This window comes from Podarcis erhardii, assembly GCF_964252035.2.
Source record: "Podarcis erhardii genome assembly, chromosome: 18".
NCBI classification, from domain to species: domain Eukaryota; kingdom Metazoa; phylum Chordata; class Lepidosauria; order Squamata; family Lacertidae; genus Podarcis; species Podarcis erhardii.
In genome coordinates, this window is record NC_138516.1 from 8,246,009 (window position 1) to 8,387,837 (window position 141,829).

At 49.8% G+C, this 141,829-nt stretch overlaps 4 protein-coding genes across 5 annotated transcripts; 1 reads left to right on the top strand and 3 right to left on the bottom strand.

The window, feature by feature from the left end:
• Nucleotides 1-21,810: 21,810 nt before the first annotated feature.
• MIDN (midnolin) lies at nt 21,811-68,323 on the bottom strand. 2 transcript variants are annotated; one of them, XM_081846282.1, is made up of 8 exons: nt 67,893-68,323; nt 54,925-55,150; nt 52,450-52,537; nt 51,332-51,394; nt 34,837-35,223; nt 32,459-32,591; nt 30,532-30,834; nt 21,811-22,081 (listed from the first exon to the last, which is right to left on the bottom strand). In XM_081846282.1, exons 2-8 carry the CDS (start codon nt 55,140-55,142, stop codon nt 21,819-21,821), a joined length of 1,455 nt encoding a protein of 484 aa, XP_081702408.1. In that variant the 5' UTR covers nt 55,143-55,150; nt 67,893-68,323; the 3' UTR covers nt 21,811-21,818. The 2 variants fall into 2 exon arrangements, with proteins under 2 accessions (XP_081702408.1, XP_081702409.1); XM_081846283.1 differs by lacking the exon at nt 67,893-68,323 and adding an exon at nt 55,561-55,703.
• Nucleotides 68,324-82,789: 14,466 nt separating this feature from the next.
• LOC309333126 (bridging integrator 3) lies at nt 82,790-84,228 on the bottom strand. The gene has a single exon (XM_081846550.1). It carries the CDS (start codon nt 84,197-84,199, stop codon nt 83,438-83,440), a length of 762 nt encoding a protein of 253 aa, XP_081702676.1. The 5' UTR covers nt 84,200-84,228; the 3' UTR covers nt 82,790-83,437.
• Nucleotides 84,229-112,431: 28,203 nt separating this feature from the next.
• ATP5F1D (ATP synthase F1 subunit delta) lies at nt 112,432-120,566 on the bottom strand. Its single transcript, XM_081846478.1, has 5 exons — nt 120,327-120,566; nt 117,935-118,088; nt 116,904-116,992; nt 115,096-115,223; nt 112,432-112,581 (listed from the first exon to the last, which is right to left on the bottom strand). Exons 1-4 carry the CDS (start codon nt 120,543-120,545, stop codon nt 115,101-115,103), a joined length of 585 nt encoding a protein of 194 aa, XP_081702604.1. The 5' UTR covers nt 120,546-120,566; the 3' UTR covers nt 112,432-112,581; nt 115,096-115,100.
• A 1,136-nt stretch (nt 120,567-121,702) lies between these two features.
• Nucleotides 121,703-128,802, top strand: FAM174C (family with sequence similarity 174 member C). The gene is made up of 3 exons (XM_081846498.1): nt 121,703-122,005; nt 123,546-123,662; nt 127,036-128,802. The coding sequence occupies exons 1-3, from the start codon at nt 121,731-121,733 to the stop codon at nt 127,037-127,039; spliced, it is 396 nt and encodes a 131-aa protein (XP_081702624.1). The 5' UTR covers nt 121,703-121,730; the 3' UTR covers nt 127,040-128,802.
• The last annotated feature ends 13,027 nt before the right edge of the window (nt 128,803-141,829 follow it).

A 141,829-nucleotide genomic window follows, 5' to 3' on the forward strand; every position in this document is an offset into this window, starting at 1 on the left:
CCATGTTCAAATATATAAAAGGATGTCACATAGAGGAGGGAGAAAGGTTGTTTTCTGCTGCTCCAGAGAAGCGGACACGGAGCAATGGTTCCAAACTACAAGAAAGAAGATTCCACCTAAACATTAGGAAGAACTTCCTGACAGTAAGAGATGTTCGACAGTGGAATTTGCTGCCCAGGAGTGTGGTGGAGTCTCCTTCTTTGGAGGTCTTTAAGCAGAGGCTTGACAACCATATGCCAGGAGTGCTCTGATGGTGTTTCCTGCTTGGCAGGGGGTTGGACTCGATGGCCCTTGGGGTCTCTTCCAACTCTAGGATTCTATGATTCTATGATTCTATGATTCTAAATCCGGGGCTGTCCCTGGAAAACAGGGCCTGGGGTTGTGACAGCTCCGTCTGTTTCACGTGCCTTGCAAAACGAAATTTCAAAACACCTTTTCCCCCGTAAGAGGAAGTGAGCAAAGAAAGGGGTGGTGGTCATGTCCGGTTTGTGCAAAACTCAAGCTTGCTTTCTATCACGGGTGGGATGCAAAAACTGCCCTGCCTTCTTTGAAAGTGTTAACGGAGAAATCTGAGGGCTCCATTGGACAAATAACAAGGACACCAGCCAGGAATACCAGAGCAAAACAGCATCCAGTCGGCTTGGTCTTTATTGAAGACGGTCTTGACAGGACTCCCACCTGCCACAAGGTGGAACAAGATGGAAGCCCCGAACAAAAGAGAACCCAAACTTTTATTAGGTGCTAGTCAGGGACCCCTGACTATTAGGTCCAGTCGTGGCCGACTCTGGGGTTGTGGCGCTCATCTCGCTTTATTGGCCAAGAGAGCCGGCGTACAGCTTCCAGGTTATGTGGCCAGCATGACTAAGCCGCTTCTGGCGAACCAGAGCAGAGCATGGAAACGGCGTTTACCTTCCCGCCAGAGTGGTACCTATTTATCTACTTGCACTTTGACGTGCTTTCGAACTGCTAGGTTGGCAGGAGCAGGGACCGAGCAACGGGAGCTCACCCCATCGTGGGGATTCGAACCGCTGACCTTCTGATCAGCAAGTCCTAGGCTCTGTGGTTTAACTCACAGCACCACCCGCGTCGCTTAATCCCCATGTTACACCCCCCCCAAACTACATCACTCATACATCACAGTTACATCATGAAAGGGGAGGTCTTGTGGCCATAATCTGAGCATCCTGGACCCTGCCCCATGGTTCCTCTTGCCCTCCACCAAACACCCATCAAGTGTCGCAAAAAAAAGATATTTACATTTCCCTGTTTCCCAGCCAAGAGAATCACACCTTTTTGTCTTCATCTGGGTTTGTTATTTCTGGAATGGCTACCTGTCTGGCACTCAGGTATCAGGAGGCCAGGGATTATCACTCAGGCAGAGGGGCTGCTGAGGAGCTGAGCTCACATGTGTATATGAATTTCTGAAGTTTTCCCAGTGAGCCAGTACATAGGAACATTGATCAGGGAATTCTGACATTTGGTATCGTGCAGCAAAGGCCCTTTGAATAGATAAGAAGAAACCATGATGGGGTGTTTCGTGGGGACAAATCGCAAAGGCCACAAAAGCGATGGTGCTGATTTTGGTAGTGGGCTGCAAGTGCATGATATCTGCTGGAGTGGCAACCCCCCAACCTATACATAATTTCCTGCAACAAAAGCATCCTCTGAGACTTTACTTGCAGTTCTGTGATTTGGGGGGCGGACGGTGGACCTAGATTTCGCGGCCACTCCAAGCCAGCCGCTCAGCTGCGCTGGCACAAAGAGCAGCCTGTTTCAACTTGTTCCTAACCCCGGGAATGTGGGGAAGGGTGGGGAGACGAATGGGTGGGTGGGGAGAGAGGGAGGGGGCCTCCCTGGCTAGGCGTCCCCCGCTCTGATCTCATCGGCCAGGCATCCTGGCCTGGCTGCCCTCCTCTGAGGTTAAGAGGGCTGCTTTGAAAGCCCCACTTTAGCCCAGACTTAAACAGTCTGGGGGGGACTGGTCTGCTTCTAATTTGCCTGCCGCCCCGATCCCCCCCTCGCCCTCTACAGTAGCAACCCGCCCCCCCCACCGCAAGCCCCTTAGAGAAATCTGTGTGGCTTTCTTGTTCCTTGACCGATGAGACTGGCGTGAGGTTGGAAACATAGAATTGTAGATGTGCAAGTGAAATAATTAGAAAGACACTGTCTATATCATGGTTTCTCTTATGACGCAAGGCAAAAATCTTTCGCCCAATGTTAGGGATCGAACCCACAACCATGAGATTACAGACCCTCCAAGTGTCCCTGTTTTCCAGGGACAGTCCCGGATTTACAGAAGCCGTCCTGGTTTCTGATTTCGTGGCGGAATGTCCCGCTTTTCCTTAGGACGCCCCTATTTTTGTTCGCAAAATGTTGGAGGGGATGGAATAGGACGTCCCTATTTTCAGGGGGGAAACGTTGGAGGGGATGGAATAGGATGTCCCTATTTCCAGGGGGGAAACGTTGGAGGGGATGGAATAGGATGTCCCTATTTCCAGGGGAGAAACATTGTAGGGGATGGAATAGGACGTCCCTATTTTCAGGGGAGTAACGTTGGAGGGGGTGGAATAGGACGTCCCTATTTCCATGGGAGAAACGTTGGAGGGGATGGAATAGGACGTCCCTATTTTCAGGGGAGAAACGTTGGAAGGGATGGAATAGGACGTCCCTATTTTCGGGGGAGAAACGTTGGAGGGGATGGACTTATCCGGCCCCTGAGTCAAGGAGATAAGTAACAACAAAACATTTAAAGACCTCCCAAGTCAGCCCTCTACAGGGAAGTTTTTTTGGTTAATATTTAATGTTTTATTATGTTTTTATATATGTTGGAAGCTGCCCAGAGTGGGATAGACAATGACAACAACAACAACAACAACTGAATAGGACATGGCTATTTTCATCATAGAAATGTTGGAGGGTGTGAGATTAAGAGCCTCATTGCTATATCAAGCGAGCTAGCTCATTCATTGGGAGCACAGGTGAGACAGGTGAGACTTACCTGGAGAAACCATCAGGGATCGAACCTTCTGCAAGCTAGGCAGATGGAAGATCCCTTCTCCCAAAATTTCCGCATTTCGCCAGGGCAGCAGACGCACCCCTCCTCGGGGAAGTTTGGGGAATTGCAGAGGTGGAATTCGAACCCACGGCCCTAGAGCGTCAACATGCATCATCCACTGACCTAGCCCAGATCAGGCCTCGATTTGGTAGCGTTTCCAGGAAAGCCGGGTTTCCGTCTTGGCAAGTTGTCGCAGTGGATGCCGTCCTAGAAGAGGCCCGAGGAATGGATTGTGTTTGTGTCCTGCGGAGGAAACCCGAGGGCCAACTAGAGAAGTCTTGAGGGCCACTTTGGGCCCTTGAGCTTCCTCACCCCCTCCAGCTTGTCCAGTTCGGGAGCTGAGCAGGATGCCTTATATTATTATTATTATTATTATTATTATTATTATTATTATTATTACCCTGCCCATCTGGTTGGGCTTCCCCAGCCACTCTGGGCGGCTTCCAAAAAATATTAAAATACTGTAATACATCAAACATTAAAATTTTCCCTAAACAGGGCTACCTTCAGATGTCTTTTAAAAGTCTGGTAGTTGTTGTTCTCTTTGACATCTGGTGGGAGGGCGTTCCACAGGGAGGGCGCCACCACCGAGAAGGCCTTCTGCCTGGTTCCCTGTAAATTGACTTCTCGCAGGGAGGGAACCACCAGAAGGCCCTCAGCGCTGGACCCCAGTGTCTGGGCAGAACGATGGGGGTGGAGACGCTCCTTCAGGTATACCGGACCTCAGGCCGTTTAGGGCTTTCAAGGTCAGCACCAACACTTTGAATTGTGCTCAGAAACGTACTGGGAGCCAATGTAGGTCTTTCAGGACTGGTCTTTTGTGGTCTTGGCGGCCGCTCCCAGTCCCCAGTCTAGCTGCCGCATTCTGGATTAGTTGTAGCTTCCGGGTCACCTTCAAAGGCAGCCCCACGGAGAGCGCGTTGCAGTAGTCCAAGTGGGAGATAACCAGAGCTGTGTTGTTGTTGTTGTTGTTATTAAAACACACTCAGTTTCACCCCAAGCACCCCAGTTCCTGAGCACACGCCGTGTACCTTGCAGGCGATTTGAATGCCGCCCACCAGGCGTCTGGCAAGGAACGGCTCCCCCCACACCGAAATCACTCGCTGGCACAGACACCAGGTGCTGTGTCTGAGGAACTGCCGGGAAGAGAAGCATGGCGTGGGCATCTTTCTCTTTCTCCCTCTCCACTGATATTTGCTGAATTTGCCTCCCTTTCCCCAACCCCCCCCCCACCATCATATGGGGCAACCCTCCTGCAGCCCCCCTCGGTTCCTGCTAACTCCCCAACGGCCATTTCCTTGCATTTTAAATTGCACTTCTACCACTGGCACACGATTTATGCCCCCTGCAAAAACAAACAAACCCCATTTTATCCACATTAGACAGCCTCGCGAGCTCAGGGTCCAGCGGCCAAGAATCTCGGGGGGGGGGGTGTTTGTCCTTGGGGGCCAGTCAGGCTGCCTCTCGGCCAAATCGTGCCGTGCGCCTGCGCAGATACGGCGTTTCAAGTTGCGCTCTTTTCATGTTGCGAAGGGGCCTCCGGATCCTGTTCGCAACCAGAGGTACCGCTGTATGGGGGGGGGGTTTGCCCCTCCAGCAAATATCACGCACATGCAGCCCACTACCAAAAACTAGCACAATCGCTTTTGTCACTTTTGCGATTTGTCCCCACAAAACACTTTGTCGCAGTTTCTTCCTATCTATTCCAAGGGCCTTTGCTGCACGATACCAAATGTAAGAATTTACTGATCAATGTTCCTATGTACAGGCTCACTGGGAAAACTTCAGAAATTCACATAGACATGTGAGCTCAGCTCCTCAGCAGCCCCTCTGCCTGAGTGATAATCCCTGGCCTCCTGATACCTGAGTGCCAGACAGGTAGCCATTCCAGAAATAACAAACCCAGATGAAGACAAAAAGGGTGTGATTCACTTGGCTGGGAAACAGGGAAACGTAAAGGTATTGATGGGTGTTTGGTGGAGGGCAAGGGGAACCATGGGGCAGGGTCCAGGATACTCAGATTACGGCCACCAGACCTCCCCTTTCATGATGTATTAGTGATGTAGTTTTTTGGGGGGTGTAACATGGGGATTAGCACCTAATAAAAGTTTGGGTTCTCTTTTGTTAGGGGCTTCCATCTTGTTCCACCTGGTGGCAGGTGGGAGTCCTGTCTCGACCATCTTCAATAAAGACCAAGCCTACTGGCTGCTGTTTTGCTCTGGTATTCCTGGCTGGTGATCTTGTTTTTTGTCCAAGGGAGCCCTCAGATTTCTCCCTTAACAGAAGGGGTCCACGGGTCATCCAGTCTGACCCCGGCAAGGCAGCAATCTCAGCTGAAGCATGCCTGGCACATAGCCACCCAACCTATGCTTGATAACCTCCACCATCTCCCAAGGAGACCTTTCCACTGCAGAAATGTTTAGCCAGAATCTCCTTTCTTGCAGCTCGAAGCCATGGGTTCAAGTCCTGCCCTCCAGAGCTGCAGAAAGCAAGCATGTGACAGCTGTCCAACCCTTCTCTGATCCTATGACTTAAGGTAAAGGTAAAGGTAAAGGGACCCCTGACCATTAGGTCCAGTCGTGGCCGACTCTGGGGTTGCGGCGCTCATCTCGCTTTACTGGCTGAAGGAGCCGGCGTACAGCTTCCGGGTCATGTGGCCAGCAGGACTAAGCCGCTTCTGGCGAACCAGAGCAGCGCACAGAAATGCCGTTTACCTTCCCGCCGGAGCGGTACCTATTTATCTACTTGCACTTTGACGTGCTTTCGAACAGCTAGGTTGGCAGGAGCAGGGACCAGGCAACGGAAGCTCACCCCGTCATTGCGGGGATTCGAACCGCCGACCTTCTGATTAGCAAGTCCTAGGCTCTGTGGTTTAACTCACAGCGCCACCCGCGAGGGGGCTGTAAAGCTGCGATTTTCTCGCAAGCCGAGATTTGGAGCTGAGAGCAGCAGAGAGAGATGTAAACACGGGTGGGCGATCGCTGGGTATACAGGGGGGCGTCAGAAAGAACACTTCTGTTTGTCCCATGTTTTTTGTGTGTGAGTGTGTGGGCAGGCAGGCGAGAGACGGCTGTCCTCCTGCCTATGTGCTCGCCTCGTGTCAGATGGTCTGCAAACCTGGCGCCCCACTTGAAATGGAGGTGGAGGAGTGGGAAAGGAATGCACAGCTCAATTCATTGCACGCCACATTTTAAGAAGGATGTTGGAAAAGATCGACCTGTTGGAGATGTAAAAAGGAGGAGGGGTTCATACTATCATATGTGGTGGACTTGTGTAAAGGTAAAGGGACCCCTGACCATTAGGTCCAGTCGTGGCTGACTCTGGGGTTGCGGCGCTCATCTCGCTTTACTGGCCAAGGGAGCCGGCGTACAGCTTCTGGGTCATGTGGCCAGCAGGACTAAGCCGCTTCTGGCGAACCAGAGCAGCGCACAGAAACGCCATTTACCTTCCCGCTGGAGTGGTACCTATTTATCTACTTGCACTTGGATGTGCTTTCGAACTGCTAGGTGGGCAGGAGCAGGGACCGAGCAACGGGAGCTCACCCCGTCATTGCGGGGATTCGAACCGCCGACCTTCTGATCGGCAAGTCCTAGGCTCTGTGGTTTAGACCACAGCGCCACCCGCGTCCCGATGGTGGACCTGTGTAGCCACTGGCAAATACTGGAATGATATTTATAACGAGTTTAAGAAACTATTTAAAATCACTTTCCAAAAAAAACCCAACACCCCAGAGATTTTACGACTTGGTATATTACCATCAGAAATTTAAAAAAGATATAAGATCATTGTTTATGTATGGTATAACAGCAGCTAGAACCCTTACAACAAGGAATTGGAAAAACGAAACACTCCCAGAGATTACAGATTGACAGATACTCATGTTAGAATATCTACAATTAGCAAAACTGATGGGATCAGTTAGAGGAATATCGGAACAAAAACAACAACGATGAGAGAATGGATAATATTTAAGAATTATGTAAAACTTGATTGTACAAATAACTCCATATTAGCAGAAATTGAGGGATATTTGTAAAGAAAAAGGTCAACGGAATGTATACAAAGCAGAAATAAATGATATTATACAATGTAAACCTGTGTAAAAAAAGAAAGTTATATCAAACAGTACAATGAGAAGGATGGGAAAGATTGTGTCGATGAGTACTTTTACTATGTAAATAACTTTGTCTTCTTCTTCTTCTTCTTTGTTTCTTATCTTTGTTACTTCTTTATTTCTTTGTTACTTATTTATTATGATGAAGGGCAGCCATACATCAGATCTCTCACTAATCTCTGCAGGCCATGCTCTGAACTCAAGACACTAGTCCTCATTGAGGTGCTTCTTCCATCTTTAGATTGCACCACTTCAGACTACTGCGAGGGGCCCTCAAGTATTTGAGTGCACCTCCTTGCACACTAAACCATACAAATAATCTGGCCATGGCATGTCGAGAAGAAAGCTAGGGGAGGTCCTGAACAGCTAGATTTCTACATGCGGGGTTTAATTTTTAATTTTATTTTTGGTCTGGAAAGGAGTGCCCCTGCAGTCTGATGTGGTCTCGGGGCAGCGTTTATAATTTCTGGGAACAAATCCCCTCCCTCGATTCAGCACCAAAGCACAGGGCGTGTGCAAGAGAACTTGTTCATGCGCACAGACAAGACGCACACGTGCTCGCTTCTCTAAGCGTGCCAGAGGCAGGGGAGATCCCACATCCCTCCTGCCGTAAAAGGAGGGCTTTGTGGCTGGGGCCCTCCCTTAGCGCTCTCATCTTTTGTTTGTTTTAGTTCAGTTCTGCCTCGCCACATTTGGCACAGGAGGAAGGCCTCCGAATGACGTCAAGCGCGCCGAAACCTGCAGTGCGCAGACAGCTGGCCTCTTCCACCCCCCCTCTCTGGGGCCTTTGCCTGTGCAACTGCGCACGGCTGCTTCCTCTCGCCGGCCACAAAATTGTCGCTTCTAGAGAACCCTGGGGCTGCCACTTCAGCCGAGCTGAGCTGCCTCGGAGGCCTTGCAAACCATCGCCTCCTTAGCCGAGGTTCCCCTTGCTTTGCTTCTCCCCCGTAAGAACGCCCTGGTGCTGGATCAAGCCAAAGGCTTGCAGCCATCACAGCCTAGCACCCCCTTCTCACGGGGGCAGGATACCCCCCAAAAAACCTTGAAATTGAGGTAGACTGCCCCTGGCCTAGGAGGTTCCATCAGAAGTTGTTGTTTAGTCGTGTCCGCCTCTTTGTGACCCCCTGGACCAGAGCAGGCCAGGCCCTCCTGTCTTCCACTGCCTCCCGCAGTTTGGTCAAACTCATGCTGGTCCCTTCGAGAACACTGTCCCACCATCTCGTCCTCTGTCGTCCCCTTCTCCTTGCGCCCTCCATCTTTCCCAACATCAGGGTCTTTTCCATGGAGTCTTCTCTCCTCATGAGGTGGCCAAAGTCTTGGAGCCTCAGCTTCAGGATCTGTCCTTCCAGTGAGCACTCAGGGCTGATTTCCTTCCGAATGGAGAGGTTTGATCTTCTTGCAGTCCATGGGACTCTCAAGAGTCTCCTCCAGCACCAGAATTCAAAAGCATCCGTTCTTCGGCCATCAGCCTTCTTGATGGTCCAGCTCTCACTTCCATACATCACTGCTGGGAAAACCAGAGCTTTGACTATACGGACCTTTGTTGGCAAGGTGATGTCTCTGCTTTTGCAGCACCCCAGCTGTTCAGCTTCTGGTTGAACCCAGAGCCTTTCTGATAATTGCAGCCCAAGCCTTCACTGGTAAACCACAAGGTGTGTGGGGTTCTGCCGCTACCTGCTGCCAGATGTTGCAGGAAGCTGTGTAGGTTTTTGAAAGAAGGAAAGAGACACACACAGAGAGAGGGAAAGGGAGTAATTTGCCGCTGCAGCTGACAACCGGTGTATCCTAGCCCATGAGAACTGGAGGCACAATTCTCTAATTCTCCCCGAGCCACAAGAGCATCTCTCCCCTTTTGCGGTTTCCAGCTAGGGAACAGAGGCCTTGTGGCTGGTCGCCATCGACAGCCCTCGCTCCCGCAATGAATTTGTCCAATCGTATTTCAAAGCCACTTGTGTTGGTGTCCTGTGGCAGGGAGTTCCACTGTCCAACTACATGCTGCCCTGTGCGAGGTTTTCCCATCTCCCTTCAAGCCGCCCCAGTGGCATCTCCCTCACTTTTTACACAGTATGTCCCTTCCCTAACTCCTTTCTCAAATCACCCACAATCGAGCATCTCCTGAACTCTGCGAGTGCGGCTTTCTCCCGACTGAAGCGCAGAGTGTTTGAGGACTGGGACATTCACAGGGAAACCAAAACGTTTGTTTACAAAGCTATTGCACTACCAGGTTTACTGTACACTTGTGAAACAGGCAGTGGCGTAGCGTGGGTTGTCAGCACCCGGGGCAAGGCAAGTAATTTGCACCCCCTAACCCGTGGATTTTAGCAGGGGGCAGAGAGCTGCGACTGTGAGCGAGCGCCCCCCCAGATGTTGTGGCCGGTGCGGCCGGCCCCCCCTGCACCCCCCACGCTACGTCACTGGAAACAGGGACCGCTTAAAAACCGCCATCTCTAACACCTCGGAAGATTCCTTCAACGGTGTCTCCAAAATATTTTACATATCGCTTGAGAAGGCAGGTGAACTCATGCCAGTGTACTGGAAGTAGCAAAGATCACCAGTGTCAAAGCGATGATTCTTCAACGTCAACTTCGTTGGACTGGTCATGTTGTGTGGATGCCTGATTATCATCTTCCAAAGCAACTCCTCTATTCCGAACTTAAAAATGGAAAGTGTAATGCTGGTGGTCAAGAAAAGAGGTTTAAAGAATCTCTTAAGGCAAGTCTTTAAAAATGTAGTATAAACACCAACAATTGGGAAACACTGGCCTGCGAGTGCTCCAGTTGGAGAACAGCCTTTCCCAAAGGTGTTGTGGGCTTTGAAGACACTCGAACTCAGGACGCAAGGGAGAAATGTGCTAAGAGGAAGGCACGCTTGGCAAACCCTCACTGGGATCAACTCCCGTCTGGAAACCAATGTCCCCACTGTGGAAGGACGTGGGGATCCAGAATTGGTCTCTACAATCACTTATGGACTCACTGTTAAGATCATGTTCATGGAAGACAATCTTACTCGGCTATGAGGGATTGCCAAAGAAGAAAGCAAGAAACCACCCACAGCCCTTTCGGGCTTCGGGCCCCTGTGTTAAGTTTTCGCCTGCCCCCAGATCGCAACCGCTCTCTCTTGTCTTGAAAGGCCTGCAAGCTCCACTTCCTGCCGTAACATTCGCCCCCGTGAATTCTACTTCTGCTATTTTCCATTAGGCCCCAAACAACCTCTCTCTTCTCTCGCGGCTTTCTCCCCTCGCTTGCCTGCGCCAGTTAGGATGTTGGTGGACGTTCCGTCGCAGCCAGCCGAAGGCACCCAAACCAAACTGGCCGAAGGACTTCATGCGCATTGGAAACTCCAAGGCTGGATTGCTACAATGTGCTCCATGTGGGGCCTCCCTTGCCGTCCCAATTGCCTTGGCAGCATAAAATGCCAACAGCCTTCGGATGAAAAGAGGGGCATTTCTATCCGATCTCTTCTCAGTTTCCAGGTGAAACAAAGTCAGCCAGGATCTTCCTTTCAACAGATTACTGCCTCCATGAGGACTAGTGGCCCTCCAACATTTATCTGATGAAAATAGCAATGTCCCATTCCATAGTGATAATTTTACTATTTATACCCTACCCATCAAGGGACACGGGTAGCGCTGTGGGTTAAACCACAGAGCCTAGGACTTGCCGATCAGAAGGTCGGCGGTTCGAATCCCCGCAACGGGGTGAGCTCCCATTGTTCGGTCCCTGCTCCTGCCAACCTAGCAGTTCGAAAGCACGTCAAAGTGCAAGTAGATGAATAGGTACCGATCCGGTGGGAAAGTAAACGGCATTTCCGTGCGCTGCTCTGGTTCACCAGAAGCGGCTTAGTCCTGCTGGCCACATGACCCGGAAGCTGTACACTGGCTCCCTCGGCCAATAGAACAAGATGAGCACTGCAACCCCAGAGTCGGCCACGACTGGACCTAACGGTCAGGGGTCCCTTTACTTTACTTTTACCCTACCCATCTGACTGGCTTGCTCCAGCTACTCTGAGCAGCTTCCAACATATATAAAAACACAATAAAACATTTTTTTAAAAAAACCCTTCCCTATACAGGGTTGCCTTCAGACGTCTCGGGGGGTCTGATAACTCCATACCCTCCAAAGAAAACAGGGATGTCCTAAGGAAAAATGGGACATAGTGGAATCGAATCAGAAACCGGGATGGCTTCTGTAAATCAGGGAAAATATTTTCCAAGCTCATGCATTTTTTTCCCATGATCCGACAAGCATGGAAGAATTTTTGTCGAGGAAACACTAGCCAGGGACAGCTGGGGAGAATTATTGCTTTTGACTTCCGCCCTGCAAGAAAGGTGTGAGTCAAACCAAGCACCAAAAAGTCACCTGGCAGTCAGGAGAGAAGAAAACAGTTTAGGTAGCTTTCCTCGCTCTCGTCTCCCTCCTGAACAGCCAGCTGCTCTCTGGCTCTGACAGGGTTAACTAGAAAGCTGCTCTGGCTTAGCCATTTTGATTTCCCAGCTTGCCCCGACGACCTGCTTATGGGCATTGTGGGGGATTTGCTGCCACATTCATACATTTTTCAAAAATTAATTTTCCAAGTTTATAACAAATACAACACAAAACATATAAAAAGAAAAACAAACATATGAAATTTCTTCCAATCAAAATCCAAATTAATTCCCATTATTATGCGACTTCCTCAAATCCTTCCTAACTGATTTTCATTAAATCTCATCTTAGCAATTTTCCGATATTCGCTTTCTAATATAATTAACTAGTTCAAATTACTAACTTCCTTTCTTTTCATCATAACCTCAACCCGTGGTATTATACAATTCAACATACTTTAATCCTAAGCTAATTTAATACTTGCAAGTATTTCCACTTATGTTATATTATAATATTTAGCTAAATATTCAATAGTAATAATAATAATATTAATAATAATAATAATAATAATAATAATTTATTTATACCCCGCCCATCTGGATGGGTTTCCCCAGCCACTCTGGGTGGCTTCCAACAAAACACTAAAATACAATAACCTATTAAACATTAAAAGCTTCCCTAAATAGGGCTGCCTTCAGATGTCTTCTAAAAGTCTGGTAGATATTTTTCTCTTTGACATCTGCTGGGAGGGCGTTCCACAGGGCGGGCGCCACCACCGAGAAGGCCCTCCGCCTGGTTCCCTGTAGCATTGCTTCTCTCAGTGAGGGAACTGCCCGAAAGCCCTTGGCACTGGACCTCAGCATCCGGGCAGAATTATGGAGGTGGAGACACTCCTTCAGGTATACTGGGCCATTTAGGGCTTTCAAGGTCAGCACCAACACTTTGAATTGTGCTCGGAAACGTCCTGGGAGCCAATGTAGGTCTTTCAAGACCGGTGTTATGTGGTCCTGGCGGCCGCTCCCAGTCCCCAGCCTGGCTGCCGCATTCTGGATTAGTTGCTGTTTCCGGGTCACCTTCAAAGGTAGCCCCACGGAGAGCGCATTGCAGGAGTCCAAGCGGGAGATAACCAGAACATGCACCACTCTGGTCAGACAGTCTGCGGGCAGGGAGGGTCTCATCCTGCGCACCAGATGGAGCTGCCCTGGGCACAGAACTGACCAGCGCCTCTATGGACAGCTGTGAGTCCAGAATGACTCCCAGGCTGCACACCTGGTCCTTCAGGGGCACAGTCACCCCATTCAGGACCAGGGAATCCCCTACACCCGCCCTCCCCCTGTCCCCCAAGAACAGTACTTCTGTCTTGTCAGGATTCAACCTCAATATGTTAGCTGCCACCCATCCTCCAACCAACATGGAACCACAAAGCCTTGGTGCTCAAGGACAAGGGTGCTCCTGAGCATGTACAGGGCACAGACCCTCCCTCACCTCAACTGCAGGTCTGGGAGGAACGCCGAGGCCACGAAGCCTCAGAGAGGATATCCCGTGCCGGGGAAGGGAAAGAGGAAGGGACGAGGTGGGCGGACATGAAAAATGCGCTTCCTCGTAACCAGAGGCCCTGAGCAAACAGGCCTGTGGGTTGTTGCCACAGCATTTGTGTGTGGGTGCTAAAGCCCTGGCTTCTGAGAAACAAGAGGCCAGGATTTCCCTTCTTTGGGCGCGAGGGGCTCTGTGTGGGTTTCGCACTCGATGCCTCAGCACCTTTCGGTGGCTGAGGCTCCAAGTGTCTCTTGCCGACGTCCGTCTCAGCTCGGCTGAAGGCCCATTTTGCATCCTGTTTTCTTTCAGCAGGCAAACAGAAAAACCCACCAGCAAAGCAACAGCTGCCGGGGTCCCTGTTAATTTAGACCTCTGCCTGGTGCACCAGACTCTTAAGATTTCTGCATGGTCAGTGTAGACATTGGTGAGCTACGTAGGACTTGCTGATCAGAAGGTCGGCGGTTCGAATCCCCGCAATGACGGGGTGAGCTCCCGTTGCTCGGTCCCTGCTCCTGCCCACCTAGCAGTTCGAAAGCACGTCAAAGTGCAAGTAGATAAATAGGTACCGCTCTGGCGGGAAGGTAAACGGCGTTTCCGTGCACTGCTCTGGTTCGCCAGAAATGGCTTAGTCCTGCTGGCCACATGACCCAGAAGCTGTACGCCGGCTCCCTCGGCCAGTAAAGCGAGATGAGCGCCGCAACCCCAGAGTTGGTTGCAACTGGACCTACTGGTCAGGGGTCCCTTTACCCTTAAAGGACCCCTGGATGGTTAAGTCCAGTCAAAGGTGACTATGGGGTTGTGGCGCTCGTCTCGCATTCAGGACGAGGGAGCCGGAATTTGTCCACAGATAGCTTTCCGGGTCAAGTGGCCAGCAGGACTAAACCGCTTCTGGTGCAACGGGACACCGTGACGGAAACCAGAGCGCACGGAAAAGCCGTTTACCTTCCTGCTGCACTGGTACCTATTTATCTACTTGCACTGGTGTGCTTTCGAACTGCTAGGTTGGCAGGAGCTGGGACAGAGCAACGGGAGCTCACCCTGTTGCAGGGATTCGAACCGCCGTCTTTCCAATCGGCAAGCCCAAGAGGCTCAGTGGTTTAGACCACAGTGCCACCCACACTCACAATAAGGCAGCTTCATGTGTTCCCGAAACAGCTCAGTTGGTTGAGCATAAGACCATTAATCTCAGGTTCCAGTTACAGATAGGTAGCCGTGTTGGTCTGCCATAGTCAAAACAAAACAAATTCCTTCCAGTAGCACCTTAAAGACCAACTAAGTCAGTTCTTGGTATGAGCTTTCGTGTGCATGCACTGTGTGTCACAGTGTGACACACTGGTATCTGAAGAAGTGTGCATGCACACGAAAGCTCATACCAAGAACTGACTTAGTTGGTCTTTAAGGTGCTACTGGAAGGAATTTGTTTTGTTTTGATTAATCTCAGGGTTGTGGGTTCGAAACCCAAGTTGTACAAAAGATTCAGGGTTGGGCTAGAGGACCTTAAGGTCCCTTACAACTCTACAACCTGGCTGGGTGCTGATGAGGTTGGGACAACCCCCTGACGGTCCCCATCTCCCGTTTGACGTGTTCATCGAGCCGAAGCGTTAAGGCACGGGTTGCAAAACCCCAAACTGCAGAGAAATATGTGCAACTCCCCCAGCTCACGTTCTCCTTCGCCTTACTGGAAATGCAAGGGTTTGGCTCTGCCCACACATCTCAAGAAAACAGTCATTTGGGTCCCATGCGAAACAGCAAAGTTGGCAGGTTTCACATTTTCGGCAGGTCCAGAGGCCCCCAAGAAAGGCCAGGTTAGATTGCTGCAACCTGTTATTCATAGGGCTGCCTCAGAAGATGGTTCGGAAACTCCAGCTGGGTCAGAATTTGGAAGCCGGGTTGCTTATAGGGTTGCTTATAGGATATTTTACATATCGCTTGGGAAGACAGGCGAACTAATATCAATGTTCTGGAAGTAGCAAAGATCGCCAGTGTCAAAGCGATGATTCTTCAATATCAGCTTCGTTGGACTGGCCATGTTGTGCGGATGCCTGATTATCGTCTTCCAAAGCAACTCCAAAATTCTTGTTTACAAAGCTATCGTACTACCAAATTTACTGTATCCTTGTGAAACGTGGACCACTTATAAACGCCATATCCAACTCCTGGAAAGATTCCATCAACGGTGTCTCTGAAAAATTTTGCACATCACTTGGGAAGACAGGTGAACTATTGTCAGTGTACTGGAAGAAGCAAAGATCACCAGTGTGGAAGTGATGATTCTTCAACATCAACTTCGTTGGACTAGTCATGTTGTGGGGATGCCTGATGATCGTCTTCCAAAGCAACTACTCTATTCCCAACTTACAAACGGAAAGCGTAATGCTGGTGGTCAACAAAAGAGGTTTAAAGACTCTCTCAAGGCAAATCTAAAGAAATGTAGTATAAACACCGACAACTGGGAAACACTGGCCTGCGAGCGCTCCAGTTGGAGAACAGCCTTTCCCAAAGGTGTCGTGGGCTTTGAAGACACTCGAACTCAGGACGCAAGGGAGAAATGTGCTAAGAGGAAGGCACGCTTGGCAAACCCTCACCGGGATCAACTCCCGCCCGGAAACCTATGTCCCCACTGTGGAAGGACGTGGGGATCCAGAATTGGCCTCCCCAGTCACTTACGGACTCACTGTTCATGGAAGACAATCTTACTCGGCTGCGAGGGATTGCCAAAGAAGTACTAGTATTTATTTTTTAGATCTCACCCATCTGGCTGGGTTTCCCCAGCCACTCTGGGTGGCTCCCAACAGAATATTGAAAACACGACAAAAGAGCAAACATTAAAAACTTCCCTGAATAGGGCTGCCTTCAGATGTCTTCTAAAAGTCAGATAGTTGACATCTGATGGGAGGGCGCCACCACCGAGAAAGCCCTCTGCCTGGTTCCCCGTAACCTCATTTCTCGCAGGGAGGGAACCGCCAGAAGGCCCTCGGAGCTGGACCTCAAGTGTCCAGGCTGAACAATGGGGGTGGAGACGCTCCTTCAGGTTTGACCATATTCCCCCATCCTGGCCCGGCCGCAGTTTCTGGGGCCTGATTGAAAGTGCTGGTTTGGACCTTGAAAGCCTTCAATGGCTCAGGACCACAATACCCCTGGGACCACCTCTCTCTGTACAAACCAACCTGGACTCTGAAATCATCACCAGAGGCCCTTCTTTATGTGCCTCCTCCACAAGAACGGCTGGAGGGTGGCAACACAACAACAGGGCCTTCTCTGCAGTGGCTCCCCGTCTGTGAAATTCTCTCCCCAGGGAGAATCACCTGGCACCTTCATTATACACCTTTAGGCATCAGGCAAAAATATTTTCTTTAACCAGCCCTCTTAAATGTGTTGTCGGAGGAGATGGCAGACTATTGGTTTGTTGTTATTTTTGCAGTGCATTTTGTGCCTTTCAAATTGTCACGTTTTGTTGCGAACCTCCTGGATTTCTGCAAGATGGAGGTCAGCATACAAATGTAACAATAAAATAAATAACAATTATTTTACCTACTCAGCGGTCTGCCCCATGGACTTCAGCTGTCAAATAGGTCTATGTAGCATTGATGCCCGATGTGCAGAACCATTTGAAAACCTCCTCCAGTTGAGCTGAGGTGTGTACACCCAGGATAGCTCTTGCACATGCTCAGTTGACTGCTTCAGTGAATTGGGGTACAGAGGATTTGCTAGCACAGGGAAACCAAACAGGTAATGCTCAGGTGGGGTGACGCCACCCCCAAACCACCCCTTCATCCATAAAATATGAAAATTCAACTTGCAGTGGCGGGGCGAATAGTAGGAAAGACTTCCTTGCATTTTAAGCCGCTAATATTTACATAGCCTCAGTGAGGTCAAAGGGGGTTAAGGCCAGTTACATGTAAATAAGATCGCATCCTTAAGCGCTCAAGACAGATGCTAAAAAATGTGAATTTTGCCATCTTCTCCAAATCTCGGGTGAATTTGGCTTGTTGTCTCCCAGCCCCCGCGACCTGCAAACTTGCATCTCGTTTTTAACATGAAATAAGGTGATTTAGGCTAAAAAGTGTGGCTCAAGCAATCTTTATTTTGTGTTTATTATTTTTAAACCATTTTTAAAAGTTTCTTTTTTTTTTAATACAGGTAACTTAAATGAGGTGATAAAACAGGTCTACGTATTCCCCCCCTCCCACATTCTTCCAAGACACACACACACACACACTCAACCACACAGAAGAGAGTTATGTTGTAATGCTTTTGGCTCTTATTTTGTTGTTTTATTATATAGACTTTATTTTTTATTTTTATTTTTTTAAAAAATCCTGAACCAAAAAACAGAAACACGCAAGGGAGGGGTGGGGTGGGGAAATGCACGATGGGGGGGGCGGGGAATCGATAAGATTACAGTCACACACCATACAAAAAAGTAGTAACATTTAAATATATAATTAAAAAAACAAACACATTTTCTTAAAAAAAGAGAGAAAATTAAAAACCCGCTACAGCATCACATACGAAAGGAACTTCACATCTAGGGGAAGGAAACAGGAAGTGTAACGACACTATTTCGCCAGAGGGGGAGCAGCTTCCTTTCCCTCCAGCCAAGGGGGGGGGGCTCTACCTACCCCCCGGATGGTGTGGGAAAAGGCTAGAGGCTTATGGCGGTGGGTTTGGGGGCGGCTGTGCACCTTTTTAGAGACGTAAAAGTTATATTTTTTTGGAGGGGGGGTCCTAGCTAGCTACAAATGATTTGGGCAGGGTCAAGGGGAAGGCGATAACTCAAGTTGTGTTGCCAAAATTGCCTTTTGCAGAGGTATTTTGGGGCTAACTCTTTAGGATCTGCCTAGGCTGCCTGGAGAAAGATATCTGGAGGAAGCGGTTTTTGGATTTCTTTCATTTGCAGGCGGAGGGGAAGATACACAGCCCTCCCTTTTTAAGAGACGCTAGACTGAAAAATGACCCATGCAGATTATTTTTTTGTGGGGGGGGGAGAGAAGGCCCATTGACAGAGATCACAGCCATACAAATAGTGTGGGGGCTTTTTCTCCCCAGAGTGTGTTGGCATCTAATGGCTCCCGGTTCGAACCAGTGCAAAAAAATCCCAGTTTATCAGCATTCTGGGGTTCGGTTTCAGAGGCTGGGAAAATTAAAAACGTATGAATTTAACGCACCGGCAACCAACACAGAAAGGAAATTCAGGAAGTCGTCCGGGGCCAGAGACACCCTTGCCCACATCGCAGCATGCATATAGCTCAGATGGTTAGGTAAAGGACCCCTAGACGGTTAAGTCCAGTCAAAGGCAACTCTGGGGTTGCAGCGCTCATCTCGCTTTCAGGCCGAGGGAGCCGGCGTTTGTCCGCAGACAGCTTTCCGGGTCATGTGGCCAGCAGGACTAAACCGCTTCTGGCGCAATGGGACACAGCGATGGAGACTAGAGCGCATGGAAACGTCGTTTCCCTTCCCGCCGGAGTGGTACCTATTTATCTACTTGCGCCGGTGTGCTTTTGAACTGCTAGGTTGGCAGGAGCGGGGACAGAGCAACGGGAGCTCACCCCGTCAAGGGGATTCGAACAGCCGACCTTCTGATCGGCAAGCCCAAGAGGCTCAGTGGTTTAGACCACAGCACCACCAGCATCAGCTGGTTAGAGCCTGGTGCTGATGATGCCAAGGTTGCAGGTTTGAATCCCCCGTATGGGACAGCTGTATATTCTTGCATTGCAGGGGGGTTGGGCTAAATAATCTTTAGGGTACAGTACCTTTCCAACTCTACGATCCCCCCCTAATGTTTCTCTGGATTTCCAAAAGCAGTGGTAAGGGCTAAGACGACCCCTTTTTAAATAGGGCGCCAATTTGATGGCTTGACTGGAGGATCACGGATTCGGCGTAAGGCAAAGAAAAACAAAAAATGGCCAGACTTATGTGCAAACAATTCCAGAACGAGGCACTTGCTTCTAAAGTTCAGTCTGCTTTTTATTCCAACCCACACCCCCCGGTTATTATTATTTCTTTAATGTACATTGGGGCAGCATGGTAGTGTTAGAATGTCCCTGGATTAAAATTCGGCTGCTTCGGTAAAAACCTCTAAGTGTCTGCTTACGGAACGTAACTGTGTGAACACACACACATACACAGGTCTCGATTCAAGGACGTGGGAATGGTTTCGTCTGACACACAGAGACATACACACTTAGAAAAGAAAGGTGAAATAAAAGGGGGAATCTCCAATGGTCTGTCCGTAACTGCCCCATTGTTGTCAGAGTCCAACCCTTTGCAAGAGGGTAAAAAAATCATCTCCCAGCTGTCCCCATTCAGTACAAAATTCCCCAGAAAACTTTGCAAGGCGCGACCAGCTTTCAACTGGTTCGGATGTCCCGTTCTGTAAAACGGAGGCAAACCCCTGCAAAGTCTACAGACCCCCTGAAATTATTAGAGCAGCCGTTTCTGTGAATTGCAATGGGCCGTACTCAGACGTATGGGGCAGAACACAGATCAGGGTTTGCAGATGCAAGCCTTTATTTTACATCCACATTGCTGGAAACTTTTAAGGCCTAAATCCGAAGTTATCCTAGTGTATGCTCAACCTCCATCCCAATTTATGTTAAGCTTCTATTGCTGACACTCTCTCTCACACACACACATACACAAACACACTGTGGTTGCTAGATTTGCACAAAAAAAGGAGGGGGGACCAAAAAAAACACACACTACAGCCTATGAAAAAATTACTGGCTCAGATCATTGTTAAGTCTATAAATAATATTTTTCTTTTCCTTTAAAAAAACCCCCAAGTATCTAAATAAGCATCACTAGATACTATTTTATGTCACTAAATCTTTATTTCCAAAAGCGCGCACGCACGCACACACAAACACAAACACACAGAGAAGAATCTGATTTTAGGGGGAGGGGATCCTGAAAAAATAATAGAAATATTGGTCTCTACAACAGGGAGGTTACGTTTTTTTGATTCCCGCTCGGATATGTGCGGAATCGCGGTTCTATCTGCAGAGGGAGGGGGCGCTTCTGCCGTGTGGTGGAATGTGGATATTTTGGGTTATTGTTCCGGGGGTTATTCCGGATTATTGTTGTGGGTGCTGCCAAGCTAATATCCCGGGCACATCTTCAAATGGGGAAGGAATTGGTTGGCAGCCCAGAGCGATGGAGTCACCGGGAGATGACTGTACCACGAGGTGGCGCTATAGAGGATGGTGGCAGAGTGTTTTGAGTGTAAACTGGTGAGGAGGGGGCTTTGGAGGATAACTGAGCAATGGTTCTGAGGTTCCTCTGACCCCCCCCCCAGAGGGTTGGTCTAGAGAGAGATCTCTCGCCTTGCAAAAACTCACACTCATCTTCCATCGATAAAGTGGAATGGAGAAAAAACGCCCAGTGGCCTCCAATTTTTAATGCACGCGATTTTAAAAAAAACGCAGCAAAGAAAAGCGATGCGATGCAAAAAAACAAAAACAAAACAGGAAACTCTCAAGAGGGGAAAAGGAAGCCAGGATGAGGTCAAGATGGGCATTCTCCCTGCCCTGATCGTGTTTTTAAAAAAATATATATGAAAAAAAACAACAACACCAGGCTTCTACCACTTCACAATTCACACCTCTAAAGTGCGTGGAAGGTTCCTGGAAATGCAGACTGGATGGTGGGGGGAGGGAGGGGGGAGGACAAGCGCTTTGATTTGACAGGACTGGGGAGGGAGGGGGTCGTCAAAATGCTATATTATTTAAGGATGCGGGACGGGGGGGAGAGGAAGAGGCAAGGAATAGGCACATGTACATGCACACATCCTCTTAAAAAATAATAATAACCAACCCCCCCACCCCCCAAAAAATTCCAGAATCTGGGCCCCCCCTCCTCTCAAATGCACAGCTCTTCCCGTAAACACAGAAACCACCAAATCCATTCAGAAGAGAGATAAACTTTTAAAATAAAAAAGGGCAAGCTTTCAGTATTTGTTTTTTTAAGGAACGAAACAGTCTCCAATTTTTTGGGAGGTACAACCAATTTCATAGGCAAGCAAGCAGCATTCGACACACACCCAAAACAAGGGCTCGTCCTCTCCCCCCCCATTTCCCCCCGAAATTAACGAAACCAGGAAAACCAAGAGGTTTGTAAAGTCCTCCCGGTCTCCACACATCTCAAAGTCCAGCTCCCTTCACTGTTTTGCTTTTTTCCTCCTCCCTGGTCGGGGTCAGTCTTCCCTTCCACTCGTCGCTCTGAGGCAGCTAGCTGTTCGAAGGATGCTCATCCTTTTCATAAAAATAAAAAGAACCGCGAAATGAAAACGAGGGGGTGAAAAACACACACACATACACACCCGAGAGAGAGAGAGAAAACCGAATTTTCAAAAAATAAAAAGTTCCTTTCAAGTCCACTTTTGGGAAGGAAAGTCTCTTTCTCGCTCCGTCCCAAGCCGCTTCAGTTCTCAAAACGAAAAAAGAAGAGTTTCGAAAAGAATAGAAAATACTGTTCCAATCTGCCTATGGAGATTTCCGTAGGGCTGGTCCGTCCGCCGCGATCCACTAAGTATTGTTGTTTTTCGTGTGTGTGTGTGTATCTTGTTTTCTAAAAGGATCAAAGCACCCAAGGACTTTGCTCGCACGGACCCAAAAACGTATTATTAATTATTACTAAATGGTCTTTTCTTACCACCCCCGGATTCCCGTTCAACGCCCCCCCACCCCCCCAAAAAACTTCGGTCTCTTCGTCCTCCCCTCCCTGCGGTCTTGGTTTGTTTGTTTTCCTTTTATGCTACAACAAATTCGGATTTCATGTCCGCTTTGACTTCCGGTTTCCACACAGAGTCTTCGAAGTCTAGGTCCAGGCTCCCTTCGCTCGACATGCTACTGTTGCTGTTAGTGCGGCTGGACTTGCGGTTGGGTAGCCAGTGGTAAGGGGCACGGGCGTCACGGCGAGCTTTTCGGCGCAACCGCTTCTGCTGCATCAGAAGCTGCAGGCGTTCAACTTTGCAGCGCGTGGCACGGTCCTCCGTCTGCCGCAACCGGTCGCCTGCGAGGGGAAAAACACAGAAACGTTAAACGAGGCATTGGAAAATAAATAAAACGGGGGAAATTTGGAGAAAGACATGCAAAAAAACCCCAACAACATTATTTCCCTGTCTACCACCCTCTTTTATCTGCGGTCCCAGAATCCTGCTGGTCTCAGGGATCCCCAGAGATAGAAGCACTGTTTTTGGGGGGACAGGGGGCGGGCTGGTGTGGGGGACTCCCTGGTCCTGAATGGGGTGATTGTGCCCCTGAAGGACCAGGTGCGCAGCCTGGGAGTCATTTTGGACTCCCAGTTGTCCATGGAGGTGCAGGTCAGTTCTGTGTCCTGGGTGGCTGTCTACCAGCTCCATCTGGTACGCAGGATGGGACCCTCCCTGCCCACAGACCGTCTCACCAGAGTGGTGCTTGCTTTGGTTATCTCCTGCTTGGACTACTGCCATGCGCTCTGTGTGGGGCTACCATAGAAGGTGACCTGGAAACTACAACTAATCCAGAATGCGGCAGCCAGACTGGGGACTGGGAGTGGCCACCAACACCACATGACATAACACCAGTCCTGAAAGACCTACATTGGCTCCCAGTACGTTTCTGAGCACAATTCAAAGTGTTGGGGCTGACCTTGAAAGCCCTAAACGGCCCAGTAGACCTGAAGGAGCGTCTCCACCCCCAATTGTCCAGCCCGGACATCTGGGTCCCTCTCCCAAGGGCCGTCTGGCGATTCCCTCCCTGTGAGAAGTGAGGTTACAGGGAACCAGGCAGAGGGCCTTCTCAGTGGTGGCGCCCGCCCCATGGAACGTCCTCCCTTCAGATGTGAAGGAAATAAACAACTATCTGACTTTTAGAGGACATCTGAAGGCAGCCCTGTTTAGGAAATTTTTAATATTTAACGCTTTATTGTTTTTAACACTCGATTGGAAGCCGCCCAGTGTGGCTGGGGAAACTCAGCCAGATGGGCGGGGTATAAATAATAAATTATTATTATTATTATTATTAGGGACGCAGGTGGTGCTGTGGGTTAAACCACAGAGCCTAGGACTTGCCGATCAGAAGGTCGGCGGTTCGAATCCCCGCAATGACGGGGTGAGCTCCCGTTGCTCGGTCCCTGCTCCTACCAACCTAGCAGTTCAAAAGCATGTCAAAGTGCAAGTAGATAAATAGGGACCGCTCTGGCGGGAAGGTAAATGGCGTTTCTGTGCACTGCTCTGGTTTGCCAGAAGCGGCTTAGTCCTGCTGGCCCCATGACCCGGAAGCTGTACGCCGGCTCCCTCGGCCAATAAAGCGAGATGAGCGCCGCAACCCCAGAGTCGGCCGCGACTGGACCTGACGGTCAGGGTCCCTTTACATTTACCTATTATTATTATTGTGTTTTTTATACTGCACCCCCCCCCCGGGATGCTTTGATGGGAGGGGAGCCTACAAATTTAATAAATAAAGCAACATGGCTTGCCTGCCAGCTCCGTCAAGAACACCTCTCCTTTCCCACCAAGATTGGAGGAAATAAAAATAAAACATTCAACACCCCGATGCCCGGTGTGTGTGTGTGTGTGTGTGTGTGTGTGTGTGTGTGCGCGTGTTGGGAGAGCGAAATCACAGGCACGCCGGGTGTGCACCAGCCTCGAAATGGAGGACTTTCCATCACCTCAGCATGGGGGAAAGCATCTGTGGAGAACCAGGACCCCGTTTCCATGGCAACAGAGACAGGAAGCCCAAGGAGCATCAAAAAAACAATGGCTCTCTTGCACACTTCTTCTTTTTTAAAAAAATATATTTTCTCTCTCTTTCTTCTCATTCTAGCTCTCTCGCTTCTCCCCCCCCCCAAGAGGGTTTCGAACACTTCCCGTCTCAGAGGAGAGAACAAGGAGTCACCCCTGACTTCGTGCCACCCACTCTCTGCCGTCAACAAGGTGCCTTTTTCTCTATCTAACCCCCCCTTTTCCGCGGCTTTGCTATAGCAGCCCGTGGGCGGGAGAACAATTGAGCATATTTTTTTTTGCAAGAGCCGGGGGGGGGGGGGAGATGGAGGCACCAGAAAATGGCGAGGGGGGAGGGGGGAGGGAAGCGAAACGAAAAAGGGAGCCTTGCGAAAACATTATATACATTTATATCTCACTTTTCCTCTGAAGAACGCAAAGGTTTTCTTTTTCTTGCGTGCGTGCAAATGGTCGCTCCCCCCCCCGGGCTGTTTGCAGCCTTTTTAAATCCTCATGTCCTACCTTGCAAGGGGGGCAGTGATTTTTTTCTGGGGGGAACACACACACACGCAGGGGTACGAATACCCTTAAACGTTTTGTGGATCTTTTGTAGCTTTGTCCATTTGCAGTATATATTTTCTGCAAAATGGTGATTTTCTTGAGTCAAAATGAGAGTACCCCCTAATCGTATTTTTTTAAAGAAAAAAGGCACTGTAGAGGGGCCCCAAGAGCCAGCTGTTATTATTATTATTATTATTGTTATTATTATTATTATTATTATTAGCCCAACCCCCTGCAATGCAGGAATATTCAGCGCATATCGAACCTGCAACCTTCTTGTTTTCAGCAACACGCTCAAACCCGCTGAGCTATCCCCCCCCCCACTCAAGGTGGCTAACAGTCCCGGATTAGGAGCCGGGAGAGTCCAGGATTCGAATCCCACCCACCGCCCACGAGCAACTTTGCCAGGAGGGTCCGCCATTCATTCTCTCTCTGCCCCCCCTTTAAATGAATCAAAGCACCCTCCCCTCTGCAGAACCAGGAAGGCAAAAGCCGATGGATAGCCGAGCTGCCGATCACACCCTGTGCCTCAGTTTCCCCCCGCGTCAAATTATGTGGGGGAAGAGACCAAAGGAGAAGAAAAGATTGAGCGATGCGCACTAATGAGAGCGAAAGGGAAGCAGGAGGCAGAAGTTATGTGCCGCGATGGTGACAGGCAGGACATAATCTGGGGGCGGTATTTATTCTAGAGGAATCCATCTGAGGAGACCACGATTGCACTAACGCCTCCAGATGAGAGAGAGGGAGAGAGACCGACTCTGTGGACAGGATGAGGATGGCAAGACATGCCCGCCCTCGAGCAAAAGAGTTTCATAATTGGGGAGGTCTATTCAACAATCCCTGGAGGAGACTCTTGAGAGTCCCATGGACTGCAAGAAGATCCAACCTCTCCATTCAAAAGGAAATCAGCCCTGAGTGCTCCCTGGAAGGACAGATCCTGAAGCTGAGGCTCCAAGACTTTGGCCACCTCAGGAGAAGAGAAGACTCCCTGGAAAAGACCCTGATGGTGGGAAAGACGGAGGGCACAAGGAGAAGGGGAGGACAGAGGACGAGATGGTGGGACAGTGTTCTCGAAGGGACCAGCATGAGTTTGACCAAACTGTGGGAGGCAGTGGAAGACAGGAGGGCCTGGCGTGCTCTGGTCCAGAGGTGGACAAGACTAAACGACGATAGCAACAACAACATTCAACAATCCACGGGGTTTCAAGTCGGCCTCGACTCTCCCTGCAATTTTTGTTTTTTTTAATTAGAATTAAATCAAGGGATGATAGCTATTCGAATTAAATCAAGGGACGATCACTATTCGTCGTTTTTATCTGTTGCATATCAACCTGGCAAGGGATGCGGGTGGTGCTGTGGGTTGAACCACAGAGCCTAGGACTTGCCGATCAGAAGGTTGGTGGTTCGAATCCCCGCAATGACGGGGTGAGCTCCCGTTGCTCGGTCCCTGCTCCTGCCAACCTAGCAGTTCGAAAGCACGTCAAAGTGCAAGTAGATCAACAGGTACCACTCCGGCGGGAAAGTAAACGGCGTTTCCGTCCGCTGCTCTGGTTTGCCAGGAGCGGCTTGGTCCTGCTGGCCACATGACCCGGAAGTTGTACGCCGGCTCCCTCGGCCAGTAAAGCGAGATGAGCGCCACAACCCCAGAGTCGGCCACGCCTGGACCTAATGGTCAGGGGTCCCTTTACCTTTACCTTACTAGAGAACATGCAAAAATGTTTTCATCAGGGCGATCTCTCCGGGACAAAAACCATCTGCAAACTAGCCAAGCTTTCCCATTGAAATGGGACGCCCCCCCCCCAAAACCCTACATGGCTGCTCTTTTTTCGTCCCACTTCCTTTCGCGTTTTTGGTCGGCAAGTGGCAGCCTGCCCCCCAACAACGCAGCCCCACCAAGACCTAACCAGCAGTCAAAACCTTTTATGGTTCAGAAACGGGGGCAAGAAAGGAAGGTGACCTGTTTTCAAGCAGCGAGGAGAAAATAAATAAAGAGAATCTAGGAAACGAGGGGGCGGCTTGCTCCCTCCCTCGCCCCCTTGATGAACACAACCACCAACCCGCAGGTGCGCGCACAGAAATTGGGTGCAAAGCCATGCTTGACACACTTCGGCACGTTCTGACAGCCACGCCACCTCCCCAAAAAACCCCAGTTTCCACCCAACTCCCCCCCCCCAAGAAACAGAAAGGAAAGTGACCAGATTGGGGGAGAGGACGAGAAAATTACTCTGGAGATAGGCAACGGAGCAGGGCCGGCCAGCAAGCAAGGAACAGGTTCGGAAGGTGGAATCCGAAAGATGCACAAAACTCACAATTCATGCACGAGCGTAAAAAACTACAGACGCGTCGCCAGGTGCCAGTCTTTTCCACGGGGGGGGGGCAGATTGGGGGGGCACTGACTCTGGCAGGCAGTGTGCGACGGATATAGGGCAGCGTGCGAGGAGGGGAAGGAGGAGGATGAGAGGAGCTGTAGGTTTCTGGAGAGTGTGGGCTGGCTGTCCGAGGTCCCCTAGGGAAAAAGTGATTCTTGCGAGGTGTTTCCAGGTCCCATCAAATTTGTGTTTTTGTACAGAGTCTCTAAGCCTGGAGCCATCTCCAGCCTCGAAGAGGACTAGGGACTTGGCTCGAGGGCAGCAAGAACAGCCTCGCAGCTACTGCTTACGGCTGAGGCTTATCTGCGTTCCCTTTGGACTCTTTGGACTCCCTCACATCTCCCGCTCCCATTTGCATCATTGTCAATTCTTGCCTGCAATTTATCATCTTATTTACACTCTTGTGTCAGATTCATTTAATTATAATCTATTAATTCTCCAATAGGTTTATAATTTTTCCTCAAACTTACTTATCATCTTAATTCCATCTAGTTTAGTGGTGCACAATTATTTATGATCTAGCATCCTTTCTTAACATTCAACCAAATTACAGTGTTTTTTTAAATAAATCTTGAATTTCTTCCAATCTTCTTCGACCCTCTCTTCTCCCAGGTCGTTCCTGCACAACAACAGTTTGTTGCTGTTGTTGTTTTGTAGCCTGGCTGGATGAAGGTCAACCCAAGAGGAGCGGGTTCAAATCCAGCACGGCCTGCGTTCCCTTTCGTTCCCACACAGCAACACAGCGCCGTTTGTTGTTGCTGCTGTTTTGTAGCCTGGGCTGGGTGAATTTCAAACCAAGGGGCAGCGGGTTCAAATCCTCAACGGCCTGGTCCAAAAGTCCAGGAGGGGAGCAGGGCAGGTGAGAGAGAGAGAAGGAAAAAATCCCACACTCGTCTCCCACCCGCAATTCTCGCAGCAAGGAAAATTGCAAACCCAATAGTGTTTTATTTTGTTTAAATAACCCAAATGAGGTGGAGACACACAGAGAGGCAGGGAAGGGAATTCGGAGGTTATTGCCAGATTTTTTTTGGGGGGGGGGAGGCAGATCCGCCCTTGTCCTCCCAGCCTGGAACGCCGCTTTGCCAGAACTTGGCTGTCAGACAGAAAACTGTCAACCTCTTTCCCGCAGAAGAGGAGCCTCCAATTTTCCGTTTGTGCCACAGAGAGGGTGGCGGCGAGGAGGGGGGAGAGTGGGCCGCCGAGGAGGAGAAAGAAAAGCAGTAACCGTGTCGGTTTTTCTTTTGCGCCCCCGCCAGCTCGCCTTGCTATTTTTGGGACGGGGGCCTTTGCCACACACAGCCTACGGGGGTGCGGAGAGGAAGAGGCGTGAAAGCAGGAAGAGAGAGAAAAAGAGAAAGGAAAAAAAAGATAGAGGGAGCTATCGACCCCCCCCCCACTTCGTTAATCTACTAACTTGGCTCCACGGGGCTTCCAGCACCTCTGGAAGAACAAATCCAGATGTTCTTCTACTGCCGGCACCCCCAAACTCGGCCCTTCAGATGTTTTGGGACTACAGTTCCCATCATCCCTGACCTGTTAGTCATGGATGATGGGTGTTGTAGTCCCAAAACATCTGGAGGGCAGAGTTTGGGGGGTGCCTGTTCTACGGGGTCCTCATGCAACATTTGGTCATGTTTAATCCTTAAATTGGATTTGGGATGGCATGGGATTTTTAAACCCACGTCGAAACCCACGTCGGGCAACACAGGTCCCTGCATTTTAGGGGGCTGGACTAGATGGCTTTGGGGGTCCCTCTCCAACTCTACAATCCTACATTCCCCCAAATGAAACTATGAGCTCACAGGGCATTCCCTATGTGTTTCCCATTTGCAAAATAACTCCTTCAGTCCAATGGGACTTAGATAAGTAGGATAAAAAGGACCCCCTGACCATTAGGTCCAGTCATGGCCGACTCTGGGGTTGCGGCGCTCATCTGGCTTTACTGGCCGAGGGAGCCGGCATACAGCTTCCGGGTCATGTGGCCAGCAGGACTAAGCCGCTTCTGGCGAACCAGAGCAGCGCACGGAAACGCCGTTTACCTTCCCGCCGGAGCGGTACCTACTTATCTACTTGCACTTTGACGTGCTTTCGAACTGCTAGGTTGGCAAGAGCAGGGACTGAGCAACGGGAGCTCACCCCGTCATTGAGGGGATTCGAACCACCAACCTTCTGACCGGCAAGTCCTGGGCTCTGTGGTTTAACCCACAGCGCCACCCACGTTAGATAAGTAGGATAGGATTGGTCAAAAGTCATTCACGTACTCCCCCCCCCCCATAATTCCATAGCCCTGTGCCCTCTGAACGCTTTGAACTACAGTTCCTATCCATGAACGGAGGAAGGGGGCAAGGGGGGGGGTGCTGCTCAAATCCTCTGGAGTGGTCTAAATCAGCTTTAATCTGTAAGCGCCTGGGGGCAGAGACCTTGAGAGTAAAGAGGGCACACATAACTGAACAGAAGCACAAATGGAGATTCTCGCTTCTGCCAGAGGAAAGGGAACCCCTGAATTTAGCAGATCCAAACCGGGAAGAAGGGGTCATGAATGCAAAGTGGCCCATTAAAAGCACGCAGGAGAAAAAGCCGTTATTGGGGGGATTTTAGGCAAGAGAGTATGCAAACGGCACCCACGGAAACTGAACAGAAGAGGCTAAAACTGGAAGGGTTTGCAGAAGGGATTAATGCCACCTATTAGCATCGAGACAGAAGCTGTTCACTTCATCCTTGGCAACAAACAGGGTCACCGTGACCGAGAATATCCGAGCCAAATAGAAAACCAAGAGACATATTTTTTCCCTTGCTCTCTCTCTCAATCCCCTCTCCCCGACTTCCAGACTTACTCTGCAGGGAGTTTCTGCATGTAACACAAAACACCCCACCGTGCTCAGGCGGGATAACTTATCACTTGGGGGGGGGGAAAGGGGGGGAGTCATAATAAAATAAAATAAAATATCAAGTCCTCTCCTTTTGCTGAGCCCCATTTGCACGCAGGCGTTAAAGAGGACCTTCAAGGCTGCATCTCCCTTTTTTAAGAAGGGTAAAAGGCAAAGGGACCCCCGACCATTAGGTCCAGTCGCGGGCGACTCTGGGGTTGCGGCGCTCACCTCGCTTTACTGGCCGAGGGAGCCGGCATACAGCTTCCGGGTCATGTGGCCAGCAGGACTAAGCCGCTTCTGGCGAACCAGAGCAGCGCACAGAAACACCGTTTACATTCCCGCCAGAGCGGTACCTATTTATCTACTTGCACTTTGACGTGCTTTTGATTTGCTAGGTTGGCAGAAGCAGGGACCGAGCAACAGGAGCTCACCCCGTCATTGCGGGGATTCGAACCGCCAACCTTCTGATCAGCAAGTCCTAGGCTCTGTGGTTTAACCCACAGCGCCACCCGTGTCCCCTTTTAATGGGGAAAAGGAGCAAAAAGGAACACGCCCGATATCACACCCATCTAATTCAATACGGCCTACGCTGAACAGCAGCAGCTCTCCAGGGGAGAACTGAACCCGGGACCTTGTGCAAGGAAAGCTCCTTGGGGCTACGGCGCTGCCTAAATATATCCATGTACAACGCTGCCCCTTGCGGAGTCACAAAAGTCAAGACGCTAGCCCTCACTGTTCCAAATTTGGGACTTGGGCTTATTCTGTGCATCGCTCGATCTAGCACAGCGCTGGCCGGCAGGGGTTTCAAACAGAGCCCTACTACCCGGAGAGGTCGGCTTTCGAACTCGGGCCCTTTGCATGCAAAAAGCGGCAGCTTCCTTACAGACCAACAGCAAAGCGAGTTACTAGACCTCATGACCCGAGCCACATTCTGGACTCTTTTTCAGAGGCAGGACTCACCGGAAGGCTTAGACGCTGCCACTTGACTGGGGCAGGGGGCGCCCAAGTGTAAGGACTGGCTAGCAGCTGCTGCGATTTTCTCTGAGGTAGTGTTGCTGGTGAGATCCGGGGATTGGGGCGACGATGGCGACACAGAAGTCGAGGAAAGCGAGCACTGTGTTTGGCACCGCAGCTGCGTCAGGGACTGGGGCATGCCCTGGTAGTGCCGCGTGGCGCTCAACAGGTCGTTGAGGATCTGCAAGATGGTGCCGATGTCCCGCCGGGGCCGCCCGCTGCTGTCCTGGCAATTCGGGTGCAAAGTGCCTGCGGGGGAGAAGCAAAGTCAAGTCGCTAGTCCTCAAGGTTTATCGATTCACAATCTAAACACATGAGGTTGCTTGGCTGGTTTTTCCTCCCTCTCCCCCAGAATTTGTGTTTGTGGTCGGGTGCGGAGGGAAAATTTGGAATTATAGAGGGGGCAGGGACACCCCAAAGGTCATCCAGCCCAACCCCGGCAACGCAGGGATCTCAACATCCCAAAAAGCCTCCAAGGAAGAAGGAGAGGCCGCCGCCTGCAGAGGGAGACTGTCAGAAAAGAGTCTTGTTAACTTCCCTTTCCCGCGCTTGCTTAGGGTGAATGTTAAAGCTTTTGAAGGGCAGGTTTCTAGTCCACATGAGAAGAGGAAGTGGCAATAATCTGGGCCAGGGAACAAACTCTACAGTGTTCTCTTTGGTTTTTTGCTTTTTTAAAAAGCAGCTTGGCTGGGGTACCTCTTCGAATCAACAGAATCCAGTCCAACCCCCTGAAAATTGGGAATCACAGCGAAATACCGTATTTTTTGCTCTATAAGACTCACTTTTTCCCTCCTAAAAAGTAAGGGGAAATGTGTGTGCGTCTTATGGAGCGACTGCAGGCTGCGCAGCTATCCCAGAAGCCAGAACAGCAAGAGGGATTGCTGCTTTCACTGCGCTTCTGGTTTCTGAGATTCAGAATATTTTTTTTTCTTGTTTTCCTCCTCCCAAAACTAGGTGCGTCTTGTGGTCTGGTGCGTCTTATAGAGCGAAAAATACGGTACTTCCTGGCAGGTGGCCGTCCCAACCTCTGATTAAAAACCCCCTCTTCAATGTTGCTGGACGACGAGAGAGTATTCCAATCCTGGCTCTCCAAACTACAAACCCCACGACCCCCAAAGCAGTGGTTAGGCATGGTGAGAGATTTAGCCAACAACGTTTGAGGGACCAAAAGTTGAATAAGTCTAGAATAGAACCCCAATTTATCCCTAAGCACTAGTAGATATTATCAGAGTCCTGCAAGATCCTTTGAAGGGGCTGGAGTGTCACAGATTTCCCAAACCGCAACCAACAAGCCCATTTAATAATAATAATAATATGAATTTATATACCACCCTATACCCAGGGGTCTCAGGGCAGTTAATAAAATCAAGATATAAAACCACAAAATAACTAATAAGAATAAAAACAACCACCCAATAGCCTCCACCCCTACTGGAAAAAAAACCACATTTTGGAAGGGCATAGGATATAATTCATATCAACCAAAGGCCTGGTTAAAAGGGAACGTTTTTCCTGGTGCCTAAAGGTGTATAATGAAGGCGCCAGGTGAACAGATACAAATTGTTAGAAATGTTGAGCTCCAAAATTCACTTTGGTTTCTCTTGTCAGAAACCGGCAGAGATCAGGTTCAGACCTGCTTTGTACAGAAACCCATCAGTTGGCTCTCACAGTTCGTTCAGGTCCATTTTCGATTGTAAAAACGGCACATGGACCTGCGCCAGCTTCAGGGCTCCACAGGGCTCTTCTTCAGCAAGCAAAAGCACCCTGTGATGTTCTGAAGCTTACACACACACCGCTACACGAAGCCATATTTTGTTCCCACGAAAGGCGGAGGGCTCGGAGGAAGAGGAGTTAAGGGTCAACGAAGACTTACCAGAAAACGTCCCCGAAAAAACACCCGGAGCGTGGTTCACGAAGCTTTCGATCACCGCGCCGGGTTTGCGGGGTCGGGAAGGCTGCATGGGGCTGGCACTGGGCGAAGGTTTGCTCCGTGTGGCGCAATCAACCTGTGAAAGGAGGGCAGGGGGGAAAATTGAAGTCTGTTCGAAGAATTGGAAGGGACACCACACGGTCATCTAGTCCAACCCCGGAATCACAGGCAACGAATTCCTGATGGATGTCCGCCCAACTTCTGCCTAGAAACCTCCTGAATAGAGATGCGAATTCCTGCCTCAAACCATATTCAGAAAAGGCTTTTTCTTAACCCCTCCCCAAAGAAAGTCTAATTTGAATTAAGGCCAAAATTGTGGCTTTCTGGTGCCAGGGCTGTCGGTTCAATGGGAGAGTATTTGCTCTGAATGAAAGTTCAATCTCCAGGGAGATCTGGGAACTGCCTTCCATCTAAACCCCCCTGATAGCTGCTGCCAGTCCGTGCAGACAATATTGAATGAGATGGACCAACGCTCTGGCTTGGCATGCGGCAGATTTCTGGCCCTAAATGGTGACAGGCTACAGCTCGGACACCTGCCTTGCATGTAGAAGGTCCCCTCCCAATGTTTAATCCTCTGCAGATCGGGCCAGGAACATCCCCGGAGCGACGCTGCCTATCAGTGTAGACAATACAGAAGCAGAAGGACTAGTGGCCTGTATAAGGGAGCTCCCTATCTACTGTATTTTTCACTCTATAAGACGCACCAGACCACAAGACGCACCTAGTTTTTGGAGGAGGAAAACAAGAAAAAAAATATTCTGAATCTCAGAAGCCAGAACAGCATGAGGGATCACTGCGCAGTGAAAGCAGCAATCCCTCTTGCTGTTCTGGCTTCTGGGATAGCTGCGCAGCCTGCATTCGCTCCATAAGACGCACACACATTTCCCCTTACTTTTTAGGAGGGAAAAAGTGAGTCTTATAGAGCAAAAAATACGGTAAATCGCCCCCCCATGAGGACTAGAGCCTTAGAGGCTTCTGCCCAATGGAGTTTCATAGACTCGTGGAATTGCAGGAGGGTCACAAGGGTCACTCAGTTCAATGCAATGCAGGAGTCTTTTGTCCAATGTTGGGTTCAAAGCTATCACGCAGGGGCTCTCTGCACATGCTCAGGAGCCAGAGGATGGCTTTGAAGACTAGACCCTGGTTTTGGCCCTTGGTTAAACTTTTGAACGGGGGGGGGGGGGAATACAGTGAGATCAGATAACATTTCTGCGATGAAGGAATCCTTTGCCCAACATGGGATTCGAACCCAGAACCCTAAGAGCCTCAAGCTCTTCTGTTAACACTTCCAAACTGAAACGAAGGGGCTCGTGTTCTGTTCGCTGCGTGTATTTGTTTCAACAGGTCTACTTAAGAGCAGGGCTTAGCAGCCACAAGCCGCTCGCGAGAGCAACCGCTGCGGAGAGGCAAGCTAAGAAAATCAGGAGCGACCCTCCCACCTCTGGCTTATGAGCTCCACACACCTCCCTTTTGCAGCCACTGGGGACTAAAAACTTGCTTTTTTAACCCCTACCCCCCAATTCTCAACATTCGGTTCCTGTCTTGCTGCCGAACTCGGCCCTTGGGGAGGGTCTGCGTTAGTTTTGCTCATTGCACACTGGTGGGGTAGTCTCCTTTTCCAAGGCAGAAATCCATGGTGGTTTTGCAACCAGAACCATCCTTGCTTCCTATCCTGCCTGGTTTTTCTGGCATCAATGCACCAAAACCGTACATTTTGCTATTTCAGTATTTTAATGTTGTATTTTAATCTTGTTTTTAAGTTATAGTCATTCAACTTGTTTTTATTATTGCTTGTTAGCCGCCCTGAGCCTGGCCTTGGCTGGGGAGAGAGGGGTATAAATTATTTTTTTTTTATTATTATTATTATTATTATTATTATTATTATTATTATTATTACCGTATTTTTTGCTCTTTAAGACTCAATTTTTCCCTTCTAAAAAGTAAGGGGAAATGTGTGTGCGTCTTACGGAGCGAATGCAGGCTGCGCAGCTATCCCAGAAGCCAGAACAGCAAGAGGGATCGCTGCTTTCGCTCTGCAGCGATCCCTCTTGCTGTTCTGGCTTCTGGGATTCATAATATTTTTTTCCTTGTTTTCCTCCTCCAAAAACTAGGTGCGTCTTGTGGTCTGGTGCGTCTTATAGAGCGAAAAATACGGTGTTTCTTCCTGTGGCGATGGACGATAAGACCCCTCAGGGCCCTGACCATGAGAACCTTATTTCCCCCAAACAACCCCCCATTGCAATAGCTCAGACACGAGGCTCAGGTTCTGGGTTCGAGTCTCCTGCTGACTTGGACTAGGCGCGGACGAGACCACGACTCACCTCCGAACACGATGAGGCGCTCCCCGTGCCGCCGCTCGCCTGGGCCCCGTGCGAGCGGAACATGCCGGCCGTGACGGGCGTCGGGTGGGCGGAGCTACAGTACGTGGGCGGGGCCTGCGGTGGGGAGGCGGAGCTTTCCTGGCAAGCGGGCGGGGAGGCGGGGACCCGGGCGAAGTGGGGGGTGTGGGCGCCCCCGTGGAGAGCAGGGCAGTCGGGACCGGCCGGGGGCGCAGCGGCCGGGTGTTCGCCGCGGCTGGCGATGAGGTGGCGGTGCTGCAGCTGTCCGCCGTTCTGCTGGGCCGCCAGTTGCAGCTGAACAAACATCATATGGTCCCCGACGCGGAGGGCCAAGGTGAGAGGGGATCTTCCAGACAGGAAGTCGTTTACCTGGGGAGGGAAGAAGAGGAGAATGTGAGAGGCGGAGGCGGAAAGGAGGCAGATATCGAAAGCAAAACAAAGCAGATTCATTTTCACACCTCGGAATTCGGAGAAAGGGGAGAAAAAAACCCACAAGCACTTCGTTGAATAAATAATAATAATAATAATAGTAATAATAATAATAATAATAATAATAATAATAATAATAATAATAATTTGTTATTTATACCCCGCCCATCTGGCTGGGTTTCCCCAGCCACTCTGGGCGGCTTCCAACAAAACACTAAACTACAATAACCTATTAAACATTAAAAGCTTCCCAAAACAGGGCTGCTTCAGGTGTCTTCTAAAAGTTTGGTACAGTGGTACCTCGGGTTACAGACGCTTCAGGTTACAGACTCCGCTAACCCAGAAATAGTGCTTCAGGTTAAGAACTTTGCTTCAGGATGAGAACAGAAATCGTGCAGCGGCAGCAGGAGGCCCCATTAAGTGGTGCTTCAGCTTAAGAACAGTTTCAGGTTAAAAACGGACCTCCGGAACGAATTAGGTACTTAACCCGAGGTACCACTGTAATAGTAATAATTTATTATCCATACCCCGCCCATCCAGCTGGGTTTCCCCAGCCACTCTGGGCGGCTTCCAACAAAACACTAAAATACAATAGCCTATTAAACATTAAAAGCTTCCCTAAACAGGGCTGCCTTCAGATGTCTTCTAAAAGTTTGGTAAGTTGTTTTTCTCTTTGACATCTGGTGGGAGGGCGTTCCACAGGGCGGGTGCCACCACCGAGAAGGCCCTCTGCCTGGTTCCCTGTAACTTGGCTTCTCGCAGGGAGGGAACCGCCAGAAGGCCCTCGGAGCTGGACCTCAGTGTCCGGGTAGAACGATGGGGGTGGAGACGCTCCTTCAGATATACTGGACCCAAGGCTATTTAGGGCTTGAAAGGTCAGCACCAACACTTTGAATTGTGCTTGGAAATGTACTGAAACCTAATGTAGGTCTTTCAGGACTGGTGTTATGTGGTCTCGGCGGCCACTCCCAGTCACCAGTCTAGCTGCCGCATTCTGGATTAGTTGCAGTTTCTGAGTCACCTTCAAAGGCAGTCCCACGGAGAGCGCATGGCAGTAGTCCAAGCGAGAGATAACCAGAGCATGCACTACTCTGGCGAGACAGTCCGCGGGCAGGGAGGGTCTCATCCTGCGTACCAGATGGAGCTGCCCTGGACACAGAATTGACTTGCGCCTCCATGGACAGCTGTGAGTCCAAAATGACCCCCAGGCTGCTCAGCTGGTCCTTCGGGGGCACAGTGACCCCATTCAGGACCAGGGAGTCCCCCACACCTGCCTGCCCCCTGTCTCCCCAAAACAGTACTTCTGTCTTGTCAGGATTCAACCTCAATCTGTTAGCCGCATCCATCCTCCAACCGCCTCCAGACAAGCAGGGTGGGTAAAACTCAAAAGAAATAGGATTTTTTTTTATTTTATTCAGATTTTTTTTCCCAGTCAGATTTCTAAAATAAAATGCATTTGGGGGATTTTTTTTCTTCTTCTAAAGATAGTTTTCTGTTTAAGTTACATTATACTCCAAAGGCTATTCATCAGGAAATGTTACAGGTAGATAGCTGCGTCGGTTTGCCATGTTTGAAACAAAATTAAAAAATTCCTTCCTGTAGCACTTTAGAGAGCAACTAAGTTAGTTCTTGGTATGAGCTTTCGTGTGCATGCACACTTCTTCAAAACTTCAGACTGGTGACTTCTGTTTTATTGTATCTGAAGAAGTTTGCATGCACACTAAAGCTCATACCAAGAACTGACTTAGTTGCTCTCTAAGGTGCTACAGGAAGGAATTTTTTAATTTTGTTTCGACATCAGGAAACGTTTTAACTTTTTCATGTGTGCTAAAACTCAGTCCAAGTTTGCTTCTTCTTGTTTTTTAAACCCATTTAACCACATCACTTAACAAACATGGATACATATGCTATAATGTTACCGTTTTGGTTAAATAAATTGTTATTAAGGAAATGATAATTTTTCTCCTTCCAATAAAGTACAGCTGAAAAGTTTTCCAAATATAAACAGTTAACTTATTAAACTTCACAATAATGTCATAATTACCTGTCTATGTATTTCTAATAGTATAACCAAGTCAGTCATTTTTGATGTAACTGTAAAAACTGCTCTGAAAATTTATCATCCCAAAAATGAAACCTTCATCTGGTTGTAAAAATTAAGATTTTGCCAGCAAGAATGAGTCTTTCTGTTAAAAAAAGAGATTTAAATTGTCCTTCTGACTAGTGATTAGAATCAAGTCATACTGACTAGGGATTTAAATCTGGATTTAAATCGATTTGATTTAAATCAAATCCACCCTGACATCAAGGGGTCAAAATTGGCGCAGCTTTAGAGTCAAGTGGCAAAAATCACCACAGCTTGGAAGCCACGAGGTTAAAATCAGTGCCGTTATGAGATCAAGTCGTTACATTGCATGCAGTTTTGGAATCAGTGGTCAAAACCAGGCCCATTTGAGATTGTGGGGTCAAAATTGAGCCACTTCTAAATATTCGGCCCGCTTTCGTGAGTCAAAATGGTCCCCAGCTGCATGCAAATGGACAAAACTCCTTGAGCAGTTGTGAAAACTCACGTCTGCGATATCTCCCCCCGCATACTCCGAATTCTCCAAACGAGGAACAGGGGAGGATTTTTTAAAAAACTTCTGCATAGTCGCCTGGAGACACAGCCCGACTCGCCATAGGTGAGCAGCTACCTGGAAAAGCCTGGTTTCAGAGGCAGCTCACAGCTACAGTCTTACTTTCTAACTACCGTATTTTTCGCTCTATAAGACGCACCAGACCACAAGACGCATCTAGTTTTTGGAGGAAGAAAAGAAAAAAAATATTCTGAATCCTAGAAGCCAGAACAGCAAGAGGGATCGCTGCGCAGCGAAAGCAGCAATCCCTCTTGCTGTTCTGGCTTCTGGGATAGCTGCGCAGCCTGCATTCGCTCCATAAGACGCAGACACATTTCCCCTTACTTTTTAGGAGGGAAAAAGTGAGGAGTCTTATAGAGCAAAAAATATGGTAATTCTCCCCTGGTCTCTTCACTGGCCCAAACAGGACTAATTTAGCCAGCTAGCCCTGGCGATCATCTAATGTTTACTGGAAGGATTTCCCCCCTAAATTGATTTTAGGAGGGAAAAAGTGAGTCTTATAGAGCAAAAAATACGGTAGTTATAATGAATAATACGGGGTCTGTTTTTATGCATATTGTGTTGTTTTTATGATGTTAGCTGTTCTGAGCCTGGCCTCGGTTGGGGGGGGGCGGCGGGATACAACTAATTTTTAAAAACATTATTATTATTATTATTATTATTATTATTATTATTATTATTATTATCATCATCATCATTACTTTGCCTCCTCCAGTCCTTACAAAAACAGCAACCTAGGAACAGTTTCCCCTTGGCCCAGGTTTCCAGTGGAGGATGAGAGCACAGTCCTCACGCCGAAACCGCACCACTCACAGTTCAAAGACTGGGTCCCATGGCAGGCAGCCTGTTCAACAGGTGCAGCTCTGCCGCCCGTCATTCCGAGTTTGGGAGCAGCTGCACCTGACGGATTTCTGCCTGCTGGGGGCTGATGCTCCATTGGGGTGGTGGAGAAAGCCAGCAGATTGGAGGGCCGGGTTTCTCAAAACACAGGCCCCCGCCGCCCATTTTCCACCTCACTGCAGTCAATCACCACCGTGGGCAGACCATAATACCCGACACACCTGTGCGATCTGCCGGGATTTGGGTGGGGAAGCCCCAGAACAAGCCCTGGTCCCCGGGAGGGGAGGGTGTGGGGAGAGAGCAGTAAATATTTGCTTAAGCAGGTGGGGTTCGCTGGTCTAGGGAGGAGTCTTTTAAAAGAACATAACTAGACATTTCGTCCTCGCCAACTTAAGAAGGTAAAGGGTATGAGAAGCAAACTGAATAATAATCTGGTTTTTCCTCCCTTCCATGCCACCACCGAGAAAAGGTAAAGGTAAAGGTAAAGGGACCCCTGACCATTAGGTCCAGTTGTGGCCAACTCTGGGGTTGCGGCGCTCATCTCGCTTTACTGGCCGAGGGAGCCGGCGTACACCTTCCGGGTCATGTGGCCAGCATGACTAAGCCGCTTCTGGCGAACCAGAGCAGCGCACGGAAACGCCGTTTACCTTCCTGTCGGAGTGGTACCTATTTATCTACTTGCACTTTGAGGTGCTCTTTCGAACTGCTAGGTGGGCAGGAGCAGGGACCGAGAAATGGGAGCTCACCCCGTCGCGGGGATTTGAACTGCCAACCTTCTGATCAGCAAGTCCTAGGCTCTGTGGTTTAACCCACAGCGCCACCCGCATCCCAGATAAGGGTCACCACCGAGATAAGGGCCTGCAAAGCAGCCGCGAAGCGGGTGGGTTTTTAAAACCATGAGACGCTTCTAATTCCAGAGTTCTGGGTTCGAGCCCCATGTGGGGCAAAAGGTTCCTGCGTTGTAGGCGGGTTGGGCTAGATGAGCTGTAGGTTCCCTTTCCAACAATGCCTTAGGGCATGGGTAGGCAAACTAAGGCCCAGAGGCCGGATCCGGCCCAATCGCCTTCTCAATCTGGCCCACGGACGGTCCAGGAATCAGCGTGTTTTCACACGAGTAGAATGTGTCCTTTTATTTAAAATGCATCTCTGGGTTATTTGTGGGGCATAGGAATCCGTTCACCCCCCCTCAAAATATAGTCCGGCCCCCCACAAGGTCTGAGGGACAGTGGACCGGCCCCCTGCTGAAAAAGTTTACTGTGTCTGTTTGATAATGTGTGCTTTGCTATGCCTAATAAAGGATATTTGATTTGGAAAAAGTTTGCTGACCCCTGCCTTAGGGATTTCTGGAGTTTATTCCTCCTTCAAAGGCAGTGGAGGTTTTTAGGAGAAGACTTTCCCTTCTGCTTTTCTCGCTAGGAGTTGTTCAACCGACACTTCCGAAAACTTTTTGCAATGAGCACGGACGGACAGAGAGGAATTCTCCTTTCTTGTTGCTGCAGAAATGTCAGCAAAACGGAGAGAGCAAAGTAATAAAAATCTAGGTAAAGGTAAAGGGACCCCTGACCGTTAGGTCCAGTCGCGGCCGACTCTGGGGTTGCGGCGCTCATCTCGCTTTACTGGCCGAGGGAGCCGGCGTACAGCTTCCGGGTCATGTGGCCAGCAGGACTAAGCCATTTCTGGCGAACCAGAGCAGTGCACGGAAATGCCGTTTACCTTCCCACCAGAGCGGTACCTATTTATCTACTTGCACTCTGAAGTGCTTTCGAACTGCTGGGTTGGCAGGAGCTGGGACCGAGTGACGGGAGCTCACCCCATTGCGGGGATTCGAACCGCCGACCTTCTGATCGGCACGTCCTAGGCTCTGTGGTTTAACCCACAGCGCCACCTGCGTCCCATAATAAAAATCTAAGCGCACCCAAAAAACCACTCCTTGCATCATCCGTGACCCTACTCGACTCCAACCCCCTCCCCCAGCACCTGCTAGGATCCTTTCAACACCCTAGACCTCCCCACAACTGTTCATGCCCCATCTACACACACAGAAGAAATGGAAGACAACACCCCCCGGCTTCAAAGTTTCTGAGAAACCCGTGGGAACTGAGGGGGGGCCGGATGCCGGCAGTGGGCGCGAAAGCAGCGAAGTTGAGTTTCGGACAGCCGGGAAGTTGAGCAGAGCGAGGTTTAGCAGGCTGCTACCTGGAGGAAGCAGACCTGAAACCACCTCTAGCACGCAAATTATTATTATTTTCGAAAGGTTAGAAGGCACCTAAACACGGAAGAAGTGGGACGAACCTCAGCGCTGCTCTTTTCTGCAGGAACAGCATCATAAACAAAACAGATGTGGAAAGCATCAAGCAAAAAAACCCCCCGTATGTTAAAAAAATATACCGTGTTTTTTGCTCTCTAAGACTCACTTTTTCCCTCCTAAAAAGTAAGGGGGAATGTGTGTGCGTCTTATGGAGCGAATGCAGGCTGCGCAGCTATCCCAGAAGCCAGAACAGCAAGAGGGATCGCTGCTTTCACTGCGCTTCTGGTTTCTGAGATTCAAAATATTTTTTTTTCTTGTTTTCCTCCTCCAAAAACTAGGTGTGTCTTGTGGTCTGGTGCATCTTATAGAGCAAAAAATACGGTAAATTGATTTAACAAATCATGCATATTCAGACCTCGTAACTGTTTCTGTATTCTCTTCACCGACACTGGGGTGGAAGTGGCTGAAATACCCAGGAATGGTGACCTCGAGGGGCTTCTGAGCATGTGCAGAGTGCAGCCCCGCTAGCTAGTGTAGAGTACGCATTCCTATCCCCAGGGATGCAAAGATTGCGGATGTAAGTCCTTCGGCACGTGGTCTAATCTTCCTGCCTTCATTTGCAGCCGAAACCCAAGACTGTAAGCGCCTCGAGGGCAGAGACTGGGTTTCCTGGTTGCCGCAATGGGCCACATTGCTACCAGGGATGTGGGGCAAAATAGAAGAGGGCAAAACACGCCTGTTCTGGTAATTACCCTATGGAACTCCCTGCCACAAGAAGGGTATGTGGAAAACCCAGGAATTTATTTATTTGGGGGGGGGACTCTTGCACTGAAACCCAGGAATTTATTTATTTTTGGGGGGGGGACTCTGTCTCCTGCATTGCAGTGGAGTCGGACCAGATGACCCTCATGGTGCCTCTGGAAGGGAGAATTCGAACTCAGACCCCACCCCACAGCCATGAAGCTCAGAGCCTCTCAAACATACTGTCCGGGGTTGTAGCATGAATGAAGCACAACCAACCCCCCCTCCAACCGAATTATTTGGAGCTAGTATATGGATCAGCCATGGAAAAGGGCAGTCTATCTGCGAGTGCAAAGGATGGTCTCTTCCATCAGGGCCAGAACAAATGCTTGCCTCTATGACAAACTAAGGCCCGGGGGCCAGATCCGTCCCAATTGCCTTCTCAATCCGGCCCACGGACGGTCCGGGAATCAGGGTGTTTTTACACGAGTAGAATGTGTCCTTTAAAATGCATCTCTGGGTTATTTGTGGGGCATAGAAATTCATTCATTTTTTATTTTTTTTTTGCAAAATATAATCCAGCCCCCCCCCAAGGCCTGAGGGCCAGCGGACTGGCCCCCTGCTGAAAAAGTTTGCTGCTCTATGACAACCTCGAGCCCTCCAACAAGGGCTTGAGGTGACCCAAGGCAGATCTACAGGACTAGAGACTTGGCCTTTGCCCCCCCCCCCAAGTCTGGAGAGCTGGGGGGGCAGAAAGGAGAGAAGCCGCGTTCTCCAAATCTCCAGGCGTCTGGCATCACCCCCCCCGGCCTGCGCCAGTCACGAAATTCCAAAACCAGCCCAGCCGCAAGGGAGCCTCTGCCGTCAAAAGACCCTCTTCCCCCCCCCCACCTGCCGGCCGCAAGTCACGACTCCCGGTCTGTGTGTCTCTCCCTGCAGCAACCGCCCCCACCGGCGGCACAAAAGACCGCTGGGCACCCGCCCGGTTAAAAAACAACCAGCATTACCCGTCACCGTGCAATAAGCAGCAAGCAATATTTATTATTGATTTTGATTAAACAGCAGAGGGGCGGGGGCGTCTGTCGCACGCAGCTGGAAGAGAATCTTTCTACCTCTCCATCAGGGGAAAAAATGCATGCTTTTTTTTTAGGCTCCCCCCCCCCCAACAAAAATAATATCGTTCCACCCGCTGAATGGAAGGCACTCCTTTGTTCTCAAAAGCCCCACGCCAGCCCAAATGGCAATTTCCATATGCATAAAAGGTCTGGGGGGAGCCTTTCCTCCAAGGATAAATTCTCTCTGCCCACCCCCTCACCGCTGTAAAATCGTGCGTAGCCCCTCTGCTGGGATTTCCGTGGCGCTCAAGTACTCTGTCCCCCTGGCAAAAAGGGGGGTAAATTTTTGTGGAGAGGGTTTATTCTGCCTCCCCCCCCCCAGGTAAACAGATTATCTGTTTATTATAGAAACTAGGCACCAGGGGAACGTGGGAGGTCAAGAAATGCAGGAACCTATTTTGTGCCCCCCCCCAAAGCCAGCCGTTGAAAAATACAAAAGCAATATACACCGCCAGGGCAATAAACCTGACCATAAAGTGTTTTAATAACACGAAGCTGTAAGGGAACTAACAAAATAAGGACCGCACATTATGCCACTGCAGCCTCAGGGGATATCGCAAACCCATTTCACAGACTCTGTGACTGAGGGTATAGCACAGGGAGGAATGAGGCAAAAAAAAAAAAAAATTAATTCGGGATTGTGCACCAGTACGGGGGGAAATAGCTTGGAATCTACATGCATTTGATGCCCCCCAACCCCCCCAAAAATGCTGTCTTGCAAGGGGTTGGGCTAGATGGCCTTTGGGGTCCCCCCTGCCAGTTCCACAGCTCTTTGAAATAAGAACGGAGGGCTCTCCAGCTGGGAGAAAACTAAACCCACCCGTGACTCATAGCTCTGAGCCCCCTTAAGGCTCAACGCCCCCCCCCCCTCAGTTTTTTGTTTAAACTGCCATCTGTTTTCTGCTTGGCGCTCTAACCATTAAGGCACCCTGCCCCTGCTGCAGAAGAGAGCCCGTCTCTCGCTCTGCCCTCCTCCTCGCGTTTCCTCTGACGTCAGAGGCCAGGCTGAAGACGGAGCGCCCTTCGCTGTCATTAACCGGAGGCTGATGATGCCCTGAGTACCAGCCACCTCCGTGCTGGCACGACTAAAAATAAAATCTTCCCCTGGCGCTCGCTTCTTTGGAAAGAGAGAGAGAACAAAAGAAACAGAGAAAGGAGGAAGAGGCCCAATTCTCTGTACGCAAGCACAAAAACACACACAAATAGGCAGATAAAGCATAGATCTGCCAGCCTGGCATCAGAGACAATGGGTCAAAGGAACCACGGATGAGGACACCCGACCAACATCGCCCGCCGGGCGCTACACACTACAGTTCTCGGCCAGCACAGCTGATTCCTGGGGACAGGGGGCGGGTGGGAACTGGGAGTCCCAGGACGACACCAGGTTGGCCAATTCACATGCCAACTTTATACCTCACTGGGCCTGGTTTAAAAGAGAGAAAGCGCTAATGCAGGTAATTGGGGGGGCATTTTAAGGGGGGGAAGCATACCCAGGTCTGAGGCATTGCAAAGGGTTGGACCAGAGGAGCCTAGCAGTATGCTTTGCACTTTACAATTCTACGAACGAATACGTTCAAATACGCATCACACAAGGAAAGAGCGCTGGGGAGGGAAGAGGAAAGTTAGCGGGCTCATAGAGATGCCACTTTTTTTTTACAAATGGGAAGGAAGACAGCTTGAGGTCGCACCTTCCAGTGGGGATATGCAGTTCCCTAAATCCCTTAGCTCTGTAGGCCTGGTTCTGGTTGCCAGGCACTCTGCGCGCACTCTAAGGAATTGTTGCGACTTCCTGGTTTAGAGCCAGGAAGACAGGAAGCTGTTTTGTTACCTGGCTCATTATTGTCTAAGTGTAGGATGCTGGGAATCAGAATCTGGGACTTTCTACGTGCAAAACACCTGATTCGCGACTCGGCTGTGGGTAGGTTGAGCTCACACTCTGGACAAAATTTCTCTTAACTTGTCAACTTGTAACGTGAAATACACGTACACACCTCACGCAAAACGGCCACTCCAAAGGCTCATGACAGAGGCAAGGGGGGGGGAATGAAACTCTGTGCATGCTCAGAAACCCTGCTGCCCTGGAAGCAGAGACAAACCTTTCTGCAAAACAACAGAGAGGGAAATCCAAACTCAAAACCTGTTACCTGCCCTGGAGGATGAAGTTGCACAACTGCACACCCGCCCTGGGTGGGGAATGCACTCTGCACATGCTCAGGGAACCTGCCGCCCTCGACAAACGCGTCAAGGCTGCCGATAAGCCTTTCCACAAACTACGGGAGGGAACTTAAAAAAACAAAACCCTGCTGTCACAGAGATTGCAACACAACCTCAGAGGGTTATCTGCGCCGGAGGACGCAAGTTTCACAATCACACAGTCTTCTGGGAGGGAAATGGGTGGGTGGGAAAAAGAGACACAGAGAGAGAAACCCAACTCCATGTTCTCTAGAGAGATGGCAATGGGTTTGGGTTGAGGGCGGCAGACAGAGAAAGAAAGAGATAGAGACGTACTTCTGTGCCAACCATCCGAAAAGGGGGAAAAAAATATTATTTTCCTGCTAGGATTCAGAAAGCCTTCTGAAGGAAGAAATATAAATTGATTGCCTCTGAATCCAGCTCAAGAGCTGAGCCCCAGTTCCCAGAAACCAGAGATGACTCAGAGTACACCGAATTCTTCCTTTCTCCGACGACGTGTTCAGAAAACTTGGCCCGAGGTAACCCTCGCCTTGCCCGCTTCCCCGCCGCTCGGGGAGGGTGGCACCACGGCCATGCTCCGTGGGTGGGGCGGGCGGGCGGCTGGCGCCCTCCCTGAGAGGAGGGTGGCAGGCATCACAGGAGGGGCACCCCACAGACTTCCTGGACCACCCCACCCCTTGCAAAGCAAATAAACACACACAAGAAACAACAATCAATGTCAAGGAGGAACAGGAAATTTAGCAAAGCGTTGCTCAGTCCAAACCAGCCTTTCTCAACCTGTGTGTTGTTGAACTACGACTCCCATCGCCCCTAGCTAGCTAGCAAGGCCAGATCTCAGGGATGATGGGAGTTGTAGTCCAATATCTTCCTCACCAAAAATGGTGCCCATGCTGAAAACCAAAACGCAACCCAGGAGGGGTTATGATTTTCGGCCGAGCAAACCCACACAGACTTGTAAAAGCGGAGATTCTCAGCAGGGTAATAATACTACTACTAGGTTCTGGGTTCGAATCCCTACCATAGCTGTCAACTTACAGATTTGAAAATAAGGGACCAGCAGCCTCGAAAATAAAGGATCAGCAGCCAAAATAAGGGATCAACAATTACTTTGATAAAAGACATATTTTGTTGCATGCGAATGGCTTTAGATACCTATTAGGTCCATTAATTACCATATAGCATATATTCAACACAAAAAACAGCAACAATTTGTTGTTGACAAAGGACAGCTGGACATAGAAAGGGCCCCATTACCTTCAGTAGCTTATTTAAGGGACAGCATCAATAAGGGACAGCAGTGGGACATGGCGCTGGGATAAGGGACTGTCCCGCCAAATAAGGGACGCTTGACAGCTATGATCCCCACTTGGTCATGGAGCTGAATGGGTGACCTCAGGGCAGACGGTGGCTATCTCGGCCCGGCCGACCTCGCAGGCGATTCATCAAGGGCGGGGAACCCATGGGAGACAGGGGTTCAAACCCCACCCCCCGCAATTGCACCCCCTCCAGCCTAATCTACCTCACAGGTTTGTTGTGGAGGGAAAGCTGCTTTGGAGAACGCCGCAACAGTAATTAAATAAAACACACCCACCCGTCTCTCAACGAACGGAAGCGAGAGATTTCAGCCACCCGCCCTGCAGCCAGATCTCAGGAAAGGGCGTCAGATCTTTCGTAAGACGCACCCCAAACATTCGAGGAAGCAGATTTTTCTGCTCTTAGCAGAAAGAAGACGGGGCAGCAGTTTGAGGCGAGCAGAACAGTCGCAGGATGAATGAGAGGTGGGGCTTCCTGGTTTTGTCTCTCTGTTCCCCACCCCAAGTAAATACCCGGACAGTAACTGGGCGTTCCCTTCTGTGGAAAAGCTAGGCAAAGAAGAGGTTTGCTAGGGGGAGTGGGGGAGAGGAGAGGTTCCCCCCCCCGGCCATTTCCCTGTCCTAGGAAGAACACAGAAGCAGTTTGGTGACTTGAGCTTGCTTGGTTTCCTCTTCCCTCACCAACTCTCTTTCCTCTCGTGTGTGTGTGTTTGTTTTTAAATAATATTCATAAAGATTGCAAGCCTTCAGGGGCAGAGCTTGCCATATAGATAGAGATATTTAGATATACTGTATTTTCTGGTGTACAAGACTACATTTTAACCCAGGAAAATCTTCTCAAAAGTCGGGGGTCGTCTTATACGCCGGCTACAGCAGCAGCAGCTCCGGCAGCAACTCCCCACCAAAGGATAAAACGACCGCAAATTAAATCAGAGGACCCCAAGCTCTCTAGATGAAGCAGAAATACACTTGAAAATTGGCCCCAGAAGCCCCCGGCCACTGGGAAGTGGAGCAGATTTCTGAGCCGGACTGGGGACTGTTTTTTTTTTAATTTTTATTTGGTGTGCGTTGGAAGAGGGGTAGTCTTATACGGCAAGTATATCCCAAACTTTATTTTAACTGGGAAAGTTGGGGGGTCGTCTTATACGCCCAGTCGTCTTATATGCCGGAAAATACGGTATATACATGCACATACACACATATACAGGGGACATGTGACAGATTCTAGGGAGCTTTATTACTTATTAAATTTCTTTACGGCCCCATAGATCTCACGAGTGGTTCACAACATTAAAAACAACGCAACATTTCACAATACGAAGATGGCGATGAATAATATTGATTTACTAAACAGAGAATGAATATTTACGAAGAGAGATGCACGAAATGGTAATTTTCACGGTTGCAAAGTTGTTTTAAAAAGTTGTGCTTTAATGCTGACACCCAGCCTGGGACCTTAGGAGGGTTCCCTCCCTGCGAGAAGCGAAGTTACAGGGAACCAGACACAGGGCCTTCTCGGTGGTGGCGCCTGCCCTGTGGAACGCCCTCCCACCAGATGTCAAGGAAATAAACCACTATCTGACTTTTAGGAGACATCTGAAGGCAGTCTAAGGCAGTTTTTAAAGTTTTGTCGTGTTTTTAATATTTTGTTGGGAGCCGCCCAGAGTAGCTGGGGAAACCCAGTCAGACCCAGCATAGAAATAAAATAAAATAAAATAAATAATGTGCACTAAATGCCTACAAGATTGCAAGTAGCGCAGGCTCGAAATTAAAGGGAAAGCATGGGGCTGGCCAGGATTCTGCGCCAAAACTACTGGGCCTGATTCAGCACAGACGTCGTGCCACAACTAAGACGCATTCCCTTCAATGGACAAGAACTTCAACTTCAAAATAAATGCCAGGCCAGCATCAAAACTTCAGAGGAAGCCATGGGCAAGCCTTTAAACCCGGCCACCCTCCGCCCCCCCAACCCCCCCATACATTTTTTTGCTACCAAGAGAAAAGTCTCAGCAAAGAGGAAGGAATGTGGGTTTAGCAGCAGCCAGAATAATCAAAGCCAGACCCATCAGAAACAGATGGCTGGCTGCCACTCGGCTCAGCTCCCCCCCCCCACAAAAAAATGCATGCATTCTTGGCGTGAACCCCCCCCCCTTGCCATCAATAGGCCAACCCCCCCTCAAATTCCACCCTTGCCTCTTCCCGAGGCTCCTACTCCCATGGGGGCTGGGAGAGAGAGAGCAAGCACAGCAAATAAATCAAAATTCCCCACCCCTCTCTTCTCTATATAATGATCAGACTGTGGGGTGGAGGGGGGGGGAGAGAGGAAGGAGAAATTGGACTCTTTCAACCACCCCTTGCTGCTACTCTGCACCCCAAATCTCTTCCCCCTCCGCCAGCCAAAAGCTTCTCTGCGCTTGGGCAGGAGACAAAATAATAATAATAATTAAGTGGCCGTCCCACAACATTGCCCTAGTATACATTCATTTTTTTTAAAAAAATAAACGTGGGCCTAGTTTTTTTAAGGGACGCAGGTGGCGCTGTGGGTTAAACCACAGAGCCTAGGACTTGCCGATCAGAAGGTCGGCGGTTCGAATCCCCGTGACGGGATGAGCTCCCATTGCTCGGTCCCTGCTCCTGCCAACCTAGCAGTTTGAAAGTGCAAGTAGATCAATAGGTACCGCTCCGGCGGGAAGGTAAACGGCGTTTCCATGCGCTGCTCTAGTTCGCCAGAAGCGGCTTAGTCCTGCTGGCCACATGACCCGGAAGCTGTACGCCGGCTCCCTTGGCCAGAAAAGTGAGATGAGCGCCGCAACCCCAGAGTCGGTCACGACTGGACCTAACGGTCAGGGGTCCCTTTACCTTTACCTTTAGTTTTTTTAAACTCTGGGAGCCACGTAGTAAATTTGAGGTGCCTTAGAAGTGATATAAATGCTCTGGTGAATCTGGCATTGGGGAATAATCGCAAACAACAACCAAAAAAACCCACCCCAAACTGCGTGAATACTACAAGTTGTTGGTCTATTGAAATTAAATGACAGGTGTCTGGTTTGCTATTGTGAGAATGCTTCTTTTTACTTATTGGGGCTGTGGGGGGGGGAGAGACAGGACGACTGGAAAGGGGCTCACACCTTAATTTTAAATCACATTATCAAAACGCATGTTTTGATCACACGAGGATTAGAAAGACAATCGGTTTTCATCCAGCTATGTTGGACTCAGAGTGGGCTGCCTCCACCCCCGGAATTAATGGAACCCCCCCCCCCAGTTCACCTTGTCCATTAAGTTCAACGGGACCACAGCCATTTTAGGAATCGGTGCCCGCTTGGTTTCCTCTTCCCTCCCCAATGCTTTTTCCTTTTGTGATGCGTTTTAAATTGCGGCTGGTTCTGTTCGTTCATTCCTGTGGCTAGCAGACTAATGGCGAGGGACAAAGCCAGAGATATGAAATGGACCAGGACTCATTTAGGTAATTTAGAACGCCATGAGCCATGTGCAATGTTAGCCCTATTCAGAGTAGACCTATAGCTGAGAGACCCTCATCTCGCTGCCTTTTTCCTCTAGCCTTGAAGGATTACCAACCCAAATCAGTGTTAAGCAGCCTTCCTTGAAGACTCCTAAAATATAATTAATAATAATGATGATGATGATGATGATGATGATAACCCTGGCTTGCCAAGGGTCCTGAACCCCCCAGCTCTGAAAGCCCATTGTGATGTGGGAGACAAATCCACTCCTTTAATAGTCACAAGTTTCCCTTACAGGATTCAGTTAAATCCATCAAAAGGCTAGGTTTTCCCTTCTGGGTTCTCCCTAAAGGCAGCGGTTGCCAACTTATCTAGACCCCACAGACGCATCTGCATTTTGGAGCGAGCCCCATGGCAACACCTCCCTCTACCCCCTTCTGCCCTCCCTCCACCAGATCAGGCGAAAATAAAACGAAAATTCAGATTTGGTGCAATTCATCCAGAGCCTCGAAACGCCCATAGAGATGAAAGAGGAAGTGGGAAAGAGCGGCACTCTTTCGTACTTCCTCCTTCAGCTCTATGGCCTTTAAGCCTCGCAAAAAAACGAGATCATACAAAGCAGACACTCAACCTTCTCAAGTCCCATCACTCTACATTTAAAGCAGTCACGGTGCACCAAGAATCCTGGGAAACGTAGTTTCAGGGTGCTGAGAGTTCTTAGGCGCCGTCCTGTTCCCACCAGAGAACTGCAATTCCCAGAGTTCCCCGACAAAGGGGGATGGACTGTTTAACCACCTTGGGAATTGCAGCGCTCTCTCAGCACCCTTAAACTATAACTCCCAGGATTTTCTGGGGGAGTGACTGCTTTAAAGTGTCGAGATACTGCTTTAATAATAATAATAACAATAATTTTGTATTTGTATCCCGTCCTCCCCGGCCAAAGCTGGCTAACAACAGATAAAAATAGTGCATAAAATATGCACATTAAAGGTTATTAAGGAGATGCAACTTAATAAGGAATAAATTAAGACCCTCACGGAGGGGAGGGAAGTATGATAAATGGGCGACAATTGTCTAACCGATGTATTAAAGATACGTCAAATGCATAAATAAAATAAAATACACGCGGGACCAAAGATGTCCTGGACCACAGGCGATTGGGGAAAAGAAAAGGAGATGTACAATTCACCTACAAAATTTACCGCACTAAAGTTCCCAAGTCAGTATGGCGGCGATCAGGGAAGTGATCCGAAAGGAAAGAAGGAAGCTTTACCCAAAGGCAGAAGCGGAGCTCGTTCTTCTTTTGAAATCCTTCTTTTAAATACAGGGGGATCCAGATTTTAGGAAAACCAGGCATTTCCAGATCTGGAGGTCACCAGGGCTGAGACAGCCTGCCCCTGACCAAGCCCTGTAGGGTGATTTCAGGCAATGCAACAAAATAAGGTATTTGGGAGAAATTCCCCCCCCCCCACACACCCCGAGCCGAAGGTGTCCTTACCTGAGTTTCTGTTAAGCTTTCCAACGCTTGCATTACGGACTGCTCCGGTCTGGATGCTTGCGACTGTAGGTGGGTTTTTGGGGGGAGAAACAAGGAAAATAAGATAAATCTTTTTCCAAAAATTGACACTTTGCCTAGTCCAGTATATCTGAAGGAGCGTCTCTACCCCCATCATTCTACCCAGACACTGAGGTCCAGCGCCGAGGGCCTTCTGGCGGTTCCCTCACTGCGAGAAGCCAAGTTCCAGGGAACCAGGCAGAGGGCCTTCTCGGTGGTGGCACCCGCCCTGTGGAACGCCCTCCAGTCAGATGTCAAGGAAATAAACAACTACCAGACTTTTAGAAGACATCTGAAGGCAGCCCTGTTTAGGGAAGCTTTTAATGTTTGATGTATTACAGTATTTTCATTATATATTTTTTTGGAAGCCGCCCAGAGTGATTGGGGAAGCCCAGCCAGATGGGCGGGGTATAAATAATAAATAATTATTATTATATTGTTATTGCCTACAGAGCATTCCAAATTGGCCAAAAGGAAAAGAGCCCAAGGGGAGCCTAACTTAACCCCCCACCCCACGCCGGGCTGCCCTTGAGTTACCCGTTCTCTTGCAGAGGGGCTCCAACAATTAAATTAAAGGTTAGGGAACCTTTTACTAGCCGGGGGACTAATGGGCCCAGGGCCAATCTTCCGGGGGCCGCATGGCAGAGGTGTGCAGGGCCAGACAAAAAAAGTAGGCAGAATTTTACTAGTTTCTGCAGAGTTTGGGTGGTCGTCTGCCAGGGATTCTTCTAGCTGTGGTTCCTTAGCGCAGGCATAGGCAAACTTGGCCCTCCAAATGTTTTGGGACTACAACTCCCATCATCCCTAGCTCACAGGAGCAGTGCTCAGGGACGATGGGAGTTGTAGTCCCAAAACATCTGGTGGGCCGAGTTTGCCTTCCTTAGAGGATGACTAAGGCATCCATCGTCATACTCAATGTCTTCTGACTACGCCTCCCATAATCATTGGCCATTCACACACACCCAGTTGCAGCAAATGGGAGTTATAGTTCAAAGCACCCGGCGGGCGCCACATCTTGGCTTCTCCTGATGCTGGGGAGATAATAAATGAAACTTATTTACCATTAAGCCAGTTTCCACCGTTGGCACCAGAGTCAACTTGCTCCCGTCTCCAACGCCCAGATCTTGAAGTTTGCCCGAATTAAGTCGACTAAAAGGATATTTTTTTTGGGGGGGGAGAGAAAGAGAGGGGGGGTAAAGCATTGTTACTTTTTTTAAAAAAATACAAATGGTAATTAAATTGCTTTCAGAGCACAGAACCTCTCATCTTTTCAGAATTTGCTTTTTTGGGGGAATGGGGAGTGTCTTCCGTTAGCCTCTCCCCTTTCCGCTCCTTTTATGTAAACACAATATAATAAGTCAGTCTCTCCCCCCCCCCCCGCCCACCCCAGACACAGGGCAGCTGGTATTCCGCAGTCATCCGTCAAGCAACTATCTCTTTGCACAAACCCACTCTGCCAGACGATTTCAGCGACAGATCTGGGTAGATTATTTTATCCATTCATTCATTGCAAAAAAAACCCCAAACCCCATTGTATCTGAAGAGAGAAATGGCCATATTTTTCCCAAGGGGAGAGAGCGCAAGCGATACATTTATGGTTGTAAAAAGGGGGGCTCCCCCCCCCCACATTATATTGCAAGGCCCAGTACCTAAAGGGGAAAATATAGAATAAAATGACATTACTGTTCCCTTTGAGTGGGGGCACCTGGTTTTTAAGTTTGAACTGTCCCCTATTTTTACCTAGAAGGGAGAACATAAAAATGCATTTTTTTGGAGATTTATGCTTTAAAAAAATAATAAAAAGCAGATCAGACAGGGGGTGGGAGGGAAGATAGACAAATCTGGGGGGGGGGAGATTGCCTTCCCCCTCAAGGGCTCCTCACGTAAAGGCAACGTTTCCTTGCATCTTAGGAACTGATCTGGCTTTCACTACCCTAACAAAGCTGAGATTTTGTTAAACAAAGGGAGAGAGAGGAGGAGGAGGAGGAGGGGGAGGAGGAGGGACGTTCCCCCCCCCCAGCCTGGCCCTTATAAGCTACTGTTGCAATTAGATTTCCACAAATCCTCTGTATAATTACAAATAAATAAATTTAAAAAAAATGGGAATACAATGTTTCAGATTCCCTGCAATGTAGGGATGCTCAAATATTGATTGATTTATTTTTAAGCAGGTACGGTTTGCACAGAGACGGAGTATATTGTGGGGGGGGGGGTCCTGCAATTGCAAGAATCAACCTTCGGAACAAAGGACAGGAGGGAGACGGCCAGGCCAGGATTTGGGGGGGGGCAGGTAGATTTGGGGGCCACATTGAGAATTTCCAACTATGCCCCAGACAAACCCTTTTGTGGGTGGATTTTTTTTTTGGGGGGAATAGGTATGAATAATATGCCCCCCCCGGAAAAAACCAGCCACCCCATGCAAGGACCCACATAAATATTCTCACCAAATATCTCAAATTTTAAGTGGGTGATTTCAGAGTGTGGTTTTTTGAGGACCCCCCCCTCCCCGTTCATAAACAGGGGGAGAAATGGAAGTGGGGGCTATTTGGGGACAATAAGTATTTTAGGGACACACCAAATCTAGGCTGAAGGAATCTCTTTTATAAACACACCCCTTTTACACATCCTAGTCTGGTGCTATCAAAGGAACCTGACAATATATATACATTTTAGGCGATTTTAGGCAAATATGCACCAACACATATCAAAAGACAGGTTTATAGCAGGGATATATAAAAAGGGGGAGGGTCACGAGTGTGTCATGCGTGTGAACACGGGTGCAAACACACCCACCCCACAAAAGCAAGCAGACAGGATTTTTTATTTTTATTTTTTGGCCCCTCCTGGGTCAAAATCCAGCCATTGCAAGGAAGGGACCCAAGTCTGCAACTCGCTTCCACTCATTTCAACGGGTCTACTCTGAGCGCGATCCGCTACACTTTCCTGCCCTTCTCAAAAAGTTGCACGGCGAAGCTTCCCGGCTGAGCTTACTCCCGAGTAGACCATTTCTCCCTCACCCCAAACCCTCACACACACAGATCCCACCAGGCCTTGTTGGCTCTGGGATTAAGCCCTCTTGGGGAGAGCTGCGGAAGCCTACTCCCGAGTAGAACAACGCCTCGGGGTCCGGGATGCAGGTCGAAAAGCGAGGCGCTGGAGCCCAAGCTCTCATCCGGATCTGACCCTGCGCAATTAAAGGGGCGCGCAGCTTCCTCAAGCCCATTCCTTCCAATAGGTCTACTCCCGTGTAGAGCTCGTACACCCCCCAAGCGAACTCGGGCACATCCCTTTCCCACGGGTCTCCTCCCGAGCAGGGTTCACAAACACCCACTGACACGGGGACGCTCCGTTAGCGTCAGCGGGTCTACTCCCGAGTAAAACTTCGCAGGCTGCAACCCGAACTTCTTGCTCCCTTGCGAGCTCCCGATTTAAACCTAGCTCCTCTACACGGGTATTCGGGATGGGGTGGAAGAAAGTAAAAGGAAGAGGGGAATTAGCAATATAATACACACGCGCGTGCGTACACGTGTAATTACCTTTCTTTGTGCAGCAGCGCCAGCCTCTCCCGCGGGACCTTCAGCCTCTGGGACAACCGCCGCTTCAGACCTTCCACCGTCTCTTCCACGGGCACAGACAGCTCATACCGGGCCCCGGTGGTCGTGTGAACGAGCACATTCATGGACGGCTCGCTCTGAACGGCTTCGCAGGCTGGAGGCCCCCGGCTGCAGCTCCTGGGGGTGGGTTGGTGGTCCATTCGATTACCTAGAGGTTTTTTTGGGGGGGGGGGTTTGGGGAAGAAAAGGAGACGCGGATCAGACAAAAGGAGCGCCTCCCGCGAGAAACCGGAGCGACTCCGCTTCGAGCGTTCACACGGCGCCGGAGTCAATCCAAATGCAAGCTTTCCAGACGTCCTCCTCTCCGCTCTCTCTTTCTCTTTCTCTCCCCCCCCCCCACGCGTGCAAAGATCGCGTAGGGAGCCGACGTCCTTTGTCCTCCTCCCCCAAAACTCACGCTCAGTTCTCCCCTCCCACTTTAAAGACAATGGGAAAGCGACTTTGTAAAAAAAACCACGCACACAACCCCCCCCCAAACCTGTCTCCTGGTTGAAATATAGTTTAAAGGGATTTTTTAATATATATATATATATATATTTTAAATTATTTCCTCCCCACCTGAGGCTCGAACCCGCGGCCACACAGACGGAGCAGCGAAGCAGCCGGCGCCGCCGCCGCCGCCAGGGCTGCTGCTGCTGCTGCCGAGGTCTGGCGTGAAACTAACCAGCGCAGAAGAAAGGAGGAGGAGATGAAAGAGAGAAAGAGAGAAAGAGAGAGAGAGGAAGGGAGGGGGGCGGGGCGGCGCCGCCGCCGAGCGAAAGTTATAATGTATCAACGTTCCAAACGGGGGCGGAGCCTCTCTCCCCTCCCCATTCATTCTTTTCTCCTGCTCTCTCTCCCCCCCCAGCCAATCCCAGCCCTCCGAACGCCCAGACGCCACGGCGGCGGGCCAATGGCGACCGGCGGGCGGCTCTCCCCCCACGTGGAAAGGGAGACCGGATGCTCCGCGCAGACCAGCGCCATAGGGGGAGGGGCCAAGATGGAGGTTTTTTTTTTTTTTTACCCCCCCTTCTCCGCCCACACGGCTTTTTTGGGGGGGAGGGGGAGGGGTAAGAGCCGGCCCCCGTATTTCCTCCCCCGCCCCGGTCTTTTTTTTTTTTTTTTTAAGGGCCATTCATAATATATTCTTCCTACAACAAAGAACGTTACAGTATTAAAGAATGAGACGTGTGTGAGATCGATTGTACTGTGTGTGTGTTTATATATAGATAGACAGATATAGATATAAAAATAGAAATATATATATATATACACATAAATATATATAGATATACACACACACAAATATATATGTATCTAGATATATATGTATATATAAATATAATATATATATATATATATATATATATATATATATATATATATAAAATATATAATATATATATATATAATATTTAAATATTTATATAGATATATACATATATATGGATTTATAGATAGATTATGTTGTTGTTGTTTAGTCGTTTAGTCGTGTCCGGCTTTTTATAGCAAAATTCAAGTTTAAACTGAAGAAAGTAGGAAAAACCACTGGGCTGGTAAGATACAATCGAAATCAAATCCCTTATGAATAGATAGATTATATAGAAGCCCAAATGGGAAGGATGTTAATTGCAAGGAGACTGGAGGGTTGGTCTTTTTTGTCCTAATTAATGTTTTTGTTTTTAAAAGAAAAATAGTGGGTTTTTCTTTTTTTTAAAGGGAAGGTTTGGAGCCCTGAGACGCACAAAGAGCATCAGAGGAAGAGTGGTATATAAATGTAATAAGTGATGATGATAAATTAATAATACTGTAACAATAAGTCATGATAATAACATACAATTTACAATAGCAATATTGTATCAAGTTTTTAAAGGTTTAGGATAGCTTTTCTTGCGTACGACCAGTCCAATACATATTACTATGTTATTATCAGTTTGTTTGTTACTGTTATTAACAATACTGTTTGTACATTGCTAATTGGACCAAATTGGGACGCGGGTGGCGCTGTGGATTAAACCACAGAGCCCAGGAGAAGGTCGGCGGTTCGAATCCCCGCAACGGGGTGAGCTCCCGTTGCTCAGTCCCTGCTCCTGCCAACCTAGCAGTTTGAAAGCACACCAGTGCAATTAGATAAATAGGTACTGCTCTGGCGGGAAGGTAAACGGCATTTCCGTGCGCTGCTCTGGTTCTCCAGAAGCGGCTTAGTCCTGCTGGCCACATGACCTGGAAGCTGTATGCCGGCTCCCTCGGCCAGTAAAGCGAGATGAGCGCCACAACCCCAGAGTCGGCCACGACTGGACCTAGAGGTCAGGGGTCCCTTTACCTAAGAGGCAAGGGGGCACCCAGGAGTGCTGGAGATACATTTACGGTTCCTTTAATTGGACCAAGAGCCTCACAAAGAGGTGAATGAGGTATCAAAAGACAAAACGGTATCTGTATCACAAAGCACAAACTCAAATCACTGAAAAATATGAACCAAGTACAGTGGTACCTCGGGTTACAGACGCTTCAGGTTACAGACTCCGCTAACCCAGAAATAGTACCTCGGGTTAAGAACTTTGCTTCAAGATTAGAACAGAAATCGCGCGGTAGCAGCAGGAGGCCCCATTAGCTAAAGTGGTGCTTCAGGTTAAGAACAGTTTCAGGTTAAGAATGGACCTCCAAAACGAATTAAGTATTTAACCCGAGGTACCACTGTACGTCTGACTTATTATTATTATTATTATTATTATTATTATTATTATTATTATATACCACCCGACATCTGTAAATCTCAGGGCAGTTCGCAACATAAAATAGGACTCACTCCATAGGGATGTATCAAAGCAAAATACTAGAAAGTTAATCCTATAGGCATGGTCACTACAGAATGGCCCCAACTGAACTGGTCAGCTGGTCAGGGTGTGGTTTCATCTGAATGAGAGTGGCTTGCCAACACCTTCACAGAAATAAACCCAGCAGGGACTAGGTACTTGGAAACTCAAAAACTGGAAATATAATTCTCCTTTATTTATTTCTTGTAAACAGGCATTATTTATTGTCTTGATTTATGAAGACGGTGATAATTTAAATTATGAGAGTTGTTTTAAAGTGCTTATTATTATTATTATTATTATTATTGGGGAATGCTTTCCCTGTCCCATTCATTTGGGGTAGGAGAAAGTTTTGAGTTTTCACATGGTAACTTGAAATTCTTCACATGCCTTCCGCACTTGAGCAAGGGGTATTTATAATTAGGTTTTTTTCAGGAGACATCTGGCGAGGAAAACTCAAAACTGACTCCCCTCCTTTTCATGTCTTCCAATTTCTGTCTATGCAGACTGATAGAGCCTTGCAAAATATTTCCTTGCTCACTGACCCACCCACCCCAAACTCCCCTATCAAGGTCTTGCCCCTGAGACCTGTCCTGAATGAGTATTCGCTGATTAATAGTGCCTCTGAGCATGCGCAGAGTTTGTTCTGCTAAACCTCTTGTGCAAATACACAGTAGTCCAGAAGGGGAAAACCAGCTTCCTGGTTGTATCCAGACAAACCCAATCTCTACTCGTTATTAAGTAATCCCAAAATATTCCCCTGCGACAAAATAATACAACAGCCCTGTACTGCAGTCCTCCCTGCTTTTGCAGAATTAATCAGAAATAAATACATCTGTGCCCCACAGAACTGTAGGGTCCCAGAACCACTTTTTAAAAGTAGAGCTATATCATGGGACGCGGGTGGTGCTGTGGGTTAAACCACAGAGCCTAGGACTTGCCGATCAGAAGGTCGGCGGTTCGAATCCCCGCAATGACGGGGTGAGCTCCCGTTGCTCGGTCCCAGCTCCTGCCAACCTAGCAGTTCGAAAGCACAAAGTGCAAGTAGATAAATAGGTACCGCTCCGGCGGAAAGGTAAACGGCGTTTCCGTGCGCTGCTCTGGTTTCGCCAGAAGTGGCTTAGTCCTGCTGGCCACATGACCCGGAAGCTGTACGCCGGCTCCCTCGGCCAGTAAAGCGAGATCAGCACCGCAACCCCAGAGTCGGCCACGACTGGACCTAATGGTCAGGGCTCCCTTTACCTATATCATGTTAGGTTATACCTGGAATAAACCCAACGGAAATTTATGTGCCTCCATGGTCCAAATTAATGGCCTACTCTGGTTAAAAATGGGTTGGATACAACCTTAAGGTGAAAACTCTCTTTTCAGGACATGTATCTAGCAAGCTAGAGGCCTGAGCTCCCTTGTGGAAGCATGGTGAAAATATGATAAACAAAGAATGTATTGGTTCATGCGCAGAGTGCCGCAGAAACAGGGACATAGAAGGCAGGCTGTTGGTCTATCAAGTTCAGTTTTGTCTACTACACTGAGTGGCCGTGGCTGTGGCCGTCTAGGGTTTCAAGGAAGAAAACTGCAGATGGGAGGGACTCAACCAATAATAATAATAATAATAATAATAATAATAATAATAATAATAATTTTTATACCCCATCCATCCAGCAGGTTCTCTACCAATGATTCCCCTCTTGCAATGTTGGGGTAGGAAAAGTCTACGTGTGCAATTCGACAGAATGTTGTTGTTGTTGTTGTTGTTGTTGTTGTTGTTGTTGTTGTTGTTGTTGTTGTTATTATTATTATTATTATGCTTGGATTCCCAGGCATCCCTCCTGGTGACTCTTCTGTGATTAGTTACATTTCTGCCCCCTCTAAGAGGCTAAAGGCAGCAAACAGGGGTACAAATTCAACTCTCCGGTTCCCATCTACTGCTCTAACCACTAGGCCACGTTGCCTTGCTGCACAGGCCGGGCTGTCAGAGCCAGGAGCCGGCACTGTTATTCCCTGAAGCTGAGAGGGGTTGTTGCCTTCATCCCATCACTGCTATGATTCCAAACGGCCCCCTCGAGTCTTTATAGGATTTGTGGGAGGGTACCCAGAGGACATCCATCCTGACCCACTGCTGGCTGGGGGTAAAATTAATCGAGGCCCCACTGCACCATCGAGGCCCCACACAGACAATCGTGAGCCGAATGAACCAACGCCCAGACTCCTTATAAAGCAGTTTCTTGAGACTTGAGAGGTACGTTCCGAAATCTCTCCAGAGCAGCAAGTTTCTAGTCCTTTTGAGAGTTAGACCTGCAAATTCACTGAACGTAGCAAAGGGGATACCTTGGATTTGTGGCAGAAAGGAGATGGCGTTTCTAGAATAAACAACCGAGGGAGATGCGTTAACTGCCTAGCCGATAATGTAATATTAATCAACAAGCAAAATTCTATATTAGATGTACTTCTTGGGGTGGTTGCAGCCAATGTTTAAGCCGTACGCAAAATGGGCCCGTTGAAATTCACAAACGTGGCTTACTGAGGTCCATTCATTTCAGTGGGTTTACTCCGAGTAGAAGATAGCTGGCTAGAAATTATACGGATCGATGCATTCTCAATGTGGATTATTATTATTATTATTATTATTATTATTATTATTATTATTATTATTTTGCTGCAGATTGGGTGATGAGGATTGAGTACAGCAATAGATTTTGGGTCTGGGATGAAACATCTGGGTTATAACAGATGCTTGACTTGCAACCCTGCGTCTATTTACTCAGAATTAAGTCCCAGCGGTGATTATTCTCAAGTCCTTTACCAAATGAGAGGAGCAGGAGGGCCTGAAAAAACCCTGTCCATAATTTAAACTGTAAATTAGCTTAGTGGTTAGGGCTAACAGCTAGGGGAAATCACTCTGTACATCCTCAGAGGCACTCTCGACCAGCCAGAACGCTGCTGCAAGGGACTGGTTAATGGAGGCGGGCGTGAATTGTTGGTAGACCTAGCTAATATTTCGCTTGTGGGTTTGGGGTGTTTTATCACCAGTGTGATAAAAGGGACGCGGGTGGGTTAAACCACAGAGCCTAGGACTTGCTGATCCGAAGGTCAGCGGTTCGTATCCCCGCAATGACAGGGTGAGCGCCTGTTGCTCGGTCCCTGCTCCTGCCAACCTAGCAGTTCAAAAGCACGTCAAAGTGCAAGTAGATAAATAGGTACCGCTCCGGCGGGAATGTAAACGGCGTTTCCGTGCGCTGCTCTGGTTTGCCAGGAGCGGCTTAGTCCTGCTGGCCACATGACCCGGAAGCTGTACGCCGGCTCCCTCGGCCAAGAAAGCGAGATGAGCACCGCATCCCAGAGTCGGCCACGACTGGACCTAATGGTAAGGGGAAATGTCCATGCGTCTTATGGAGTGAATGCAGGCTGCGCAGCTATCCCAGAAGCCAGAACAGCAAGAGGGATTGCTGCTTTCACTGCGCAGAGATCCCTCTTGCTGTTCTGGCTTCTGAGATTCAGACAATTCTTTTTTCTTGTTTTCCTCCTCCAAAAACTAGGTGCGCATTGTGGTCTGGTGCGTCTTATAGAGCAAAAAATAAGGTATTTGCGGGGACTGTTTAAAATGTTGCGATAACCACTTTAAACGCAGAGGGCAGATGGGCCCTGGGGGTCTTAGATAAAACGGCAGCCCCCCTCCAGCTCTGCAGACACCCAGGATAGCGTAAGAAAACTGAAACAAAACGGAACAGAAATTCCTTCCAGTAGCACCTTAAAGGTAAAGGTAAAGGGACCCCTGACCATTAGGTCCAGTTGTGGCCAACTCTGGGGTTGTGGCGCACATCTCGCTTTATTGGCCAAGGGAGCCGGCGTACAGCTTCCGGGTCATGTGGCCAACAGGACTAAGCCGCTTCTGGCGAACCAGAGCAGCGCACGGAAACACCGTTTACATTCCCGCCGGAGCAGTACCTATTTATCTACTTGCACTTTGACTTGCTTTCGAACTGCTAGGTTGGCAGGAGCAGGGACCGAGCAACGAGAGCTCACCCCGTCATTGCGGGATACGAACCGCCGACCTTCTGATCGGCAAGTCCTAGGCTCTGTGGTTTAACCCACAGCGCCACCCGCGTCCCCAAAGTAGCACCTTAGAGACCAACTAAGTTTGTTATTGGCATGAGCTTTCCTGCACATGCACACCGCTTAAGAAAACTGAGTTGGAGTGATCTAGAGACAAGCGGAACAATTTTACCAGCAGGGGGAATATTATTCTCTGGGAACGGTGGGTTTTGGTGGGAGAGGATAACGCAAGCACAAGATGACGAGGAACCCCTACGAAGCCGTGTCATCTATAATCTGACACCCACAGGTTTAAAATCTGGGGTCCTTTGAGGTCGTGACGCACAGTGATGGAGAGATTTTGGGGTTTTTCCCCCCAACGCCTCCTCCTCCTTCTTTTCGGGAAGCTTATGAAGCTGCTGAAGGGTGGCCCGATCCTGTCCGTGCTGAGCAAAGCCCCTTTGGGTCCTGAACGTGCTTCTTCGCGCAAGGACCTTATTCCGCTCTGTTGTCTTCTTGTCAGCCAAAATGGAACGGGGACCTGATCTGGAAGGGCTCTGGATTGAGCCAGCAAAACAAGGGCACCCCCTGGTGGGGAAAGGGGAGATTTAAAAGCCCCAGGAACAATAGGTGCATTTGGGGGGGGGGGTTTAAGGCATATTTGGGGGAGGAGTGGCCCGGCCAAAGGGCTGAAATCCCTTCTTCGGTGGTGAACTGCCTGGGGCGATCCCAGAATTTTTTTTAAAAGGGGGGGGGCTGTATGTCAACTTAAGAGAGTTTCGTAAGCAAAACGGTACATCTTTGATGCAGATTTCTTTAAAAAAATAATCTTCCTCCCCCCCCCCTTTTGACCTGTTTTTCAGAGGGAGGTAGATTTTTTAAAGATCCAAAATACCCAAGTCATATATCTAATTCCTACTCGCGGGTTTAAATTGACGGGCATGGCTGGTTTAAGTCCTTTAATTTCAATGGGCCTAACTCTGCGTATTGATGGGACGCGGGTGGCGCTGTGGGTTAAACCACAGAGCCTAGGACTTGCCGATCAGAAGGTTGGCGGTTCGAATGCCCGCAATGACGGGGTGTGCTCCCGTTGCTCGGTCCCAGCTCCTGCCAACCTAGCAGTTTGAAAGCATGTCAAAGTGCAAGTAGATCAATAGGTACCACTCTGGCGGGAAGTCAAACGGCGTTTCCGTGCGCTGCTCTGGTTCGCCAGAAGCGGCTCAGTCATGCTGGCCACATGACCCGGAAGCTGTACGCCGGCTCCCTCGGCCAGTAAAGCGAGATGAGCGCCGCAACCCCAGATTGGTCACGACTGGACCTAATGGTCAGGGATCCCTTTACCTTTACCTTTAACTCTGCGTATTGGGGTTTAACACGTAGCGAGTGCCCTTTCAGGAAAAGGCTTGCAAGGGGTTTGGGAGCAAGGGATGCTCACCTACCCAAATAAATCTACGCCTGAATATGTCACAAGGGCTTGGCTCTCTTCAGTCCAAAGTGGGCTCAGCCGGGCGAAAGGAAAAGAGCCTGGAAACGATGCCTTATGAGGAACGGCTAAGGGAGCTGGGCATGTTTAGCCTGGAGAAGAGGAGGTTAAGGGGTGATATGATAGCCATGTTCAAATAGATAAAAGGATGTCACATAGAGGAGGGAGAAAGGTTGTTTTCTGCTGCTCCAGAGAAGCGGACACGGAGCAATGGTTCCAAACTACAAGAAAGAGGATTCCACCTAAACATTAGGAAGAACTTCCTGACAGTAAGAGCTGCTCGACAGTGGAATTTGCTGCCAAGGAGTGTGGTGGAGTCTCCTTCTTTGGAGGTCTTTAAGCAGAGGCTTGACAACCATATGTCAGGAGTGCTCTGATGGTGTTTCCTGCTTGGCAGGGGGTTGGACTCGATGGCCCTTGTGGTCTCTTCCAACTCTATGATTCTATGATTCTATGTGCAGAGTGCAGTTTGCTGCTGAGGAAAGGCATCGCAGAGAGATTCCCAAACAAAGGCCCTTGCCCTGTGCATTTTAAGCACCCGACCCCCCACCCACAAAGAATTCTGGGAACTGTAGCTTGCTCCGCCACCGAGCCTCAATGCCCAGCGCCCTGGAACTACAGTTCCCACGATTCTTTGTGTGGCGGGTGCTTTAAATGGGCGCCGAATGTGCTTTAAATGTGGGGTGCAGATCTGCAAGGCAGGCCAGAAGGAGAGAGATCCTTTTTCGGCAAAATAAAGGGAAGCAGGAGAATTATGGGATGCACACGGCCACCGCTGGAAGGCGTGGAAAAAGCTAAGCGGAAAACACAGGCGCCTGGAAATGCCACGCCTCTCCCCAGGAAAGTGCTTTTTTACACACGGTCCTACCTCGCAGGAACAGAAGGCTGCTGGGTGAGGAATACTTCCTAGCCATTCTAGAGACCCTCCCTTTGCCCCCAACTTTGGCCCAGTAAGCCTGAGGTCCTAGCAGGCTCCAAGTGCCACACACAGCTTCCTTGGATGATTGGCACCTCTTTGGCCTAAGAGCAAGCTTCTGGGTCACACTGGGCTCTTTGTCCTTCTCTGATGAGGAGTCCCCAGCCACCCGGAAGCTTGCGATGCCTGGCAAAAGAGGGCCATGCCAGCCCCACCTTTGCCAGCAGCACGAACGACCTTCCGTGAAACGCAAGAGCGTCGTCGCGGCTTTGCCCCCCCCCCCACGCTCGAGGTGTGCACAGGTCCGAAAGTGGCGAGGCAGGAGGATGCCCCGTGCCGTACTCCTCAACAGCCTCTGCCAACCGCACAGGGCATTTCGGAAGGGGGAAAGAAAATAAAACGAACCCGATTGCCCGAATGACACATTCTTGGCTCGCCCACTCGCCTCCTTTCTTAACCAAAGGCGCAGGGAAAGATTTATGCGATACTTCCCCACCTCCAGAAGTCCTCAGAGCTAAGAGATCCCAGCCCCCAGCATCTCCTCTTTCTCCCACGGAGGTTATTACATAAGGGAGTACTCTGGCTTATTTCAGCAGGGAAAGGAAACCGGGTGCCTCAGTGGAACAGGTGTGTGCAATGGGCGCAACAGGCTCGCGAAAGAGGCAATCGCAGTGGTTGCCTGGAACAACGGAGAGCCATTGTGGTGTGGTGGTTAGGCTGGGAGAGACCAGGGTTCAAATCCTCACTCAGCCACAGACTTAGGGGCTTGGGGCGGGGGCAGCCGCTGCCTCTCAGCCTGACCCACCTCACAGAGATCAAATGAGCGCTAGGACCTGGGAGAGAGACCCTCACCCAGCCATGAAATTCACTGGGTCACCTTGGTGGCTTTGCCACTGCCTCTCAGCCCTGACCTACCTCACAGGGTTGTTTTGGGGGATTAAATGAGGAGGGGAAGAACTAGGTGCTCTACCTTGAGAAGAAGGTAAAGGGACCCCTGACCTTTAGGTCCAGTCATGGCTGACTCTGGGGTTGCGGCGCTCATCTCGCTTTACTGGCCGAGGGAGCCGGCGTCCAGCTTCCGGGTCACGTGGCCAGCAGGACTAAGCCGCTTCTGGCAAACCAGAGCAGCGCACGGAAACGCCGTTGACCTTCCCGCCGGACTGGTACCTATTTATCTACTTGCGCTTTGACGTGCTTTCAAACTGCTAGGTGGGCAGGAGCAGGGACCGAGCAATGGGAGCTCTCACCCCGTCGGAGCTCTCACCCCGTCGTTGTGGGGATTTGAACCGCCGACGGCAAGTCCTAGGCTCTGTGGTTTAACCCACAGCGCCACCCGCGTCACCTTGAGAAAGGTGCCGTATAAATGCAATGAATAAAAATAAGAAATAAAGTCTGGGAAACAACACACACACACACACACACACAGGGCCAAGGCTATTCTTCACACTACTATCCAAACACAGGCCTAGTAATATGCACAGACTGCGTTTGGCGAGGGTAAGCAAACAAGGGTGGTTCTCATGCGGCTGGGGTTCAAAGTGCAGGGTGCTTGGGTCAGCCAGGTGGTCAGCCCCTGCCCCTTTCCAGAACCGAAATTAAGGTGCTGCCACACTCTCTGCGGGTTCCCAGCCTCCCCACTGGGACATATGAGCCCAGGTACCCCCTCCTGGAAGCGGCGCCCTCGAGGCATAAGGGCGGCGGCGGGGGGGGGGGTCTTGTGTCCTTGGAAGGCTAAAGTAAGACCCCCCCCTTTGATCGGGTTATGGAAATACGGGGTGGGAAGAGGAAGAGGGCGGGGGGAACGGGAGACCAGATGAATGGGCAGCGTTAACAATGCGAACGGGTGGGAGACGCACGGAGAGGAATATCTACGTGGGCAGAATACATTTCAGGGTGTGGGTCTTCTGTATGGTTTGTGTGGCTCCTCCGCCTCCCCAGTTTTTGGCAAAGCAAAAATCCGCCCCCCCCCTCAAACCCCACAGCTGAATCGAGCAATGTCTTGAAAAATAAGCCAGTTAGATTACGGACTAGAGTTTCCAAATCTTAATATTTTTCCCCCAAAAGTGGTTTTCTTTCCCTTCGCGTTTCATGGATTTAAGGCACAAATTTGCCTTCCATTTCCGTAGATGGACAGAGAAGTCCATGGAAAGACAAGAGGAGAGAGGCGGTGTTATAACAAACCACCCTCTCCCTCCCCGCCCCCCCCCCAAAATGAAGAAAACACCCACCCACACAAACCCAAAAATTGTTTAAATAATTTTGCAGTTTTGCACCTTCCTGAGAAACACCCGTGTGTGTGTGAATTAAGCCTCTAGCCCTCAAGGAATGAAGCTTAGGCTGGGCTGTGTTGGGAAAGCTAAAGAGCAAACAATTCTCTCTTTTTCGGCACCCCCGACAGAAACATCAGACCAGGACGATTCTTATTTTTCTCGCCGCCCCCCGGCCCCTCCAATAAAATCCCAAATGGTTTTGGTCTCTCGTGACCACAGGGCTCTCTGCATCTGCACTTAAACATGCTGAATATATATTCTCTAGTGGTGTGTATGGGGGGGTTAATCTTGTTTGGGCGGAGGGGGCCACCCGCACCCCACCCCGGAATTTGGCTGAGTCTCTTATCCACAAGAACAGAAGATTATTCTTGAGGAGTCCCTGGCTTTCGCCTCTAACACGGCAAGGGCGGGTAGGAGGGGGGGGACTCGGATGCAAAAGAAAGGAGCTTTTGATGAATGGTGTGAGTCTCCTCCCTCCCCCCGCCCTCCGCAAGAGCCCCCTCTCCAAAAAAATAACATGGTATCCTTCGGAGAGCCTTCCCGATAACCCGGTGAAATTTCTTTATAAAGGGGGGGGGGCAGAGAGAGAGAGAGAGAGAGAGAAAATGCAAAGATCCATTGGCTGCTAGTTCGTGGGACTTCAGGAGGCACGATCTGATGCGCTTTCCCCGCTTACTCGGGAATAAGCTCCACGGCGGCGCGCTTTGCAAGCTTACTCAGTGAAGCAAGTCTCATGGGTTACGTGTATGTGTGAATTGACGCTCTCTCTGTGTGCTTGTAACGCAGACGTGTGTGTTTGTGTGTGTGTGTGTGTGTGTGTGTGAGAGAGAGAGAGAGAGAGAGAGAGAGAGAGAGAGAGAGAGACCCGTGTGTGCACGACACAGACGTGCGTTCGTGTACAATAGACCCGCGTGAGTCTGTCTGTTCCATAGACCAGTGCGTGCGTAAAAACGCACAGCCGCAGTGGCAATTGGAACTCAAACGCTTGACGGATTTTTCAGGGTGGAAAGACTGGCTTTGATTTCTGCCTGCCTGCCCCTGCCCCCACCCCCCTACCCCTTCAACTCACAGAAGCCCCAGCGACGACATGGAAAATGTCAAAAGGATCTACTGAAATGTGATCCACGGAAAGGAGGTTTGAGCGAGGCCAGACGTTTCCCTGGGAACTCTTTTGTCTAGCCGGTTTGGAGAGGAGCCCCTAGTTAGGAAAGCATTTCCCTTCGAGGCGGGGGTGGGAGGGAATGGGTGGGGGAAGGAACTACCGAAGCGGCGCAGGATTCGACCCCGGAGGAGCAAGAGCCAGGCACGGACGGGCCCCACCGCCCGGGTGTGGGGTGTGGGGAAAAGGATCTGCTTACAAGAGAACCCAAACCGCGTCGGGCCATAAAGGGACTCACCAAAATCCGCCAGGAGACGCCGCCTTCTCCGCCGAATCGCTCCCGAAAACGAAATAAAAAACCCTTTCAGGAAATTTCTCCCCAAAGCGGAAAATTGTATCCTTTGTCTCCAGACGGGTTGGCAGGTCCTCACGTGGCGGGGAAACCCTTCGGGAGAAGAAAAGATCCTTTCTTGCGGATGTGGCAAGGGAAAAAGAAAAAAAAGAAAAAAAGCACAAGGTGAATCTCGCCCCTTCACTACAAAGAGGGAGGAAAAATATGTATGTAATCCTTCTCCAGAGGCGTCGTCCGCTTTGCCTGTGGTGCTCAGCCGAGGCTCTCGCTCCTTCCAGCCAGCAGCGCTGCGGTTTTGCGTTGGTTTTTGTTTTATTAAATGAAATGTTCGGGAGGTGCGCGAAAAGTTTTTATCCCACACAGAACCCAAGGGCTGACAGTCACATTATACTGGGTGGGGCTTGGGAGAGGGAGGAGGAGGAGGGAGGGAGGAGGAGGAAAGAATGAGAGAGAGGGAAAAAGAGCCCTGCTGAGCATTGCAGACTCAGCAAAGGGATTTGCACACTGGCGCTGACGCAACACTGAGTATAGACGGCCGCTTGCCAGACTTTGGCTGCCACTCTCGATCTCTCCCTCTCCCTCCCTCTCTCTTTCTGGGCCAGTTGCCCGTGGCGGCCGCTCCATGCTCCCCACTCGCCGTCCTGCCACAGGCCCCCAAACCAGACAACCTTACAAGTTGCAAGGAACCTCCAAAGGTCATCCAGGTAAAAGGTAAAGGTAAAGGGACCCCTGACCATTAGGTCCAGTTGTGGCTGACTCTGGGTTTGCGGCGCTCATCTTGCTTTACTGGCCGAGGGAGCCGGCGTGCAGCTTCCGGGTCATGTGGCCAGCAGGACTAAGCCGCTTCTGGCGAACCAGAGCAGCGCACGGAAACGCTGTTTAACTTCCCGCCGGAGTGGTACCTATTTATCTACTTGCACTTTGACGTGATTTCGAACTGCTAGGTTGGCAGGAGCCGGGACCGAGCAACCTCTGTTGTCCAAGGAAGGATAGCTCTCCTCCATTCAAGGGAGTCTGTTCCACCACTGAGTGGCTCTTATGGGAATCTCATTTGTTGTCAGAATCCATCGGTTTGGGTCCTCCCCTCTGGAGCGGCAGAAAAATAGTCTGGCTCCATCTCCCATGTGACAACAGCCTTTCAGATATGCTATCGCCTCTTCTCCAGGCTAAACATACCCAACCCAGATACTGCAGTTCCTCTGTCCCCCATTCCACCCCATAATAATAATAATAATAATAATAATAATAATACAGTGGTACCTTGGTTCTCAAACTTAATCCGTTCAAGAAGTGCGTTCCAAAACCAAGGCGTTCCAAAACCAAGGCATGCTTTCCCATAGAAAGTAATGCAAAATGGATTAATCCGTTCCAGACTTTTAAAAACAACCCCTAAAACAGCAGTTGAACATGAATCTTACTATCTAACGAGGCCATTGATCCATAAAACGAAAGCAAGAAACAATGTACTGCAAGTCACACAATCAATCAATCAGTAGCTGAACTGGGTTCCACACAGTCACAAAAGCAAAACGAAAAAGAGCTGCAAAAACAAAAATGCAAAATAAATAGCAAAAACAGACAGACCTCAGTGTCACACTCAGATCGGAAGCGTAACACTCAAAATGGAGCACGTTCGGCTTCCGAAAAAAGTTCACAAACCGGAACACTTACTTCCGGGTTTGCAGTGTTTGGGTTCCAAGTTGTTTGAGTACCAAGGCGTTTGAGAACCAAGGGACCACTGTAATAGATTATTGGGTGATGTGAGGACTTAGAGGGACCCAGCCTTTGAAATCTGCCAAGCCAAGATATCAGCCCACTTGTGAACGGGTGAAGATGCCCGGGTGAGATCTCTGCCATCTGGAGGTGCATGCCTGGGGATCCTTGGATCGGGACCGTTTTCACACGCTAAGACCCCACCCTGTAGAATTCTACCCCTTATATTTTATCTGCACCTTCGGAACAAATTTCAGGAACCAAAATGCTTCTTCTGTGCAGTCTGAGCAGAAGCAATAAAGGACATTATTGCGAACTGTCTTTGCTTGTCTTCGCTTCCCCAACCCACTGCCCTGCTCAGGGTTGTGAAGAATATTTTTAAGTTATGAATGGGCCGTGTCACCATTAAGAAAGAGAGGTCAATAAATACGTGGTCTGTCCCTGGATCAAAGGACTTTTATTCTTTCAGTTCTCAAAGCTCTTAACCTAGCTCAGCAGAATCAAACACAGTCAGCCGATCCTTCGACAAATAGGACTTTAGAGCTGTTTTAGCCCCCAAATGACAACTAGACGTTCCATTCTTGTGAATCTTGCCTAGTGGGGGTCCACCAGCCCCAGAGAGTCACCACCAGGGCCTTTTTAGTGGTGGCTCCCCATCACGAGAAATGTGTGCCGAATGCGAGCTGACAGGTGTCCCAAAGCAGTCTTGGTCGCCGCATAAGCCACACGGGTGGGTCAGGCTGCTGAGGGGATTGCTCATGCGCTGAGCTGGTCTCTGACCCACCTGTGACTCAGTCGTCACCAACCCATTACTCAGAATTCTCCCCCCTCCAATAGCTCATCTTCTGCATCAGAACAGCAAAATCCCAGCCAGCGTCGACATCACAGAACTAGACACATCCATGGTCTGACTCCATACAAGACCCCTTCTGCAGGGTAGCTCAGCTGGCAGAGCAAGGGACTCAAGGTTGTGGGTTCGAGTCCTGAGTTGGACAAAAAAAAAAATTCTGCATTGCAGCGGGTTGGACTACATGACCCTGGTGGTCCCGTCCAATTCTATGATTCTGTTTCTCTTTAAACCAGCCCTTTGTTAATCAACTTGAGGACTAGAGCCTTGTCTTTTTGTTTTTAAAAAGAGAGAGTTTTCCATGCAGAAGGCACCAGATTTAGGCTGGGCAGGGAGAAGGGCCCAGCGTAGCTAACACCGAGATAATGGATTAGTGGTTTGCCTTCGCAGAAAGCAGCTTCCTTTGAAAAATCGAGAACAATGAGGGCCGGATTCTTAGCTGTTCTATAGGAAGAGCTCACCCTTGTTTCGCATGCTGGAGGGAAGCAAATCAAGTAGGTGTAAGCTATGGGTAGGCAAACTAAGGCCTGGGGGCCAGATCCGGCCCAATCGCCTTCTCAATCCGGCCCGCAGACAGTCCAGGAATCAGCATGTTTTCACATGAGTAGAATGTGTCCTTTTATTTAAAATGCATCTCTGGGTTATTTGTGGGGCATAGGAATTCGTTCTTTTCAAAATATAGTCGGCCCCCCACAAGGTCTGATGGACAGTGGACCAGCCCCCTGCTGAAAAAGTTTGCCGACCCCTGGTGTAAGCAGAGACCAATCAGGGAAGCGTCCTCTGAGCACATACAGAGTGCCGTTTGCGCAACAGGGCGTTCCTGAAAACGGGTGAGGTTTCTTAGTCTTCTGGGGCTGAGATGCCTGGCGTGAATTGGTAAAGGTAAAGGTAAAGGGACCCCTGATCATTAGGTCCAGTCGTGACCGACTCTGGGGTTGCGGCACTCATCTTGATTTACTGGCCAAGGGAGCCGGCGTACAGCTTCCGGGTCATGCGGCCAGCAGGACTAAGCCGCTTCTGGCGAACCAGAGCAGCGCATGGAAACGCCGTTTACCTTTCCGCCGGAGCGGTACCTATTTATCTACTTGTGTTGGTGTGCTTTTGAACTGCTAGGTTGGCAGGAGCAGGGAATGAGCAACGGGAGCTCACCCCGTCATTGCGGGGATTTGAACCGCCGACCTTCTGATCGACAAGTCCTAGGCTCTGGGGTTTAACCCACAGTGCCACCCGCGTCCCGGCGTGAATTGGAGCCTGCCCTTAAAAGGATTTTTAAAATAACAATGGTGGCCAGGCAGGCAGAAATCCAACAGGCGAAGCTCCCCCCCCCCGCCCCTTGTTTGCCCAACCGAAAAACATTCCCTTTGTTTGTTTGCAGCCCTCGCCCAGAAACACTCAGCCGCGATGCCTCAGAGCTCAACCGTGTTTCTGGGTGAATCAAGAAGTCCAAACAGAAAATGACAAATGACGGCTGTATTTTTTTTTTTGCGGGCTGAGTCACTGGATCTCAAGGACAGGGAAATGAAAACATACGGGCAGGGAAAGAGGAAATAGTAGCAAGGAGGGTGAGGGAGAATTCAGGTCACCTTGTATCCTTACAAAGGTGTAGGGGCTTGGCGGCTGGGCATTTGTTTGGCATGCAGATGGTAGTCAAGGTGTTAGTCCTCAAGGCCATCTCCAGTAAATACTCCTGATTTGAGACAAATACCTGGACGCGGGTGGTGCTGTGGGTTAAACCACAGAGCCTAGGGCTTGCCAATCAGAAGGTCGGCGGTTCAAATCCCCGCAATGACGGGGTGAGCTCCCGTTGCTCGGTCCCTGCTCCTGCCAACCTAGCAGTTCAAAAGCATGTCAAAGTGCAAGTAGATAAATAGGTACTGCTCTGGCGGGTTTACCTTCCCGCTGGAGCGGTACCTATTTATCTACTTGCACACTATTTATCTACTTGCACTTGACGTGCTTTCGAACTGCTAGGTTGGCAGGAGCATGGACCGAGCAACGGGAGCTCACCCCGTCATTGCGGGGATTCGAACCGCCGACCTTCTGATCGGCAAGCCCTATGCTCTGTGGTTTAACCCACTAGTGGTTAGAGCATCGCATTAGGAGCGGGGAGAGATCGGGGTTCGAATTCTCACCCCTTAGCCACAAAGTTCACCGGGTGAGTCAGTCGCTGCCTCACCCGGCCTAACCTCCCTCACAAGGTTGTTGTACCGATTCAGGTGGGGGAAGAGAGCGAGATCAGACCTGGGCCAGCCACCTGCAGTTCTTTGGTCAGAAAAGCTGGGCTATAAATGCATTAATGAATGAGACTAATACGACGCGTCTCCTTTGAAAGGAAGGGTCTGTGCCGCTGCGGCGGCGCAGGATTGGGGCTTCAAAACCCTTCCACCGATCCTTGGACCGCGATCCCGCCAGAACGCTTTTTGTCAGCTAAGCAGCCTCCACTCCCTGCAAACTCTTGACGTAGGCAAAGCTTACAGATATATTTATCTCTTCCTCTGTGTAAACGCTCGACGACGCACACGGGCCCCTGCCAGGAACGGCGTCGCAAGGTGGGAGGGAGCTGTGTTCCGATTGCACAAATAGATTTCTATGCGTTAAGTGTGTGTGTGTGAGAGAGGGCTGGCAGCAGAGCAATCACAGCGCTGGCAAGTCGAGGAAGCGGTGACCTTTCGTTTCTCCCTCTCCATCTACGTAACCTGAGTCACCTTCCCTGACAGTCAGGAGGTGCTGCCCTGGTTTCCAGGCTTTCGAACAACAACAACCACAGGCCGAAATCCAACTGGCAGAGCACTGCCTCGCCACTGCACTCGGCAGGACATCCGAAGCCCTTTCCTGTACAGTCATACCTCGGTTTACAGACACTCCAGGTTGCGCGTTTTCGGGTTGTGCACTGTGCCGAACCCGGAAGTACTGGAACGGGTTACTTCTGGGTTTTGGCGCTCGCGCATGCGCAGAAACGCCGAGTCGTGACCCGCACATGCGCAGATGCGGCGCTGTGGGTTGCGAATGCTGCGAGTTGCGAACGTGCCTCCCGCACGGATCACGTTCGCAACCTGAGTGTCCACTGTTACCGTATTTTTCGCTCTATAGGACGCACCAGACCACAAGACGCACCTAGTTTTTGGAGGAGGAAAACAAGAAAAAAATATATTCTGAATCTCAGAAGCCAGAACAGCAAGGGATCGCTGCGCAGTGAAAGCAGCAATCCCTCTTGCTGTTCTGGCTTCTGGGATAGCTGCGCAGCCTGCATTCGCTCCATAAGACGCACACACATTTCCCCTTACTTTTTTAGGAGGGAAAAAATGAGTTTTATAGAGCAAAAAATAAGGTATTTTTGTTTTTAGCTCTTCCGACGGTTTCTACGGAACTCGTAGCAAAGGACAGCTGGACATATAAAGGGCCCCATTACCTTCAGTAGTTAGGGCCTCATCAGACGTAAATCTGGCTCTGGGCACACAGTTAAATGGCGGAATTCGGTGCCACAGGGTGCAGCGATGGCCCTGAGATGGCTTTAAAAGAGGAATGCACAAATTTGTGGAGGAGGCAAAGTTCTATCGATACGATAATACGATACGATAATCTTTATTGTCCTTGTCCCATACGGAACAACAAAATTGAAAATCTACATCAGACATTCAGAAACCAACAAGCCTGCTATCCTAGCTTGGTTAGCCCCCTAAAAACTCTGATACCCCATCATTAAATACAATATACTCCCATAGAGACTACCTTAAGGTAAAGGTAAAGGGACCCCTGGCCATTAGGTCCAGTCGTGACCGACTCTGGGGTTGCGGCGCTCATCTCGCTTTATTGGCCGAGGGAGCCGGTGTACAGCTTCCGGGTCATGTGGCCAGCAGGACTAAGCCGCTTCTGGCAAACCAGAGCAGCGCACGGAAACGCCCTTTACCTTCCCGCCGGAGTGGTACCTATTTATCTACTTACACTTTGACGTGCTTTCGAACTGCTAGGTGGGCAGGAGCAGGGACCAAGCAACGGGGATTCGAACCACCGACCTTCTGATCAGCAAGTCCTAGGCTCTGTGGTTTAACCCACAGCGCATTTGGATAGAAACTGCTTCTCAGGCGGCTAGTCCTAGTCTTTATAACCCGGTACTTTCTTCCAGAAGGCAGAAGCTGAAAGAGATCATTTCTGGGGTGCGCACTATCCTGCGCTATCTCTGCGGCTTTCTAATGGCACCTGGAAGCATTAGTAATAATAATAATAATAATAATAATAATAATAATAATAATAATAATTTATTATTTATACCCTGCCCATCTGGCTGGGTTTCCCCAGCCACTCTGGGCAGCTCCCAACAAAACACTAAAATACAAGGTAACCTTGATCCCAGGTAGGGAGATGGCTAGTCCGTAGGTGAGGAAGGGAAACAAAAGGTGGTCTCAAGAAGAAAACCTTTTTCTGCTAGTTCAGATTGTTTGCAGAACCTTGAAGCCTGCCAGGTGTGTGTGTGTGTGTGTGTGTGTGTGTGTGCTGAGTTGCACCAACTGCCTGTGGCCTTTGCACTCAGAGGTGTGGGTCCTGTCTCCGGGCAGAACTTGTGCGAGGAATGTTTGCAAAGGGCAGGGGGCAATCCATGCCATGGAAGAATCCCAAAGTCTGAGAATTTTGCCGGCTGGGGGAGCGTGAAGGAATCTGTGCTAGGCTGACCCAGAGGTGGAAAGAAGACAAAATCTCTCCCAAAGAAGAATGGCAGATTAAATCAATGGATTACGCCAAAATGGCAAAAAAAGGACCGGAAGAATCAGAAACCGGGAGGACCAAAACTTTAATAAGGAATGGGGAAAACCTTTAAAAACCATTGTAAACAGCTAAAATCATTACAGCGGTACCTCGGGTTACATACGCTTCAGGTTACAGACTCCGCTAACCCAGAAATATTACCTCGGGTTAAGAACTTTGCTTCAGGATGAGAACAGAAATCGTGCTCCGGCGGCACGGCAGCAGCAGGAGGCCCCATTAGCTAAACTGGTGCTTCAGGTTAAGAACAGTTTCAGGTTAAGAACAGACCTCCAGAACGAATTAAGTTCTTAATCTGAGGTACCACTATAGTAGGATTGGAACAACGCTTGTTGTTTAATGTTGAGTTCTGGCTATAATCAGTGCCGGATTTACGTATAAGCTACACAAGCTATAGCTTAGGGCCCCGCTCACTTGGGGCCTCCCAAAAATTTAAAGGAAAAAAACCCTGGATGTACATGTCCACAATATAAGATGAAGAACAAATAAAATAAAACCTACATCCAGCAACAGTGTTTTGTGTTGTGTAGGCTCTGCTCGCCCGCTCCCTAAAATATCCCTGGTTTGCTCCTTTCTATATACAGGGTGCCTACATTCTGCATGGACTGTTTGGCTTGGCGCTACGTGCAAATGGCTTGAGATACCTGTTAGGTCCATAAATTACCATATAGAATATATTCAACACAAAAAACGGCAGCCATTTGTTGTTGACAAAGGACAGCTGGACATAGAAAGGGCCCCATTACCTTCAGTAGCTGAGGGCCTCATCAAACCTCAATCCAGCCCTGGATATGATGGAAATGTCAAAGATTTGGATTATTATAATTGACAGCAGCAGGAAACGGTTAACGAAAGGACCCACAAAGAGAAGGAAAGTCCAGGAGATTCTCTGGAATCTTGTTTCTATGTTGTTTGTTGGATAATTAACATTAAACCGAAAAACTATTTTTTAATTATTTTTTAAGAATCTGTGCTAGGCAAAGTTGTGTGGGATTCAAGGGGACGAGGTGGGAGAGACCCACAAACCGTGCAAAGGGGAGTCCCGTAGTCTGCGTGAAAAGGGGCTTTCTTTTTCTCTGTCCCAAACGCTCCAGCTTTCGGCTCCGTAGGATCCTAACAGAAGGAGGGGGGCGAAGTTTCGATGGAGTCGAAGTTGAGTGGACTTTTCCCTCCTGGACTGATCTCACTTGCTCTCTGTGGGGCTACCTTTGAAGGTGACCCGGAAACTACAACTAATCCAGAATGCAGCAGCTAGACTGGTGACTGGGAGCGGCCGCCAAGACCTCATAACACGGCTCTTGAAAGACCTACATTGGCTCCCAGTACATTTCCGAGCACAATTCAAAGTGTTGGTGCTGACCTTGAAAGCCCTAAATGGCCTCGGTCCAGTAGACCTGAAGGAGCGTCTCCTCCTCCATCGTCCAGCCTGGACACTGAGATCCAGTGCTGAGAGCCTTCTGGCGGTTCCCCCGTTGCGAGAAGCCAAGTTACAGGGAACCAGGCAGAGGGCCTTCTCGGTGGTGGCGCCCGCCCTGTGGAACGCCCTCCTGCCAGATGTCAAAGAGAAAAAGAACTACCAAACTTTTAGAAGACATCTGAAAGCAGCCCTGTTTAGGGAAGCTTTTAATGTTTAATAGGTTATTGTATTTTAGTGTTTTTGGGATGCGGGTGGCGCTGTGGGTTAAGCCACAGAGCCTAGGACTTGCCGATCAGAAGGTCGACAGTTCGAATCCCTGTGACGGGGTGAGCTCCCGTTGCTCAGTCCCTGCTCCTGCCAACCTAGCAGTTCGAAAGCACGTCAAAGTGCAAGTAGATAAATAGGTACCGCTCCAGCGGGAAGGTAAACGGTGTTTCCGTGCGCTGCTCTGGTTTGCCAGAAGCGGCTTAGTCCTGCTGGCCACATGACCCGGAAGCTGTACGCCGGCTCCCTCGGCCAATAAAGCGGGATGAGCGCCGCAACCCTAGAGTCGGCCACGACTGGACCTAACGATCGGGGTCCCTTTACCTTTACTATTCTTGTGTTTTATTGGAAGCCGCCCAGAGTGGCTGGGGAAACCCAGCCAGATGGGTGGGCTATAAATAATAAATAATAAAAAATAAAAATAAAAATAAAAATAAAAATAAAAATAAAAATAAAAATAAAAATAAAAATAAAAATAAAAATAAAAATAAAAATAATAGAAATCCTGCTAAGCAGGGGCGAGAGGGATCTCGAGGCAGCATGGAAATGTCAGGGAGGGGTCCCCCCCTGGCTGCAGGTTTCCACCCAGGCAAGAGGTGCCAAGTCCCTCTTGACTCTGTGTGTGGGAGAAACTCAGGCACAGCCCAGGAATAGCCAAAGGAGGCTTGCAGCAGGTCAGGGTGTGCTGAGAGGCGTCTTTTGAGCCAGGCAAGCTGTGTGGGAGAAAGCCGGAGCCAACCAGAGCCATCCCTTACCTGAGATTGAGGGATTTAAGAGGCATGTGTAGGAGACAGCTCCCGGCCTAGGAATAGCTGGAGGAGCAACAGGTCGCAGTATTAGCACAGCTGTGTGGGAGCTTCGGCGAGAGATTGAGGGCATGTGCGTGACCCATAGCTGTCAACTTTCAGATTTGAAAATAAGGGATCAGCAACCTCGAAAATAAGGGTCCAGCAGCCTCACCTGTCCTGGGGACAGTCTCTGGGATATCTAACAATCCGGGACATCAGCGGGAAACAACGCTGGAATAAGGGAATTCCCTGCAAAAAAAGGGAAAGTTGACAGCTACGGTGTGACCCTGAACAGATCAGAGATCTGGGCCTGAAACGAGCAAAACGAATTTCGACAGGGAGCGACGTCAGGTCCTGTGCTGGAAGAACCAGATGTGCAAATTTTAAGACGCCCGGCTCGTTAGCAGTACAGCGGTACCTTGGTTCCCGGACCGATTGGCTCCAGAACACCGCAAACCCGGAAGCGAGTGTTCCGGTTTGCGAACGTTTTTCGGAAGCCGAACGTCCGACTGAACGCAGGAAGCTTCCACAGCCGATCGGAAGCCGCGCCTTGGTTTTCGAACGTTTCCAGGAGTCAAACAGACTCCCGGAACGGATTAAGTTAGCTATATAAAGGTAAAGGGATCCCTGACCATTAGGTCCAGTTGTGGCCGACTCTGGGGTTGCGGCGCTCATCTTGCTTTACTGGCCGAGGGAGCCGGCGTACAGCTTCCGGGTCATGTGGCCAGCAGGACAAAGCCGCTTCTGGCAAACCAGAGCAGCGCATGGAAACACCGTTTACCTTCCACTGGAGCGGTACCTATTTATCTACTTGCACTTTGACGTGCTTTCGAACTGCTAGGTTGGCAGGAGCAGGAACTGAGCAACCGGAGCTCACCCCGTCACAGGGATTCGAACCGCCGACCTTCTGATCGGCAAGCCCTAGTCTCTGTGGTTTAACCCACAGCACCACCTGTGTCCCTAAGTTGCTATAGGCTATAGGCTAAATTTATGGACCTAATAGGTATCTCAAGCCATTTGCCCATGTGGCCATGAAGAATGTAGGCACCCTATATATAGAAAGGAGCAAACCAGTGACATTATAGGGAGCAGGCTAGCAGGTCTACACAACACAAAACACTGTTGCTGTATGTAGGTTTTATAACTACACTGGGCTGGTTGAACAAATACTATGGCTTTTATTATTATAATGAGAATAAATAAATAAGAATAAAAATGCGTGCCCCATCACCGAGACCATTACATCGTAACTATCCAACCTCCTAAAATTTCGATGCCTCTTGCGATAGTTTGACCCCTTTCTGTTTTAACAGTACAATTTCTACAAACACCTTCCATATCTCCTCCAAAATCATTTCTCCTTCATGTTCCCCATCTTACCTTAACGGCACGTGTTGGTTTATCATTAATAGCTATATCCCAACCAATAATATGGCTTGATAGGAGCAAGGCACCTCTAATTCACAGGTAGGTAACCTGAGGCCTGTTGTTGTTGTTTAGTTGTTTAGTCGTGTCCGCCTCTTCGTGACCCCCTGGACCAGAGCACGCCAGGCACTCCTGTCTTCCACTGCCTCCCACAGTTTGCTCAAACTCATGCTGGTCTCTTCGAGAACACTGTCCCACCATCTCGTCCTCTGTCGTCCCCTTCTCCTTGTTCCCTCCATCTTTCCCAACATCAAGGTCTTTTCCAGGGAGTCTTCTCTTCACATTAGGTGGCCAAAGTATTGGAGCCTCAGCTCCAGGATCTGTCCTTCCAGTGAGCACTCAGGGCTGATTTCCTTCAGAGTGGAGAGGTTTGATCTTCTTGCAGTCCATGGGACTCTCAAGAGTCTCCTCCAGCACCAGAATTCAAAAGCATCCATTCTTCGGCCATCAGCCTTCTTTATGGTCCAGCTCTCACTTCCATACATCACTACTGGGAAAACCATAGCTTGAACTATACGGACCTTTGCTGGTAAGGTGATGTCTCTGCCTAGAGCCCTCCCAAATGTGGCCCCCATGCCGCTCTATGTGGCCCTTGAAACTATCCGCGGGCCACACTCCCCGCCCTCCTTTGCACACAGTGTTTTGGCTCAGTTGGGATGTGCTCTTTTTGAACCCTGTGCCAAAGGGAGGGTGATGGAGAGGTTTGTGTGTGTGTAGAAACTGGGACTGGAAGGGAACTCCAAAGGTCATTCACCCAACCCCACTGCAATGCTGAAGAATTCCTGGCATCAAGATCTCGGGCGAAGGAGAGGCTTCTCCTTTCGGAGGCAGCCCATCTCCCCGTCGAACCAGCTCTACGTTGGGTTTCCTGCCCTGGCTCTGCCCACCACTGCCCGGTGGCCCTCAGAAGGTTGCCCAGCAGGGAATTCGGCCCTCGGGCAACAGGAGGTACCCGCCTCCCTCCTGCTGCTGCAAACCGAGAAACCCAGAAATTTTCTTCCTTTTCCCAGCGCCAGCTGAAACCCCGCAGCCAGCAAGTTGTAGCGAGCCAGGGTTTCTAGACTCGCGGCAGATGGTTCTGTTTGTCTAGCTGGGCTTGTTTGGCCTGGAATGATTGGGAATGCCAGATGCTCCTGGCGCTGGCATCGCCCTCTTCCTTGGCACCAGGCTCCCTTCCTCCCAAACCAGCCTCGAATCCCAGAACGCCCAGAGAGACGCGGAAAGGATTCGAGAGAGCCCTCCGTTGTGCCCACAAATAACCTCAGCCCCAGCTCCCCGGAGGGCTGAATAATAATAATAATAATAATAATAATAATAATAATAATAATAATAATTTTTTAGTTATACCCCACCCATCTGGCTGGGTTCCCCCAGCCACTCTGGGCGGCTTCCAACAAAACACTAAAATACAATAACCTATTAAACATTAAAAGCTTCCCTAAACAGGGCTGCCTTCAGATGTCTTCTAAAAGTCTGGTAGTTGTTTTTCTCTTTGACATCTGGTGGGAGGGCATTGCACAGGGCAGGCGCCACCACCGAGAAGGCCCTCTGCCTGGTTCCCTGTAACTTGGCTTCTCACAGCGAGGGAACCACCAGAAGGCCCTCGGAGCTGGACCTCAGTGTCCGGGTAGAACGATGGAGGTGGAGACGCTCCTTCAGGAATACTGGATCGAGGCCGTTTAGGCCTTGAAAGGTCAGCACCAACACTTTCAATTGTGCTCGGAAACGTACTGGGAGCTAGTGTAGGTCTTTCAAGACCAGTGTTATATGGTCTCAGCAGCTGCTCCCAGTCACTAGTCTAGCTGCCGCATTCTGGATTAGTTCTAGTTTCCGGGTCACCTTCAAAGGTAGCCCCACGGAGAGCGCATTGCAGTAGTCCAAGCGGGAGATAACCAGAGCATGCACCACTCTGGCCAGACAGTCTGCGGGCAGGGAGGGTCTCATCCTGCGTACCAGAGGGAGCTGCCATGGACACAGAATTGACCTGTGCCTCTATGGACAGCTGTGAGTCCAAAATGACTCCCAGGCTGCGCACCTGGTCCTTCAGGGGCACAGTGACCCCATTCAGGACAAGGGAATCCCCCACACCTGCCCGCCCCCTGTCCCCCAAAAACAGTACTTCTGTCTTGTCAGGATTCAGCCTCAATCCATTAGCCGCCATCCATCCTCCAACCGCCTCCAGACACTCACACAGGACCTTCACCACCTTCACTGGTTCCGATTTGAAAGAGAGGTAGCGCTGGGTATCATCCCAGGATCCCGGCAGAGGGCTGCCGGCTGTTTTAATATTAGGCTGCCACAGTGGGGGCTACTGCTGATTGCAGCAAGCTAAGGGGTCAGCTTTGCAAGACCTGAGTTGCTTCTATGGGGCCAGAAGTCCAGGACAGATGCTTAGGCGTTTTGTCAAAGGGAAAGGAGCTGAAATGCTGGATCAAAAATTCATTCATTCATTCATTCATTCATTCATTCATTCATTCATCCATTCATTGAATTTATATACCGCCCTATACCTGGAGGTCTCCGGGCAGTTCACAAAAAAAGATCCTAACACATAGAATAAAAACAATAATCCAATAACCGCCCCTCCACCAAAAAAATCCACATTTTAAAGGGTATAGGGTGTTGATCAGGTTAAAAAGGAATGTATAAAGGTGTAGAGTGAAGGCGCCAGGCAAACTTCCCTGGGGAGAGCGTTCCGCAGATGGGGAGCCACCGCAGAGAAGGCCCCGCTCTCGTGTTGCCACCCTCCGGACCTCTCGAGGAGGCACGCGAAAGAGGGCCTCAGAGGATGATCTCAAGGTCTGGGTGGGTTCATATGGGAAGAGGCAGTCCTTGAGGTCTTGCGGTCTATTTAAGGCTTTATAGGTCAAAAACAGCACTTTGAATTGGGTCCGGAAACTGATCAGTAGCCATTGCAGTCGGACCAGGATTGGTGCAATGTGCTCAAACCATCTTGCCGTCCGTTGAGTGAGCTGGCCGCTGAATTCTGCGCCAGCTGAAGTTTCCAAACCTTCAGAGGCAGCCCTACGTAAAACGCGTTGCAGTAATCTAACCTTGAGGTTACCAGAACATAGACAACAGTAGTTAGGCTATCCCAGTCCAGACAGGGGCATAGCTGGGCCACCAGCCGAAGCGGATGGAAGGCGCTCTGGGCCACTGAGGCCACCTGAGCCTCGAGCGACAGCAAAGGATCCAGAAGGAGCCCCAAGCTGCGAACCTGCTCTCTCCCCCCCTCTCTCTGGACCATGGCTAGGCAAACTAAGGCCTGGGGGTCAAATCCAGCCCAATCGCCTTCTAAATTCTGGCCGGCGGACGGTCCGGGAATCAGCGTGTTTTTACATGAGGAGAATGTGTCCTTTAATTTTTTTTTTTTTTTTTTACCACCATACATTTTATTTAATTGTGAAAGAGTGGGAAATATTGAGCAGCACAGATGCTTTCCTTGTTGTAAAGTGGGGAGAAGATCAAGGAAGGGAACCTCTCTTCCATAGCAGCTTCCCCTAAGAAAATGGCGCTACACGTGGTGCTCTCTCATTAGCTTAATCCCATCTCCAATACTCAATGTGCAGGCAATCTTACCGATTGCATGTAGTTAACAGAGGCACAGGAAAACAGGTTACAAACCTGTAACTGATATTCAAGTGGTTATTTCTACAACTTCACATAGAGGTTCTACAGCTCCACAGGGCTGACCATATAATTATATATGGGCTGCACTGAGACCACCATTATAAATGCTGGCTGTCTTCCTCTGGGCTCAGAAAAATTAAACCACATACAGGTGAGAGGAGGGATGATAATGCTGCAACTCAGTATAAAAATTTGTTTTGACAGTATTGTACTGCACAGAGGCATACAAACTCAACAGTGCCACTGCTAGTTGTGATAAGATGTCTCTTAAGGGCACAGAGGTGAAATCCTATGTTAAATCTGGTAAACTATGGCAATTCAGGGTCTCACATAACTATGATAAAAAGCATCCAGGCAAACACATTTTTGAATATGCTGTGAAAGAAAGCCAACATCAGCGAAAAGCTTGCAATTGACAGTAGTGTCTTAAGGCAATGATTGGTTATTGCCCAGGATCAAGAAGAGTCAGGAGGGAACCCACAAGAGCTGCAGCTCCAGGTGCATATGCCATGTCAATCTGGACGAGCATATATACAATGGGTTAAAATCCAGAGAAGACCAGGTTCTTAGAGAAGGAGGCGCAAGGAGCAATCTCCATTTTCCCTGCGTGGCAGCAACAGCAGTGAGCCTGGAGCGTCCGAGTTGCAGGTCAGTCATCAGCCACAATGGAAAGGGCTCTCAGTTCATTCAGCTTGGCTTCGTTCTCCTTCTGCCTCTGCTCATCTGTCAGGCCGGGCTCATCAATCTGTTCTGTCAAGTCACCAAAGATTTTGTACATTTCAGTGTAGTACACAACCTGAGCCCGGATCAGAGATTCAAAACTTGGCTTGAAGTAATTGATGCGGCTGCTGTAGAATTTCGGCATCTCTTCCAGAAGCTGCTTGTTCTTAGCCTCAAATTCATCTTTCACTGGCCTCAGTTCTTCCCGTGCCTGGTGCAACTTGGTCAGGATGGGTCCCGTCTTCTCCTTCTCTTCATACTTCTCCACCTTAGATTGCAGCCTCTTGTAATCTTGCAGAGTTTGTTCCCGCCGCTTTACTGCCATATTCAGGCTGGGGAAAACACCGCTGAATTTTTTCAAGGGATCTATGACTGTCTTTTGTATTTGGTTCACCTTTTCTTGGTTAAAGGAATCCATTCTCTTCATAGCTGTGTCCAGGGCCATCACCATTTCAAGAAATTTGGGGTCTTGCTCACAGAGTGGGTTCGACAGTAAGTCAGATGAGATTTTCACAGCAGACTTTGACATTGCAAGGTCTGCGTCTGTGCTTTTCTTCATATCCTTTTGGAGTTTCTTAGTTTGATCTTCCAGCTGCTGCAGCTTCCCATACTCCCGTTCAAAATCTCTCTCGACTGTCTTGGGTACAATCTGTTTCTTAGGCTGCCCAATCTTGAACGGAATCCAACTCATGGTCCCCCTTCTGGTCCGGCGCCTCTCCCAGAAATCGAATGTGTCCTTTTATTTAAAATGCATCTCTGGGTTATTTGTGGGGCCTGCCTGGTGTTTTTACACGAGTAGAATGTGTCCTTTTATTTAAAATGCATCTCTGGGTTATTTGTGGGGCATAGGAATTCATTCATTTTACAGTGGTACCTCGGGTTAAGTACCGGTACTTAATTCGTTCCGGAGGTCCGTTCTTAACCTGAAACTGTTCTTAACCTGAAGCACCACTTTAGCTAATGGGGCCTCCCGCTGCCACCATGCGATTTCTGTTCTCATCCTGAAGCAAAGTTCTTAACCTGAGGTACTATTTCTGGGTTAGCGAAGTCTGTAACCTGAAGCATATGTAACCTGAGGTACCACTGTTTTAATTTTTCCAAAATATAGTCCGGCCCCCCACAAGGTCTGAGGGACAGTGGACCGGCCCCTCTGCTGAAAAAGTTCGCTCACTCCTGTGCGGCAACACATCTGCCCCTTTTAACCAATGCACCTTGAGGAGTCGAAACGGCAAATATCGAACCACGTGACCTACCGTATTTTTTGCTCTGTAAGACTCACTTTTCCCCTCCTGAAAAGTAAGGGGAAATGTGTGTGCGTCTTATGGAGCGAATGCAGGCTGCGCAGCTATCCCAGAAGCCAGAACAGCAAGAGGGATAGCTGCTTTCACTGCGCAGCGATCCCTCTTGCTGTTCTGGCTTCTGAGATGCAGAAGATTTTTTTTCTTGTTTTCCTCCTCCAAAAACTAGGTGCGTCTTGTGGTCTGGTGCGTCTTATAGAGCGAAAAATACGGTAACTTGTTTGCCTTTTGGGTAGAGCTTGGGAGGGTGGCAGGGAAAAGGGCGCAGAGTCCTAAGTCCTTAAAACCCTCCTCTGCCAACCTGGCTTTGGTGAAGGAGCACGGCGCTTTGGTGTCAGAAAAACACACACACACACACACACACACACACACACACACACACCGACTGAAGGCAAGATTGTAGCATGAGCAGGCAGTGATTAAGCCCTATGGGATGGCATGACCTTGAGTCAGATGTCCTGCTGGGTTAACGTTCCGCCCCCAAAAGGTGTGGCCCCAGAGGCCCGTGACGTGCCATGACTGTCACGCAGGAACATGGGGGCAGGCTCACAGCCTCCGCATTCCCACGCCAGGGAGTTGTTGCAAGGCCCTGCGATCTCCCACTTGGACTGCGGCCAGGAATGCAACCTTGCCCGCCCAGCCCTGAGGAGCTGGGAAATCTCTCTCGCACACACACACAAAACATGCCTTTGTGTGTGTGTGTGTGTGTGTGTGTGTATTTGGCGCACACATATTTTCTTAATATTCCTGGGACAGCGGCCAGGAGATCGCTCAGCAGGGTGTTGTTAGACTGCGGAACTCCCTGCCACACTCCCTGACAGGGACAGCCACCAATGGTTGAAGGCAGAAATGTTTCTGAAACTACAGAGCGTGGAATTTCCTCTTGTGCTCGGATCCTGGTTGTGGGATTTACGGAAGAGGCATCTGGTCGGCCGCTGCGATAGCAAGATGCTGGACTAGGTGGTCCGCATTCGGCCGGATCCAGAAGGCTCTTCTTAGGCTCTTGGTGGGAATAATGATAATAATAAAATAATAATATATTTATACCTGCCCATCTGGCTGAGTTCCCCCCAGCCACTCTGGGCGGCTCCCAAAAGAATTAAAAGCACAATAAAAGATCAAGTATTAAAAACTTCCCTAAACAGGGTTGCCTTCAGATGTCTTCTAAAAGTCAGGTAGTTGTTTATTTCCTTGACATCGGATGGGAGGGCGTTCCACAGGGCGGGCGCCACCACCGAGAAGGTCCTCTGCCTGGTTCCCTGTAGCTTCTCATCTCACAGGGAGGGAACCGCCAGAAGGCCCTCGGAGCTAGACCTCAGTGTCCGGGCTGGATGATGGGGGTGGAGACGCTCCTTTAGGTATACAGGGCCGTTTAGGGCTTTCAAGGTCAGCACCAACACTTTGAATTGTGCTCAGAAATGTCCTGGGAGCCAATGTAGGTCTTTCAGGACCGGTGTTATGTGGTCTTGGCGGCCGCTCCCAGTCACCAGTCTAGCTGCCGCATTCTGGATTAGTTGCACTTTCCGGGTCACCTTCAAATCTGCGACATGCTGAAAAGATCCACACAGCCTTCGATTGAGCCTTGGAAGTTTTTCTTTGGTCCCTGCTCCTGCCAACCTAGCAGTTCAAAAGCACGTCAAAGTGCAAGTAGATAAATAGGTACCGCTCTGGTGGGAAGGTCAACGGTGTTTCCGTGCGCTGCTCTGGTTTCGCCAGAAGCGGCTTAGTCCTGCTGGCCACATGACCTGGAAGCTGTACGCCGGCTCTGTTGGCCAATAAAGCGAGATGAGCGCCGCAACCCCAGATTCGGCCATGACTGGACCTAATGGTCAGGGGTCCCTTTACCTTTACCTTCAAGGAAAATTGGGATCAAATCACAAACCGGGACGGTTTCTGTAAACTGGGGACTGTCCCTGGGAAACAGAGACACTTCGGAGGGTCTGCTCGCAGGATCAATAACAATACTCTCCAGAAAGAGGTCTTTAGAAGCTGGCCTGATGGGTTTTCAGAGCGCTTTGGAAAGAGGAAGGGAAATCTGCCTCCCACCCGGGTTTTTTCTGTACCCCAAACACATATTTTGAAGCTTGGGGACGAGGAAGCTTGTGCCCTTCTGAGTAGACATGCCCCGGGCTTCTGTGTTGTGCAAGAGGCACAAATCTGAGTCACTTCCAGACCTCCAACCCCATTCCTGACCCAGCTCCCTGTTTGAGCCCTGATGATCCACCCGCCCAGTCGCCGGTCACCCAGGAAGTGTGGCTCAGTGGTTAAAGGAATCTCGGCCGCCTTGTTTCTATTCTCAGCCCTTGACTGGTGCCTCCAGGAATCTCTTCCTCCTTTCTAATCCTGCGAAATTGAGATAATGAGGGCCATTATTTCGGAGGAGAGGGTGGAAGAGCCAGGGAGAGGAATTGTGGAGTCTCCAGTCACTGGGGGGGAAAGAAGAGGGGGCAGGAAAGCAGGATGGGGGCAGTGGGAGAGGAGACAGGCAGGCTGACTCATCCCCAGAAATGTTATGGGGTGGCGAGGCCTAAGGGTGGGATGGGTGGGGGGCAATAAATCAGGGAGCAGCTGCCTGAGGCCAAATGAGAGCCCGCTGGTTTACTTCCGAGTAAGCCCATCCAGGAATATGCTGCTGAAACCCAAACTGCGGCCAGGGCGGATTCTCGATTTGTTTTCTTTGAACGGAACTCCCTTCCAATACAGTGGTACCTCGGGTTACATACGCTTCAGGTTACAGACTCCGCTAACCCAGAAATAGGGCTTCAGGTTAAGAACTTTGCTTCAGGATAAGAACAGAAATCGGGCTTCGGCGTTGCGGCGGCAGCCGGAGGCCCCATTAGCTAAAGTGGTGCTTCAGGTTAAGAACAGTTTCAGGTTAAGTACGGACCTCCGGAATGAATTAAGTACTTAACTCGAGGTACCACTGTACCAGAAATCGGTTTCAAAAGGAGTTTGTTACCCAGTTTGTTACCATGCCCTCCAATGTTTCTCTGATGAAAAGAGGGACGTCCGATTTCATAATAATATTTTTGCTATTCATACTCCACCCATCTGACCGGGTTGCCCCAGCCACTCTGAGCAACTTCCAACATATATAAAGACATAATAAATCATTAGACGTTTAAAAAATAAAACCAGTTCCCTACTCAGAGCTGCTTTCAGATAGCTTGGGAGGTCGGATAACTCCATCCCCTATAACATTTCTCCGATGAAAATAGGGATGTCCCAAGGGAAAGCTAAAAGGGACGCAGGTGGCGCTGTGGGTTAAACCACAGAGCCTAGGACTTGCCGATCAGAAGGTCGGCGGTTCGAATCCCCACAATGACGGGGTGAGCTCCCGTTGCTCGGTCCCTGCTCCTGCCAACCTAGCAGTTCGAAAGCACATCAAAGTGCAAGTAGATAAATAGATACCGCTCTGGTGGGAAGGTAAACGGTGTTTCTGTGCGCTGCTCTGGTTCGCCGGAAGCGGCTTAGTCCTGCTGGCCACATGACCCGGAAGCTGTATGCCAGCTCCCTCGGCCAATAAAGTGAGATGAGCGCCGCAACCCCAGATTCGGCCACAACTGGACCTAATGGTCAGGGGTCCCTTTACCTTTAAGCGAAAGCAAAAAGGGTCGTGGGTGGCGCTGTGGTCTAAAACCACCGAGCCTAGGGTTTTAGGGAGATTCCAACTCAGGAAGAACGTTCTGCTTGACTGTGGAACGGTCGGGAATGTGGCGGCCTCTCCTTCCTCGGAGGTTTTTAAGCAGAGGTTGGGCGGCCATCCGCCAGGCATGCTTTAGCTGAGATTCCTGCGTTGCCGGGGTTGGACTACATGGCCGCTGGGTGCCCCGTCCACCAGCTCTCAGATTCTATGGGACCTTGAACCTTCTGCATTTCAAAGCTGAGCTGCAAACCTCCCCGGATTCAAGTGCTGGCCTGCTGTTGACTAGGTGTGCCCCCCTTTGGCCTGATCCTGCCCGGAGGCTCTTTTGACATTCTTTCCTTTAATTTAATTCAGGGCCGGGCCTTGGTGGGCTTCTGGTGATGTCTCTCTCTCTCTCTCTCTCTCTCTCTCTGTGTGTGTGTGTGTGTGTGTGCGCAGGGAGCAGATAGGTCCAGCAGCTGCCCACCCCCTTAAGCAAACACAGAAGAATGCAAACCCTGCTCTGTTTTATTATTTTACAAATCCCTGAATCACCTTTGTGCCTCGGAGGGGGATGTTGCATCCTTGCAAAACAACAGATGCAAATCGATGTAAAACACCCATTAAGCACCTTTAAGAGGAGAACAAAAAAAGCCAGGATTTAACATCCATTCAGGAAACAAAGACACTCCTTTTTTTCTTGTTTACATCTTGCCTGAAGCTAGGCAGGGTGGGGGTTTAAACTGACTCCACCCCACCCCGGGGGGGGGGGGAACCAGTGGGGAGCACTTTCCACTGCTGACCCCCACCCCAAAAAATCCGCCTGGAATTCTGAGATGTTGTTGTTGTTGAGTCGTTTAGTCGTGTCCGCCTCTTCGTGACCCCCTGGACCAGAGCACACCAGGCACTCCTGTCTTCCACTGCCTCCCGCAGTTTGGTCAGACTCATGCTGGTAGCTTCGAGAATACTGTCCCACCATCTCGCCCTCCGTCGTCCCCTTCTCCTTGCGCCCTCCATCTTTCCCAACATCAGGGTCTTTTCCACGGAGTCTTCTCTTCTCATGAGGTGGCCAAAGTCTTGGAGCCTCAGCTTCAGGATCTGTCCTTCCAGTGAGCATTCAGGGCTGATTTCCTTCAGAGTGGAGAGGTTTGATCTTCTTGCAGTCCATGGGACTCTCAAGAGTCTCCTCCAGCACCAGAATCCAAAAGCATCCATTCTTCGGCGATCAGCCTTCTTGATGGTCCAGCTCTCACTTCCACACATCACTACTGGGAAAACCATGGCTTTAACTATACGGACCTTTGTTGGCAAGGTGATGTCTCTGGAATTCTGAGACCAGGTGGTTCAGGGACCTAGCTGCTCAGGGTGCAAAGTAGCAAGGGTATGATGTTGGATTTGGTGTGGTGACTGGGAGCGGCCGCCAAGACCACATAACACCGGTCTTGAAAGACCTACGTTGGCTCCCAGTACATTTCCGGGCACAACTCAAAGTGTTGGTGCTGACCTTGAAAGCCCTAAATGGCCCAGTATCCCTGAAGCAGCGTCTCCACCCCCATCGTCCATCCCGGACACGGAGGTCCAGCTCTGAGGGCCTTTTGGCAGTTCCCTCACTGTGAGATATGAAGCTATAGGAAACAAGGCAGAGAGCCTTCTTGGTGGTGGCGCCCGCCCTGTGGAACACCCTCCAGTCAGATGTCAAGGAAATAAACAACTATCTGACTTTTAGAAGACATCTGAAGGTAGCCCTGTTTAAGGTAAAGGGTAAGGTAAAGGGTAAATGGACCCCTGATCATTAGGTTCAGTCACAGACGACTCTGGGGTTGCGGCGCTCATCTCGCTTTACTGGCCGAGGGAGCCGGCGTACAGCTTCTGGGCTGTGGCCAGCATGACTAAGCCGCTTCTGGTGAACCAGAGCAGCGCACAGAAACGCCGTTTACCTTCCCGCTGGAGCGGTACCTATTTATCTACTTGCACTTTGATGTGCTTTCGAACTGCTAGGTGGGCAGGAGCAGGGACTGAGCAACGGGAGCTCACCCCGTCATCGCGGGGATTCGAACCGCCGACCTTTTGATCGGCCAGCCCTAGGCTCTGTGGTTTAACCCGCAGCGCCACCCGCGTCCCTGTTTAGGGAAGTTTTTAACGACTGATGTTTTAATGTATTTTTAATCTTTTGTTGGGAGCCACCCAGAGTGGCTCGGGAAACCCAGCCAGCTGGGCAGGGTATTATTATTAATAATAATAGTAATAATAATTATGAAGGTGAGGAGGAGGCAGGAGACAGAGACGCAGGAGGAAGAAACTGCCAGAACAGCCCAGGTGAGCACATCCCTTCCGCGATTCCAGGGGAAAACCGAACGGAAAAACAAACATTTGGCAATTCTCCTGGAGGAGTCCTTGCAATTAACGAATGTGCGATTGGTTATTCATCCGTCATTTTTTCAGGAGGGTGTCACACACCGTGCCTCGCTTGGCAGGCTCTTGGCCTCCTCGTCCGCTCGCCCTGCTGGAGTCTGAGTCACCAGAGCGGGTCTCACAAACTGGAAGTCAAGGTCTGCGGAGACGAATCTCTCGCTCTCCTTTCCTGTACAGGCAGTTCTGCTTCCCTGAGTCACACGTAGAACACTTTGTTCTAAGGAGGCTTCTCCTTGCCCGTTAGCTGGGTGCACGCTTCGGGCGCGAGCCTCAAGAGGCCCACCGAGCGCCCGCAGCCGCTTGCTCCTTGGGAAAACTGCTTTTGTTGCATAGCTGTCAACTTACAGATCTGAAAATAAGGGACCAGCAGCCTCGAAAACAAGGGATCAGCAGCCAAAATCAGGGATTTTCCGGGAACAGGTATGTTCAACTTCTGAGCCCCTCCGAGCCAAAGGCAGAAAGCCCAGCCAGAAGCCAAACGAAGCCTCATCAATAAGGGACAGCAGCGGGACATGGCGCTGGGATAAGGGAGTGTCCCGCCAAATAAGGGACGCTTGACAGCTATGTTTTGTTGTCGCTTCCCTCTACAGCACGATCAGAAACTGCCATCTTGACTGCTGGACCCACGCTTGGTCTCGTCCGCTCAATCCACCGAGCCATGCAGCGGAAGTCCCTGACTTATGGAGGGTTTGAGACCCACACATTAAAGAAGTGGTGGACTTGTAAAAGGGTAAAAGAGTACAGTGGTGGTTGTTGTTGTTTAGTCGTGTCCGCCTCTTTGTGACCCCCTGGACCAGAGCACGCCAGGCCCTCCTGTCTTCCACTGCCTCCCGCAGTTTGGTCAAACTCATGCTGGTCCCTTCGAGAACACTGTCCCACCATCTCGTCCTCTGTCCCCTTCTCCTTGCGCCCTCCATCTTTCCCAACATCAGGGTCTTTTCCAGGGAGTCTTCTCTTCTCCTGAGGTGGCCAAAGTCTTGGAGCCTCAGCTTCAGGATCTGCCCTTCCAGTGAGCACTCAGAAGAAGAAGAAGAAGAGTTTGGATTTGATATCCCGCCTTTCACTCTCTTTTTAAGGAGTCTCAAAGCGGCTAACATTCTCCTTTCCCTTCCTCCCCCACAACAAACACTCTGTGAGGTGAGTGGGGCTGAGAGACTTCACAGAAGTGTGACTGGCCCAAGGTCACCCAGCAGCTGCATGTGGAGGAGCGGAGACGCGAACCCGGTTCCCCAGATTAGGAGACTACCGCTCTTAACCACTACACCACACTGGCTGATTTCCACACTGGCACACTCAGGGCTGATTTCCTTCCGAATGGAGAGGTTTGATCTTCTTGAGTACAGTGGTACCTCGGGTTAAATACATAAACCGTTCCAGAGGTCCGTTCTTAACCTGAAACTGTTCTTAACCTGAAGCACCACTTTAGCTAATGAGGCCTCCTGCTGCCACCACGCCGCAGGAGCACGATTTCTGTTCTCATCCTGAAGCAAAGTTCTTAACCTGAGGTACTATTTCTGGGTTAGCAGAGTCTGTAACCTGAAGCGTATGGAACCCAAGGTACCACTGTATTGGGAAATGATCCATAATGAATTGAAAAAAACCTGTATGAATGTAAAGGTAAAGGGACCGCTGACCATTAGGTCCAGTTGCAGATGACTCTGGGGTTGCGGCGCTCATCTCGCTTTACTGGCCGAGGGAGCCGGTGTACAGCTTCTGGGTCATGTGGCCAGCAGGACTAAGCCGCTTCTGACGAACCAGAGCAGCGCACGGAAACACCGTTTACCTTCCTGCCAGAGCGGTACCTATTTATCTACTTGCACTTTGACGTGCTTTCGAACTGCTAGGTTGGCAGGAGCAAGGACCGAGCAACGGGAGCTCACCCCGTCATTGCGGGGATTCGAACCACCGACCTTCTGATCGGCAAGTCCTAGGCTCTGTGGTTTAACCCACAGCGCCACCCGTGTCCCGGGCGGGGTATAAATAATAAATTATTATTATTGTTGTTGTTATTGTTATTTTTATTTTATCAGTCCCAAACTTTCTGCATATGCACAAACCTCTGAAGCCTGGTTTGACACTCTGCACATGCTCAAAAGCATCCCACTCCGTCGCCTTCCTGCCCTCTTGAGAGCGGCTCTGACATCAAAAAGCAACTCCTTGCATCTCAGCCAAGCACCTTGAAGGTGCAATCGATGAAACATCTTCTTCTGCCACCCACCCGCCTGGCCGAGATGACTCGGTTCGCACGTGAATGGTGGCATATCAATGCTGGGAATAATTGGCACCTCACAAGACGCCAGCCTTATCTGTCATCTACTCCTCTGGGAGAGGAGAAGGCGTGAAATCGCTTTGGCAAATACCCTGAGGAAGTATGTTCCACTGATTAATCGCCCTGGGTGCTTCGGTTTGTTTTTTCCTTCCTCCGCCCCGCTGGTCCAGAACCGCCTTGTTAAATGACTCAACCTCTACACATCTTCCTCCTCTCTGCTAAGTGCTCTTAATGACAGAAGCGCAACCGACTTCCTGGTGTCTCGCAGGGCCATCCCCTGTCCGGCTAATGGAGTACCTTGGGCAGGAAAAACAAAGTTGTTGACTCTCAGATTGCCCTGAAGCTTCTCAGCAGCAAAGGAGAAGGAGGCGGGGGTGTTTTGCAATGTTTACGCCTTTTATCCTGAGCTGGCAGCTCATGTTTTGCAAAGCTTACGCCTTGCCTTAAGCTAACAAATTAATTTTTTAAAATATAGGGGTCCTCCTTTTTTTTAAGGGATGCGGGTGGCACTGTGGGTTAAACCACAGAGCCTAGGACTTGCCGGTCAGAAGGTCGGCGGTTCGAATCCCCGCGATGGACAGGGTGAGCTCCCGTTGCTCGGTCCCTGCTCCTGCCAACCTAGCAGTTCAGAAGGACGTCAAAGTGCAAGTAGATAAATAGGTACTGCTCCGGCGGGAAGGTAAACGGCGTTTCTGTGCGCTGCTCTGGTTCGCCAGAAGCGGCTTAGTCCTGCTGGCCACATGACCCGGAAGCTGTACACCGGCTCCCTCGGCCAATAAAGCGAGATGAGCACCGTGACCCCAGAGTCGTTCGCAACTGGACCTAATGGTCAGGGGTCCCTTTACCTTTACCTTCTTTTTTTGTATACAATTTTTAATTAAATTTTCTGTTTTACAATTTAAAGTATTCATTTTTACATCCTTAAGATATCCATGACATCCCTTCTTCTCTTTCCATGGTTCATTTTACATATCATAAATTCCTGCATATTTTACAAAAACTACACCATTCTGTTTTCCATTATTGCAGCCATTAAAACTTATTTACACTGTTGATTTTATCTTAAGGCTGCCAGCATTTTCAGCTATACACAGTTATTTCCCATTCAATAAACGTTTTCCAATCTTCTCTAAACATATGTTCTCTTATTCTATATGTTAAAGGTAAAGGTAAAGGGACCCCTGACCATTAGGTCCAGTCGTGAGCAACTCGGGGGTTGCGGCGCTCATCTCGCTTTACTGGCCGAGGGAGCCGGCGTACAGCTTCCGCGTCATGTCGCCAGCGTGACTAAGCCGCTTCTGGCGAACCAGAGCAGAGCACGGAAACGCCGTTTACCTTCCCGCCAGAGCTGTACCTATTTATCTACTTGCACTTTGACGTGCTTTTGAACTGCTAGGTGGGCAGGAGCAGGGACCGAGCAACGGGAGCTCACCCCGTCACTCTTAAAGAAAAAGGATGTCTCGATATTCTGTGGCAGCGACCCTACCCCAGGTCTAAGGCATAGCTGTCAACTTTCCCCTTTTCTTGCGAGGAGTCCTATTCGGAATAAGGGAATTTCCCTTTAAAAAGGGGAAACGTTGACAGCTATGGTCAAAGGTGCCTTTTGATGATGGGCTTCTACATCTGAGTTTCTCATGCTGCCCGGGACTCAGGAGGATGAGGGTGGTCGCCGCGCTTCTCGAACCCAGAGCCACGCCACCTCTCTCCATCCTGGCAGGAGCGCCTTGACCTCCCGGTGGCCTGTGACTGATCTCCACCCCTGGGCCGCCTGTCCCCCTCGGATGCTTCCCGCCCCATAGCCCATCCGCCGACCCAAACAATAGCTGGACTTCCTGAAGAGGGAAATAGCAGGATGTTGGATCTAGGGGAATGGTCTTTCAAGCCTGCTGTGGGTTCCTGGCAGGAAGAGGGATCTGGAGGGGGGTGTTTCTCTAGAGTAAACATGGGGTGGGGTGTGTATTTACAAGGAACCGAGTGGGAGTCCTTCCTGATATCGGAATCTCCTTTCTTGCAACTTGGAAGCCGTGAGTTCGAATCCGGACGCCTGCTTAGCGACTGCAAGGCCTGGACTGGTTGGGCCACTGGGCAGATCCAGCAAGTTCCTCTCATCATCATCATCATCATATTATTATTATTATTAGTGCTTCCCCCCCTAAAAAAATTGCCATTTTACAGCTCAAATCGGGAAAAAGGAATACAGTAAATGGACAAAAGTACAAAGATTCAGCGGTGCTTTTTCCGAAGAGGGCCAGATGAAGCGAAGGGCCGTGAGGGCCGACCAAAGTTGTTGACTTTTTTTTTAGGATTTTACCCCAGGAAATAAATTGCCACAGGGGCTGGATTAGGCCACCGAAACGGACTTTGGACTTTAGGGGATGCGTACTCCTGTGTAACCCCAGAAAAAAACCACTTATTATTATTATTATTATTAATATTAGGGATGCGGGTGGCGCTGTAGGTTAAACCACAGAGCCTAGGACTTGCCGATCAGAAGGTCGGCGGTTCGAATCCCCGCAATGACGGGGTGAGCTCCCGTTGCTCGGTCCCTGCTCCTGCCCACCTAGCAGTTTGAAAGCACGTCAAAGCGCAAGTAGATAAATAGGTACCAGTCCGGCGGGAAGGTAAACGGCGTTTCCGTGCGCTGCTCTGGTTCGCCAGAAGCAGCTTAGTCCTGCTGGCCACATGTCCCGGAAGCTGTACGCCGGCTCCCTCGGCCAATAAAGCGAGATGAGCGCCGCAACCCCAGAGTCGGCCACGACTGGACCTAATGGTCAGGGGTCCCTTTACCTTTATTATTATTTTTGGTAGTAGTTAAGTACCCTGTCCATCTGACTGGGTTCTCAACACTCTCCTTTTGTTCCTGGAGGAGAAATTCTAGGAATGGGAGCTGGGTGATTCAGCCCTGGCTGGTTTTCTCTCTCTTTTTTTGAGGGGGTGGGTGGGAATGTTAATTGCTGGGGGGCAGGCGATTTGCAGAAGGCACACCCCGTGTCCCTGAGCAGCGCCTACGGAAGGGCGAGTCGGAGCAGGAGGCGTTGGAGGGTGGGAGAGAGAGGCAGGGCAAGGGTTAAATGGGTGGGGAGCGCCAAATCTCTCCCAGCCAGTTCCTACTGGGTGGCAGCTGTTCAGAGCTCAGCCAGCAGCACCCACACCCTGTGGGCCGCGGAAGGGAGAGGGCAGAGCAAAAGGGGGTGGGGAGAAAGGGGAGAGGAAGCGTGCAGAACGCCCCACCTTCAACCCCCGCTGGCGTCTTGGAGAAAGCTCCCTTGTCTGGAAAGGGGAGAGATGCTGCCAGCCCGTGCAAGCCTTAGCGGCCGCCGAGACCACATAACACCGGTCTTGAAAGACCTGCATTGGCTCCCAGTACGTTTCCGAGCACAATTCAAAGTGTTGGTGCTGATCTTTACAGCCCTAAACGGCCCAGTATACCCGAAGGAGCGTCTCCACCCCCATCGTTCTGCCCAGACACTGAGGTCCAGCGCTGAGGGCCTTCTGGCGGTTCCTTCGCTGCGAGAAGCCAAGTTACAGGGAACCAGGCAGAGGGCCTTCTCGGTGGTGGCGCCTGCCCTGTGCAATGCCCTCCCACCAGATGTCAAAGAGAAAAACAACTACCAAACTTTTAGAAGACATCTGAAGGCAGCCCTGTTTAGGGAAGCTTTTAATGTTTAATAGGTTATTGTATTTTAGTGTTCTGTTGGAAGCCGCCCAGAGTGGTTGGGGAAACCCAGCCAGATGGGTGGGGTATAAATAAATTATTATTATTGTTGTTGTTGTTGTTGTTGTTGTGAAGTGAAAGGATAAGAAAGAGGGATTTATATCTAGAGGCTAGGATAGAGATGATAAGGGAAACCAGGAAATCGGAAGGTGCTGTAGGATTGGTGGAAGTCAATGATTTTTGTTTTTTTAGTGTTTATATTATTAACTTGTAAGATAAGGATTTGTGTTTATTTTGAGTGTTTTGTGCTTTGCTATTTTTTGCTATTTTCGGTGTTGCTGTGTGGAAAACACTAATAAAATTTATTATTATTTTTTAAAAAATGGAAAGGAACTCTGCACGCGACCCATGGAACCCTCTTTGCCACCAACGCAACAGAGAGACAGGTTCTCAGCCGCCTCTGCAGCAACCCCGGCTGGGGAAAACAGGAAACCGCATTCGGAGGAGAGGGAGTGGGGGTATTTTGGATGGGAGAATACAAAGGCTCCTTTCAAGCCCTCCCCCAGAGAGGAATTTTGGGTGGTGGTGGTGGGGAGAGTGCTGAGTTCAGGAACCGCAGGCTGACCTTTACGGCTGTCTATTTATATCTGCCGTTCTGGTCCCATCACCTCCTGGCAAATAGAAGGGGAAGAAATGGAGGCAGTGAGAGATTTTACTTTCTTGGGTTCCATGATCACTGCAGATGGTGACAGCAGCCACGAAATTAAAAGACGCCTGCTTCTTGGGAGAAAAGCAATGACAAACCTAGACAGCATCTTCAAAACCAGAGACATCACCTTGCCAACAAAGGTCCGTATACTTAAAGCTATGATTTTCCCAGCAGTGATGTATGGAAGTGAGAGCTGGACCATCAAGAAGGCTGATCGCCGAAGAATGGATGCTTTTGAATTCTGGTGCTGGAGGAGACTCTTGAGAGTCCCATGGACTGCAAGAAGATCAGACCTCTCCATTCTGAAGGAAATCAGCCCTGAGTGCTCCCTGGAAGGACAGATCCTGAAGCTGAGGCTCCAAGACTTTGGCCACCTCATGAGAAGAGAAGACTCCCTGGAAAAGACCCTGATGTTGGGGAAGATGGAGGGCACAAGGAGAAGGGGACGACGGAGGACGAGATGGTGGGACAGTGTTTTCGAAGCTACCAGCATGAGTTTGACCAAACTGCAGGAGGCAGTGGAAGACAGAAGTGCCTGGCCTGCTCTGGTCCAGGGGGTCACAAAGAGGCGGACGCGACTAAACAACAACAACAACATTTATATCTGCTGATGGCTGGGGAGAAGGAAGGTCTTGTGGCCTCTGCAGCAGAAAATCTCCTGCACCATATGGCACGTCTATAGGGTGCCCTACAACCTTGCCTGCTCCCAAACCTTCTTGGGGCGGCCTTCTTGGATCGCAGGCTGGGTGTGGTAGGTGGAAGGAGAGGAAGAGAAAAAGAAATGGCTGTAAAATGAACAGCCTTGGCATCTTGCCCGCGGGGAACAGATCCCGCCTAAACCCGTTGCTGGCCCGGCGGCCGGCTGCCAGTTTTGGCTGGAAGCCCCAGAGAGGCGTTTGGGTGCGCCGAGGCTCTGCTTGCCCTGAGAACCTGACCTATACTTCTCGGGGTGCGCCTAGTTCAGTGATGCCAACCCTGACTGGCAGCCGCCGCACATGGCGTCTTCCATGGAGGTGCAAAGCCATCGCCTCATCACTGCCCTTCCCTTGAAAACAAAGGCTAGCATTAACTAGGCAGGGTTTCCCCTGCGCCACCTGCCGGAAATCGAACCCATGCCCTGCTGCAGCCAAGTCATATTTTGGGGCGCGACTGCAAGTCTCGCTCAAACGCTGTGGCGCCTTTCCTAGAGCGACGTTCGCACTTTAATTCGGCACGCGCAAGGAAGCAGACCTAAAAGGGCCTCTGCGCATGAGAATGGCCCATCAAGCCGTCGCTACTGTGGCAGGGAGTTCCGCCGTTCAACCGTGAAGGAGGTCTGTGCATGCGCCATCGTGAACCCCGCAAAGGGGGTTGCGCTAAAGGACTGGTCCCTTCCCATTCTGACGATGCTGCAATTCCACGGAATAAATAGCAAGGAATCAATGCTATGCGCACCTTTGACCTCTCTCTCTGCGGTGCGCAAACCCACCACCCCTTGCCAGAGCCCGGTCCTCGAACGCACAACGCCGCCCTTCCCTGGTGGGGGTTGTGCATTCCTCCCTGCGCCCACCGTTTCTCCCCCACAAGTGCATGGCTGTGCCTCCCCCTCTCTGTTTCCACGGCGCACACCTGGGCCCAGCCTCCCTCCTGCGCACTCCCGAATGTGGCAGCTGGCCAGTTGCCGCGGCAACCGCCGCCAGCCCGGGATGCCTCTGTGGGAACCTGGCCTGTGGCCAAATATTCCATGCGCCACCCTCCCGTCTGTGGCAGGCTGTCAAGAAAGGAGGAGAGGCCGCGGCAGAGATGTTCCCCACACACCTCTCTCCCCAAAGCCTGCCGTTTGCGCCTCCGCCATGCGCCTCCAACGCCCTCCCCTCGAGGTAGGCCCTGCGCAAGTGGCGTCGGCTGCGCGTCTCCGCCTGCCGTATCTGGGGCTTGATCTGACCCCCCTCTCACTCCTGCTCTTAATGAAGGATATGCGCCGGGTGTGCTCCCATTCCCACTCCCTCGCGCCTGGTACTGGCTGGGCACGGCCCTGCCAGCCGCTACCAACGCCACGCCAACCGGGCGCCATGCGGGCACACCCAGGCCCGGCCTAGGCGGGCGGCAGCTTCAGAGGCTGCCCTCGCCCCGGCCCGGCGGGTCCCACGATCCGGCCTGGGCCTTCGGGGAACGAAGGAGAGCCAAAAAACCCAGTTTCGTTTGTTCCTGACGAAGCTTGTGGCTTTTCGGTGCACGACAGCCCTGCGGGGTAAGCCCATAGAGAGAAAAAGAACATGCACGTGAATTCGAACCCGGGACCCCCTCGGGTCTAACCGCTGGTTGCCCGCACGACAGCCCTGTGGGTTAGGCTGATAGAGAGAAAAAGAACGTGCGAATGAATTCGAACCCAGGTCCCGCTCGGGTCTAACCGCTGGTTGGAATTGGAAGGGACCCAGGGTCATCTAGTCCAACCCCCTGCTACGCTCAATGTGGGGTTCGGACCCACGACCCTAAGATCAAGAGGTTTATGCTCTGTCCCGCACAGGGCCTGCAAAGCCCGTATTTTAGGGCCGGAACACAAGCCTGGGTTGCTATGAAGCACATTGTACAGTAGAAAGTTCCTATGGGCATATGCAGAGAGCATTTTCATGTCCCTGTTTTTCCCCCTCTTCCCAAGGCTCCTGTGTCCTTCCTGTCTGTGCAAAAGGCAGGGATTCAAATGGCGACTTCCCGGAAAACATTGAGGTGCGTCCAGGAAAGCTGCACCGGTTGGATTCCTGCCTGTTTCCTCTTATTTTTGAAAAATGACCTATCTTTTTTTGGGTGTGTTTTGCCTGCAGACGAGGAGATCGAGAGGAGATAGGATGCCCATCTTCAAATATCTGAAGGGGAAGCTTGTTTCTTGCTTCCCCAGAGGGCAGGGCCCGATCCGGTGGATTCAAATGACCAAAAAGCGAGATTCCGGCTGAAAATTAGAAGCAACTTAAAAGTTTGGCATTCTGACAGCGGAACGAACTCCCTCGGGAGGTGGCAGGTTCTCCTTCCTTGGAGGTTTTGAGCAGAGTTTGGATGGGCCATCGGTCATGGATGTTTGAGCTGAGATTCCTGCATTTCAGAGGGTTGGGATGGATGGCCTTCAGAGAGTCCCGTCATAGAATCATAGAATCATAGAGTTGGAAGAGACCCCAAGGGCCATCGAGTCCAACCCCCTGCCAAGCAGGAAACACCATCAGAGCACTCCTGACATATGGTTGTCAAGCCTCTGCTTAAAGACCTCCAAAGAAGGAGACTCCACCACACTCCTGGGCAGCAAATTCCACTGTCGAACAGCTCTTACTGTCAGGAAGTTCTTCCTAATGTTTAGCTGGAATCTTCTTTCTTGTAGTTTGGATCCATTGCTCCGTGTCCGCTTCTCTGGAGCAGCAGAAAACAACCTTTCTCCCTCCTCTATGTGACATCCTTTTATATATTTGAACCTGGCTATCATATCACCCCTTAACCTCCTCTTCTCCAGGCTAAACATGCCCAGCTCCCTTAGCCGTTCCTCATAAGGCATCGTTTCCAGGCCTTTGACCATTTTGGTTGCCCTCCTCTGGACACGTTCCAGTTTGTCCGTGTCCTTCTTGAACTGTGGTGCCCAGAACTGGACACAGTACTCCAGGTGAGGTCTGACCAGAGCAGAATACAGTGGCACTATTACTTCCCTTGATCTAGATGCTATACTCCTATTGATGCAGCCCAGAATTGCATTGGCTTTTTTAGCTGCCGCGTCACACTGTTGGCTCATGTCAAGTTTGTGGTCAACCAAGATTCCTAGATCCTTTTCACATGTACTGCTCTCAAGCCAGGTGTCACCCATCTTGTATTTGGGCCTCTCATTTTTTTTTGCCCAAGTGCAATACTTTACATTTCTCCCTGTTAAAATTCAACTCCACAATTCTATGAAAACGGGCCAATTTTGCGGGGGAATTCGCAACATCTGGAAAGCGGAGCTACGGAGGGCTAGCTTTGCTGTAAAGCGACAGACTCTGGAAGGTACAGAACCGTAGAATCATATAATTGTGAAATTGGAAAGGGACCACGTGGGTCCTCTAGTCTGACCCTGAGCAATGCAGGGTTTTCTTTTGCCCAAAGTGGGGTTTGAACCCGCAACCCTGTGATTAAGTGGCTCACGCTCTACCGACTGAGCTATCCCAGAGAATTATCGAGCCGGAATGCAGGAACCGTAAAGAATCATAGGGTTGTAGAATCGGAAAGGGCCCTCCAGAGCTCATCTAGCCGAACCTGCAGGCCTGCGAGTCGGGCGTAACCAAGATCCTTCCATGACCTCTTCCTGGGCCTCTTGCGAGGCAGGAAAGAGGTGCAAAAATACCACCATCTACTGTTGCCCAAGAAAGATGTCAGATTGGAAGATTGGCAGATGAAGATAATGGATTTTTCATGAACAGGAGGAGGAGGAGTACCAGGAAGAATGGATAAAATTTAAATATTATTTAACTAAATATGTTAAGATAACTTAATTGGAAAAGCTTGCAAATAATAGATAGGCTTAGGATTCAAATATGTTAGGATAAGATTTACGGTGTTTAAAGTCAAATTAGAAAGAATGAAAGATGTTAAGTGATGTTAATTTTTTTAAAGAAAATCAATTTTGAAAAACTGTTAAAATGATATGTCACTTAATAATGTTACCAAGATTTAAATAGGATGTATGTATGTTTGTTTGTCTGTCTGTTTGCTTTGTTTTAAATTTTTGAAAATTAATTTTAAAAAATTGGGGAAAAAGAAAGAGGTCAGATTGTTTTTGTACGCCACAACTGCAGCTAGAATTTTGTTGGCCAAAAATTGGAAAGTACAAGAAGTACTGACAGTGGAGGAATGGCAGATGAAGATGATGGACTTTTGGGAGCTAGCCGACCTGACCGGAAGAGTCTGTGACCAGAAGGAGGAGGAGTATCAAGAGGAATGGAAGAAATTCAAAGGCTATTTAGCTAAATATGTTAAGATAACTTAAATAGAATTACTTGCAAGTATCAGACTGGCTTAGGATTTAAATATGGGATGTTATAGAATAATATGTTTAAAGTTAAAATGAAAAGAAAGAAAGAAAGAGGTTAAGTGACTAAGTAGATTTTATGTGAAAATAGTTTTGGAAAACTGCTACAATGATATATATGGAAACTCAGCCAGGGGGATTCGAGGAAAGTCACCCAACAATGTTAACAAAAGTGGAACTACTATAGTTAGGATCTATGTTTGCTTGTTTGTTTGTTTTTTGATGTTTTCTTTTTGCATTTGTTGATATCAGATATGAGGCAAACGGGAATTCTGTGTCCAGGGTCTACCAGCTGCATCTGATACACAGGATGAGACCCTACCTGCCCGCAGACTGTCTGGCCAGAGTGGTGCATGCTCTGGTTATCTCCCGCTTGGACTACTGCCATGCGCTCTCCGTGGGGCTACCTTTGAAGGTGACCCAGAAAATACAACTAATCCAGAACGCAGCAGCTAGACTGGGGACTGGGAGCAGCCGCCGAGACCACATAACACCGGTCTTGAAAGACATTGGCTCCCAGTACGTTTCCGAGCACAATTCAAAATGTTGGTGCTGACTTTTAAAGCCCTAAACGGCCTCGGTCGGTAAACCTGAAGGAGCGTCTCCACCCCCATCATTCTGCCCAGACACGGAGGTCCAGTGCCAAGGGCCTTCTGGCAGTTCCCTCACTGCGAGAAGCAAAGCTACAGGGAACCAGGCAGAGGGCCTTCTTGGTGGTGGCCCCCGCCCTGTGGAACGCCCTCCCACCAGATGTCAAAGAGAACAACAACTACCAGACTTTTAGAAGACATCTGAAGGCAGCCCTGTTTGGGGAAGCTTTTAATGTTTGATGTATTACTGTTTTTTAATATTTGCTTGGAAGCTGCCCAGAGTGGCCGGGGAAGCCCAGCCAGATGGGCGGGGTATAAATAATAATAAATAACAACAACAACAACAACAACAACAACAACAACAACAACAACAACAACAACGTGATTTGGGGTTTGGGACAACCAGGCTCACACAGACCAGCAGGGAAAATGTGCCGAGAAAGAATGCAAATGGGTGAATTTGTGGGTCACAGGTTCTGCTTTTACGCACGAGCCGCCACCTCTTCCTTTTGTCCGGCAAAACACACAGCGGATTGAGGCCAAAAAGCCAGTTCTAGCCAGAGGCTGCAGGGGCCCTGGTGGGAACGAGGTTATCTAAGCCCAAGGGCAACAGGGCGCAGGATAATGTCCTTTCCGCCCCCGCGGGAAACTGCGGGCAGAGGCAGGGGGCGGTGGGAAGTTGCGCGATCGGAACAATTAGCAAAGCTGAGGGTTACTCATTAAAAGCTAGGAATAACAGGAGGGAGGAGGAAGAGGAAGGGAGGGGGCGGGAAATGTCCTTCAGAGGGCCTGCAAGATTGGCTTTTCTGCTGGGACCTGAGCAAAAGTTTGCCCCAGGGCAGAATTCGGCCAAATGTGGCCCTCGGGACCTCTCCCCCTGGCCCCAGGAACCCTCCCCAGGACCCAGGTTCTCCGTACTGCCTCTGTGTGTTCTGGCCTGTCTAGGATGCAGTGAGAGATTTTACTTTCTTGGGCTCCATGATCACTGCAGATGGTGACAGCAGTAATGAAATTAAGAGATGCCTGCTTCTTGGGAGAAAAGAAATGGCAAACCTGGACAGCATCTTAAAAAGCAGAGACATCACCTTGCCAACAAAGGTCCTTATAGTTAAAGCTATGATGTATGGAAGTGAGAGCTGGACCATCAAGAAGGCTGATGGCCGAAGAATGGATGCTTTTGAATTCTGGTGCTGGAGGAGACTCTTGAGAGTCCCATGGACTGCAAGAAGATCCAACCTCTCCATTCTGAAGGAAATCAGCCCTGAGTGCTCACTGGAAGGACAGATCCTGAAGCGGAGGCTCCAGTACTCTGGCCGCCTCATGAGAAGAGAAGACTCCCTGGAAAAGACCTTGATGTTGGGAAAGATGGAGGGTACAAGGAGAAGGGGACAACAGAGGATGAGATGGTTGGATAGTGTTCTCAAAGTGACGAGCATGAGTTTGACCAAACTGCGGGAGGCAGTGGAAGACAGGAGGACCTGGCATGCTCTGGTCTAGGGGGTCACGAAGAGGCGGACACGACTGAACGACTAAACAACAATCCACGACCAGAAGGAAGAGGAGATACAAGAGGATTGGAAGAAATTGAAAGAATATTTAGCTCAATATTGCGATATAAGATAAATAGAAAATTCTTGGAAATTATAAATAGGCTTAGATGGTAGAACAAGAATATATGATAGTAAACATTAAGGATTAAAATATTAATAAAGGAGAAGAGGTTAGTAAATGAAAGGAGTTAACATTATTAGAAATACGAATTTGGAGAACTGTTATATAGGTGATATAATGAAATTCAGTTTGAGGGGATTCAAGGAAGTCAGTTACCAATGTAATGAGAATGAGATATTTGAAGAAACAATTTTGTGTGTGTTTAGTTTATTGTTGTGTAATGCATTTGTCTTGGTTGAGTGTTTTGTTATGTCATTTTTGCGATAAATGTGGAAAAGCAATAAAAAAAATTGGGGGGGGGGAGAATAGCGTTGCCTTTTTTGCTGCTGCATCACCCTATGGGCTCATGGCCCACCGAGACCCCCAGATCCTTTCCACATGTCCTGCCAGTAAGCCAGGTTGTCCCCCCCCCAGTCTTATATCTGTGCATCTGGTTCTTCCTGAATTAAGTGCAGAACCTGACACTTTGCCCCGGCTCAAATTCATCTTCTGAGCTTGGGCCCGGTTCTGCGATTTGCAAAGGTCATTTCGAATCTCCGGTGGCGTTTGCTCCCCAAATCAAAAAACCGCAGATGTGTACAGCTCCCACCCCCCCTTAGCTCCAAACCCGAAAGCCTCCTGTATTGTCCAGCAGCCAGGAAGCCGAAATCCTAGCCCACCCTGAGACGTCCCGGCCAAGCGCTACCCCCCCCCCCGTGCCCGCAATGCACAGACGTATTCCTGCGCAAACGTGAATTTGCCACCCTGCCGCCCTCCAAGATGATGGAGCTCCTTCTCTGCAAAGAAGATAGGCCAAGCCAGAGAGGCAGGGAGAGGAAGCCTTAAAAGGAAAAGGAGAGGGGTGTTTTTGAGCGTGTGGGGCTTGGAAGAAGCTGCTGTTTCCAGGCCCCATCCGGCCTCCCAGCCCCCCCTGCCAGCCGCCCACATTCCAAACTTCATACCTCATTAGCCGGAGAAAAGCCATCTTAGATCAGCTGGAGTGTGTGGGGAGGGGAGAGCCCGATTCCTGGAAAGATATTCTGGGTGGGGGCAGTTTGGGGCAGACAGAGGCTCAGTCTGGATCGGGGCTCCTTTTGTGAGTCGTGGCGCTGTGGGTTAAACCACAGAGCCTAGGACTTGCCGATCAGAAGGTCGGCGGTTCGAATCCCCGCAATGACGGGGTGAGCTCCCGTTGCTCGGTCCCTGCTCCTGCCAACCTAGCAGTTCAAAAGCACAAAGTGCAAGTAGATAAATAGGTACCACTCCGGCGGGAAGGTAAACGGCATTTCCATGCGCTGCTCTGGTTCGCCAGAAGCGGCTTAGTCCTGCTGGCCACATGACCCGGAAGCTGTACGCCGGCTCCCTCGGCCAATAAAGCGAGATGAGCACCGTGACCCCAGAGTCGGCCACGACTGGACCTAATGGCTAGGGGTCCCTTTACCTTTAGGGTCCCCTTAAAACTACAATCCTATGATTCTAACAACATTTGAGCTCCTCTTGGATATTAAAGGTAGGCTATCCATAGAAAACTACTTTAGGTAGATGTAACCCCATTCAGAATTATTTTATTTCACGGCGGCAGAACTGTGTCTAGACTCACTGAGGTCTTGGGGGGACAAACATGATCAAATTATTCCATGTGGAGAGGGGAGGATCCTTGCTCTTGGAAACATAGCTCATCAAGGAAACTGGGCAGAGACCCTAGCTTTTGAACGCAGAGGTACCCTCTGAATATATTTTCCGCGTTCCTGATTTCACGGCTCCATCTTCTTGCAAACTGCTTTGAGGGTCGTCGTCCAATTTTGCAATCGAGCGGCGAATAAATTTTACGGATCGAACAAACGAATTATTTCGCGTGGCGTTGTGGGTAGGAAAACCCTCGCTTCTGGAAATGTAGCGTGTCAAGGAGGAAGGGGGGGCGGGAATCTTTCTCTGGCAGCTTTGCAATTCCAAGGTGCAGAATCTGCGGTTCACAGAACTGTACGGGGACCCCAAGTGCTCATCTAGTCTAACCCCGGGCCGCCGGTTTCTTCAAACTGCCGAGGAGAGATGCAGAATTTCAGAACCTTGCTTCTGGTTTAGGAAAAACAGAGTCTTCCCTTCTAAGTTTAGGAAAGCCGGGTTTTTCCCTGTTACCCTTATGGTTTGGCCGGCTTATGGATTCCTTGTTGTCGTTCTTTAAATAAAATACCCCAAACACATTGACAGCAAAAAGATGTCCTTGCCTGCATCAAGACCCGCACGTGGGAAGTACAAGGGAGAAAAGGGGTGTTTTTCTTTGATGGGGGGGCCAGAGAAACTGAGGAGGAAGGAAGGGGCTCAAAAGACTGGGTCTGTTGCTGGTTATTCCTGCGGTTGCTTAAATTAGTCCCAGCTCCAATCCTGGCTCCATTGCATGCTGCAGGACCTGACCTTTAAAGAAGATGGAAAAGACCAGAACGGATAGCTGGGTTTTTTCCTTTTCCCCCCCTTGGTGTGGGGTGGAAGTGAGAGGAGGGTGAGAGAAGGAAGCAGCCGCAATGATTCCCATAACCATTCAGAGGCTATTAATAAACTTTAAAGCAAGGAAGCTGCTTTTTTTTATTGTGTCTTTTAACGCCAGAGAATCTATTTTTTGATCGCCGGCGATAAAAAGAGAGTTGGTTGGGGAGGGGAGTGGGGGGACTGCTTGGCACTGAAAGCAGCAAAGACGACATCCTGGGTGGCGAAGGCTCAAAATAACCCACACGGTGACGTGGGGAAGGCGTCATGGCCCCCGGGAGGGAGGAGGGAAGGCGAAGAGCCGAGTTTGGATCACGGGCAGGTGGAAGAGGAGGAGAGGGGGAAGAGCAGGAGGACGGGAGGCCCCCGGCTCGCTTCCCTGCGTGATCAAGGCGCGTGGCCTCGGTTTGCCCGCCTGTGAAATGGGTGCTTTGAAGAGCAGGCCAGTAGCTCACATGGTAGAGCTCCTGCTTTGCAGGCAGGAATGTCCCATGGGTAGGGCTGCACGCTGAAGAGCAAGGGGGGTGCAATGGTCTCTGCCTCAGCATGCCAGGATTGCGGTTGATTCCTAAGACAGAAGTGCTCTTTCAGGGCTGGCAGGTGTGGGGGACTCCCTGGTCCTGAATGGGGTCACTGTGCCCCCGAAGGACCAGGTGAGCAGCCTGGGGGTCATTTTGGACTCACAGCTGTCCATGGAGGTGCAGGTCAGTTCTGTGTCCAGGGCAGCTCCATCTGGTACGCAGGATGAGACCCTCCCTGCCCGCAGACTGTCTCTCCAGAGTGGTGCATGCTCTGGTTATCTCCCGCTTGGACTACTGCCATGCGCTCTCCGTGTGGCTACTTTTGAAGGTGACCCGGAAACTGCAACTAATTCAGATTGCGACTGCTGAAATGGTGACTGGGAGCGGCCGCCAGGGCCATATAACACTGGTCCTAAAGGCTCCCAGGACATTTCCGAGCATAATTCAAAGTGTTGGTGCTGACCTTGAAAGCCCTAAATGGCCCAGTAGACCTGAAGGAGCGTCTCCATCCCCATCGTTCAGCCTGGACCCTGAGGTCCACCTCCGAGGGCCTTCTGGCGGTTCCCTCTCTGTGAGAAGCGAGGTTACAGGGAACCAGGCAGAGGGCCTTCTCGGTGGTGGCACCTTCCCTGTGGAACGCCCTCCCGTCAGATGTCAAGATGATGATTTCCCCCCCCAGACCTTTAGAAGACATTTGTACAGGGAAGTTTTTAATGCAGAGGAACAGAACTGTAGGGCTGTCATCTAGCCCAAACCCATGCAGTACAGGGGTTCTTTTGCCCAATGTGGCGCTGAAACCCACGACCCTGAGATTACGAGTCTTTTATTATTATTATTTGGCTGGAAGCCGCCCAGAGTGGCTGGAGAAACCCTGTCAGATAAATATGATTATTATCATCAGTGCTGGTATTGCGTACACTTGCCTACCCCTAGAAAAAGCACTGGTTGTTGTTGTTATTATTATTTTCCAAATTAAACCAGCCCTGAATTCAGAACCATGAGGACTGGGATCTTGTATGAAGCTTTAGGGGGACAGGTGTAGCTGGAAGATCTGAGATCTTGCTTTATTTCCAAGGAAAAGGATGCTCGGAGTTTGCTTTGTAGGTAAGGCCGGGGCGGAAAGCTCCCAATCGGGGAACCATCGCTGAAGGTCAGTGAAGGAAATATTGAGCAAGCGTACTCTACAGCAGAAGGCAGCCTTCCCATGCGTCTGACTCAGCCTGGCAGCTCTGAAGCAACGTTTAACGAGCAGCGGCCTTATTGGATCGTGAAATCTAGCAGTAGCCGGGAGCTAGGCTGCGTGGGGGAAAAGAGGTCCGAAAACAGCCTTGCAAGCAAAGTTCCTAGTCCACAACTCTTTAAAATGCCGCTCCGTAATTAGTTAGATGCTGATTAAAAAACCCCGAACACACCTCTGTGCCTTTTCACGCAGAAAGTCCACCGTTTTAAACTCTGGCTTCGAGGGCAATTAAAGAAGCATTTCAGTGTAGCACAGCGTCAAATCAAAACGATTTTAAGTTTTATCTGCAGAACAAGGATAGGTGCTCTTTGCGAAACGGGGAAAAGTGATGCCTAGTGCAAGGACGGTATCGTAATGCAGTTGTGTTCTGTGCTGCAAACCAAGTACAGTGGTGCCCCGCAAGACAAACGCCTCGCAAGACGAAAAACTCGCTAGACGAAAGAGTTTTCCGTCTTTTTAGGTGCTTCGCAAGACGAATTTCCCTATGGGCTTGCTTCGCAAGACGAAACGTCTTGCGAGTTCTTGTGAGTTTTTCCCCTCCTCCCCCTTTTTCAAAGCCGCTAAGCCGCTAATAGTGCTAATCTGCTAATAGCCGTGTTTCGCAAGACGAAAAAACCGCAAGACGAAGAGACTCGCGGAACAGATTAATTTCGTCTTGCGAGGCACCACTCTATCTATCTATCTATCTATCTATCTATCTATCTATCTATCTATCTATCTATCTATCTCCTGCCTTTACCCCTGAGACAGGGACTCAAGACGGCTTACGGATCCAGTCGGAACAGCTGAAAACATTCTTTTTTCAAGCCATTAAAAAAAGAAATTAGTAGACGACGTGGAGCTGGGTCAGAGTACAGCGGTACCTTGGTTCTCGAACGTAATCCGTTCTGGGAGTCCGTTCTGACTCCTGAAACCGTTCGAAAATCAAGGCACGGCTTCCGATTGGCGGCAGGAACTTGGAACACTCACTTCCGGGTTTGCGGCGTTCGGGAGCCGAGCCATTCGAGTACCAAGGTACCACTGTACAGTCATACTGTACAGTCATACAGACAATTTGGGTTGCGCGATTTCGGGTTGCGCTGAACCTGGAAGCACCAGAACAGGTTACGTCTGGGTTTTGGCATTTGCACATAAGCACTAAATCGCGCTTTGGACATGCGCAGAAGCGCCGAATTGTGACCCTTGCGTGTGCAGACGTGGCACTGCGGACACTGTGGGTTGTGAACGTGCTTCCTGCACGGATCACGTTCGCTACCCGTGCGTCCACTGTATTGGCAAGGCAGCTACGGCGATGGCACTCATCTCTGAGATGCAGGAATCTCTTGACCAATGTGGGGCTCTGTGCTCTGAGCACCCACAGTTGGAGGCAGCGATGATTCCGAACCCTGGTTCCTGGAAACCGCAGGAGGGTAATCTGGCTTGCAGGCTTCGAAATTGGGGCATCGGGTTGGTTCCTGTGAGAAGAGGAGGCTGGAAAAGATGAACCACTGGCCTGAGGCAGCCGACTCTCCTTACGTTCGTATGTTAACTGGAACGGGTTCAGAGGACGACAATGGACGCAGCCAGCAATATGGCGCACAAGTGAGGAAGAGGCGAAGGAACCGTTTCCCAGAATGCTTCCAACGACGACTGGGATGCGTCAAAGCCCGGGACGGACGCAGACCGCCCCCCAGGCATGTCAGCATGCAGACTGGTGGGGCAAGGGGTTAAGAAGTGGGGCTGAAGGTGTGGGGTCCTGGGTCTGGTTGAGAGTTGAAGAGCACCTGCTCTCTCCAACCAGTGGAGGGGTGGTGGTGTGGAAACAGCACTTTTCAGAAGGGGGCTTGGAGCTGCCACACCTCCGCGATCCTGTCCCCCACGTTGTGCCACAACAGGAGACTTCCCCATGTCCTGGGTGGCAAACCAAGGTCCCTGATGGCAATCCCAGTAGGGGAGAGTGGCTGCCGTCGTGCAGGATGCTGGACTAGACGGGCCTCCCGCCCCCCCCGTCCCGATCCAGCAGCCAAGCTCTTCTTAATGGCTACCAGCCGCAGAATGGTACAGCTAGAAGGGACCTCCAGGGGTCATCCAGTCCAACCCCCGATCTCAACTAAAGCTATCGTGACTGGCGGCTGTCCAACATCTGCTTAAAAAACTGAAGGAGAGTAGTTCCCCACTTTCCGAAGGAGTCTGTTCCGTTCAGCCACCAAGCTGCTGCTGTGCTGGGTGCTGATATCGTGGGTTTATTATTCCTTCCCGCCCGCCCCCTGCACCGTGACGTGGGAGTTGCCAGGCTCGATGCCAAAGCAGGGGAGCTGGATCATTCGCCGGGCAAATAACACACCTGGCTGAGCAAGCGAGAGAAGCAGGCGGGGGTGCTGGAGGGCAGGGACATCAACACAGCTCTCCCCCAGTCACCTGCCCTTGCTGCCACCTGCGCAGCAGAGCCTTCTCTCGGTTCCTGGATGGGCCCCCCGGTTATCAAAATTATGATTAATTACCTGCCCTTCAGGGTGGCGCTGTGGTCTAAAACACAGAGCCTAGGGCTTGCCGATTGGAAGGTCGGCGGTTCAATTCACAGCGATGGGGTGAGCTCCCGTTGCTTGGTCCCTGCTCCTGCCCACCTAGCAGTTCAAAAGCACGTCAAGTGCAAGTAGATCAATAGGTACCACGCCGGCGGGAAGGTAAACGGCGTTTCCGTGAGCTGCTCTGGTTTGCCAGAAGCGGCTTAGTCATGCTGGCCACATGACCCGGAAGCTGTCTGCGGACAAACGCCGGCTCCCTTGACCTATAGAGCGAGATGTGCGCGCAACCCCAGAGTCGTCTACGACTGGACCTAACGGCCAGGGGTATCTTTACCTTTTTACCTGCGCTTCACACCCCAAGGTCCCAGGGCGGGTAACGACGATGAAAATGCAATGTTAGTTTGAAAGCAACCGCGGATGTAAGCTGCATCCTAAAAGACGTCCACTCCAGGTGTCAAATGTCGGAGGCGGTATTTGAGAGCCCAAAAGTCCGCAACTGCAAATGTCCTGGCCTGTCTCTGACCTTAAAACGCTCTCAGAGTGATGCTTCCCTCCTTTCCCTGGACCCCAACAGCCGCTCGCCCCACAGCCTGCCAACGATGAGCAGCTTAGAAGGCCTTTTGGGCTCACCTGGGAATTAAGTACCTGGGAGATTAGGCTCGCTGGCATGTCCAGAGGATTTTGTGGGGCGACCAGAGGGGGCGGCTTTGAGAGGAAACCTCCTCTCCTTCCTGATTTATGGAATTGTAGAGTCGGAAGGGACCATGTGGGTCATCTGGCCCAACCCTCGGCAATGCAGGAATGTGAGACTCGAACTCGCGCCCTGAGATTGAGCGTCTCGTGCTCTACCAACTGAGCTAACAAGGGCTTTCAATTGAAGCAGGTGGACAGTTTTACAAATGGCGCAAGGGCTCTTAAGCCGCAGGCAAGAATGTAAACAAAGACGAAAGTGCAGAGGGGACTTTCGCAGATTTTCTACCCGTTTTTAATTGGTCAAAAGCTAAATTGACGGGGTTTACCCAAACCATCTGCACGGACAAAGAGAAGGAGGTCCAGAGGGAAAAGAGAGACAGGGCCGTTTCCAGAAAGCAGCGGGGTATTCCTGCAACAGAGAAAGAGAGAAAACGATCGGATCAAAGAGTTGGACGGGAACCCCAAAGGTCAAAGTTTATTGCTTTATGGGAGGGCGTTCCACAGGGCGGGCGCCACTACCGAGAAGGCCCTCTGCCTGGTTCCCTGTAGCTTTGCTTCTCACAGTGAGGGAACCGCCAGAAGGCCCTCGGAGGTGGACCTCAGTGTCTGGGCTGGACGATGGGGGTGGAGACGCTCCTTCAGGGATACTGGGCCATTTAGGGCTTTCAAAGTCAGCCCCAACACTTTGAAATGTGCTCGGAAACGTACTGGGAGCCAATGTAGGTCTTTCAGGACCAGTGTTATGTGGTCTCGGCGGCCACTCCCAGTCCCCAGTCTAGCTGCCGCATTCTGGATTATTTGTAATATAATAATAATAATTTATTATTTGTACCCCGCCGATCTGGCTGGGTTTCCCCAGCCACTCTGGGCAGCTTCCACAGAGACCAAAAATACACTAAAATGTCACACATTAAAAACTTCCCTGAACAGGGCTGCCTTCAGGTGTCTTCTGAATGTCAGGTAGTTGTTTATCGCTTTGACATCTGGTGGGAGGGCGTTCCACAGGGCGGGCGCCACCACCGAGAAGACCCTCTGCCTGGTTCCCTGTAGCTTTGCTTCTCGCCGCGAGGGAACCGCCAGAAGGCCCTCGGAGGTGGACCTCAGTGTCTGGGCTGGACGATGGGGGTGGAGACGCTCCTTCAGGGATACTGGGCCATTTAGGGCTTTCAAGGTCAGCACCAACACTTTGAATTGTGCTCGGAAACGTACTGGGAGCCAGTGTAGGTCTTTCAAGACCGGTGTTATGTGGTCTCGGTCGCCGCCCCTAGTCACCAGTCTAGCTGCCGCATTCTGGATTAGTTGTAGTTTCTGTGCAGTTCTGATTCCAGCAGGAGCCGGAGCTTAACGACACCTGCAGGGCATTCCACTTTGGGCCACGCTGCTGCGAGGCTCACAAACGAATAGGGACGCTCGCTGATGGGAGATGCCCTGGGTACGCTGGGGGGGCGTGGGAGAAAGCGAGAGCAAGCAGGCAGCTCAGTGAGCAGGGGCTAAAGCAGAACTCTTTCAAGTCCGCGACCAGAAGGAGGAGGAGTATCAGGAAGAACGGAATAAATTTAATGATTATTTAGTTAAATTTGTTAAGTTAAATTAACTCAAAATAGCTTGCAGATACCTAATGGGCTAAGGATTTTATTTATGTTAAGTGATGAATTAATATGTTTAATTCCATAAGGTGAAGATCTAAGGATGTTAATGCTTAAGTTAAATTTCATAAAAATTGGGATTTGGGAAACCGTTAAAAGCACATGCAATGAAATTCAACCAAAGGAAGCGAGGAAGTCACTCAACAAAGTTAATAACTGAAATTTTCAGTAAGGCTATGATTTATGTTTGTTTGTCTTGTGTGTTTGTCTGTTTATAATATTGTGAAAACTAATAAAACATGGGGGGGGGAGCAGAACTCTTTCGGTCCTCCTTGACACAGAGAGTTGGGGATAGAGTGGCCTTTCTCCTACTCGGGGTCTCATCCGATGCAAAAAAAAGGAGGCAGCAATTTCCTTTTTCAGGATGGAAGGCAGTTGAGCAAAGTCACAGAATAGCCAATTAATGAACCCTGGCTTAAGAAGGGGAGCTTGAAAGCTCACCAGATATATTTGTCCGCCAGCCCTTCTGTGCCACCTAGCGGCAGGAATCTGTCTGAAGCAACAAATCTCTCTCACCGCTTCGAATCACCCTCAGTGCCAGGAACTGGGGTCCTGGGAAAGCGTGGCGTAATGGTTAGAGCGTGGAATCCTCCAGACTGGATTATGGTAACTCGCTCTACGTGGGGCTGCCCTTGAGACTGACCCAGAAACTCCAGCGGGTGCAGAATGCCGTGGCGAGACTCCTTACGGGGTCCTCGCTGCGAGATCACATTCACCCGGTGCTATACCAGATGCACTGGCTCCCGGTGGAGTACGGGATCAGGTTTAAGGTGCTGGTTTTAACCTTTAGAGCCCTATGCGGCCTAGGACCCTTGTACCTATGGGACCGCCTCTCCTGGTATGTCCCACAGAGGACCATACGGTCTTCAAATAAAAACATCCTGAAGGTCCCAGGCCTCAGAGAGGTTAGGCTGGCCTCAACCAGAGCCAGGGCTTTTTCGGCTGTGGCTCTGATCTGGTGGAACGCTCTGTCACAAGAGACTAGGGCCCTGCGGGACTTGACATCTTTCCGCAGGGCCTGCAAGACGGAGCTGTTCCACCAGGCCTTTGGCCAAGGCACAGCCTGACCCCCTCCTTTGGCAATTTTCACAGAACTTTGGCCCAATGGTTGCCATCAATTTGATTTGAATTACTTTTATAATGCAATGATTGTAGAACGTTGTACTATTTTATTGTTGTTAGCCGCCCTGAGCCCGGCTTCGGCTGGGGAGGGCAGGATATAAATAATAATAATAATAATAATAATAATAATAATAATAATAATAATTTGGGCTTACCCTTCTCACTCCAAAGCTTTCACGATCGCCTCGTTGGCTTCCACGCTGATCTGCGCTTCCGCCTTGGCCGCTTCATCGGAGGCGGACGCCAGCTGTGACAGGGCCTTCTCCAGGTTCGACTTGGCTGTCTGCAAACGGCAGGGGGGAACAAAAGTTGCCAGGATCAGACCCAGAAGAGGAAAAAGGTGCAATGTGACAGTTGCCGGGGAGGGCATTTCGGGCGGGGGTGATGGGGACAAAACGCTATCATCTGAACATGTCACAGGGCCTGAAAGAGTCTCTGGGTTCTTCTTTAAATGATTCGGTTCCATATGGGAATGTTTGTTCCCATTTCAGAGAAACTACTGTAGTTTTCCGTGTATAAGGCTATGTTTTTTTCCTTTAAAAATCATGCTAAAAAGTGGGGGTTGCTCAACCACCCTGGGTAAGGTAAAGGTAAAGGGACCCCTGACCGTTAGGTCCAGTCGTGGCCGACTCTGGGGTTGCGGCGCTCATCTCGCTTTATTGGCCGAGGGAGCCGGCGTACAGCTTCCGGGTCATGTGGCCAGCAGGACTAAGCCGCTTCTGGCGAACCAGAGCAGCACATGGAAACACCGTTTACCTTCCCGCCAGAGCGGTACCTGTTTATCTACTTGCATTTGGACGTGCTTTCGAACTGCTAGGTTGGCAGGAGCAGGGACTAAGCAACGGGAGCTCACCCCTCGCGGGGATTTGAACCGCTGACCTTCTGATCGGCAAGCCCTAGGCTCTGTGGTTTAACCCACACAGCTACCCGCGTCTCTGGGTAATCCTCCACAAAAAAAGCTCAACAACTCTGTGCCGTCTCCCCCCATTTTCTTAAATTTGAGTCCCCCAAAATAGTGGGGAGTCTTATACATGGGGGCGTCTTATAGACGGAAAAGTATGGTAACTTTTCAATAAAGGAAATCTATAAACTTTTCCTCTGTTTGGAGGCATATGACAGGCTAATCACATGGATGGCAATTTCCGAGGCAAGTACATCTTCATTCTCTATTTATAATGTTTGTTCTGCATTCTCTCTGTGCCGGGTCTCTTTCTGTGGCAATGCGCTCTCTCTTGAGAATGCACTTATGTTTTCTGAAATAATAGCTGTGAACCCTGGTTTTTTCCTTTGCTTTATTTTATTTCCTTTCTTACTGGACTGTTTCTTTATAATAAAATATTCTTTTACTACAAACTCCACTGAAAATTTCAAAAAAGCAATGCACGCACAATTATTAAGTCTTGCATGCGGTTATTCCTGCGGCGTCGAAACAAACCTGGAAAATATTTCACGTTACAGATTAAAAGGTAAAAGGCCCCTGGATGGTTAAGTCCAGTCAAAGGTGACTATGGGGTTGCGGCGCTCATCTCGCTTTCGGGCCGAGAGAGCCGGTGTTTGTCAGCAGACAGCTTTCCGCGTCATGTGGCCAGCAGGACTAAACCGCTTCTGGCGCATGGCGAAAACCAGAGCGGAAACGCCACTTACGTTACTGATTAAGCTCACACCCGCAGGGTATACTTCGAACTGAGGTGTCAAAGTGATAAAATCTCTTCTAAAAATGGCAAACCTCCTGGGCCAGCACAAAATTGGGCTACAGATGGGGAGCAAGTCATGCTCCCATCTGTGACGTCGCTGATGCCACACACTGGACAGAAAAATGCAAAGTGTTTTCAAATTTGCAGAATCTCTGCATGACTGTGGAGCAAACTTCTGATGTTTTTAGGGATTTTAAGGATAGGCTCCAGCTGGGTATGTAAGGAAGTCTCTGGGGGAAGAGGAGAGAGAGGGCAGATACGCCACTCACCGCAGCGTCGAGCTGATCCAACATCGCCACTTCCTCAGCAAGCAGCTGGACCGAAGAGTCTGCGTTCACCGTGATAGAGCCGCTACTAACTGCAAAATTTCAAGGAAGTCGAAAAGCAGGTGGGGGGAAACACACACAAAAGAATTAGCTGAGAACAGGGCCATGAAGCATTCTTTATTCCTTCCGTTTCAACCAAGGAACTCGAAAAATGGTGCACATAATAACAATAATTTATTATTTATACCCCACCCATCTGGATGGGTTTTCCCAGCCACTCTGGGCGACTTTCAACAGAATATTAAAATACACTAATTTACTGAACATTAAAAGCTTCCCTAAACAGGGCTGCCTTCAGAACGCACCTGAAGTCTTGTTCTCCCGGCTTCAGCGAAAGGAACCCGAAGCCTCCGGAGCGCAGCGGCTATCTCTGAAGCCTTCGCAGCGCAGCGCAAGTTCCCGCTGCGCTCCGGAGGCTTCAGGTTCCTTTCGCAGAAGCCAGGAGAGTCTTGCTCTCCCGCTGTGCTCATGCGGCTATCCCTGAAGCCTGGAGAGCGAGAGGGGTGGGTGTGCACCGACCCCTCTTGCTCTCCAGGCTCCAGCGAAAGCAACGTGTAGCCTCCGGAGTGCGGAGGGAGCGCTCCCTCTGCGCTTCGGAGGCTTCGCGTTGCTATCGCTGAAGCCAAGGAGCCTGCATTCGCTCCATAGGACGCACACAATTTCCCCTTCATTTTTGAAGGGGAAAAAGTGCGTCCTATAGAGCGAAAACAAAACAAATTCCTTCCAGTAGCACCTTAAAGACCAACTAAGTCAGGTGCTACTGGAAGGAATTTGTTTTGTTTTGACTATGGCAGACCAACACGGCTACCTATCTGTAACTATAGAGCGAAAAATACGGTAAGCTTTTTCTTAAGCCAAGGTACCACTGCATCTGAGTTTCTAACACGGTTTGTGGCCACAAAGGTTCACTGGGGGTCTCGTTGCAAAGGACCCGAAAACACCTCCCGCAACCCTGCCCCAGTTTCCAAACATACTGAAGTATTTTGTGGAAGAGCCGTCCTCGGCAAAGACCGTTACAACTCCAGGCTTCAGAACTTGCAAGGTGGGGACGTGGGCGGCCAAGATGCCGAAGGATCCGCTCAGCGTGGGGACGTCGACTTGCTTCACGTTGGCCGCATTGTAGTAAACCTGAAAAAGGGGACAGGGAGCGTGTGAGAAGAAGCAGAGAGGTCCTTTACAGAGTCACCTGAGCTTGCTGGTCATTTCAAGAAGCTACCGTATTTTTTGCTCTGTAAGACTCACTTTTTCCCTCCTGAAAAGTAAGGGGAAATGTGTGTGCGTCTTATGGAGCAAATGCAGTCTGCGCAGCTATTCCAGAAGCCAGAACAGCTAGAGGGATTGCTGCTTTCACTGCGCAGCGATCCCTCTTGCTGTTCTGGCTTCTGAGATTCAGAATATTTTTTTTCTTGTTTTCCTCCTCCAAAAACTAGGTGCGTCTTGTGGTCTGGTGCGTCTTATAGAGTGAAAAATACGGTGCTTTTCTGCATTCAGCCTTCCAGCGTATTTATACGGCTCTGCCTTTCAGTCAGCTTGGGCAAGTCGGTACTGGATCATGTTGCTGGAGGTTCCACAGCCCTCCCCTGCCCCTCAGCTTGCCCTTTCTCAACATCTTCCCCAACATTTAGCTCTTCCTCCCTGTTTTTAAAAGGCTCCGCAAAGACTCTCTGGCTGCAAATTTTGTCGATTTATTTCTAAGATGTGTCTATGTTGTTATGTACTTTTAAGTACACAATTAGCACAGATGATATGATAAAAGGACAAATCAATAAATAAATGCAGGAAGTCAATCAAAACAACCCAGAAGTACAGAACCACCAGATCCGCTCCGTTTCCAAGGTTCCAGTTTCAAAGCATTGAAAGCGACAGGTTTTAGGGATGAACTGAATTCTAAACGGGAACCAGAGCAAGCTTGTGCAAACTTACCTTTGATGCTTTTATATCTTTAAACTACACATGCACTTTTTTCAGAAAGGCGACAAGGCTATGTACCCAGAGGTTCCCCTGGCCCTCCAAGTTAACCCTTTAAATCTCCCCCTCCCATTTCAATCCGGCGACCTTGTGGACTACGCCGCATTAACCAGGTGGCTCTGCAGGTGAACAACTCCTCCCCAAAGTTGTTGTTTAGTCGTTTAGTCATGTCCGACTCTTCGTGACCCTCTGGACCAGAGCACGCCAGGCCCTCCTGTCTTCCACTGCCTCCCGCAGTTTGGTCAGACTCATGCTGGTCGCTTTGAGAACACTGTCCCACCATCCCATCCTCTGTCGTCCCCTTCTCCTTGCGCCCTCCATCTTTCCCAACATCAGGGTCTTTTCCAGGGAGTCTTCTCTTCTCCTGAGGTGGCCAAAGTCTTGGAGCCTCAGCTTCAGGATCTGTCCTTCCAGTGAGCACTCAGGGCTGATTTCCTTCCGAATGGAGAGGTTGGATCTTCTTGCAGTCCATGGGACTCTCAAGAGTCTCCTCCAGCACCAGAATTCAAAAGCACCTCCTCCCCAAAGTAACCCTCTTAAACCTCCCCCCTTTTGATCTTTTCCAAAGAAGCGAATGTAATTATTCAAAGAAAGAATTATTATTATTATTATTATTAAAATCCTATAGAATAAACAAATGAAGTCATGAGTGACCTTGTGAACTAGCAAATTGCAGCAGGCTGACGAGCCACATACTACCCCCCCTCCTTACATTAACCCTTTAAACCTCTTTAAATTAACCCTTTAAACCTCTTTAAATTAAAATTAATTAAGTGTTAATATGTGGTGTGTATCTTTTATCTTTTTTTCTCTTTTTGTTTGTCTTTATTATTGTTGATCTCTTCTTTTTTATTATGTTCATCTACTGATTTCTTTCCGCAGGGCCTGTAAGACAGAGTTGTTCCGCCTAGCCTTTGGCTTGGAGCCAGTTTGATTCCCTCCCTCCCTCCCTCCCTCTCTTTTTCCCTTTTCCTTCTCCTCCTGCGATGAGGCTGCATTTTAATATTTCAATGTTCCATTATTTTAATGCTGTATTTTATTTTTGTTTTTAAGTTTGTAACCATTCATCTTGTTTTTATTATTTATCGCTTGCAAGCCGCTCTGAGCCCGGCCTGGGCTGGGTATAAATAAAAAATCATTATTATTATTACTGAAAATAATAAATGTTATTTGAAGGGGGGGAAAAAAACAACTCTTTTTCAATTAACCCTTTAAACCTCTCCCCCCCCCTTTCCAATGAATTGACCTTGTGGACTAGCAACTTGGCAGCTCGTCACGTAGCTGGAGGTTCCGCAGGCTCCCCCACCACTGCAAGTTAACCCTTTAAAGGCCAGTCTTCAAAGAAATCCCCCCCCCCAAATCCTCCCCCTCCCCCACTTTGGTTGCCATGGCGACTACCTGGGAGGGCGAGGCGAAGGTGAAGGCCATCTGGGCCTGCCCGGCAGGGGCGGCCTCAGCATAGTGCCTGGCTTGGCCCCGGGAGCCCAGGGCCCAGGCGCGGCGGGCGAGGAAGCGGCCGAGAGGGAGCATGGCGACGCCAAGGGCACAGCGGAGACGAGCAGCGGCGGGGAAGGAAGGCAGGCGCCGGGAGAAGCCGGGGACTACAAGTCCCGGCATGCACCGCGCCGAGCGGAAGCGGGGCCTCCCCGCGGGGCCTGACGGGAAACGGCAGCCGGCACTTCCCAGGAGCCACCGCGCCTCCTCGTAAGCAGCTGGAAAGAAGAAAGGCCGCCTTCATTCTCCTCAGGCGGTGCCGCCCCCCACAATGCACTGCGAGCGCCAGGACCGCATTTCCCGTCAGGCACCACACCGCTTTAAAAAGGCGGCCTTCCTTCTCCTCAGGCGGTGTTGCCCCCCAGAATGCACTGCGAGCGCCAGGACCACATTTCCCGTCAGGCACCACACCGCTTTAAAAAGGCGGCCTTCATTCTCCTCAGGCGGTGCCGCCCCCCACAATGCACTGCGAGCGCCAGGACCGCATTTCCCGTCAGGCACCACACCGCTTTAAAAAGGCCGCCTTCATTCTCCTCAGGCGGTGCCGCCCCCCCACAATGCACTGCGAGCGCCAGGACCGCATTTCCCGTCAGGCACCACACCGCTTTGAAAAGGCCGCCTTCATTCGCCTCAGGCGGTGCCGCCCCCCACAATGCACTGCGAGCGCCAGGACCACATTTCCCGTCATGCACCACACCGCTTTGAAAAGGCCGCCTTCATACTCCTCAGGCGGTGCCCCCACAATGCACTGCGAGCGCCAGGACTGCATTTCCCGTCAGGCACCACACCGCTTTGAAAAGGCCGCCTTCATTCTCCTCAGGCGGTGCCGCCCCCCCACAATGCACTGCGAGCGCCAGGACCGCATTTCCCGTCAGGCACCACACCGCTTTGAAAAGGCTGCCTTCATTCGCCTCAGGCGGTGCCGCCCCCCCCACAATGCACTGCGAGCACCAGGACTGCATTACCCGTGATGCACCGCGCCGGCGATGAATTCTTCGCGGGCTCCACCACCCGCGCTATGCCGCATGGGAACTGTAGTCCCATTCCCCCCCCACACTGCTATTGTTTGACTTCTCCCGGCTTCCCCTCTTAAAGTAATTCCCAGCTTCTGCTCGGCCTTTCCCTGAGGGGAAAAAGCCTCGGGCCCATAGAGCTGGGCCCACCAGGAGCGGATGAAGGGCTGAGGAGAAGCGCCGCTCTAGCCGCTGCCCCCAAACTCTCTCGTCGGCCGACCGGAAGCCGGTCCGTCGCTGCACCGCTTCCCCGCCGCCACTTCCGGTGCGGCCTACCCGTACCGCGGAGCCTCGGATGGCGGCGGCGGCGGCAGCAGCGAGGCTCGTCTGGGTGGCGGCGGCGGCGGCGACGCTGCTGACTCTCACGGCGGCGGGGAACAAGACCTCTCCGGCCGGGGACACCGCGGCTACGGAGGCGGCGGCGACACCCGGGTCCTCTCCTTCCTCCTCTTCCTCGTCGTCTTCTGGGCTGCTGGGCCTGCATATGCCGGCGCTTCACCGGGCGCTCTACGTCATCGCCGGCCTGGCCGGCATCGGCCTCCTCTACTACCTCGGGGGCAGAGCGCTGCGGTGAGGAAGAGGAGGAGGAGGAGGAAGAGGACCCCCCCCCCAAAAAAGGCACTTCCGGCTCGGGACCCGGATGCGGCCCCCAGGCCCCTTCACCCGGCCCTCAGAACCTTCCCGCGAAGCCACGCCCACTCCCCACCTTTCCCATTTTCTGCCTTGCTTGTGATCGCAATGGGATGTGGGTTAAACCACAGAGCCTAGGACTTGCCGATCAGAAGGTCGGCGGTTCGAATCCCCGCAATGACGGGGTGAGCTCCCGTTGCTCAGTCCCTGCTCCTGCCAACCTAGCAGTTCGAAAGCACGTCAAAGTGCAAGTAGATAAATAGGTACCGCTCTGGCGGGAAGGTAAACGGCCTTTCCGTGCGCTGCTCTGGTTCGCCAGAAGCGGCTTAGTCCTGCTGGCCACATGACCCGGAAGTGTCTTCGGACAGCGCTGGCCCCCGGCCTCTTGAGCGAGATGGGTGCGCAAACCCAGAGTCGGACACGACTGGCCGGTATGGGCAGGGGAACCTTTAAAACAAAATAAAAACAAGGAGATACCGGTAATTAAAACAAAAGAGCAAAACAATGGCATTGTTATTATTAAAACAAAGACGAAGGGCAGGATAGAAATAATAATAATAAAAGTGCAAGTAGATAAATAGGTACTGCTCCGGCGGGAAGGTAAACGGCGTTTCCATGCACTGCTCTGGTTCGCCAGAAGCGGCTTAGTCCTGCTGGCCACATGACCCGGAAGCTGGATGCCGGCTCCCTTGGCCAGTAAAGCGAGATGAGCGCCGCAACCCCAGAGTCGGTCACGACTGGACCTAATGGTCAGGGGTCCCTTTACCTTTACCCATTATCGCAATAACTGTCATCGCCCTTTAAAACCCTGGGTTGCTCGGGCGGCATATTACTAGACCCTCTGTCTCAGGGTCATGAGTTCAAGTTTGGGCAAAAAGTATTCCTGCCTTGCGGTGGGTTGGGCAAGATGACCTTCGGGGGTCCCCCTACCAACACTGCAGTTCCAGGATTCTTGGCTCCCCCGGAGGGAAGGGCTGTACGTTCCAGGGGTGCGCAGAAACTGTTGTTTTAGTCGTTTAGTCGTGTCCGCCTCTTCGTGACCCCCTGGACCAGAGCACGCCAGGCACTCCTGTCTTCCACTGCCTCCCCCAGTTTGGTCAAACTCATGCTGGTAGCTTCGAGAACACTGTCCCACCATCTCGTCCTCTGTTGCCCCCTTCTCCTTCTGCCCTCCATCTTTCCCAACATCAGGGTCTTTTCCAGGGAGTCTTCTCTTCTCCTAAGGTGGCCAAAGTCTTGGAGCCTCAGCTTCAGGATCTGTCCTTCCAGTGAGCACTCAGGGCTGATTGATTGCATTCAGAATGAAATTTAGAACACAGTGCTACCCGCGTCCCTAACTGAAGAGTAGACCTGCTGAAATAAAATGTCGCTAAGCTGGCCACCTCCGCAAATTTCTGTGGGTCTGCTCTGGGCTTGCTTAACGTCACACACAGCCCGTGATGAGCACAACCGTAGCTGAACGCAGGCCATTTTTTTGCAGGACGAGGAAGCCGCCGCGGAAAAAGTACGGGCTCCTTTCCAACTCGGAAGACCCCATGGAGATGGCCTCCCTCGAGAGCGACGAAGATACCCTGTTTGAAACTCGGAATCTGAGACGGTGAGTGCCAAGTATGAATGACCCTTGGGGTTGCGGGTGTTAGGCTGGTGACCCCAAGTCCTGCTGTAGGATTATATCAAGGTTGAACAGTCAAGGATGTGTTTAACTCCCCCTGCTTCTATGGGGCGTGTTCATCTGGTGAGTGTATCTTTAATACAGTGGTGCCCCGCAAGACGAACGCCTCGCAAGACGGAAAACCCGCTAGACGAAAGGGTTTTCCGTTTTGGAGGTGCTTCGCAAAACGAATTTCCCTATGGGCTTGCTTCGCAAGACAAAAATGTCTTGCGAGTTTTTCCGACTTTTTTTCCTCCCCCCCCCTTTTTCTAAGCCGCTAAGCCGCTTATCAGCTGATCCGATAAGCCGCTAAAAGCCGCTAATAGCGCTAATCCGCTAATCCGTCAATGGGCTTGCTTCGCAAGACGAAAAAACCGCTAGACGAAGAGACTCGTGGAACGGATTCTTTTCGTCTTGTGAGGCACCACTGTATTCACTGGGCAGCTCCCAATCGAATATTAAAAACACAATACAGCATTAAGCATTAAAAACTGCAGGATATACCGGAAGGAGGCGTACAAGGCGCTATCCAACCGTCTTAGGGACTCTGGATTTGTGTAGGGTTTACTCCTGAGCCTTTAATAATAACAATAAACTGGTACCTCAAGTTTCAGACTCCACTGACCCAGAAATAGTACCTCGGGTTAAGAACTTTGCTTCAGGATGAGAACAGAAATTGTGCGGCGGTGGCGGGAGGCCCCATTAGTTAAAGTGGTACCTCAGGTTAAGAACGGACCTCCAGAACAAATTAAGTTCTTAACCTGAGGTACCACTGTAATAATAATAATAATTTTATAATTTATACCCTGCCCATCTGGCTGGGATTCCCCAGCCACTCTGGGGAGCTCCCAACAGAACACTAAAAATAGAATAAAACTTAAGACATTAAAAACTTCCCTAAATAGGGCTGCCTTCAGATGTCTTTTAAAAGTCGGATAGTTGCTTATATTCTTGACATCTGACGGGAGGGCATTCCACAGGGAGGGCGCCACCACCGAGAAGGCTCTCTGCCTGCTTCCCTGCAACCTCACTTCTCACAGTGAGGGGACCGCCCTCTTCAAGTTCACAAGGGCCGGTGCAGATATTAGCGCTGTGTTCCTCAGCACTCTTGGGCTGGGGTATTGTTCGGTCGGGGTACTGGGAGTTCTTGTTATTTATATTAACTTATTATCTTTACATCTTACCATGTTTTATGTGGAAATGGTTTGATTTGGTTGCGTGTTTTTGATTGCTTATTACCAACTTTCGTATGTTGCAATTGTGTATTTCTTTTTTCATTCTTTAGTAAGCTGCCTTGAGCGTGGGATGGCGGCCTGCAAATAAAATTATGTATGTATATATATGTCAGGAACGATTGGTGGGTGCTAGTAGAGATAAGAGTCTGGGAATCCAGCCATATTTACAAAGATTTATTGGTTTCTTCTCGCTATATACAAGAGCTCAAAAGTCCGTCTCCATCATGGTGAGTCAGTTGCCTTGACTGAAGCAGCTTTCCGTTTCCCCCAGCATATCCATTCCCTGAGCCCAACCCCCTTCCTTCCTCTGTTACGAGAGTGGCTGGGCCCCAGAAGTGGCTCCCCCCTCTCAGATTCATTGCCTCCTGGCAGCCCTTCGCCACCTTCCTCGTCCGAGGAAGAACAGCTGCTAATTAACGGAGCCTGGTCTCTGTAAGTCCCCATTCTCTCCCCCTTCTCTGCCTCCAGTTCCCTGACAATATACAGTGGTGCCTCGCAAGACGAAAAGAATCTGTTCCGCGATTCTCTTCGTCTAGCGGTTTTTTCGTCTTGCGAAGCAAGCCCATTGACGGCTTAGTGGATAAGCAGATAAGCGGCTTAGCGGCTTGGAAAAAGGGGGGGGGGGGAAAAAAAAGTCGGAAAAACTCGCAAGACTTGTCAAGCAATTGGATCAAGTCTTGTCATGAGAAGAGGTTGCAGGAAGTGGCAGCCCCCAGAGGGTGAATGTGGCCCTTGTGCCAAAGGAGATGAGCTGCTCCTAGCCTAGGTTTCCAATTCCTTTATGCTCAGTGGTCAGAAGATAGGAAGGCAAGGGCCAGCTAAGTGATACATTGCCTAGTAAAGCCAGGCTCTGCCTTGTAGATAGCTAGCTTGCAAGGTCAAGGAAGGTTTCTGAAAGCCAACACTGTTAAAAAAGATTAATTCATCCACAAAACGGCTAAGATAACTTGATGCGAGCGATGCTGCCTTTGTTCTCTATTTAAAAATGATCCCGATTGTCACCACAGCTGGGTCTCCAAAGTGTCTTACGGCAAAACGAAACATCTGATGTGCATTGTTTAAAAGATTGAGGAATAAAAGTTTAGAAAGGTGTTTATGGTGCAGATGTAAAACTTTTACTGTTGCGCCTAATGGGTTTTCTAATGGGAGGGAGTTCCATCCAGTTTGTGTGGAAGTTTGTATGGAATAATAATAATAATAATAATAATAATAATAATAATAATAATATACTATTAATACTACTAATTTTATTATTTATACCCGGCCCATCTGGCTGGGTTCCCCCAGCCACTCTGGGCAGCTTCCAGCCCTTATAAAAACATAATAAAGCGTCAAACATTGAAAAAATTCCCAATGCAGGGCTGCCTTCAGATGTCTTCTAAAAGTTGTGTAGTTCTTTATCTCCATAATAATAATAATTTATCTTATGGGAGGGTGTTCCACAGGGTGGGTGCCACCACCGAGAAGGCCCTCTGCCTGGTTCCCTGTTGTTTCACTTCTCGCAACGAGGGAACCGCCAGAAAGCCCCTGGGACATCAGCTGCATCTGTATCCTAGGCTGAATCTAGAGATATATTTTAAAAGTCTGTGAAAATGCTGTTTAAAAAGTTTTAAAATATTTGCCATTAGCTCACCAAGCTGCCACCTACTGCCACATTTGTATGATACACTTAAAACGTCCTTTTTGCAGCTGTATAGCTTAAACCACAGAGCCTAGGACTTGCTTATCAGAAGGTTGGCGGTTTGAATCCCTGCAACAGGGTGAGCTCCCATTGCTCGGTCCTTGCTCCTGCCCACCTAGCAGTTCGAAAGCACGTCAAAGTGCAAGTAGATAAATAGGTACCGCTCCGGCGGGAAGGTAAACGGCGTTTCCGTGCGCTGCTCTGGTTCGCCAGAAGCGGCTTAGTCCTGCTGGCCACATGACCCGGAAGCTGTACACTGGCTCCCTCGGCCAGTAAAGCGAGATGAGCGCTGCAACCCCAGAGTCGGCCACGACTGGACCTAATGGTCAGGGGTCCCTTTACCCTTTAGCTGAGTCCGTAGAGCAACTGGCAGATTCCCTGTAATTTTGCTTTCGTTTTCTAGGTGATGACGGGACCAACGGCCTTGAAGTGACCAGAGGAGGTGGAGAGCCCCCATCGGAAGCCACTTTTATCAATTCCCTTTCTGTCGTTTCTTTTTTAAAAAACTGTTACTTTAAAAAAACCTGTTACCTGGAGCTGCTTTTGATGCTGCTTTGCCCCACCCAAACTTCATTCCCGGGGCTTTTGCAGAGGAGAGCTGGCGTCCCCTCTTTTGCCCCGCGGCCGACGAGACGAATGTAGTGACTCTGGAGATCGAATCGCCAAGCCCTCCAGGACTGTGTTCCTTCCACATTCCTAAAAACAGGCAGGACAGGAGTTTCGGATCAGAATTCCAGCTTGGGGCAGGCGTCCCGTCGCCGGTGCAACGTCGATCCGCCGCAGCTCACGGGCCAGGAATTTCCTCTCCTTGAGAAGGAGGGGACCATCGGCGACGTTTGCTTCGGCTGCTCTTCTTGGGTCCAGATGTGGCAAACCAGAAACGAGATCGCCACTGTTTAAACCCACCCCCTTTCCCCACCACCAGCTCATCTGCCTCCGCCGCCGAGCGGGAAAACCACGCAGTTCTTCTATCCTCTCCCCGACATTGGTATCGCCTCGCCCTTTTGTGGGGTCGCCTGCACCTGCGTTCCACAAACTGTTTTAGAAATAAAAGCCCCAGCAAGAACAGGTGGCAGCTCAGGGTTGCCGAAAAACCCAGTGCTGGCACTTAAGGAATTTGAAAAGGTGCGAGGGACTGGCCTGATGTCGTTGGACTCCGGTTCCCATCAGCCCTGGTCAGTTTAGGATGAGGGGAACTGTAGACCCATCTGCGTTTGGATGTCCTAAAGGTTCCAGACCTGTTTTTTTTGTTTTGTTTCTGTTTTGTTTACACCCAAGCGATGACCCAAACCTTGGGCTCATCCGCTTACAGCAGGAGGCACGGCTGCCTTCGGCTATCCTGCAGTGTCGCAACGGATCGCTTAGCAATTGGAGAAAGCGTGTTCGCTGGCGAAGGAAAACAGCAGCCAGGGAATGCCGTTTTCGACAGAACCGCCCCTTCTGTGACAGTATCGCCTAATGGTTGTAGGTTGTGCCGCAGGCCAGGCTATAACGGAGGAACCGCGGTTATTTAAAGCCGTCGGATCTTTCCCTTCCGTGCTACTGATGAGAAGGAAGAATCATTTCCCCCTTTCCTTTCTCACCCCAGGAAGCCCATCTAGGCCAGCTTTTCCCCTAAACGATTTGCAGTTCCTTCCTTTTTTCCTGCGGCATGGTATGCTACAAACAGCCTGTTTCTAAATACATCCCTACTCAGAGTCGACCACCGCTCATAAATGTCATTTTTGCCTACTCTGGGTAGGATTAACGTTGGCCATAATAACCCAAGAGTTTTCCAAATGGGACAAACAGTCGGCGAGAAAATACGGCTTTATTGGTGGACCGCAGGTGTCTTTGTGTCAAAACGAATCTCCTTTCCCTGGGGACCCATAAGGCAAGGCAATATTTGAGAAGCAGGACTGTCAGAACGAAACTGGGGCTCGCCCTTCGATTTGGGACCAGCAGCCGTGTGTTTGTGTATGGAGGGGCCTGGTAAAACAATTTTGGGAAGACAGCTTGTGCAGTTTTACTCTGGTTCCCAACCTGAAAATTTCAGTTTGAGAAACAAATACGAGAACAATTATTTTATTAAAACTCTGACATGCATTGCGGGGATGTTATTTTTTCTTCTTCGGTAGTTCTGGAAAAATCAACCCTTCGGCTGATGCGTAATAAACATTCCATCCTCGCCTGCGCTTCTCTGTTTCAAAATTCACTATTTAAAAGTGGGCGTGGGCCGGGGTTACCTTGGGACGGTTTTTTGCACCCTCTTTAAGCCAGTGGCAGGGACGCGGGTGGCGCTGTGGGTTAAACCACAGAGCCTGGGACTTGCCGATCAGAAGGTCGGCAGTTCGAATCCCCGTGACGGGGTGAGCTCCCGTTGCTCGGTCCCTGCTCCTGCCAACCTAGCAATTCGAAAGCACACCAGCGCAAGTAGATAAATAGGTACCGCTCTGGCGGGAAGATAAACGGCGTTTCCGTTCGCTGCTCTGGTTTGCCAGAAGCGGCTTAGTCATGCTGGCCACATGACTCGGAAGCTGTACGCCGGCTCCCTCTGCCAGTAAAGCGAGATGAGCGCCGCAACCCCAGAGTCGGTCACAACTGGACCTAATGGTCAGGGGTCCCTTTACCTTTACCTTAAGCCAGTTGCAGCAAACCTTCCTTTCCCTTTTGCTTCCTATTTTTTAAAAATTTGTTTAATCATTTTTTCGATACAAACATCAACCGCAAAAGACACATACAACAAAAACCCTAATAACAACAACAACACAATTTGACACTTCAGATTTGAATACACTGATATATCTATGACTACACCTTTTTTAAACAATATTTGCCCACCTCTCTCTCCTCCCCCTACTTCCCGCCTTATCGCTTAAATATTCGTTCCAGATTTCTTCATATTTATCCATTCTTATTTTGCGTTGACATGCAATTCGGTCGTGTGTAGCTAATCTGTCCATATTATAAAACCAAGTGCTCAACGGAATCTTTTTGCGGCTCTTCCAATTCATAAATACAAGGTTTTTTGCTTCCAATATAGCATGGTACATCCATTTTTTAATCTCCCACGTTTACGGAATATAATTTAGAATTAAATTCATTTCCCCTAAATATCAATTTCTTTTTATTAAAGGTAAAGGGACTCCTGACCGTTAGGTCCAGTCATGGCCGACTCTAGGGTTGCGGCGCTCATCTCGCTTTACTGGCCGAGGGAGCCAGCATACAGCTTCCGGGTCATGTGGCCAGCAGGACTAAGCCGCTTCTGGCAAACCAGAGCAGCGCACAGAAACGCCATTTACCTTCCCGCCAGAGTGGTACCTATTTATCTACTTGCACTTTGACGTGCTTTCGAACTGCTAGGCTGGCAGGAGCAGGGACTGAGCAATGGAAGCTCACCCCGTCATTGCGGGGATTCGAACCGCCGACCTTTTGGTCGGCAAGTCCTAGGCTCTGTGGTTTAACCCACAGCGCCACCCGTGTCCTTCTTTTTATTACTCTTGCTATAGATATCCTCGCCTCGCACCAAAATGATCTTATCATTGGGCAGTTAATCGTTTTTTGCATTTTTACTCCCACATCTCCAGCAGTTGTCTGGGGGTGGGCTGGACTAGATGACCCTTGAGCCCCTCATGGTCAAAACACAAGCACACACACTTTTCATTCAACCCCCTGCGCGTTATTTAAAAAATTAAAAAATAAACCCTGGCTGTGCTTCGCCCCGTTCCCCCTAGGCTCAAAGCTTATTCTCCCAGCTTCAAAAGGTTTGCACTAATTACCCTAATGAGGTCAGGGGAGACCTGGGATTTCTGCCATTAAAAAAGACAGGAAAGGAAAAGTGAGTGAGTGAGCGAGGGTTGGAAAGGGAGAGAGCAAGAGAGTGCAGTCTGATGGCTGCTTTTATTACATTTTTTTAGAGCAACATCTGTCCGCGAAAGATAGAGCTTGTCTGAATTTCTTAACGCCCCCCTTTCACCCCAAAGCTTCTTACTTTTAACCTTTTTTTAAAAAAAAACAACAACAACAAGCATTGGCAAAAGGTATATATAAATCTCCGCCCCGAAAGAGCCAGACGCACGCTTCTTTCCTTCCTCGGCAGAATTTCCTTTCTCCCTGTCAAAACCGCAAATCGAAACGACTCCCCCACCCCCCACAAAGGGGGTCAGAAATTAGTGTCAGGGTAATTGCAGAGGCTCCGCAAGGTTAATGCACCATTAGCAACTGGGTCCGTTGTAGCTAAAAGCCGGAAAGAGACAGGTTGTCAAAGGCCGGCCGGGAGATTAAAGAGCTGCCTTGTTCGCGGCTGTATCCCCTAGTGGGTGCTCTTTAAATAAGCGTGCGCTTTTGTGCAAGCGCATACTCTAGAGAGGAAGTTGGCGACCCCCACTTTGTGCCGACTTTATGCACCATCTACTTCATGCCCACTGCGCTGTGGGTTAAACCACAGAGCCTAGGACTTGCTGATCAGAAGGTCAGCAGTTCGAATCCCCACGACGGGGTGAGGTCCCGTTGCTCGGTCCCTGCTCCTGCCAACCTAGCAGTTCAAAAGCACACCAGCGCAAGTAGACAAATAGGTACCACTCTGGCAGGAAGGTAAAGGGTGTTTCCATGCGCTGCTCTGTTTCGCCAGAAGCGGCTTAGTCCTGCTGGCCACACCAGCTCCCTTGGCCAATAAAGCGAGATGAGCGCCACAACCCCAGAGTCGGCCACGACTGGACCTAACGGTCAGGGGTCCCTTTACCTTTACCTTAAGCTATTGATGGTAATTTGATGTCATAATGAATGGAAAATGTCGTTATATTTAAAAATCTTGGAATTATATATATTATATATATATAATATATATAATTATATATATTATATATATATATATATGAACCAAAGTTCCTGGCATTGTGCGGCCAAACCCACATGTCCAAAGTCCATTTCTGTTTTATCCGGCCATTTATTTCCTTAAGAAAGCTCAACTCCCATCCTAAAAAAAGTCAACAACTTTGGTCAGCCCCCACGGCCCTTCACTTTATCAAATCTGGCCCTCTTTGAAAAAAAAAAGTTTGGACACCACTGCCCTACGTTTAAAAACCAGTGGCTTCCGCCAGAACCGCCCAGGAAGCATAGTTCGCAGCGGGCGCCGGGAACCGTAGCGCCAGGCGGGCGATAAACTACAGTTCTCGTTATCTGCACCGTGGGTCTTAATTCAAGCCATTTCCTTTCCACTGCACTTTCGCCTGCGAATATTCACATGTCGTTCTCCCCCCCGGCCGTATTTGATCTGCTGCTACCCAAAGCACAGCCCCAGGCGGAGAGATCCACAGCCTCACAGGTCGCCATAGGAACCAGAGCTTGCCGTTCTTTCTCACCCAGTCCCCCGGTGCCCCAGATCCTGCGGCGGTGTCGTAATGAGCCTGTGAAGTCGGAACTTCGGGGGGAAAAACGCGCCTGCCCCCCCCCCGGCCTCTAACACTTTTTCATCTCCCCCCGCAAAGTGGAATTGCACAAAGGTAAAGGTTATTAGAGTCAAATAACTTCCCGGCTGAGAGGCTAAACTGCTATTATATTCTACTTTATGCTCCTGCGCCTTTCTGGCCCAGAGACCCCGCAGCAAAATACCGTATTTTTTCCTCTGTAAGACTCACTTTTCCCCTCCTAAAAAGTAAGGGGAAATGTGTGTGCGTCTTATGGAGCGAATGCAGGCTGCGCAGCTATCCCAGAAGCCAGAACAGCAAGAGGGATTGCTGCTTTCGCTGCGCAGCGATCCCTCTTGCTGCTCTGGCTTCTGAGATTCAGAATATTTTTTTCCTTGTTTTCCTCCTCCAAAAACTAGGTGCGTCTTGTGGTATGGTGCGTCTTATAGAGCGAAAAATACGGCAATTCAAAGGTGGGGCCCCCAGAAACAGCGTCCACAAAAATCCTCTTTCCCCCACTTTTAAATAAAGACCTTTCTGGGGGGTTTTGGAAGAGGAAATCTACCCTAGCGCTGCAAAAGGGGCGAGGCGACTTTGTGCGCTATGTTGTAGCCCCTCCCCTTGCAGGACATGCCCCACCCAGTGTAGGCGGAGCTTATGTGGAATCAGGAAGCTGGTCAGATGCCCCCCCCCAAATGAAGCCCCCAAGTAGGATCCGACTGACTGAGGAATCAGGTAGAATCCTGCCTACATGCCTGGCTGTATATCTCCTCCATTAATAGGGACTAGAAACTTGGGGGTTTTTTTTTTTCTTTAAAGGAAAATGGACCGTCGTGGCATTGGGCTCACGTAAGGACTGCAGGATGAGGCCAGAGGGGGCCCATTTAGGCCCACATCCTGTTCTCACAACAGTGGCCAATGAGGTGCCCCGGTTGGAAGTCGGCCAGCAGGACACGAGTGCGAAAGACGCTCCCCGTAGGAGCTGTGTGCTTTTGCAAGTGACCAGCAGGATCCAACCAAACGAGCCAGTCTTGCACTTCCTAGATGCTCTCCAGAAGGCAAATTAACTCTCCTGTCCTCACAGTTTGAATGCAAACTGTGGTAATGATCAGGACTATGGCAGAGAATGAATACTACAGTGGTACCTTGGGTTCTCAAACTTAATCTGTTCCGGAAATTCCGTTCCAAAACCAAAGCGTTCCAAAACCAAGGCATAGAAAGGAATGCAAACGGATTAGTCTGTTCCAGACTTTTAAAAACAACCCCTAAAACAGCAAGAGGAGAGTGCAAAATATGGTCTGAAGCTCAACATCAAAAAAACGAAGATCGTGGCCACTGGTCCCATCACCTCCTGGCAAATAGAAGGGGAAGAAATGGAGGCAGTGAGAGATTTTACTTTCTTGGGCTTTTTTTTAAGATGCTGTCTAGGTTTGTCATCGCTTTCCTCCCAAGAAGCAGGCGTCTTTTAATTTCGTGGCTGCTGTCACCATCTGCAGTGATCATGGAGCCCAAGAAAGTGAAATCTTTCACTGCCTCCATTTCTTCCCCTTCTCTTTTCCAGGATGGGACCATTCCCTCCCCTTACCCTATTTGATTTTCCACCCGCGGACGAGTAAGGGAATCAGGGGCACGTGATCCAGGAGGAAACACTCTATTCCAAACCCGGCCCGTGAAAATATAACAAAGCCCCGCGGGATCGGAAGCAGCTCTTTGCCTAAGAACGGCGCTGTTATATTTAGACAAGGAAAAACGGGCAGGTCCCCGGCGGACGCATCAGGAATACAATATTTTCTGTTTAATGATTCCATTATTGCATATAATGTCGGGACTGTGAGGTTTAATGAAGGCCAGAGGGAGTTTTCTTCTTTTTGGGGCAACACTTAAAACACAAATTTTTTTTTTGGGGGGGGGGAAAGATGCCGAAGGAAGGGTGGTGCAAGCAGGCCTCTGAATTTAAACGGAGTCACAAATTTATTCCTGCAAAAAAAAAAAAAAAACCCCGGAAAAGAAAATAATAATCTTAAAACGAGAGATTATGAACAAATCATCCCAAAGTGAGGGGTGCCTTGTCAGGCTGGGCTGATTGAAAGCTCTGAACATGGGTAAAATGTTAGGGTAAAATGTTAGGGTAAAATGGGTAAAATGTTATGGGTAAAATGTCATGGGTAAAATGTTAGGCTTAGCCTTAATGAGGGTGAAAGAGGAGAGCGCAAAATATGGTCTGAAGCTCAACATCAAAAAAACGAAGATCATGGCCACTGGGCCCATCACCTCCTGGCAAATAGAAGGGGAAGAAATGGAGGTAGTGAGAGATTTTACTTTCTTGGGCTCCATGATCACTGCAGATGGTGACAGCAGCCACAAAATTAAAAGACGCCTGCTTCTTGGGAGAAAAGCAATGACAAACCTAGACAGCATCTTAAAAAGCAGAGACATCACCTTGCCAACAAAGGTCCGTATAGTTAAAGCTATGGTTTTCCCAGTAGTGATGTATGGAAGTGAGAGCTGGACCATCAAGAAGGCTGATCGCCGAAGAATGGATGCTTTTGAATTCTGGTGCTGGAGGAGACTCTTGAGAGTCCCATGGACTGCAAGAAGATCAAACCTCTCCATTTGGAAGGAAATCAGCCCTGAGTGCTCACTGGAAGGACAGATCCTGAAGCTGAGGCTCTAAGACATTGGCCATGGTCACTAGTCCCTCCTAATGAGAGAATCAGCAAACAAATAAAAAAATGAACAGAAGGCCCATGCCTATCCCCAGACGCAAATTTGGATTTTTTTAAAAAAATATGGGGGTTCACTTATTGGTTTGTTTCTACGTTACATCAACAGAAGTCTAGTGTCCAGATCAAAGGGGTTTGGGCTGGGTGCTCAGCAATATGCAGATGACACCCAGCTCTACCTCTCTCTTAAATCGGAACCAGTGAAGGCGGTGAAGGTCCTGTGTGAGTGTCTGGAGGTGGGATGGCGGCTAACGGATTGAGGTTGAATCCTGACAAGACAGAAGGATTGTTTTGGGGGGACAGGAGGCGGACCATCTCCCGAGGGCCGTCTGGCGGTTCCCTCCCTGTGAGAAGTGAGGTTACAGGGAACCAGGCAGAGGGCCTTCTCGGTGGTGGCGCCCACCCTGTGGAATGCCCTTCCATCAGATGTCAAGGAAAAACAACTATCTGACTTTTAGAAGACATCTGAAGGCAGCTCTGTTTGGGGAAGCTTTTAATGTTTGCTCTTTTGCCATGTTTTTAATATTATTAATATTAATTTAAATATTATGTTGGGACAGGGGGTGGGCAGGTGTGGAGGACTCCCTGGTCCTGAATGGGGTGACTGTGCCCCCGAAGGACCAGGTACGCAGCCTGGGAGTCATTTTGGACTCACCACTGTCCACGGAGGCACAGGTCAAATCCGTGTCCAGGGCAGCTGTTTACCAGCTCCATCTGGTATGCAGGCTGAGACCCTATCTGCCTGTGGACTGCCTTGCCAGAGTGGTGCCTGCTCTGGTTATCTCCTGCTTGGACTACTGCAATGCGCTCTACGTGGGGCTACCTTTGAAGGTGACCCGGAAACTGCAATTAATCCAGAATGCGGCAGCTAGACTGGGGCCTGGAAGTGGCCGCCAGGACCACATAACACCAGTCTTGAGAGATCTACATTGGCTCCCAGTGCGTTTCCGAGCACAATTCAAAGTGTTGGTGCTGACCTTTAAAGCCCTAAATGGCCCAGAATCCCTGAAGGGGCGTCTCCACCCCCATCATTCAGCCCGGACATGGAGGTCCAGCGCCGAGAGCCTTCTGGTGGTTCCCTCCCTGTGAGAAGTGAGGTTATAGGGAACCAGGCAGAGGGCCTTCTCGGTGGTGGCGCCCGCCCTGTGGAATACCCTCCTACTAGAAATCAAGGAAATAAACAACTATCTGACTTTTGGCAGACATCTGAAGGCAGCTCTGTTTGGGAAGTTTTTGATGTCTGCGTTTTTAATTTTCTGTTGGGAGCCACCCAGAGTGGCTGGGGAAGCCTAGCCAGATGGGCGGGGTATAAATAAATAAAAATTATTATTATTATTATTATTATTATTATTATTATTATTATTATTATTATCCCTCTCTATTCTGCCTTGGTCAGACCACACCTGGAATCCTGTGTCCAGTTCTGGGCGCCACAGTTTCAGAAGGATATTGAGAACCAAGGTACCGCTGTAACCGCCTCTGAGGGGGGAACGAAGCCACGCACATTTTGCCGCCGCCACGCGAGAGAAAAAAGAAAAGAAGGAACGGGGAAAAACACCCCGATCCTGTCAAGACGCTGCTTTAAAATACTGCCACTCATCTCCATCTGAGTTGTTTTCCATTTGAGGGGTTGTCAGTCAGGCGCTGTCAGGCTGTCAGATATGACACGAGGCGCTCCTGGCTCGATTCGGCTGTTGCAATTCAAAGTGGATTAACTCGTCCGCTGCAGCTTCTTGCTGAGTGAGCAGGGTCCATCCAGGTCTTATCCCCCCCCCTAAAAAAAATAAAAAAATACACACCTCCCAGGTTCTCGCAAACCTCCTTGTTTCACTTGGGTGCCTTTCCATTTTACGCGGTTTATTCTTCCGCTCCGCTGGCAAATCTTCAAGGGAGGTGTTGTTGGGGGGGGGGGAGAGGTCTCACATCAGTTCCTCAAAAACAATATTTTAAAAAGTCCCCAAAAACCTCTACTATTGGGGGGGGGGGGGATAGAGAGAAGTTCTGCTGCTGCAAAAAAAAAAGTTTTATGCTACAACACCGCGCTGCAACTATGGGGGGTGTATTATTGTTTCTGTTTGTTGCTGTCTTGTGTATCTTTGTGTCTCTTTACTGTGTTTAATTTTCCCAATTTGAACTATAAAATGGTGGTTTTCTTGAGTCAAAACGAGAGTACCCCTAAACATTTTTTTTTAAAAAAATAAAGCTGAATCCCTGATGTGAGAATGACTGACTTTGACGTTTGTTTGCTTAATTTCCATTCTGCACCTTCATCCAATATAGAAACACAAAAATACACAACACAGCAACAAACAGGAACAATCCTGAAAGACCTTCATTGCCTCCCAGGACGTTTCCAAGCAGAATTCAAAGTGTTGGGGCTGACCTTGAAAGCCCTAAACGGCCCAGTAGACCTGAAGGAGCGTCTCCACCCCCAATTGTCCAGCCCGGACATCTGGGTCCCTCTCCCAAGGGCCGTCTGGCGATTCCCTCCCTGTGAGAAGTGAGGTTACAGGGAACCAGGCAGAGGGCCTTCTCGGTGGTGGCGCCCGCCCTGTGGAACGCCTTTCCATCAGATGTCAAGGAAAAACAACTATCTGACTTTTAGAAGACATCTGAAGGCAGCTCTGGTTTGGGGAAGCTTTTAATGTTTGCTCTTTTGTCATGTTTTTAATATTATTAATATTAATTTAAATATTATGTTGGGACAGGGGTTGGGCAGGTGTGGAGGACTCCCTGGTCCTGAATGGGGTCACTGTGCCCCCAAAGGACCAGGTGCGCAGTCTGAGAGTCATTTTGGACTCACAGCTGTCCATGGAAGCGCAGGTCAGTTCTGTGTCCAGGGCAGCTCCATCTGGGACGCAGGATGAGACCCTCCCTGCCTGTAGACTGTCTCGCCAGAGTGGTGCATGCTCTGGTTATCTCTCGCTTGGACTACTGCAATGCGCTGTCCATGGTGCTACCTTTGAAGGTGACCCGGAAACTACAACCAATCCAGAATGTGGCAGCTGGACTGGTGACTGGGAGCAGCTGCTGAGACCACATAACACCGGTATTGAAAGACCTACATTGGCTCCCAGTACGTTTCCGAGCACAATTCAAAGTGTTGGTGCTGACCTTGAAAGCCCTAAACGGCCTAGTATACCTGAAGGAGAGTCTCCACCCCCACCGCCCATCCCAGACACTGAGGAGTTTCCTGACCTGTGGAATAACTCAACCTCCCAGATCCCCTAACCACAGGGAAATCCCAAGAGAGTTTTGACATTATGAAGATACCATGGCAAAACAAGTTGGAGACAAGCGGCGGATCCAGACCAAATGCTTAATGTAGGAGCGCCACTGCCAAAAAAAAAAATCCAAAAAAATCCCAGAAGGATATTTTTTAAGCGGAAGGGAGATAACTGGGAAATAGTGCCTTATTTTCAAGGAATCCAGGAGAGGGCAGTGTTGTATTAATCTGTTCCGCGCTGGCGGAATCCTATTCTTTAAAGGAGTCTTTTGGAACTGCTGAAATCAAGGGCAAACAAGAATTTTGGGGCTGGTGATAAACACACACACACACACACACACCCTTCCAATTTTAATAATATTATTTGTTGTTATCGGCATTTATAATCCGCTCCCCTCCCCTGCCACAAACCCAAGGAGCTCGAGGTATTGGGTTCAAGTTTCTCCTTCCCACTCTTATTTAATCCTCACGACAAGCCTGTGAGGCGGTGACAGGCCCCAGGTCACCTCTTCTGAAGGAAAAAAACCAACGAATTCCTATGCCCCACAAATACCCCAGAGATGCATTTTAAATCAAAGGGCACATTCTACTCATGTAAAAACACGCTGATTCCTGGACCGTCCGCGGGCTGGATTGAGAAGGCGATTGGGCCGGATCCGGCCCCCGGGCGTTAGGTTGTCTACCCATGAGCTAAGCCATCAATAAAAACGTTGAAAAATCCCCTTGGCGCATTGGATTGTTCAACGTTCCCAAAAAGCAAGGGTTGCTGAAAAGCTGTAATGTGACTTGGGAATTCAAAGTTCATTTTGGTTCAGTTAATATATACTGTATTTTTTCGTCTATAAGACGCTCCCAGTGTATAAGATGCATAAATGTATTTTTCTATCTATAAGACGCCCCCATGTATAAGATGCCCCATATTTTGGGGGACTCAGATTTAAGAAAACAGGGGGAGATGGCCCAGAGTATAAGACGCCCCCTAATTTTTGACATTATTTTTTAGGCAAAAAAACCTAGACGGTAATTACGGTAATTTAGTTTTCCCTGGTAAGGAAAATGTGTGTAAAATTGCATAGCAATCAGTAAAAGTGATTGCCAAGTACTTGTCCTATTATTATTATTATTATTATTATTATTATTATTATTATTATTTAGCACTACCGAAAATTTTCAGAAGGTAAAATTAAAACCTTTCGCTTTCCCCGAAAGCAGTTTATGCATTTCTTCATCAAATGTGGACTTACCAAGCGAATCACAAAAATAATAGCAGATTTGAATTCCTCACACCCAAAACTGTATTTTTTAAGAAACCTCCCTGAAGACCCTTAAATGGAGGCAGTGAGAGATTTTACTTTCTTGGGCTCCATGATCACTGCAGATGGTGACAGCAGCCACGAAATTAAAAGGTGCCTGCTTCTTGGGAGAAAAGCGATGACAAACCTAGACAGCATCTTAAAAAGCAGAGACATCACCTTGCCAACAAAGGTCCGTATAGTCAAAGCTCTGGTTTTCCCAGTAGTGATGTATGGAAGCGAGAGCTGGACCATAAAGAAGGCTGATGGCTGAAGAATGGATGCTTTTGAATTCTGGTGCTGGAGGAGACTCTTGAGAGTCCCATGGACTGCAAGAAGATCCAACCTCTCCATTCTGAAGGAAATCAGCCCTGAGTGCTCACTGGAAGGACAGATCCTGAAGCTGAGGCTCCAAGACTTTGGCCACCTCAGGAGAAGAGAAGACTCCCTGGAAAAGACCCTGATGTTGGGAAAGATGGAGGGCCCAAGGAGAAGGGGACGACAGAGGACGAGATGGTGGGACAGTGTTCTTGAAGCTACCAGCATGAGTTTGACCCAACTGCGGGAGGCAGTGGAAGACAGGAGGGCCTGGCATGCTCTGGTCCAGGGGGTCACAAAGAAGCGGACACGACTAAATGACTAAACAACAACAACAAGGTTTGCTCCGTAAAATCACATGCCCTGCCGGGAGAGCAGAGCCCAGGACGGAAAGTTGGCAACCCCAGATTCCTCCTGGTCCATTGCTTCTGCTATTTTGAACCCAGCCTACGGTGTTCTGCATGTCCCCACCTGCAGCCTTTTAGGCTTCCAGTAAATTATTTTGTTTTGTTAAGGTTTAAGGTTGCTGGTAATGGTGATGAGTGATGGTTTTTGAAATTCTGCGGACAGCCTCTGAAGAGTCGGGGGCTTAAAGGGCTTGTAATGCTCTCCTGTTGTTAAAATTAATTAGGTCTCTTCTTCCAGGGCTAATCGCCGTGAAATGCTCGTAAACTCCCCGCCCTGGGTAGGATTTATTGAGGCTTTTCTGAAAACTCTTCCTTTCTCTCCCTCTTTTTTTCCCTCCTCTCTCCTCAACATACGCCCATTCCCCATATCTCCACGTCTTCTCCCTAAAACACACTTCAAGTTTCTAGCCCTCATTCATTAAACTGTGGGGTTGCGGTTCTTTGCCCCATTTATCGTGTGGCGTCGCCCTCCTGCCACTAGGGGGCAGCGCCGCCTGCGAAGCGAGAGGAAGTCGAGAAAACGCCCAGCTAGGCTGGACAGGAAGCTCCACCCTGACGACTCGCTGGTCAGGAGGAGGGGGCGGGGCTAATGAGGCGGTATTGAGCAGCAGGGGGTGGGGCAAAGTGGGTGGGGCAATAGTAGGGCCCTTTGAGAAGATGATGCCCCACTTCCTTTAACCCCTTGGGCTCCTTCCCACAGAATGTCCCCATAGAGGGCCTTCTCGGTGGTGGCGCCCGCCCAGCAGATGTCAAGGCAATAAACAACTATCTGACTTTTAGAAGACATCTGAAGGCAGCCCTCTTTAGGGAAGCTTTTAATGTTTGATGCTTTGTTGTATTTTTAATATTTTGTTGGAAGTAGCTCAGAGTGGCTGGGGAAACACAGCCAGATGGGCAGGGTATAAATAAATTATTGTTATTATTTATTTATTTTTATTATTATTATTATTATTATTATTATTATTATTATTACTACTACTACTACTACTATTATTATTACCACCACCGAATTGCTGGCGCATGCCCTTCTGGCTTGCCCTCTTTATAAAGACTTGAGGAATGAGATTATCACCCCGTTTTTTGTTGTCCATTCCGGGTCGCCCAACCATTGCCCCAGTGTCCTTTCTCTTGGCAGATGAGCAGATGACAGCAAAGGTGGCAAGGTTTTTAGCTGGGGCAATCAGAATCAGATCCACTAAGGATTCAAAACCCCAAAATGTATTTTATAGAATCGACTTTTCATTTCTGTTCTTTGTATATCGTATTGTTGTTTTATTGCTATGGTCAACGGCTGACGCAAATAAAGATTCATTCATTCATTCTTATAGAGGAGGGGAAAGGGGATTCTGGGAAATATGGGCCCTCCCTCTTTCCCCCCTCCTCTCCATCTATCATAGCTAAGATCATTTTCGGATTGCAGTAAATAATAGTGCCTCTGAGCATGTCTAGAGCGCATGCACACAGCCAGCTGTTACACACCTGGCATGCACAATACATTATCTTCCACCAATATCTCTCTTTCTCCCTCTCTTAAAACCCAGACCCCAAGTTCTGCTCATTTCAGGGTGAAGGATGAGGCACCTGAGAAGAATATGAGGCTCTCCATAGCAATTGCCCAGCAGCCATATCTGAAGAACGGACGCCAGCTTGCTAGCGGCGAGATTGCAGACGCCTAGTCTCCCTTCTTTTCAAAACAACAACCAAGTCTCTAGTCCCTATTAATTGCAGAGATGTAAATCAAAAAACAGAGCGCAGAAGGAGAGTGCAAAATATGGTCTGAAGCTCAACATAAAACCCCCAGAAGATCAGCCTCCAAGGGAACCCGGCCCTCGTGCCGGGAGAGGGCT

Coding starts and splice junctions, on each gene's coding strand:
- FAM174C (XM_081846498.1), top strand. CDS start 121,731: ATGGCGGCGGCGGCGGCAGCAGCGAGGCTCGTCTGGGTGGCGGCGGCG. Junction 122,006..123,545: donor CTCGGGGGCAGAGCGCTGCG/GTGAGGAAGAGG, acceptor ATTTTTTTGCAG/GACGAGGAAGCCGCCGCGGA.
- LOC309333126 (XM_081846550.1), bottom strand. CDS start 84,199: ATGAGTTGGATTCCGTTCAAGATTGGGCAGCCTAAGAAACAGATTGTA.
- ATP5F1D (XM_081846478.1), bottom strand. CDS start 120,545: ATGCCGGGACTTGTAGTCCCCGGCTTCTCCCGGCGCCTGCCTTCCTTC. Junction 118,089..120,326: donor CCTTCGCCTCGCCCTCCCAG/GTAGTCGCCATG, acceptor CCCCTTTTTCAG/GTTTACTACAATGCGGCCAA. Junction 116,993..117,934: donor CTCTTCCACAAAATACTTCA/GTATGTTTGGAA, acceptor GAAATTTTGCAG/TTAGTAGCGGCTCTATCACG.
- MIDN (XM_081846282.1), bottom strand. CDS start 55,142: ATGGACCACCAACCCACCCCCAGGAGCTGCAGCCGGGGGCCTCCAGCC. Junction 35,224..51,331: donor AAAGCTTAACAGAAACTCAG/GTAAGGACACCT, acceptor TTCCCTCCCCAG/GTAAACGACTTCCTGTCTGG. Junction 22,082..30,531: donor GGCAGCGTCTAAGCCTTCCG/GTGAGTCCTGCC, acceptor TTCCCCTCGCAG/GCGACCGGTTGCGGCAGACG.